Raw genomic sequence first — 144,179 nt, 5'->3', positions numbered from 1 at the left:
TGAGCTTTCTTGAGGGAAAGAGAGTTCATTTCTTTTTTTTTTTTGCAAGCTAATTCTGGTGTCATAAAATCCTAACTATTGCATAAGGTGTTGGTGAAGAGTTTGGGGTATTATCTCTTGAGGTTTCATTGCTTTGAAGCTCCATTAATCAACATCATCTTCACCATCTTCTTGCAACTAAGAAAACGACCCTCAACTAGCTTGAGGAGGTACATTTCTTATCTTCTCATCTTATTTGTAAACATATCTTTAAAGACTTGATATTAACATGGAATTCAATCAAAATGGTTTAACATAAACACTTGTTTATAAATGAAATAATGCTTCCGCTTGACTTTACACTCATAAAATTGATTTTGTGATTATATAAACATTATGAACTTGTTGTTGTGTTGAATTCCATCAACTGGACCATTCAAATACCCCTTTCTTCAAACAATCAGTAATTGGAGCAACAATTGTGGAGAAGTCTTTGATAAATCTTCTATAAAATGAAGCTAAACCATGAAAACTTCTAACTTCAGTGATGGAAGAAGGACTAGGCCATGATCTGATTGCTTCCACCTTAGATGGATCCATTGAAATGCCTTCTTCAGAAACCACATACCCAAGAAACACTACTTTGCTGACAAAGAAATCACACTTCTCCAGCTTTGCATATAACTGATTCTGCCTTAACAGCTCAAATATTTTCATCAGATGATCCAAGTGTTCTTCTTTAGTTTTCGAGTACACTAGGATGTCATCAAAGTAAACAACCACAAACTGACCAATAAGTGGCCTGAGCACTTCATTCATAAGTCTCATGAATGTGCTGGGTGCATTAGACAACCCAAAAGGCATAACCAACCACTCGAATAAACCACCTTTAATCTTGAAAGCTGTCTTCCATTCATCTCCTTCTTTCATTCGAATCTGATGATACCCACTTCTAAGATCAAGTTTGGAGAATACACAAGAACCATGCAGCTCATCTAACATATCATCTAATCTAGCTATGGGATACCTATACTTGATGGTGATGTTGTTAATAGCTCTGCTGTCTACACACATTCTTATAGAACCATCTTTCTTTGGAACCAGCAAAGCTGGTACTGAATAAGGACTCATGCTGGTTCTAACATACCCCTTGGCAATCGACTCATTAACTTGTTTTTCTAATTCTTTTGCTTCATGAGGAGAACATCGATAAGCTGCTTTGTTAGGAAGGACAGATCCAGGTACAAGATCAATTTGATGTTCAATACCCCTGATTGGTGGCAAACCAGTAGGTAACTCAGTAGGAAACACATCAGCAAATTCAAATAACAATGGCTTTACCCTAGCTGGTATTTCATCATGCTGGTTCAACTCATCACTTTCAATCATCAGCAATAAATAAGCACTAGCACCACCCTTTAACTCAGTATCAACTTCTGCTTGAGTCATAAACAAAGCTTTATCATTCTTAACAGTAGGATCAGCTCTAGGTATTTCACTAGGCTTTAAAGAAGTGAGGGTGATCTTCTTTCCATTCACATACATTGAATAAGTATTTTGGTGTCCATTATGATAGACATACTTATCAAATAACCAAGGTCTACCAAGTAGCAAATGACAAGCATCCATAGGAATAACATCACAATAATCTCATCCTGATAAACAGTACCAATTGAAAATGGAACAGTAACTTGGCGAGTAACCTTTACCTCGCTGCCTTGGTTAAGCCATTGAAGTTTGTATGGATGAGGATGCTTCTTTGTAACCAGCTCAAGTTTTTCCACCATGTGAGTAAATGCTTCGTTTGCACAGCTGCCTCCATCAACAATCAGGCTGCACACTTTGCCCTTGACTGTGCACCTTGAATGAAAGATGTTTTCAAGCTAACTCTTATCTTCAATAGTCTCAGCTAAGTGCATTACTCTTCGAACCACTAAAAACTCTCCAATATCAGCAGCAACAAACTCTTCACTATCAGACTCATCATATGCTGGTTCAGTTTCAAAACCCCCTTCCAAATCTTCAATCTCCTTTAATGTAAGAGCACGCTGGTTAGGACATTGAGCTTAAAAATGTCTAAATCCATGGCACTTGAAGCATTTTCTTCTATCATCTTTAGGACCAGCTATAACCTGCTCTTTGCCTTTAGATACTTTGGATGATGCCTCGTTATGCCTAGGCAGCATAGATGATTCACCCTTCATAGGCAGCACAGCTGACTTGGAATAAGACTTAAAATTAATTTTCTTCTTTGCTTGTTTTTCTACTTGAATAGCCAGCTTGCAAGCACTCTCAAAAGTCCATAGAGGCTGCATTTCAACTTGATCAGCAATAGAAGCATTTAAGCCTCCAACGAATATTGCTATAGTGTGTTCTTCAGCTTCTTTAACATTTGTACGAATCTTGAGCTGCTCAAACTCTCTGATGTAATCAACAACATTCATGCTGCCTTGTTTGAGTGTATTCATCTGGATATACAGCTCTTGCTTGTAAGCTTGAGGAACAAACCTCTTTTGCATACACTCTTTTAACTTGGACCAGGTTTTGATTGTTTTCTTCCCTTCATATTGCCTTTCTTTTTTTAGATTATCATACCACATTGAAGCATACTTCTTCAATCTGATCACAACAACTTTAAAGGCCTTTTTATCATCATAGCCTTTATCCTCCATAATTCTATCCATGGCCTGAACCCATTCAAAGTAATCTTCAGGATTAGAGGACCCTTCAAAATTAGGTGGATCTATCTTGATATCTTTCAAATCATCAGCTTTTTTCCTATGCCTTCTTCTTCTTTGTGAAGAAGCATGAGATCCATCAGTAGATTGGCTACCATCCTCAGATTCAGTACTAGAAGACACAATAGTTGTATCTCCATTTTCAGATCTAATTCTATTTTTTCTTGGAACACCATCTTCCAACAAGTTAACCATTCTTTCCATCTGATGTTGTAGAGCTTCAATAGCTCTATCTCTTCTAAGATTATGAGCTTCTTCAAGAGTCATATTCCTTGGAATATCAGCCATTTCAAATATCAGATCTGAAATAGACCTTCAGCAACAAATAGAAACCCAGATCTGAAATAAAGCTTAACAGCTCTAAAACAGAGTATGAACTGAAATAACAATAAAAATTGATAAGAAAGCTTCGATTGAACAACCTATGCTCTGATACCACTTTGATGCGTAATTATGACTTTAAAAACGCAATTTAGAACAAGCTTTCTTCACCTAACAGATCTGAACACAAAGACTAGGGATGGCAATGGATCGGATATGGACCGGGTGGTCTCATATCCACATCCGTATCTATTTAATTTTTTAAATCCATATCCATATCCAGATCCATTTAAATATAAATCATCCATCCATATCCATATCCGTTGGATTAAGCGGGTTAATGGATATCCGTTGGATGTTAAGTTTTTATAAAGATATTCTTATTTTGTAATGAAATTATCAAAGGATACTTAACAAATCTATGTAATATATGTAAGATAAGTGAATTTAATACCAGTTATATAGTTATATCTTCATAATTTATATTATTGATAACATTTTAATAGTTTATAGTCTACATGTACAAGGATATGTAAATATATATGCATATATTAAAACAAATATGTATATATTTATAAGTATATATGTATTTCGGGTGCTAAATGGATATATCCGTGGATGGTAAATTGACATCCATATCCGATCCAATAATTTTTTACATCATCCATATCCATATCCATATCCGTTTATCATTCATTTAGATCATCCATATCCATGTAAATGGATCGGATCGGATGGATATCCAATGGATCGGATATCCATTGCCATCCCTAACAAAGACCCAATTTGTAACAGTAACAGCCCAAAACAGAGTATAAAACTCTGAAATAAGAACACAAAGGATAGAGAATCTAAACCCTTAATTGATAAAGATACCACCACAATTAGAGATCAAGAAACACTCCAAGTCTTCAATTACAGCTGATAAAGATTCCACCACAACTATAATATCAGATATGAAGATTTGGATTTCACCACAATGTTTGATAAAGTAACACCACAAACACTGATAAAGAAACCACTCTTAGCCACCAGAATCAAAGATTCGTAAAGACACAGAGATTTTTGTAAATAGATAAGCTCTATCAAACTTTTCATTCAATCATCCACTGAGTTTTACAATTACAAGAGCTCTCTATTTATAGGAGAAGCTAAACAGCTATTTTCTAGATAAGACAAAAAACATAAAAAGGAAATGGAGACAAAAAAGGACAAACAATTACAAATTAGCCAATAAGAATAAAGGATACAATCTGCAAAAGCCTGCCATTTGTTAGTGCTCCTTCCATGATAAAAGCATCCAATGATAAATGGGAATCTTCCTTGGACAGCTAACATTCTTCTAGAACAGCCACACACGTGTTAAGCACATGACCAGACCGGTTTATTGAAAAGCATAAGTAAACTTTGAATTGAATCAGCAAGTTGGCCCTTTAGAAAGAAAATAGCGTCGCCTGCTGGTTGAACTAAGTTTCGTGTGCTGGTTGAACTTAAAATTCGTCAGCTGGTTGAACTAGCTGGTTCGTCTGAGTATAACTTTGCTGGTTCGATTTGCTGGTTACCCAGCTGAGTGAATTAAAGCTTTACTGACTAAACTAAAGCTCATTTGCTGGTCCGGCTAGCTGGTTCTTCTTAATTGCTGGCTTGCCTTCAACTATCAAAAACTTTATTCATCAAAACATAACTACTTCAGTTTAAGGACTGAAGTAGGGTCACCCTTGATCTTCTTGAACCAGCTCCAAAAACACTTAGATGATACGAAATAGATGGCAACATGACCATTGCTTGGCCTAATTCAGGTGTAACATCTTTTGAGCTCGTGCTAGCTGTGTTGCTGGTTACATTGCCCAGCTCACCCGCATCAGCACTTCATTCATAAGCCTCATGAATGTGCTGGGTGCATTAGATAACCCAAAAGGCATAACCAACCACTCGAACAATCCACCTTTGATCTTGAAAGCTATCTTCCATGTATCTCCTTCTTTCATTCGAATCTGATGATACCCACTTCTAAGATCAACTTTGGAGAATACACAAGAACCATGCAGCTCATCTAGCATATCATCTAATCTAGGTATGGGATACCTATACTTGATGGTGATGTTGTTAATAGCCCTGCTGTCTACACACATTCTCATAGAACCATCTTTCTTTGGAACCAGCAAAGCTGGAACTGAACAAGGACTCATGCTGGTTCTAACATACCCCTTCGCAACCAGCTTAATGGTGTATCCTATCGTATACACACATAAAAGGCGTAATGGTTGCATAAAAGTAACATCAGGAAGGCTGGAAACAACAGTTCTATAGAGTTATCCGTACAGCGTTCTCCGCTGTGCAGGCTGCTCTGTCATGCGTAAGCCCTGAAGGCCGCCTAGCGCGTAAGCCCTGGCCGGAGAACGCCACCTTCAGTGTAAATTTCGTATCACAAGTAACAGAACGTATCATCATCTAACACGTGTCCCCGAGCAATCTGGTGGATCTGACCCTATAAATAGACCCCTTGGGTCGTCATTTTACACAGTTCAGACATTCTGACAACTTTGAGAGCTGAGACTTCACTTCTCTTTCTCTCTCTACTTTCTCTCACTAGAAGTCATCCGACTAGCAGTTTTACGCTCTACGGACGACAGATTGATTAAGCCACCCCACAAGTTTCTACACTTGTGAACCGGGTCTGCAGGGGTTATTTCCCAAGGGTAAAAATCAATCGGCAACACTCCGCCCCCCAATAAAGCTAGATTACTTCTAGTATCTTGTTGACACACTAAGCCTTACCTCATAAGGAAATAGGTGTTAACAATGGTGCCATCCATTATTAAGACGAATCATCTCACCAACACTGACAAAGAAGGCGAGGGTATCGAATTGGTACCCATAGAAGTAGGAATGATACATCCATGGAAAGCTGGACAACGGAGGAAGGTAGAAGTGTTAGAAGATTGGAAAGAGCAATTAATATCATTTCCTTCTATGTTCAACAGAAATCCATCCGATGGTCCAGTAGTTATAGAAGCACAAGTTGCTAATTGTTTAATACGCAACATTTATACGGACACAGGAGCTGGAGCAGACATTATGTATGAACATTGCTTCATACAGCTTCCCAAAGATGTACAAGAAAAAAATGAAGGAAACATATGTGCTGTTAGCAAGTTTTACAAGTGAACCGTCCTGGTCTGAAGGAAGTATTCTGCTTGAAGTAACCTTGGGCAAGCCACCCCTAAGACGCACAGCCAACATTGAGTTCCTGGTGGTTAAAGCAAATTCACAGTACAACATAATTTTAGGAAGAACTGCTTTAATGACGTTTGGAGCTGTAACATCAACTGTACATGGCATGATGAAGTTTCCAACGCCAGGCGGAGTAGCAATGTTATATGCAGAACGGCAGAAGTCAATTGAGTGTTCTCAAGTAACAAAGGCAGTAATTAAACCAATCATACACGATGATGGGTCAATTTCATAGAATCTTAAATTTCCAGATCAGAAAATCATAATTAGGCACACGTTGTCCGCCGAATGTAAAGAAAAATTATATAATATTTTGACAACAAATTTAGACGTTTTTGCATGGCAACCGTCTGATATGACCAGTGTTCCAAGGGAAATTACAGAGCATAGGCTAAACGTGAATCCCAACATACATCCTGTTTGTCAGAAAAAGCGTGGCATGGCGCCAGAAAGAAGCAAATTCCTCCGCGATGAGGTACGAAGTTTGGTGGATGCTGGGATCTTACGAGAGGTCAAATATCAGACATGGGTAGCCAATCCAGTCATGGTTAGGAAGCCGAACAACTCATGGAAGATGTGTGTGGATTTCACGGATATCATTAAAGCATGTCCAAAGGATAATTATCCTTTACCTGAAATTGATTGGAAGGTTGAATCATTGGCAGGATATCGATTCAAATGTTTCCTAGATGCAGCTAAGGGATATCATCAAATCCCAATGGCTTTAAAAGATGAAGACAAAACGGCTTTTCACACGACGGAAGGCATATTCTGTTACATGAAAATGCCTTTTGGTTTGAAGAATGAAGGAGCAACATATCAACGACTTATTGATATGGCGTTAAAGGATCAAATTGGGCGAAACTTAGAAGCTTATGTTGATGACATTGTCATCAAAAGTCATACTGAAGAAAAGATGTTGCGAGATATACAGGAAACTTTTGCATCTCTGCGAAAAATTAACATGAAATAAAATCCCAAGAAGTGCACGTTTGGTGTAGAAGAGGGAAAATTCTTAGGTCATATTGTCACAGAACGTGGTATTAAAGCTAATCCTAAGAAAATTCAAGCAATTGAAGACATGAAGTCACCACTTAGCAAGAAAGATGTTCAACGGTTACATGGATGTCTAGCAGCATTAACAAGATTCATGTCCAGAGCAGTTGAAAAGTCGCTTCCATTCATGAAGGTGTTAAAGGGCTGTTTAAATAAAAAAGATTTTGTGTGGATGGCGGAAGCCGAAAATGCATTCCAAGAGGTCAAGCAGTTGTTAAAAACATTACCTACATTAACAGCACCAAAAGAGGGGGAAACCCTAATTTTGTACTTAGCTGTCTCAAAGGAAGCAATAAGTTCTGTCCTAATCGTAGAACGGAACGGCGTGCAAATGCCTATATATTTTGTTATCAAGGTGTTGCAGCTTAGTGAAATAAATTATCCACCACTTCACCGCATGGTTTATGCTCTTGTGCATACTGCACGACGTTTACGAAGATATTTTCAAGGTCATCCCATCTTAGTGTTAACAGATCAACCATTGAAGCAAATACTCCGGCGTCCAGAATCATCTGGCCATTTAGCAAAATGGGCCATCGAGTTGGGGGAGTATGAAATCAATTTTGCTCCCCGGAATGCAGTTAAAGGACAAATTTTGGCAGATTTCCTCTTGGAGAAATGAAAAAGTAGAGTATGACAACAAAATGGCACCATCACAGCATGAGTGGGAGTTACACACTGATGGAGCATCCAGTGAAGAGGGAACAGGTGCAGGACTAGTTTTAAAAAGTCCAGACGGTGAAGAGTATACTTATGCATTGAAATTTTGTTTATATGCTTCAAACAATGAAGCAGAGTATGAGGCATTACTCTCCGGCCTCCGCATAGCGGTAGAAATGGGCATAACAAATTTACGAGCATATGTTGATTCTCAAATTGTCGCCCAGCAGGTTAATGGAACGTTCGATGCAAGGGATACATCCATGAGGCAATATGTAAAGTTGGTATAGGCAATTTCAAAGAAATTTGATAACCTTGAAGTCGTGTAAATCCCTCGAAATAAGAACAAAAAAGCTGACGTCTTGAGCAAGTTAGCTACTTTAACCTTTGATCATTTGCACAAACGAGTATTGGTTGAAGAGCTTAAGGAGAAATCAATACATGGAAAACCAATTATTGCAATAGTTGAAGGAGCTAAGGAAACTTGGATGACTCCGTATTTGAGATATTTGCATGACGGATGGTTACCTGTTGATAAGGCGGAAGCAAAAAGAATAAGAGTGACCACACCAATGTATGAAATTGTTATTGGTGTCCTTTATTGAAAATCATACAATGGTCCATTGTTAAGGTGTTTAACCGATGATGAAGCATTAAAAGTGGTCAACGAAATGCATAAAGGAGTTTGTTCTCAACACTCCGGTTTCCGTACTGTGGCATCACGGATCATGCGACAAGGGTATTTTTGGCCTTCCCTTTATCGGGATGTCACAGAAATCATAAAAACATGTGAGAATTGGCAGAGGCATGGTACAATTCAGTGTCATCCAAAGTATGACTTGATACTGCCGCTTGGCCGTTCTGCAAGTGGGCTATTGATATTGTGGGGCCATTCAATAGAAGCACTGGTAATGCTAAGTTCTTGGTGGTAGCGATCGATTTTTTCACGAAATGGGTTGAAGCAAAAGCTTTAGAAAAAATCACAGGAGAAAATGCCAAGAAGTTTGTCTGGCATGATATTGTATGTCGTTATGGGGTGCCAAATGAAATAGTCAGCGATAACGGCAAGCAATTTGCAGAAAATCCATTTCGGAATTGGTGTGAAGAGCTGGGCATAAAGCAAAACTTTACATCTGTTGCTCATCCTCAAGCGAACGGACAAGTGGAGGTTACCAACAAGGAAATCGTTGCTGGCATTAAGGCACAGTTGGGTCTGAGTCAAACTGGATGGGTGGATGAGCTTCCAAATGTATTGTGGGCACACCGGACGATGCCAAAGTGGAGCACGGGGGAAACACCTTTTAGTCTAGTGTATGGAACAGAGGCAGTGATACCGGCTGAAATATGTGTGCCAACGCAACGCATTATGGCATTTGATGTTAAGGCTAATTCTGAGGCATTAAGGGAGAATCTCAACTTGTTGGAGGAAAGAAGGTTGATGGCCGCCATCCGGCAAGCAGATCACAAGCATAAAATGGCAAAATATTATAACAAGAAAGTGCAGCATGTGCAGTTTGAAGTAGGTGATTTGGTACTACGTGATAATGAGGCAAGCACGCAAATCAAATTTGGAAAGCTAGCCCCAAAATGGGAAGGACCTTATAAGGTCACGAAAATAAATCAGAATGGATCATACATGCTTGTTGCGCCTTCCGGCGAGCAATATGAAAGAGCTTGGAATGCATTGAATTTAAAGAAATTTTATGCGTAGCACTATATGCATGGACAGCTTGATCAACTGTTAAATGCATGAGATATAGTCATAAATGTAAAAATTTCTTTAAGAATATGAATAATAGCAATTATTCTTATGGCAATATTTTTCACAAATTTTATCCGGCTAAGGATTTTTTAGCCCAGGTGTCACATAGCTGTGTGTCATCCCTACCCGCAGAAAGAAAGAAAGAAAGCCTTTCGGTGGTAGAAGTACAATCATACTCAAAATGGTTGTAACGATAGTGAGACATGTAGAACTCACTAAAGCATCGAAGCGATGAAACGAATCTACAAAAAATGTCATGACACAACTTATATACACAAAATGCAGAGCAAAACGGAAAACGGACCATGGTGTCCAGCAAAATATTTAAAGGCGAAAATAATTCATAACTTTTCCTCATGGGTTTTATGACGGAAATCGTATAATGGAGAATATGATTTCAATATTTACAAGCATAATGATTGCAAAGTACAATCTCAATGTCTTGTGCATTGTTCACCACAACAATCTTACCAAGTTACAACATATTTCTAATATATACAACCAAGTACAATATTCAACGTTATGCAAAAGCAGATGTATAAAACATAGTATTTCATTCATCCTGTGGAGTATAATTCAATACATCATCTATTGTTACATCCGACCTTTTACAAAGATTTTCAAGATCAGAAAACTTCATATTTTCTATTAGTGCATCAGTTGCATCAGCTTCTTTTATGGCGTTTTCATTAATCTTCGATGTAATAACAACAGGCATTGGATTTGGCAATTCTGGCAGTTTTCTTTTCATAAAGTTGAAAAAATTTAGTCGTTCAGCAGACTTCGCAAGACGGATAAACTCACGTATCCTGTGAGACAGAGCTTGGCAATTAAAGATACGCTCTACAAGTGCGGGGATGCCAGCTATCATTCGTCTTTCGTTCTCCTCTTTGGCTTTAAGCTGCTCTTTCAACAAGTTATTCTGCTCAAGCATTTTTTCATTCTCCTTTACTAGTTCATCAATTTTGCTCAGATGCCGTTTTTCTCTGGAGGATAGTTCTTTGACTTGCTCCTTATACTCCGCCCTCTGATTGTTGCTATTATCATAAAGCCTCTTCATTGTCTCGTATTCCTTTTTTATCTCTGTAGCTATTTGTTCAGTCCTGGCTACTTTCTCCTTTTCAGCAGATAGCTCCTTATTTGTAGTGACTTCATTGTTTTGCAACTCAGATAGGCATCTGCATCAGATAGGCTGCTAAAGAATTGGGCTAGTGAAGGACACATCATGGCATTCAAAAAAGTCATGAAATCTTCATACGAGTGTGGTGGTCCTTTTAAAAGGGAGGAAAGCATATTTGTGTCAAGATTGGGAAGCGTAATTTGTTGTTGAGAAGAACTAGGGCCAACTCCTTGTTGAGCGGATGACAGAGGAATTTGACCAGTTCTTCTCCTCTTGGCGGAAGGCGGAAGAGTTGCTAATGTAGTGTCTTGATGTGAAGCACTAGCTGTTAGAGATAAAGGGAAATTGTTACTTATAAAAGAGTTCCAATATGCTTCACAACATTTCAAGGGTGGCATAATGTATAAGGAAGGGTTTGGATTATAAAATCCACCAGTACTGGACATACAAGAAAACAAGTACAGGTTTTGGTATGGTATTTTACATAATTCAGTGCTATCATTTTCATTACTCGAGGCACGACGTTCTCTAGAGGCAACTCGATTCATACCTATGTCTTCTTCTTCTTCTTCTTCTTCATCTTCCTCCTCCCTCACTTCATCTGTCTTGGGGGTATCATCAATAATTTTCTGAGTAGTAAAGGTAAGCTGCGAATAAATCGATGACCGCATGGCGGTAAGCGGAGTAATTTCAGCAAAAGTTTAAAAGTCACAGTGGTTAATTGGATAGATAAAGGAGGGCATCTTATTAAGCATATATAGCAAAAGTAAATGCTTACTCTTCCGCCCAACAAGAACACAGGCATAACCTTTTGTGATATCCCAATCTTGTGTCACGACCCGGAAAATTTTGACTAATTTTGAACCAAACTCTCAATACGATTTAATATCTTTAACACGATAAACAAAGTCTGTTAGGTTGAGTCTCAAAAATTGTGAACTGTTTAATATATTCAATTGACCTTCGACTGTTCTCTACGATTCACGAACCACTATTTGTAAATAGATATGTGTGTGTGTATATATATATATATATATATATATATATATATATATATAATAATTAGAAATATAATCCGAAATACTATATGTTGTTGTTATTCAAAATTAATTATGTAAAATAAAATAGAAATATGATATTATACTTTATTATTTAAAACATATCAATATATAAATAAAGTATAGTAAAAATAAATATTAAATGATTGTAATACTCGTTTGATGTTCCGATTTATATTAAGCAAACTGAATTTAAACATATATGATTTTAAAATAAACGGTGATCCGAAAATGAGTTATATGAATTATAGGCCAATTAAAAATATATTTAGAAGCTGAATAATAAATTTGAACACTTTTCATATTTTACCTGGAATCGAGTGCGGACAGTGATTTAAGTTTTATTTAATAATTAATGAACAATTTTACACCCTAACAAACCTAAATAAATAGTTATAATTAATTTAAAAATATGGGATTTTTCTGTATATTTTATCCGCCATTGACTAACAACGGAGAACGAGATCTAGTCCGTAAATGGTGACGGCTAAGTTAATGCACGTTTGATTCCATTAGTTATATTATAGTATTTAGAATTACTGTGTCTTTGAAATTATTGCATCTTTCGTTATCTATCATTCTAATATTATGACCCGTGATTTAATAGTATGAGATGATGTGTTTGTTGTTTTCCATTCACCACACTATTTAATTATTATATACATACATTCAGTTGTAGGAATAAAACATCACAAACATCATTCGTTAAAATTTATAATCTTTCTTCTTCTACCAACACTCATCACCATCGTTAGTTATCATTGTTGTTGTTTGAATCATCACCTTTCACCTTCACCATGGAATCACCACCATCCTCGTGAACAATTTCTCGTTCTACCACCTCTCTTCGTGAACCACACAAAACCTTTACTCGATCACGGGTTCACGTTCTATAATTGAAAACCCATTTAGAACTCCACCACGTCACCACCATTATCTTCAATCATTGCCGCGGCTAGTCACGTGTCTTTTGTTTCTGTTTTGTTTCACACACCTTCACCATAGCCACCTTCATCTCTCACGATCATCATCCTCCACTCTCTACACCACCCTACTACCTATGGTCACCTTTATCAAACCACTCGCCACCACCATCATAATCACCGGAGCACCCCCTTTATTTCTCTAAAAGTATCACCATTTTCCTTCTCTTTTTTTTCTGTTTCTGACCGAGAACTGCATCCTCACCATCTTCAACACCTCAAACCATTAATTTTTTTCCACTATACCATTGCTATTCCTCCTGTTATTTTTCTGCTTTGACACCTCAACAACAAAGAAAAACCACTCGTTGTTCTTCTGTTTTGTTTATGTTTTCCAGTCATGAAGAAGAATAGGAACATTACTTGTTCAATCAAACCCACCTTTGGGACTTTTCGATCAACAAACAGAAGCAAAGGAGAAAGAGTTGATTGTGTTTGGACCAGGGCAAAACGTAGACCTCCTGGAAACTTGTGTTTGTCTTTGACCATTAAAATCAAGAAGAAAGGAGAGTGGTTGGTCATTGTTCACAAAAGGGAGTCAAAAGAAGAACAATTAATTTAATTGTTTTATGCTTTTGTGTGGGTCTTGTGCAGTAAAAGAATAAAAAAAAAGGGGGGGGGGCAAAGTACTTGTCTTTTGTGTTCCTTTTGAGTCACATAAAAATAACGTTTTGTTATTTTTTTTAATTATGATAATAATTATGTGAAGCATTGATCATGATAATGGGGATGGTGAATACCTTATTGATGATAAATTAAGTAATGATAATCGATAATGATATCAATAAATGATGATGTTGGTGATTGACGAAATTATAAGGACGATTAGAATAAGATTAGGATGATGATGATTTAGATCACGAATAAGGATGATGATGGATTTCGGATATGTTAGTGATGATGATCATGAATTGGGTTTAATGAAGAAGAAGGTAGAAACATAAAAACGGGTTAAATAAATCTAAATCCTAGTTATAATCAGAAAAGGCGAGGTCAGAGGAGTAGTTAACGATATTATCGGGTTAGCAGGACGTCACGGGTTCAAACCCGGACTTGGGCATTTTTTTAAGGGCTACTTCTTTGAGGTAGTAATTTTACTCTAATTATTAATATTATTATTATTATTATTATTATTATTATTATTATTATTATTATTATTATTATTATTATTATTATTATTATTATTATTATTATTATTATTATTATTATTATTATTATTATTATTACTAACATAAGTATGATTAGATTATCATTATTATTATCATTATTATTAGAACACTTATTATTAGTATTATTATTTTTAGAATCATAATTATTATTGATCATATACATAGCATTGCATATGTATATTTTATTGGCTAAAGGCCAAAGGCTGAACTGCGCGAATTATAAGGCAAAGCTATGCAATATTCGCTGAAAATAAGCACAGCGGTCATGTTTTCGCATTGATACAAAGACTGCGGTTTAATCCGCTGAGTTTCCGCGGATAGTTAAGGTACTCGCAGACCACGGATATCTCGAAACCTATAAATAGAGAGCTTGGCCTCTCATTTAGTGGTTGTTGATTCTCTACCATTTTGCCTAAGCCTTTGTAATTTCCACTTGTGATCTTGCCCAAGGGATTTTTACATTGCGAAAAGGTGAATTAAGCTAATTAACAATCAAGACCGGGTCGGGGTGGTTGATCACTTGATAGTTAAAGTGAAAGACGATCATCGGGGCCCAAAATAATCATCAAACATCTCATCCTCCATTACAATCTTATTGCACTCAATCCGTGATTAAGTAACATCGCTAATTAAGGATTGATCAATTGGCGCCATCCGTGGGACACGTTTTACAAATTAAACTGAAAAAATTTTGTTTTACGCCGTTAAGCAATTAATTCGACGGTTTAATTTCAATCGTGTTTTTGTTATGATGATTTGCAGGTGCTTTTGGAATAAGCAATCAGTTTAATTTGCTAGTCAATCACGATGACAAATACAAAGCAAACTGGCATTTCTGCGAATGCTGATGCACTGCCTGGTGATTCGCAGAATGTTATAATATTTCCATTGCAAACAAATGCTAATATAACCGCGGGAAAATCGGTTCAAGAGCCGATCGTTAAAACATCTGCTGAAAACAATGTTAGTGACTCGCAGCCAGAAGTTGCTGTTGAGAAAATGACTACGCGAAGAAATTTGCTGCAAAATCGCAGTGAAATAACCGCTGATGGGAAACGACCAAAGGCTTTGGCTGGAAAATCTAGTTTGCGAACTGACAAAATTGTCAGCACTGCAATCGAGCAAGCTAAGAGAGATGCTAAGCGTAATTGCGAATCTCGCATACCGCGCACTTGCTTATGGTCATTAAATGATTCAGGATCACAAGTTGATCGTCTAGTTATCGAGCATAATGATAGCGATAGCGATAACGAAGAAGATCGCATTCATTTGAACTCTGCGTATAAATCAAAAATGGCAAAAGCGCCAAGAGAAGAGTACGAATTTTCTGATGATTCGAAAGGTGTAGAAGAGTTTGTTAAAAATCCACAAATTAAGCAAAAATGACCACCAACACCTTTCCCTCGCTATGGGGAAGAGGGCGACATATCTAACGCTGCTCGCAGAGAAAATGCCCAGAACTTTTTGGCGGATGCTTTCAGAAGCATTGCGCCTAAGTCAATGCAACATAAGTTTGATCAGCCAAAATTTTTGCAAGACATGCTTACCAAGTTTTGTGCGGAGAATGCAGATACTCGCACAAAAAAGGCAACAGAAATCACTACGGCTGCAGACAAGTTTGTCCAGCATATTTCTGACTATCCAATTGTTTCTCCGCCAATCGTGCCGACAACTCTAGGAGTCTATTCGGGTCTAACTGATCCTTTGGATTTTCTGCAACGCTTTGAAGGTGTATTAAGCACTTATAACTGGGATGAACCAGTTTCCTGTAGAGTATTCCCCATGGCCTTGCAAGGGTCAGCAAGGGAATGGTTTCATAGTTTGCAATCTCGCAGTATCGTTGGCTTTGTAGAATCATAATTATTATTATTATCATTATTAAGTATAATTACTAATATTATTATTATAAAATAATACAACTTTTTATTTATTATTATTAATATTACTTTATCAAATGACTTTTAGTTATATAACATATCTATATTAACGTTTAATAATAAATACTAACTATTTTGTTAAAGTACATAAAATAGAAATATTTAAATTACTGATGAAACATATAATTTATTAAAATAAGAATTATATCACTAATAATATGTAAATTTAGTTGTTCGATTACAAGTATGTGTGTTAATATATATACAAATGATATAGGTTCGTGAATCCGAGGCCAAACCTACACTTGTTTAATGTCGTCATATGTATTTTTACTACAAAATACAGTATGGTGAGTTTCATTACTCCATTTTTATATATATTTTTGGGCTGAGAATACATGCGCTGTTTTATAAATGTTTTACGAAATAGGCACAAGTACTAAAACTAATTCTATATGGGTTTAAACAAGAAATATACCCTTAGCTTGGTAACATTAAACTACTTGTCTATGTACGGCAGGCGCGAATCCTAAAGATAGATCTATTAGGTCTGACAAACCTCATCCTGACTATGGGATGCTTTAGTACTTCGAGGTTATTTTAAACACACCTGATCTGGTGTACTTCAGAGGGTAAAACATGAACGTTAAGGCTTGTTACCGGGTGCCTACAGCTTATAGAGTACTTTTATACACCTGTGAGTGTACATATATTTATAAACGGAAATCTTGTGGTCTATTAATATACTGAAATGATTGTTATGATAAACCTATGAACTCACCAACCTTTTGGTTGACACTTTAAAGCATGTTTATTCTCAGGTATGAAAGAAATCTTCCGCTGTGCATTTGCTCACATTAGAAATATTACTTGAAGTCATTCATGACATATTTCAAAAGACGTTGCATTCGAGTCGTCGAGTTCTTCAAGATTATTATTAAGTAAATTATAGTTGGGACATATTATGAAATGGTATGCATACCGTCAACTTTCGTTGTAAAGAAATATTGTCTTTTAAAATCGAATGCAATGTTTGTAAAATGTATCATATAGAGGTCAAGTACCTCGCGATGTAATCAACTGTTGTGAATCGTTTATAATCGATATGGACTTCGTCCGGATGGATTAGGACGGGTCACTATAGGTGGTATCAGAGCGGTGGTCTTAGCGAACCAAGTCTTGCATTAGTGTGTCTAACTGATAGTTGATTAGATGCATTAGTGAGTCTGGACTTCGACCGTGTATACATGTCACAAGTTTTACTTATCATTGCGTGTCGAAAATTACCTGCTTATCATTCTTAGGGAATTATTTGTTTATCATTCTTAAGTCTAGACACGTCTTACTACACTTACTGCATTGATAGTGTATAGACAAATTCATATCTTAGCTTATCTGTTACTATACTTTATCTGACTCGTTTCCTTAATTCTCTCCATGATCTACGGGATCTTCTGTACTATGTATAGTAGTCTATGCAATTAGAATATCATCTGGTATCCGAAAATCATTTCATATCGAAAAATTCTTTATTCAATCGTACGAAATGGAACTTGTCACTAGTTCAAGTTCTTCGGAACCCGACAGCTATTCCGACATGGATGTTCACTCCAGCTCCGAAAGCAGCATCACCAGAATGAATCAATCAATCAGCCATCCCCAATTCATCTGATGAGTTCGTAGTCTACTTAATCAATGGAGACGAGAAGAAGGTAATCCCTTCCACCAACCGAATTCACCTCTTGGCGAAAAACCTGAAGCACTTACCGGCGAACCAGTTCGAAACACCATCTTCACTTTCATTTCTAGAGTAGCTCGACACGATTATATTCTATCCACAATTCTAAACCTTATTCGTCCGCTCGTTCCGACCGCCAATCATCCCGGAATAATAGAAGAAGTCAATGAACTTCGCACTCGAGTAATTAATTTGGAAAATATGGTGCAAAACATACCAGCTTCAGCACCATCAACAACACACGCTTCAACATCACAATCTGTACCTCGAGCATAATCATCATTCTATATGACGTTCTACATTATTTATCTCCGTTCGACATGACGATTATGTAATCTCTAATTTTTTTTTTAGAGATTATGTATTCTAGTTCTAACGGTAAAACAAATGAGATTAATATTATATTAACTCATTAAATCTGTATTACATCTTAAGAAAATATATGTGTATATATGTTTTCATAAAGATTGTAATTAAAAGTTCTTTCGTACAAACTGTTAATGATGAAAATATTTTAACGGGTAGGTAATACCCGAGGAATATTTAGATTTCACATTAATAAGTTACACTGTACATTCTTTGAATCTGATTCAACAGTCATTTACTATCCTACTTGCAACAACCGATATACGTATCCGTTCACCGCAGAATAACCATTTTCATTCAATTTCATATTTGGATTTTGACCCATCAGAATCTGAAATGTCCCGTTCTTATTGATTAAAAACGTTCCATATTAATTGATTTCGTTGCGAGGTTTTGACCTCTATATGAGACGTTTTTCAAAGACTGCATTCATTTTTAAACAAACCATAACCTTTATTTCATCAATAAAGGTTTAAAAAGCTTTACGTAGATTATCAAATAATGATAATCTAAAATATCCTGTTTACACACGACCATTACATAATGGTTTACAATACAAATATGTTACAACAAAATAAGTTTCTTGAATGCAGTTTTTACACAATATCATACAAGCATGGACTCCAAATCTTGTCCTTATTTAAGTATGCGACAGCGGAAGCTCTTAATAATCACCTGAGAATAAACATGCTTAAAACGTCAACAAAAATGTTGGTGAGTTATAGGTTTAACCTATATATATCAAATCGTAACAATAGACCACAAGATTTCATATTTCAATACACATCCCATACATAGAGATAAAAATCATTCATATGGTGAACACCTGGTAACCGACAATAACAAGATGCATATATAAGAATATCCCCATCATTCCGGGACACCCTTCGGATATGATATAAATTTCGAAGTACTAAAGCATCCGGTACTTTGGATGGGGTTTGTTAGGCCCAATAGATCTATCTTTAGGATTCGCGTCAATTAGGGTGTCTGTTCCCTAATTCTTAGATTACCAGACTTAATAAAAAGGGGCATATTCGATTTCGATAATTCAACCATAGAATGTAGTTTCACGTACTTGTGTCTATTTTGTAAATCATTTATAAAACCTGCATGTATTCTCATCCCAAAAATATTAGATTTTAAAAGTGGGACTATAACTCACTTTCACAGATTTTTACTTCGTCGGGAAGTAAGACTTGGCCACTGGTTGATTCACGAACCTATAACAATATATACATATATATCAAAGTATGTTCAAAATATATTTACAACACTTTTAATATATTTTGATGTTTTAAGTTTATTAAGTCAGCTGTCCTCGTTAGTAACCTACAACTAGTTGTCCACAGTTAGATGTACAGAAATAAATCAATAAATATTATCTTGAATCAATCCACGACCCAGTGTATACGTATCTCAGTATTGATCACAACTCAAACTATATATATTTTGGAATCAACCTCAACCCTGTATAGCTATCTCCAACATTCACATATAGAGTGTCTATGGTTGTTCCGAAATATATATAGATGTGTCGACATGATAGGTCGAAACATTGTATACGTGTCTATGGTATCTCAAGATTACGTAATATATAATACAAGTTGATTAAGTTATGGTTGGAATAGATTTGTTACCAATTTTCACGTAGCTAAAATGAGAAAAATTATCCAATCTTGTTTTACCCATAACTTCTTCATTTTAAATCCGTTTTGAGTGAATCAAATTGCTATGGTTTCATATTGAACTCTATTTTATGAATCTAAACAAAAAAAGTATAGGTTTCTAGTCGGAAAAATAAGTTACAAGTCGTTTTTGTAAAGGTAGTCATTTCAGTCGAAAGAACGACGTCTAGATGACCATTTTAGAAAACATACTTCCACTTTGAGTTTAACCATAATTTTTGGATATAGTTTCATGTTCATAATAAAAATCATTTTCTCAGAATAACAACTTTTAAATCAAAGTTTATCATAGTTTTTAATTAACTAACCCAAAACAGCCCGCGGTGTTACTACGACGGCGTAAATCCGGTTTTACGGTGTTTTTCGTGTTTCCAGGTTTTAAATCATTAAGTTAGCATATCATATAGATATAGAACATGTGTTTAGTTGATTTTAAAAGTCAAGTTAGAAGGATTAACTTTTGTTTGCGAACAAGTTTAGAATTAACTAAACTATGTTCTAGTGATTACAAGTTTAAACCTTCGAATAAGATAGCTTTATATGTATGAATCGAATGATGTTATGAACATCATTACTACCTTAAGTTCCTTGGATGAACCTACTGGAAAAGAGAAAAATGGATCTAGCTTCAATGGATCCTTGGATGGCTCAAAGTTCTTGAAGCAAAATCATGACACGAAAACAAGTTCAAGTAAGATCATCACTTGAAATAAGATTGTTATAGTTATAGAAATTGAACCAAAGTTTGAATATGATTATTACCTTGTATTAGAATGATAACCTACTGTAAGAAACAAAGATTTCTTGAGGTTGGATGATCACCTTACAAGATTGGAAGTGAGCTAGCAAACTTGAAAGTATTCTTGATTTTATGAAACTAGAACTTTTGGAATTTATGAAGAACACTTAGAACTTGAAGATAGAACTTGAGAGAGTTCAATTAGATGAAGAAAATTGAAGAATGAAAGTGTTTGTAGGTGTTTTTGGTCGTTGGTGTATGGATTAGATATAAAGGATATGTAATTTTGTTTTCATGTAAATAAGTCATGAATGATTACTCATATTTTTGTAATCTTATGAGATATTTCATGCTAGTTGCCAAATGATGGTTCCCACATGTGTTAGGTGACTCACATGGGCTGCTAAGAGCTGATCATTGGAGTGTATATACCAATAGTACATACATCTAAAAGCTGTGTATTGTACGAGTACGAATACGGGTGCATACGAGTAGAATTGTTGATGAAACTGAACGAGAATGTAATTGTAAGCATTTTTGTTAAGTAGAAGTATTTTGATAAGTGTATTGAAGTCTTTCAAAAGTGTATAAATACATATTAAAACACTACATGTATATACATTTTAACTGAGTCGTTAAGTCATCGTTAGTCGTTACATGTAAGTGTTGTTTTGAAACCTTTAGGTTAACGATCTTGTTAAATGTTGTTAACCCAATGTTTATAATAACAAAAGAGATTTTAAATTATTATATTATCATGATATTATGATGTACGAATATCTCTTAATATGATATATATACATTAAATGTCGTTACAACGATAAACGTTACATATATGTCTCGTTTCAAAATCATTAAGTTAGTAGTCTTGTTTTTACATATGTAGTTCATTGTTAATATAATTAATGATATGTTTACTTATCATAATATCATGTTAACTATATATATAACCATATATATGTCATCATATAGTTTTTTACAAGTTTTAACGTTCGTGAATCACCGGTCAACTTGGGTGGTCAATTGTCTATATGAAACCTATTTCAATTAATCAAGTCTTAACAAGTTTGATTGCTTAACATGTTGGAAACATTTAATCATGTAAACATCAATCTAAATTAATATATATAAACATGGAAAAGTTCGGGTCACTACAGTACCTACCCGTTAAATAAATTTCGTCCCGAAATTTTAAGCTGTTGAAGGTGTTGACGAATCTTCTGGAAATAGATGCGGGTATTTCTTCTTCATCTGATCTTCACGCTCCCAGGTGAACTCGGGTCCTCTACGAGCATTCCATCGAACCTTAACAATTGGTATCTTGTTTTGCTTAAGTCTTTTAACCTCACGATCCATTATTTCAACGGGTTCTTCGATGAATTGAAGTTTTTCGTTGATTTGGATTTCATCTAACGGAATAGTGAGATCTTCTTTAGCAAAACATTTCTTTAAATTCGAGACGTGGAAAGTGTTATGTACAGCCGCGAGTTGTTGAGGTAACTCTAGTCGGTAAGCTACTGGTCCGACACGATCAATAATCTTGAATGGTCCAATATACCTTGGATTTAATTTCCCTCGTTTACCAAATCGAACAACGCCTTTCCAAGGTGCAACTTTAAGCATGACCATCTCTCCAATTTCAAATTCTATATCTTTTCTTTTAATGTCAGCGTAGCTCTTTTGTCGACTTTGGGCGGTTTTCAACCGTTGTTGAATTTGGATGATCTTCTCGGTAGTTTCTTGTATAATCTCCGGACCCGTAATCTGTCTATCCCCCACTTCACTCCAACAAATCGGAGACCTGCACTTTCTACCATAAAGTGCTTCAAACGGCGCCATCTCAATGCTTGAATGGTAGCTGTTGTTGTAGGAAAATTCTGCTAACGGTAGATGTCGATCCCAACTGTTTCCGAAATCAATAACACATGCTCGTAGCATGTCTTCAAGCGTTTGTATCGTCCTTTCACTCTGCCCATCAGTTTGTGGATGATAGGCAGTACTCATGTCTAGACGAGTTCCTAATGCTTGCTGTAATGTCTGCCAGAATCTTGAAATAAATCTGCCATCCCTATCAGAGATAATAGAGATTGGTATTCCATGTCTGGAGACGACTTCCTTCAAATACAGTCGTGCTAACTTCTCCATCTTGTCATCTTCTCTTATTGGTAGGAAGTGTGCTGATTTGGTGAGACGATCAACTATTACCCAAATAGTATCAAAACCACTTGCAGTCCTTGGCAATTTAGTGATGAAATCCATGGTAATGTTTTCCCATTTCCATTCCGGGATTTCGGGTTGTTGAAGTAGACCTGATGGTTTCTGATGCTCAGCTTTGACCTTAGAACACGTCAAACATTCTCCTACGTATTTAGCAACATCGGCTTTCATACCCGGCCACCAAAAATGTTTCTTGAGATCCTTGTACATCTTCCCCGTTCCAGGATGTATTGAGTATCTGGTTTTATGAGCTTCTCTAAGTACCATTTCTCTCATATCTCCAAATTTTGGTACCCAAATCCTTTCAGCCCTATACCGGGTTCCGTCTTCCCGAATATTAAGATGCTTCTCCGATCCTTTGGGTATTTCATCCTTTAAATTTCCCTCTTTTAAAACTCCTTGTTGCGCCTCCTTTATTTGAGTAGTAATGTTATTATGAATCATTATATTCATAGATTTTACTCGAATGGGTTCTCTATCCTTCCTGCTCAAGGCATCGGCTACCACATTTGCCTTCCCCGGGTGGTAACGAATCTCAAAGTCGTAATCATTCAACAATTCAATCCACCTACGCTGCCTCATATTCAGTTGTTTCTGATTAAATATGTGTTGAAGACTTTTGTGGTCGGTATATATAATACTTTTGACCCCATATAAGTAGTGCCTCCAAGTCTTTAATGCAAAAACAACCGCGCCTAATTCCAAATCATGCGTCGTATAATTTTGTTCGTGAATCTTCAATTGTCTAGACGCATAAGCAATCACCTTCGTTCGTTGCATTAATACACAACCGAGACCTTGCTTTGATGCGTCACAATAAATCACAAAATCATCATTCCCTTCAGGCAATGACAATATAGGTGCCGTAGTTAGCTTTTTCTTCAATAACTGAAACGCTTTCTCTTGTTCATCATTCCATTCAAATTTCTTCCCTTTATGCGTTAATGCAGTCAAGGGTTTTGCTATTCTGGAAAAGTCTTGGATGAACCTTCTGTAGTAACCAGCTAGTCCTAAAAACTGGCGTATATGTTTCGGAGTTTTCGGGGCTTCCCACTTTTCAACAGTTTCTATCTTTGCCGGATCCACCTTAATACCTTCTTTGTTCACTATGTGACCGAGGAATTGAACTTCTTCCAACCAAAATGCACACTTTGAAAACTTAGCGTACAATTCTTCCTTCCTCAATACTTCTAACACCTTTCTCAAATGTTCACCGTGTTCTTGGTCATTCTTTGAGTAAATAAGTATGTCATCAATGAAAACAATGACAAACTTGTCAAGGTATGGTCCACACACTCGGTTCATAAGGTCCATGAACACAGCTGGTGCATTAGTTAAACCAAACGGCATGACCATAAACTCGTAATGACCGTAACGTGTTCTGAAAGCAGTCTTTGGAATATCATCTTCTTTCACCCGCATTTGATGATACCCGGAACGTAAGTCAATCTTTGAATAAACAGACGAGCCTTGTAGTTGATCAAATAAGTCGTCGATTCTCGGTAGTGGGTAGCGGTTCTTGATGGTAAGTTTGTTCAACTCTCGGTAGTCGATACACAACCTGAATGTACCATCTTTCTTCTTGACAAACAAAACAGGAGCTCCCCACGGTGATGTGCTTGGTCGAATGAAACCACGCTCTAAAAGTTCTTGTAATTGGCTTTGCAGTTCTTTCATCTCGCTGGGTGCGAGTCTGTAAGGAGCACGAGCTATTGGTGCAGCTCCTGGTACAAGATCTATTTGAAATTCAACGGATCGATGTGGGGGTAATCCCGGTAATTCTTTCGGAAATACATCGGGAAATTCTTTTGCAATGGGAACATCATTAATGCTCTTTTCTTCAGTTTGTACTTTCTCGACGTGTGCTAGAACAGCATAGCAACCTTTTCTTATTAGTTTTTGTGCCTTCAAATTACTAATAAGATGTAGCTTCGTGTTGCCCTTTTCTCCGTACACCATTAAGGGTTTTCCTTTTTCTCGTATAATGCGAATTGCATTTTTGTAACAAACGATCTCCGCTTTCACTTCTTTCAACCAGTCCATACCGATTATCACATCAAAACTCCCTAACTCTACTGGTATCAAATCAATCTTAAATGTTTCGCTAACCAGTTTAATTTCTCGATTCCGACATATATTATCTGCTGAAATTAATTTACCATTTGCTAATTCGAGTAAAAATTTACTATCCAAAGGCGTCAATGGACAACTTAATTTAGCACAAAAATCTCTACTCATATAGCTTCTATCCGCACCCGAATCAAATAAAACGTAAGCAGATTTATTGTCAATAAGAAACGTACCCGTAACAAGCTCCGGGTCTTCCTGTGCCTCTACCGCATTAATATTGAAAACTCTTCCACGGCCTTGTCCATTCGTGTTCTCCTGGTTCGGGCAATTTCTAATAATGTGGCCTGGTTTTCCACATTTATAACAAACTACATTGGCATAACTTGCTCCGACACTACTTGCTCCGCCATTACTCGTTCCGACACCATTTGTTCCTTTCGTTCTATTAACCCCTGGTCCGTAGACCTCACACTTCGCCGCGCTATGACCATTTCTTTTACACTTGTTGCAAAATTTGGTGCAGAACCCCGAGTGATTCTTTTCACACCTTTGGCATAGCTGCTTCTGATTGTTGTTGTTGTTGCGGTTATTATTGTTGTTGGGATGATTGTTGTAGTTGCTGTTGTTGTTGTTGTTGTTGTTGTTGTTGTTGGGCCGTTTGTTGTAGTTGCGATTGATGTTGCGATTGTTGGGATAATTGTTGCGATTATTGTTGTAATTGCTGTTGTTGTTGTATTGGTGATTCTTATCACCGTTTTCCTCCCACTTTCTTTTGACTTGCTTCACATTGGCCTCTTCAGCAGTCTGTTCTTTAATTCTTTCTTCAATTTGGTTCACGAGTTTGTGAGCCATTCTACATGCCTGTTGTATGGAGGCGGGCTCGTGTGAACTTATATCTTCTTGGATTCTTTCCGGTAATCCTTTCACAAACGCGTCGATCTTCTCTTCCTCATCTTCGAATGCTCCCGGACACAATAGGCACAATTCTGTGAATCGTCTTTCGTACGTGGTAATATCAAATCCTTGGGTTCGTAACCCTCTAAGTTCTGTCTTGAGCTTATTGACCTCGGTTCTGGGACGGTACTTCTCGTTCATCAAGTGCTTGAATGCTGACCACGGTAGTGCGTACGCATCATCTTGTCCCACTTGCTCTAGATAGGTATTCCACCATGTTAACGCAGAACCTGTGAAGGTATGCGTAGCGTACTTCACTTTGTCCTCTTCAGTACACTTACTTATGGCAAACACCGATTCAACCTTCTCGGTCCACCGTTTCAATCCGATCGGTCCTTCGGTTCCATCAAATTCCAAAGGTTTGCAGGCAGTGAATTCTTTGTAGGTGCATCCTACACGATTTCCTGTACTGCTAGATCCAAGGTTATTGTTGGTATGTAGCGCAGCCTGTACTGCGGCTATGTTTGAAGCTAGAAAAGTACGGAATTCCTCTTCATTCATATTCACGGTGTGTCGAGTAGTCGGTGCCATTTCCTTCAAAATAGTTAAATGGAACAAGTTAATCATACAGAATATTAAGAGTAGTTAATAGTATTTCGTAGCATAATATGAACTCATTTATAAAAGCTTTTTCTTCATATTAGCGTTTTATAAGTTTAAATTCGGGTAGTACCTACCCGTTAAGTTCATACTTAGTAGCTAATATACAATTCAACTACTACAATTCTATATGAAAAACTGATTATAATAATATTTCGCGTTCAAACTTTTATACAATATTTTACAAACTTACAATACCGCTTATTTTACATAAAGCATGAAATATAGCACACAATAACTTTGATACAAGATAGTTGTGAAGACAATTCTAGCTAGTACACAAGTCGTTCAGCAAAGGCAATAAAGACACGTAATTCATACGTCCAGAAACAAGTCATGCATTCTGGTTTTACTAGGACTACTTCCCATCCTTGGTCTTGTGCAACATAACCGTTATGGCCGTTGATAAGACAGCGTGTTGTAACGTCATCAAAGGGACGAGGGTTACGTAATGTCCAACAGTCCCGTAATAATCTAAAAACCTCATTTCTTACCCCAATTACCGACTCCGTCACTTGTGGAAACGTTTTGTTTAATAGTTGTAGCCCGATGTTCTTGTTCTCACTTTGGTGAGAAGCGAACATTACTAATCCGTAAGCATAACATGCTTCTTTATGTTGCATGTTAGCCGCTTTTTCTAAATCACGAAGTCCAATATTCGGATATATTGAGTCAAAATAATTTCTTAACCCGTTGCGTAAAATAGCATTTGGGTTCCCCGCAATATATGCGTCAAAGTAAACACATCGTAACTTATGGGTTTCCCAATGTGATATCCCCCATCTTTCAAACGAAAGTCTCTTATAAACCAAGACATTCTTGGAACGTTCTTCGAATGTCTTACAAACTGATCTCGCCTTAAATAGTTGTGCCGAAGAATTCTGGCCGACTCTAGACAAGATTTCATCAATCATGTCTCCGGGTAGGTCTCTTAAAATATTGGGTTGTCTATCCATTTTGTGTTTTTAAACTGTAAAATAGACAAGAGTTAGATTCATAAAAAAAAATACTTATTAATACAAGAAATTTTTACATATATCATAAAGCATAAGAACACTATATTCCATATATTACACCACACGAATACAACTATCTTATTCCGACTCGCTCGTTTCTTCTTCTTCGGTTTTGGTTCGTTTTGCCAAGTTTCTAGGGATATATGATGTTCCCCTAATACGAGCCGTCGTTGTCCACATTGGTTTAGAAAAACCTGGTGGTTTAGAGGTTCCCGGGTCATTGTTACAACTTAAGGACTTCGGGGGTTGACGATACATATAAAGTTCATCGGGGTTGGAATTAGATTTCTCTATTTTTATGCCCTTTCCCTTATTATTTTCTTTTGCCTTTTTAAATTCAGTTGGGGTAATTTCTATAACATCATCGGAATTCTCGTCGGAATCCGATTCATCGGAGAATTGGTAATCCTCCCAATATTTTGCTTCCTTGGCGGAAACACCATTGACCATAATTAACTTTGGTCGGTTGGTTGAGGATTTTCTTTTACTTAACCATTTTATTATTTCCCCCACCGGTTCTATTTCTTCATCCGGTTCCGATTCTTCTTCCGGTTCCGATTCTTCTTCCGGTTCCGACTCTTCTTCCGGTTCCTCTTCGGGAACTTGTGAATCAGTCCACAAATCATTCCAATTTACATTTGACTCTTCATTATTATTAGGTGAGTCAATGGGACTTGTTCTAGAGGTAGACATCTATCACATAATATCAAACACGTTAAGAGATTAATATATCACATAATATTCATATGTTAAAAATATATAGTTTCCAACAAAAATGTTAAGCAATCATTTTTAAAGAAAACACGGTCGAAGTCCAGACTCACTAATGCATCCTAACAAACTCGATAAGACACACTAATGCAAATTTTCTGGTTCTCTAAGACCAACGCTCGGATACCAACTGAAATGTCCCGTTCTTATTGATTAAAAACGTTCCATATTAATTGATTTCGTTGCGAGGTTTTGACCTCTATATGAGACGTTTTTCAAAGACTGCATTCATTTTTAAACAAACCATAACCTTTATTTCATCAATAAAGGTTTAAAAAGCTTTACGTAGATTATCAAATAATGATAATCTAAAATATCCTGTTTACACACGACCATTACATAATGGTTTACAATACAAATATGTTACAACAAAATAAGTTTCTTGAATGCAGTTTTTACACAATATCATACAAGCATGGACTCCAAATCTTGTCCTTATTTAAGTATGCGACAGCGGAAGCTCTTAATAATCACCTGAGAATAAACATGCTTAAAACGTCAACAAAAATGTTGGTGAGTTATAGGTTTAACCTATATATATCAAATCGTAACAATAGACCACAAGATTTCATATTTCAATACACATCCCATACATAGAGATAAAAATCATTCATATGGTGAACACCTGGTAACCGACAATAACAAGATGCATATATAAGAATATCCCCATCATTCCGGGACACCCTTCGGATATGATATAAATTTCGAAGTACTAAAGCATCCGGTACTTTGGATGGGGTTTGTTAGGCCCAATAGATCTATCTTTAGGATTCGCGTCAATTAGGGTGTCTGTTCCCTAATTCTTAGATTACCAGACTTAATAAAAAGGGGCATATTCGATTTCGATAATTCAACCATAGAATGTAGTTTCACGTACTTGTGTCTATTTTGTAAATCATTTATAAAACCTGCATGTATTCTCATCCCAAAAATATTAGATTTTAAAAGTGGGACTATAACTCACTTTCACAGATTTTTACTTCGTCGGGAAGTAAGACTTGGCCACTGGTTGATTCACGAACCTATAAAAATATATACATATATATCAAAGTATGTTCAAAATATATTTACAACACTTTTAATATATTTTGATGTTTTAAGTTTATTAAGTCAGCTGTCCTCGTTAGTAACCTACAACTAGTTGTCCACAGTTAGATGTACAGAAATAAATCAATAAATATTATCTTGAATCAATCCACGACCCAGTGTATACGTATCTCAGTATTGATCACAACTCAAACTATATATATTTTGGAATCAACCTCAACCCTGTATAGCTATCTCCAACATTCACATATAGAGTGTCTATGGTTGTTCCGAAATATATATAGATGTGTCAACATGATAGGTCGAAACATTGTATACGTGTCTATGGTATCTCAAGATTACGTAATATATAATACAAGTTGATTAAGTTATGGTTGGAATAGATTTGTTACCAATTTTCACGTAGCTAAAATGAGAAAAATTATCCAATTTTGTTTTACCCATAACTTCTTCATTTTAAATCCGTTTTGAGTGAATCAAATTGCTATGGTTTCATATTGAACTCTATTTTATGAATCTAAACAAAAAAAGTATAGGTTTCTAGTCGGAAAAATAAGTTACAAGTCGTTTTTGTAAAGGTAGTCATTTCAGTCGAAAGAACGACGTCTAGATGACCATTTTAGAAAACATACTTCCACTTTGAGTTTAACCATAATTTTTGGATATAGTTTCATGTTCATAATAAAAATCATTTTCTCAGAATAACAACTTTTAAATCAAAGTTTATCATAGTTTTTAATTAACTAACCCAAAACAGCCCGCGGTGTTACTACGACGGCGTAAATCCGGTTTTACGGTGTTTTTCGTGTTTCCAGGTTTTAAATCATTAAGTTAGCATATCATATAGATATAGAACATGTGTTTAGTTGATTTTAAAAGTCAAGTTAGAAGGATTAACTTTTGTTTGCGAACAAGTTTAGAATTAACTAAACTATGTTCTAGTGATTACAAGTTTAAACCTTCGAATAAGATAGCTTTATATGTATGAATCGAATGATGTTATGAACATCATTACTACCTTAAGTTCCTTGGATGAACCTACTGGAAAAGAGAAAAATGGATCTAGCTTCAATGGATCCTTGGATGGCTCAAAGTTCTTGAAGCAAAATCATGACACGAAAACAAGTTCAAGTAAGATCATCACTTGAAATAAGATTGTTATAGTTATAGAAATTGAACCAAAGTTTGAATATGATTATTACCTTGTATTAGAATGATAACCTACTGTAAGAAACAAAGATTTCTTGAGGTTGGATGATCACCTTACAAGATTGGAAGTGAGCTAGCAAACTTGAAAGTATTCTTGATTTTATGAAACTAGAACTTTTGGAATTTATGAAGAACACTTAGAACTTGAAGATAGAACTTGAGAGAGTTCAATTAGATGAAGAAAATTGAAGAATGAAAGTGTTTGTAGGTGTTTTTGGTCGTTGGTGTATGGATTAGATATAAAGGATATGTAATTTTGTTTTCATGTAAATAAGTCATGAATGATTACTCATATTTTTGTAATCTTATGAGATATTTCATGCTAGTTGCCAAATGATGGTTCCCACATGTGTTAGGTGACTCACATGGGCTGCTAAGAGCTGATCATTGGAGTGTATATACCAATAGTACATACATCTAAAAGCTGTGTATTGTACGAGTACGAATACGGGTGCATACGAGTAGAATTGTTGATGAAACTGAACGAGAATGTAATTGTAAGCATTTTTGTTAAGTAGAAGTATTTTGATAAGTGTATTGAAGTCTTTCAAAAGTGTATAAATACATATTAAAACACTACATGTATATACATTTTAACTGAGTCGTTAAGTCATCGTTAGTCGTTACATGTAAGTGTTGTTTTGAAACCTTTAGGTTAACGATCTTGTTAAATGTTGTTAACCCAATGTTTATAATAACAAAAGAGATTTTAAATTATTATATTATCATGATATTATGATGTACGAATATCTCTTAATATGATATATATACATTAAATGTCGTTACAACGATAAACGTTACATATATGTCTCGTTTCAAAATCATTAAGTTAGTAGTCTTGTTTTTACATATGTAGTTCATTGTTAATATAATTAATGATATGTTTACTTATCATAATATCATGTTAACTATATATATAACCATATATATGTCATCATATAGTTTTTTACAAGTTTTAACGTTCGTGAATCACCGGTCAACTTGGGTGGTCAATTGTCTATATGAAACCTATTTCAATTAATCAAGTCTTAACAAGTTTGATTGCTTAACATGTTGGAAACATTTAATCATGTAAACATCAATCTAAATTAATATATATAAACATGGAAAAGTTCGGGTCACTACAGAATCCAACAAGTGGCATAATGAAGAAAACATTTGACGAAATAAAAATCTGATAGAAACAAACAAATTAACTACGAAAAATTTTGTTAAGAATCCACGCTAACTGTTCCAGCTAACTGTTCCTAGCTAACTGATTACATTTTAATTATCGCAGTTTGTTTATCACAATTTAATTATCGCACTTTATTTATCGCCATTTATTTTCTGTTATTTATTTTACGCACTTTAAATATCGGGACACGTATACAAGGTTTTGACATATCATATCGACGCATCTATATATATTATTTGGAATCACCATAGACACTCTATATGCAGTAATGATCGAGTTCTCTATACAGGGTTGAGGTTGATTATACAATAATATATATAATTTGAGTTGTGATCGAGTCTGAGACATATACACGGGTCACGATATGTATTAATTAATTCGAATATTATATATTAAACTATATATGAATGATTGGACTGTTAACTGTGGACTATCGACTGTGGACGAATAATATTGGACAATTAAAATGAATTAAAATATTGATTATAACCTATGAAACTAAACAATTCTTCAAGTTTGCCACTTGATCTCATCCTAAACCTCATTTGCATCTTGATAATTCCAATCTAAGTTCAAACCTTTCATGATTCTTGGAAAACACCTCAAATGAGAGGATGAACCAACCGCACTTCATCTACGGAAGAAAAGATTGATGCATGTAGTTATGCATCTGAAAACACTCAAAATCTGGGTAAACATTTAACACGTATATGTGCTAGCTCCTTTGGCATTGTTATTCCGAAAATAACAATGCAAATTCTTTTTAAATTAGCCAATTTTGTCACAGATCCAGCAAATCAACTTTGACTTTTCGTTTGAAACAACCTTATTATAACTTTGATATTTATGCGTGCTCTTTTATTGTTACCTGAGAACCTTTTATATTCCACCATATTACCATCAGCGTTTAATCATCTAAAAATACAATTCTCTTGAAAACACCTCGGATTGATAACCGATAATTCAGATATCGTAGCATTAAATGCAGAGGAAATAGAAAAATTGTAGATGATCTAAACGGCCAAAAGTTTGATGATAAAGAATGGAGTGTTAGGAACGCTCTATAGAAAATTTGATACTGAAATACGGATTGAGCAAACCATGAAGGAGACCAAGGAAAAATACAAGGACCAAACCCTATATTCAAAGAATTCAGATAAATCTGGATCCGATGAAATCTTTAGAGAATATCTTGCTCCGAAGTCATGTTAAAATCTTGCGAAAAATTCTTCTTCATCAACCTTCGAACTTAGAAATTCCAAAATATCATCATAAATATCTTCGATATTTCCGAGGATATTTTCATAAATATTCTTGTCCAAAATTATTTATCTCTTCGTGCTATCCACGTTACATCATAAAAGAAACTATTTTAATTTCTAAAGTTCTTTAAAATTCGAGTTTAAATTATGAATGAATTGTAGAGAAGTGTTGGGAATTGAAGCATGTGTTAGTATAATATAATGACGCCCGGCCAACGTGATTATATTATAGTAAGTCATGCTGAGTTTCTAATGGAACGTGAGAAAGGATCACAGATCATACCTTTATCATGACCCATGTTACATAACTCTTTCATTCTACTTAACCTCTGAACATATCAAAAAAATATATTCTTGATAGTTCCATCCTAAGAGATTCTGGTAATTTGACAAATCAAATCGTGCTAATACATTCCTTTCTGCTTAGAATACTATAATCATTCGAAACTCCATACCTACAAATTCTGGACCATTATTCGCTTGACTTGAAATCGGGAAGAGAAAAACAAGAGCATGGAGCTCTGAAACATAACAATAAATATAAAGCCGATCACAAACACAGAAATTACAAACCGTGTATATCAATACGTATAGCAAGATAAAGACACGGGAGAATTAGAAATACTATAACCCCAATGTAATAGTAGAAGTTAATAGATTCTTCCGGTAGGAGTTGTAAAAGAAGAGCGATCATTGCGATAGTCAGAATAAGAACAAGGATCAGAACTGGATTAAGCATTTTCATAATTCTTGAAAATACGAAAGAAAGTATTGAGGTGGTGAAAAGTAATGGAACGGAAGAAGTTCATTTATAGAGGAGATACCAGACAAAGCAATCGAGACAGATGATCACATTTAATTAAAGAGATCTTAATCTCCATAAATCCCGAAGAATCAAATCTTTTAGATTTCGAAGATTTTTTTTTAAATCCCTTGAATTCCGGAATTCAACCAAGACAACATCAAAAGTTAAGACGTACCTTATTTTCTAAATTCAACCATGACTACGTCAAAAGTTAAGACGAAACTTTTCACTCTTTTGTGATAGCTTCACTCGTACGCTTCACATGACCGAATCGTTTTATCTATATTAACCAATAACGATAAAACTCTAATTATCAACTCGTATTCGTCATGAAAACATTTTTATTGTTAGCCATGACGACCTCACTCAAATTTCGGGACGAAATTTCTTTAACGGGAAGGTACTGTCACGACCCGGAAAATTTCGACGAATTTTGAACCAAACTCTCAATACGATTTAATATCTTTAACACGATAAACAAAGTCTGTTAGGTTGAGTCTCAAAAATTGTGAACTGTTTAATATATTCAATTGACCTTCGACTGTTCTCGACGATTCACGAACCACTATTTGTAAATAGATATGTGTGTGTGTGTGTATATATATATATATATATATATATATAATAATTAGAAATATAATTTGAAATACTATATGTTGTTGTTATTCAAAATTAATTATGTAAAATAAAATAGAAATATGATATTATACTTTATTATTTAAAACATATCAATAATAAAGTATAGTAAAAATAAATATTAAATGATTGTAATACTCGTTTGATGTTCCGATTTATATTAAGCAAACTGAATTTAAACATATATGATTTTAAAATAAACAGTGATCCGAAAATGAGTTATATGAATTATAGGCCAATTAAAAATATATTTAGAAGCTGAATAATAAATTTGAACACTTTTCATATTTTACCTGGAATCGAGCGCGGACAGTGATTTAAGTTATATTTAATAATTAATGAACAATTTTACACCCTAACAAACCTAAATAAATAGTTATAATTAATTTAAAAATATGGGATTTTTCTGTATATTTTATCCGCCATTGACTAACAACGGAGAACGAGATCTAGTCCGTAAATGGTGACGGCTAAGTTAATGCACGTTTGATTCCATTAGTTATATTATAGTATTTAGAATTACTGTGTCTTTGAAATTATTGCATCTTTCGTTATCTATCATTCTAATATTATGACCCGTGATTTAATAGTATGAGATGATGTGTTTGTTGTTTTCCTTTCACCACACTATTTAATTATTATATACATACATTCAGTTGTAGGAATAAAACATCACAAACATCATTCGTTAAAATTTATAATCTTTCTTCTTCTACCAACACTCATCACCATCGTTAGTTATCATTGTTGTTGTTTGAATCATCACCTTTCACCTTCACCATGGAATCACCACCATCCTCGTGAACAATCTCTCGTTCTACCACCTCTCTTCATGAATCACACAAAACCTTTACTCGATCACGGGTTCACGTTCTATAATCGAAAACCCATTTAGAACTCCACCACGTCACCACCATTATCTTCAATCATTATCGCGGCTAGTCACGTGTCTTTTGTTTCTGTTTTGTTTCATACACCGTCACCATAGCCACCTTCATCTCTCACGATCATCATCCTCCACTCTCTACACCACCCTACTACCTATGGTCACCTTTATCAAACCACTCGCCACCACCATCATAATCACCGGAGCACCCCCTTTATTTCTCTAAAAGTATCACCATTTTCCTTCTCTTTTTTTTCTATTTTTGATCGAGAACTCCATCCTCACAATCTTCAACACCTCAAACCATTAATTTTTTTTCCACTATACCGCTACTATTCCTCCTGTTTTTTTTCTGCTTTGAGCACCTCAACAACAAAGAAAAACCACTCGTTGCTCTTCTGTTTTGTTTATGTTTTCCAGTCATGAAGAAGAATAGGAACATTACTTGTTCAATCAAACCCACCTTTGGGACTTTTCGATCAACAAACAGAAGCAAAGGAGAAAGAGTTGATTGTGTTTGGACCAGGGCAAAACGTAGACCTCCTGGAAACTTGTGTTTGTCTTTGACCATTAAAATCAAGAAGAAAAGAGAGTGGTTGGTCGTTGTTCACAAAAGGGAGTCAAAAGAAGAACAATTAATTTAATTGTTTTATGCTTTTGTGTGGGTCTTGTGCAGTAAAAGAATAAAAAAAGGGGGCAAAGTACTTATCTTTTGTGTTCCTTTTGAGTCACATAAAAATAACGTTTTGTTATTTTTTTTAATTATGATAATAATTATGTGAAGCATTGATCATGATAATAGGGATGGTGAATACCTTATTGATGACAAATTAAGTAATGATAATCAATAATGATATCAATAAATGATGATGTTGGTTATTGACGAAATTATAAGTGTAGTGACCCGAACTTTTCCGAACCTTTCTATGATTATATGTTTAATGAAAACTATATTTACATGATTAAATGTTTCCAGCATGTTAAGCAATAAAACTTGTTAAGACTTGGTTAATTGAAACGGAAATTTTGTAAACGTCTGATTACCCAGTTTGACCAATGATTCACTGTAACGACCCTACTTTTCCGTCATCTTTTACCGTTAATTATTTAACGACCGTTAACTGTTATTCGTGCCACGTCATTTCTATGACCTATATTATTATGTTTGTAATAATATATTAATTATTATGTGTTATATGAATGTTTGTATTCATATCTTAAATTGTACGTTTCTACGTGTCGCGGATTTCTATCCGGCGAATCTTTTCGGTTTTCAAACCAACGGGTCGAGATTTTGGGATTTTTAAGTCCTAATTATTTTAAATATGATATTTTGATGTCATATGAATATATATAGTGTTTATATGTTTTATTCATCGCGTGTGCGTTATCTCTCCGAATATTTAATCGCGTAGCGGCGTTTTCGCGTTTCGGGCTTTGTTCGAGCTTTCGGGCCACAATATTTTGAACATTGAACAAATTTAGGCTAAATGGGAGCCCACTCCACCCATTTTCGGCTGAACATAGGCCAATACCCCCACCCTTTCTCATTTTTCATTTCATTTTTAATTTTACACTTCCAATTTTCCCTAAAACCTAGTTTTGACTTCTCTCCTCTCCCCCTTCTCTTTTTGGCCGACCCCTAGCTCATCTCCATCACCAAAAACGTCCAACACCATCAACAAATCAATAGTATATCATTTTGCAAGGCTAGATACACAAACGGATCCTCCATTTCGCGATCTACAAGCTTCATCTTCTTGTTTCTTGATTAGGGTATAATCACAAACCCTAGATTTTTATTTTTTCTTTATTTTTCTGTATTTTGATGTTATATTGATAGTATGATGATTACATGTTATTGTATTGATGATTGTATGCATAGAATTGCTCAAATATATATGTTTTCGGTTTGATTGAATTGGGACAGCAGCCTTTTCGTTCATTTCTGGTTATGTAACTGTTATAAAAGTGAAAATAAAGTATTTAGATGAGTTCCTCTCATCAAGACATTAATTTTAGACTCCGGATTCATGTCATTTCGATTCCCGGAACTCTAGATATGATTGAAATGGTGTTTTGTTGAGATTAATTTATGAAAACGAATTGAATCAGGTATGATCCGAATTTGTGACCATTTTTGGAGTCTTTAGGGTGTACTAGTGTGTTAGGATTGATGATGGGATGAACTTTCATGTTCGGGTCATCTAAATCCGAGCCACGGATCACCGGTTATGACTAAAACACGTTTTTGGGCGGATTGAAGATCCAAACTGATTAGTGGCTGTAAGTCACGACTTGATAACTGTTCTTGGGATGTTCTTGAGCACATTAAGGTGTCGGGTAGGTTGGTTAGGCGAAGATGTATATAAGGCTCGCCGAAAACTGATTCCCGGGGCTCAAGTTATGACCCGATGAACTTTTGATTAAAACTTATGGTTATTGATATAAATAATGATTTTCATTATTATTAAATTACTTATGATATAAAGAGTAACTATTATAATTTAAGACTTATGATATATATTTATTATATCATTTAATTATTACTTATGATTTAATTAAACTTTTAATTAAACTTATGATTAATAATACTTCTATCATTAATGAAAAATACTTATGATAAGTATTAAACTTATATTATGAAATTATTATAATAAAACTTATAATAAGGATTAATTAATTATTTAATTATTATAAGGCTTAGTTATTATTTAATTATAATTTAATTATTAAATACTTATGATTTAATAATTATAATTAGAAACTTATGATATGATTAATAATTCATTATTAATTAATAATAATTATGATATGATTTAAAATTTATTATTAATTAATAATACTTATATTATGACTAATATTTAATTAATTAATTAAATACTTATGTTATATTAATTATATCATTTAAACTTATATTAACTTTAATAATTCATTTTAATTTAATTAAACTTATGTTATGACATAATTAGACATATTTAACTTTAATAAAAAATATAACTTACATTATTATTACAACTTACACTTTTAAAATTAACGTTGATTATGTTTGACCAAGGTTGACTTTTGAGTTGACTTTCGGTTGGCTTTGACTTTCAGTTGACTTTTGTTGACTTTCTAAATAAGGAAACTTTCCTAACTTAAAACTTTCTAAAAATAAAACTTTCTAAATTTGGAAACTTTCCAAAAATAGAAACTTTCCAAAAATAGAAACTTTCCTAAAATAGAAACTTTCCAAAAATAGAAACTTTCCAAAAATAGAAACTTTCCAAAAATAGAAATTTTCCAAAAATGGAAACCTGCTAAAAATAGAAACTTTCTAAAAATAGAAAGTGTGTGTCCGTACGCTGTTCCGATCAAACCGATGCATGTTGAGTATTGTTCTATGTCTACTTGCAACATGTACAATAGCTATCATACTAAGAATTGACCTAAGTTAGTTATTTATATTGACCTGCTTTATTTATAGGTCGACGTTGTGATCATTCCTGATCACTTTACTTCGATTGCTGTTCGCTTATTTGTATGGCTACTTCGTTTGCTATTAAGGTGAGTTATAGTCCCATTTTCTATTTTAAATCTTTTGGGATGAGAATACATACAATTTATTTTATATTTTGGACACAAGTGGAAGTTGGTTTAAATTATTCATTGTGAGTTGAACAAAAATATTCTCTAGTCTAGTAACTGTAATCACTGGTTTCTACTGGTGAACGCGAATCCTACGGATAGATCTATCGGGTTTGACAACCCCATTTCGAGCTAGTCGCGCTAGCAATTTATAATCGGAATGTTTAGTATTCGTAATTTGTTGTAGATACACTTGTTTGGTGTATATTATTTATTGTGTTTGGCAAGGGTAAATAAATGGTTAAGTAGTTACCAGGTGGCTCACGGTAAATGGAATAATGTTTTTATATGTTTTCTAGCATATAATTTTGTGGTCCAAAAAGGAGTTTTTATGTTTTCAAACATAAAGTTTTATTTGTTCAAATTAAATATTGTTTGCAATATTAAACCTATAATTCGCTCAACATTTTTGTTGACAGTTACTCGCATGTTTTATTCTCAGGTTCATGATTGATTGCTTCAGCTGTGCTTAGAGAGTCTGCATATTTTTGATGGCAGCTTTTGTTAAACAATAACTTGCATTCTATTTTGATACATTTAATAGTGGATGCTGTTGACTTTGTTTTGGTCAACTTTTAGTTAAATAATAATGTATGGTTTTTCTAAACTTACATATTTTGATAGGTTTCCTTTATAGGAAATCATTTTTAAATAAAGAATGCAAGGTTATTTATTAAATTCATATAGAGTTATGATCAAGCTGTGGGACCAAGATAACGATGGTCGTCAAGTGTACTTTGACGAGTCGTTAAAGTTGGTATCAGAGCTCTGGTTATAGGGAATTAGGCTGCATTGATGTCGTTACCCGAGTCAATAGGGTGCATTAGTGAGTCTAGTCTACAGCCTGGCCTATAATATATTATTATATGTGATTATTTGTATCATATTGGTATGTATATTGTTATCATACATACATTTCTGTTATGTTCTGAATCCGGGAGGAACTCCCATTCTGATTTAAACGTATTCTCCAACTCATGCAAGTTTATCTTTTTTAAGAACACATCGGTTAGTGAAACCAAGGAATGTCATTCTTGACTTCTGAAATTCTCGACATTCCTATGTCATCTATTATGGTTATGTGTTTGACGTTTGAGTTACATTACACGAGATGTCATTCTTGACTTCTAAGGGCTCGGCATTTCAATGTCAGCTATTATGTTTAGGTATATAACATTCTTGTTATATTACGTGCCTTTGTGCCTTTGTGCCTATGTGCTTTGGTTTTGAATCGAAAAATATCATTCTTGACTTTCAGAGATTCTTGGTACTTCGAAGACATTTTTATGTCATCGTTACTCCTATTCATTACTTTTGATGTTTTTGTCTCTTGTGCTATCCTTAGCACATTGTTTAATAAATCGTTTTAGAGAAATTGTGTGGAAAGTCGAGGTTGATCGCGTGCCCTGACCTCATGTAGTGCTATTGGAATGGAACTATGAATTAGTGAAATATAATGGCGTCAGGCCAATGTGATTATATTACGTTAATTCATAAAGAAGTCCCGATATTGTGACATGAGGAATAGAAAGCGAGCCAAAGGAAATTTTTACACTACTCATTCAGAAATTCCGATGTATTACATGGGTAGGGAAAATATTCATTATCTTATTTGTTGATATACGAGCAGCTCGTTTTAACCAGATTATCTATATCATACTTTATCCTCCATAACTCGCTTGTTAGCAACAGCTTCGCTCGGGAACAGTTTTGGCCCAAGGACTTATGTCATAGTGATAGTCAAAACAATATTTAACTCATTGGTTTTCATGACCTCGTAACATTTATTGGTCAAATATCGTACGACGATTCAAGTTCTTTATTCGATCTTCCACGATCTTACTTCAACTTGTAACCTCTGAAATATAGATACTCTGTTTAATCATTGGGAGTTTTACACATTTGTTTAATTGGGCGGTTCTCACGAGATTTATGGGAGAATATAAGTAATGAAATATTTTGTCATGTATACAATTTATAAAATCATATATGTACGTATGGATTCAAATGAATAAATTTACCCTTACCTATTTTGGCTAGTATACACTAAATCATACCTTCAAAATCATTTTAAAACCACTCATTTATTGAGTTGTTTAATTAAGTCAGATTATTTTATATAAAATGGTACACATTGTACATACTTCTAAATTACTAAGAATTTCGTTCCGTTTATGTTGTCACATCAAACGTTTAAAGCTTTTTCAAAACTCCTTTGATTAATTTTATCAACTTTTCGCATTACCCTACAGAGTGTCTGGATCACAGTTCTTCTCATCCTCGGTTTAAGGATGAAATTTACCATTAAGTTCATTGATAGAAACTCTTATGCCACTTTGGATGCCGGTTTTATAAAATTTGTTGGAAAGTCTTTGCGCTCATAAAATTTTCCCTCTTATGGTTGGACATGGCCAAAACATGGACCGATAAATCAATTTTTTTGGGATACGCTTGGTGGTCACCCTATTGTAGAAAAGGCACTAGGTGGGTTTCTACCCCAACTATTATTATAGTGGGTATCATGGATATATATTATGCTAGACCGTTTGAGGAGTTTCTACTCTCAATATTCGCTGTCAACCGCAACACCCTCGTAAACATCAATCCTATGATTCAATACTTTGAGATGCACAGAGTCATTTTTGGAGATTCATCTCACCTGGAGTCGACTATTCTTTATAATCCACGATTCACGTTTCTTTTCATCCGCTCATAAATTGAAGAATAAGGATGAATCCTAGATTACCTCGCTCCTTGTGCTAGGAAGTTCACCCTCATTGAATTATCACACCTTTCGTACGTCTTCCTTTCGGAAATGTAATGAAAATTTACCTTGAAGTCCATGATCCTCGTTATTTCCTTTGAGAGAATTGCCTTATGTATCTATGCCACCGATGTGACTACTCCATATATTTCTTCCTTCAATGTTGCAACTACATTTCATTCGTCCCAGTTCATCCCCTTGGGGAGCTCCTGTTTTGTTTATTAAGAAGAAAGGTGGTTCGTTCCGATGGTGTATTGATTATCGTGAATTGAACAAGCTTACGGTTAAGAATCGTTACCCTCTTCTGAGAATTGATGATCTGTTCGATCAACTTCAAGGTTTGTCCATTTATTCTAAGATTGATCTTCGTTCCGGTTATCACTAACTGCGGGCTAAAGAAACTGATATTTCGAAAGCCGCTTTCCGTACCCGTTATGGTCACTATGAATTTCTTGTTATGTCGTTCGGATTAACCAACGCACCTGCTGTGTTCATGGACCTCATGAACCGTGTGTGCAGACTCTATCTGGACAAATTCAATTTTTTTTCATCGACGACATCCTTATTTATTCTAAGAGTGATGAAGAGCACGAAGAACATTTGAAGTTGGTGCTTGATTTATTGAGAGAAGAAGATTTATACGCCAAGTTCTCTAAGTGTGCTTTCTAACTAAGAGAAGTTCAATTCCTTTGACATATTGTTAGTAACCAGGGAATTCAAGTTGATCCTGCCAAGATTGAGGAAATTGAGAAGTGAGAAATTCCCAAAAACTCCTACTCAGATTCGTCAGTTCCTAGGTTTGGCAGGCTATTTTAGAAGGTTCACTCAAGAGTTTTCACGAGTAGCGAAACCTCTGACTGCTTTAACGCATAAGGGGAAGAAGTACTAGTGGAAGAGTGAACAAGAGTCTGCTTTCCAGACTCTGAAGAAGAAGTTAACTTCTGCACCGATATTATCACTACTTGAGGGTAGTGATGATCTTGTTATCTATTGTGATGTTTCGTGTCAAGACTTTGGTTGTGTTTTGATGCAACGAAAGAAAGTCATTGTTTACGCGTCACGTCAGTTGAAGATTTATGAACCGAATTATACAACCCATGATGTAGAATTGGGAGCTGTTGTGTTCGCACTCAAGAATTGGAGACATTACTTATATGGGGTCAAAAGTACTGTGTACACTGATCACAAAAGTCTTCAACATATCCTTGATCAGAAACAGTTGAATATGAGGCAACGAAGATGGATTGAGACGTTGAATGATTATGATTGTGAACTTTTATATCATCAGGGAAAGGCCAATGTTGTGGCTGATGCGTTAAGTCGTAAAGAAAGGGGCTGAACCTCGCAGGTTTAGGGCCTTGAATATGACAATTCGAACAAACCTCGCAAGGCAGATTCTTGAGGCACAACAAGAAGCCTTGAAGGAGGAGAATTTTGTAACGGGAAGGTCCGAGACTTGAGTAAACAGTTAGAGGTACGAACCGATGGCACTAGGTATTTTACGGGGCGCCTTTGGGTTTCGAAGTTTGGTGATCTGCTACAACTTGTTTTAGATGAGGCTCATAAATCTAGGTACTCTATTCATCCTGGTTCAGGAAAGACGTTACCGAGTGGAACCTGAGATTCCCGAGTGGAAGTGGGAAGGTATTACAACGGATTTTATTACGAAGTTACCGAGAGTTGTGGGTGATTATGATACCATTTGGGTGATTGTTGACCGACTCACAAAATCAACTCATTTCTTACCGATTAAGGAAACGGATTCGATAGAGAAGCTTACTCGTTTGTATTTGAAGGGGATTATTTCAAGGCATGGTGTTCCTGTATCTATTATTTCAGACAGAGACAGTCGATTTATATCGAGGTTTTGGCAACCCTTACAGAAAGCTTTATGAACTAAATTGGATATGAGCACCGCTTATCACCCGCAGACGGATGGTCAGAGTGAAAGGACCATTCAAACATTGGAAGACATGTTACGAGCATGCGTGATTGATTTTGGTAATGAGTGGGATAGATACTTGCCGTTGGCTACATTTTCTTATAATAACAGTTATCATGCAAGTATTAAAGCCGCACCATTTGGAGCTATGTATGGTAAAAAGTGTAGGTCTCCTATCTGTTGGAATGAGGTTGGGGATACTCAACTCACATGCCCAGAAATTATTCATGAGACTACCGAGAAGATCGTACATATTAAAGAAAGATTGAGAACCACCAGAAGTCGGAAAAAGTGTTATGCCAATAAGAGAAGGAATGATATTGAATTTCAGGTCGGTGATTGTGTTATGTTGAAAGTATCACCTTGAAAAGGTGTGATACGTTTCGGTAAGAGGGGAAAGTTGAATCCTCGATTTGTTGGACCTTTTGAAATTATTGAGAGAGTTGGACCGGCGGCTTATCGTTTGAAGTTGCCACAAGAACTCAGTGCTGTTCACGATGTTTTTCATGTATCGAACTTAAAGAAGTGTTTGGCTTCAGCCGATAAGACTATTCCTCTGGAGGAGCTTCATGTTGTTAAGCAACTACATTTTATTGAGGAACATGTTGAAATTATGGGTCGAGATGTTAAGACTCTCAAGCAGAACATAATTCCTATTGTTCGAGTTAGATGGAACGCCAGACGCGGTCTCGGGTTCACTTAGGAGTGTGAAGATCAGATGAGGCAGAAGTACCCGGATTTTTTCTCAGATGCCGAGTCAACCCCTGTACCTGCTTAAATTTCGGGACGAAATTTCCGTAACGGGAAGGTACTGTAACGACCCTACTTTTTCGTCATCTTTTACCGTTAATTATTTAACGACCGTTAACTTTTATTCGTACCACGTCATTTCTATGACCTATATTATTATTTTTGTAATAATATATTAATTATTATGTGTTATATGAATGTTTGTATTCATATCTTAAATTGTACGTTTCTACGTTTCGCGGATTTCTATCCGGCGAATCTTTTCGGTTTTCAAACCAACGGGTCGAGATTTTGGGATTTTTAAGTCCTAATTATTTTAAATATGATATTTTGATGTCATATGAATATATATAGTGTTTATATGTTTTATTCGTCGCGTGTGCGTTATCTCTCCGAAGATTTAATCGCGTAGAGGCGTTTTCGCGTTTCGGGCTTCGTTCGAGCTTTCGGGCCACAATCTTTTGAACATTGAAAAAATTTGGGCTAAATGGGAGCCCACTCCACCCATTTTCGGCTGAACATAGGCCAATACCCCCACCCTTTCTCATTTTTCATTTCATTTTTAATTTTACACTTCCAATTTTCCCTAAAACCTAGTTTTGACTTCTCTCCTCTCCCCCTTCTCTTTTTGGCCGACCCCTAGCTCATCTCCATCACCAAAAACGTCCAACACCATCAACAAATCAATAGTATATCATTTTACAAGGCTAGATACACAAACGGATCCTCCATTTCGCGATCTACAAGCTTCATCTTCTTGTTTCTTGATTAGGGTATAATCACAAAGCCTAGATTTTTATTTTTTCTTTATTTTTCTGTATTTTGATGTTATATTGATAGTATGATGATTACATGTTATTGTATTGATGATTGTATGCATATAATTGCTCAAATATATATGTTTTCGGTTTGATTGAATTGGGACAGCAGCCTTTTTGTTCATTTCTGGTTATGTAACTGTTATAAAAGTGAAAATAAAGTATTTAGATGAGTTCCTCTCATCAAGACATTAATTTTAGACTCCGGATTCATGTCATTTCGATTCCCGGAACTCTAGATATGATTGAAATGGTGTTTTGTTGAGATTAATTTATGAAAATGAATTGAATCAGGTATGGTCCGACTTTGTGACCATTTTTGGAGTCTTTAGGGTGTACTAGTGTGTTAGGATTGATTATGGGATGAACTTTCATGTTCGGGTCATCTAAATCCGAGCCACGGATCACCGGTTATGACTAAAACACGTTTTTGAGCGGATTGAAGATCCAAACTGATTAGTGGCTGTAAGTCACGACTTGATAGCTGTTCTTGAGATGTTCTTGAGCACATTAAGATGTCGGGTAGGTTGGTGTTAACACCTATTTCCTTATGAGGTAAGGCTTAGTATGTCAACAAGAGACTAGAAGTGATCTAGCTTTTAGGAGGGCGGAGTGTTGCCGATTGATTTTTACCCTCGAGAAATAATCCCTGCAGACCCGGTTCACAAGTGTAGAAACTTGTGGGGTGGCTTAATCATCTGTCGTCCGTAGAGCGTAAGAGTGCTAGCCGGATGACTTCTAGTGAGAGAAGGTAGAGAGAGAAAGAGAAGTGAAGTCTCAGCTCTCAAAGTTGTCAGAATATCTGAACTTGTGTAAAATGACGACCCAAGGGGTCTATTTATAGTGTCAGATCTACCAGATTTGTTTGGGGACACGTGTCAAATGATGATACGTTCTGCTACATGTGCTCCGAAATTTATGCTAAATGTGGCGCTCTCCAGCCAGGGCTTATGCGCTAGGCGGCCTTCAGGGCTTACGCATGACGAAGCAGCCTGTACAGCGGAGAACGCTGGAAGGACAATCTCCAAAAAACTGTTGTTTTCAGCCTTCCTGATGCTATTTTTATGCGACCGTTATGCCTTTTATTCGTGTATACGATAGGATACACCATTAAGTCCCCCCCAGTTTAAGGACTTAAGCATTTGAAAAATGATTATGTTGTTAAACTTTTGATAACGCATGCCAAACCAGCCTGTTCATTGCCCACTAGCATCGGGGAAAACATTTTAGGCATTAAATGCAGACGAATTTTACTGACACTGTTATGATTGTCTTCTTACGGCTGAGATCATCCACGCGCCTCCAGTTGTAAAAAGTATTATTTCGTACGCTTCGTTTAAACTCGCACATACACGTGTCTCAATCATGACCATAAAAATTGCACCGATGAACCCTTATAAAAACCGTCATAACCCTGTTACCATCACTTTTTTACCTTTGCCAAGATCCAAAAAGCATATTTCTCCCAAATCTTCATCGCCTTCTTCAATCTTCAACTTTTTAAGGTTCACCGTCTTCCAAGGTCAGTACACTTCATCTTACTGCTATTTTCTTGTTGTTGATATCTGTTACTGTATTATCATGGCTTCTTCACGGAGTACTGGCCAAGAACACGCCAAGCCTTCTTCATCAAATACTGCTGACATTCCAGAAGTTAGCACGATGGCTTCATCATTGACTAGTGAATATTTAGATGGATTAAAGATTGCCTTTTGCCATCTCAATCAATACAACCCTGTTCTTCCCACTATCGAATAAACTGCTGACAATCCTTCTGAGGGAAAAATTACTTTATACGCTTTACAAATTATCCAAGGCAACCTCCGTGTTCCCCTTACTAACTTTCTTCTTCGCCTTCTTAGATATTACGGGGCCTGTCTTAGTCAGATACATCCTCATGGTCTTCAAAAAATCATCCTTTTTGAAATGTACTGCAATGCTATTAATATAAAGCCTCGCATTAATGTTTTTATCTCTTTGTTTAGAATCCACACAATTAGCTATTGCTGGCTTACTATTGATAGTAAGAAAAATAATCATTTTGTTGGTCTAAATAGAGTTTCAAACTTGAAGGACTGGAAAAGTCCATTTTTCTTTGTTGATGAAACTGTTATTCCGGAAGAATACTCCGTTGTCCGGGAGTGGGGTGCTATTGATGCTGGCATAGGAAAGGGTGTTAAAATTTCTCCCGCAGAACAGCGGATATGTAAGACCCAAATATTTATTGTACATAATGTATTTATGGTGTACGATGCGTGTATGAAGTTTACGTGTTGCTTGCTCGGACGCCGAAGGAAACTGGACGTTGTCTGAAGTGACAAGGTGTGTACGTATCCTTTCAACCCCAAATAAATTTGTGTTGATGTTCCAAAGCCTTACCATTGGAAAGGAAATCTTATCACGTTTCCAACGATATTTGATTCATCGAAAACGGAGCTACGGTCAAAAAGTTATGGCCAAAACAAGAAACTGAAAACTGACCTGAAGGTTGGAGCGGCGCTCCACCTTTCGGCGTGGCGCGCCGAACCCGTCTGATGCAATTTTCAGCCTTTTTAAAAGGTCTAAATGAAGGGTACTTTGGTCTTTTCACTTGGGGTCGGTTTGGGGTCATCAAAACTGATCCTTTGATCAGTTTGGATCACATTTTCACCCATCAAACACTCTCATCTTCAAACCCTAGAGTTAGAGTAGAGCTTTAGAGAGAGAGAGAGCTCCAATTGGAGAAGAAGAAGGGTGTTTCGGGTCAAACCTCGAGTATTAAAGTTGTTCTACTCGTCAACGGCATCATTTTGGCGGTATTGGTAAGTTCTAACTCCGAATTTCATCTTAGTGATTTGATATTCAAGTTAGGGTTTGAACTTAAATTGTTAATAAACCCATTCAAACTCTTGAATTGAGTTTGTGGATGCTAGTAATCGGGTTTATTGTTATTGTTGGTGGATTTTGTGTTGGTGAACTAATTGGCCATGGTTAGGACTTGTAATTGGGTTTAATCACTAGGTTTAGTGATTATGGAAGTATTGGAACCCATTTAGGGTTATTTGGTTGACTAATTTTGACTATGGGTCAAAATTAGGGTTTGGTGACGGTTATGACCCAATTGTCGATTTAATAAGGTTTATAAACTTAAAATGGATTAAGTTGAAGCATAGAACCGAGTTAAATATGTTTTGGTGTCAAAACTTGCTAATGGCGTGATATTGACTTCTTATGGGTCAAATTAGGGTTTAAGTGTCTTTTTGGGCAAGATAGGTGTTTAACACCTATGATCGGGTTTAATTGGCGTATTAAGACCATTTTCACTTGTGTTAGTGATTATTGGTTAATTTTGGGCGCGGTTTGTACTTTGAAGTGCATTTGGGTCGAATTTGCACTAAGTGTCAAATTGGGTTGGTTTGTAAATCCAATCTAAGTGTGTTGTTGAATTTGTGATAATGGAATAGGTACTTTCCATTGACGAGTTGCAGATTACTTGGAAGCCTTCTTCAAGACTTCAAGGTGAGTGTTAATATCCTATGTGCATATGTATGTGTAGGATGGGTGCGGGTCGGGGTGAAGTGTTTCTTGGTTATAGAGCTCACTTCACATATAGGTGGATTTGATGGACTTGTGTATAGGTCCAATTGGCACGGTTGTGCGTTTTAGTTGGCCACCTTTGGCGGGGTACACAATTTGTGTGTACATTATCACACGCGGTATGATGTGGATTATATAACCCCAATGGCGAAGGGTTAATATTGTGATGCGGACTTAGATATAACCCCAATGGCGAAGGGTAGTATTGTGAGTGGAATAATTATACGTATGTATATATGACGTATTTATTTGTGGGTGTTATGGTATGAACCATCGAGCCGGTAGTGCCATAACATGTGTGTGATCGAGTGTGAACCACGAGCCGATAGCACTATAAACTAAGATGTGAACCACGAGCCGGTAGCATCGAGTGTGAACCACGAGCCAGTAGCACTATAAACTAAGATGTGAACCACGAGCCGGTAGCATCGAGTGTGAACCACGAGCCGGTAGCACTATAAAATAATTGATGTGAACCACGAGCCGGTAGCATCGAGTGTGAACCACGAGCCTGTAGCACTATAAAGAGTATGACTCAATTGCGTATGGTGTGAACTACGATCCGGTAGCACCATAGCGTTATGGTTAACCTTGGGAGTTTTACGCGTTGTTATATTTATATTGTTACATATTAATGTATTGTTGTGTTGTTGCTAACCCTCCGGGTGTAGCTATTTGGCGTTGTTCACATCGTCGTTGGTGAACTTATATTGTTGTTGTATCTTTAGCTCGTTGCTTAGAGATCGTACGGTATGCTTAGTGTAATGCCTTATATGGATGCCTCGGTATGTGGTATTTGTTATTTTGTGGCGTGTCCATTTTATACATATATATGTATGTAGTATATTATCATTCACTAAGCGTTAGCTTACCCTCTCGTTGTTGACTCTTTTTATGGATTGCATGCGGATGGTGGCTCGGGTAAGCGCGAGGATTAGAGGACTTGCATAGTTTGCGTTGAAGGCTTGCTTTTGGATTTATTAGGATTGGGTAGCGTATCCCCAATCGCCATGCTCGGCTTTGTTTTGTATTAAAAGTCTTATGGTCGAAAATTGTATTTTGATACTTAAAGGGTAATTTGGGTCGATGTGGGCCCCGCTTCGTAAACATAATTTTATTAATAGAACGTGCTAGTTTTTATATATGGAACATGGGGTTAAAAGCGTTACGCCTAAATATGTCGGGAACTAGTCAAACATTTTCGCAATTAAGAACTTTTTGGACAGTCCACTTTGGCGCGCCGCGCGGCCTATATGGCGCGCCGCGCAACACGCTGTTCATGAATTTTTTTTTTATTTTGCTGTTTTCACGTGGTTTTGTCATTGGATGGTTTGGGTTGTTACAAGTGGTATCAGAGCATGGTCTAAGGGATTTAGGTGACTTGAGATAGGTGCCTAGACTTAGACTTTTGTGTGTGCTAAATTTGTTGCGGGACTTGTAGGATTACGGGTCAGAATGGGTTTAGTTAGTGCCTTGTTTATAGATTGACTAACTTGTATATTAGTAATGCGGATATTATTAATATATTATTGTGATGTGATAATAATTCTCGAGTGTGTTTATATCGCGTATGATTTTGTTTGTGCTTTGTTTATGTTGCGGTTGCTTATATCATCGAGCTAGGCGGTCGTTGTACTAACGAGCCGATACGGCGTGTATGCGTAATAAGGACTTGCAAACCTTATTACGGATGCAAATCGTGTCTAGTAAGTGATGTACGACGAGTGTTTATCAAGATGGGACGGTGTTGTGCGTGTTGTTTATACGTTCGTGATCTAATCGTTTGCATTCCTTATAATGAAAACGGAAGATGGATGCGGAACGAGTGAGCCTATTCACGAAGGGAAGGATGAGTTAACGTTACAGATTGAGGCTGTGTTTGAACGTTATGTCTCGATTTTCACCGGCAGAGTTAGAGAAGTAACCAAGGAGTTGGGCGAAGGACAAATGACGAAAGTGGTCCGAGACCAAGTGACTAAAGTTGTAAAGGAAGAGTTTGAAAAGAGGTTTCCCAAACCTCGAGGTAGCGATGATGAAGATGTACTTGCAAGGTTAGGATTACATGGTGCTCATGGTAAGAGGGCACGAAGTACGCCTGAAGGCGTCGAGAATGTGAAGAAGAAGAGTAAGAAGGGTTACAAGCTTACGTGCTTTAAGTGTGGGGAATGGGGTCATTTGGCACAAGATTGTACGGTGGTGCCTTTAGGTTCAATCAGATGTTTCATTTGCCGAATGGAGGGACACCGGAAGTCAGAGTGTTCCGAATCGCATGACGATCGGGTCAGGAGGTTAGAGCGCGAATATATGATGGGAAGTGGAGCACGGAAGCCCAACAACGCTACATCAGGTACTTTTAGTACGAAATCATATGTCATTCGTTTGTAATAACATGCGGTATGTGCGTAAGTCTTAGCTAAACTTTATTCTCCGTTGGAGATAATTTGTAGCAAACGGGCGGTTTACGTTTATGGTTCCGGTTTGCTCTCAGCAGAGCGTATAAGTGGTGTGTTGTGCCTTGACTCTATGGTGTGAATCCTTGGGTGCTTAGGCATTTTGGTTGGTATCGGGTTGTTTAGCTCTTTCGAGTGAGACCCTTAAGGTCTCAATTGTGTTGTGCATGTTATTGATATGGGTGACGTTCCTAATGGAAGTACCCTATGGTGACTTTGGATTGTCGGGCGAAGGGCGTAAGACTTGGCGTAACCAAGCATTCCTTAGTGTTTGGGAAATGTCTCTACCAAGCCATGGAAATGAGTTTTGGTGTTTGGATGTTAGAGCGTGTTCGCTCTCGTGTTGAAGTTGATGAACCATGAGGTTCGACGGGTGGGATGAAACCCGAGAAATCGAGTGTTTTGGATCTCGATGTATGTTGGTAAAGGATTCTACGTGACGCGACATTAGGTGCCTCTTTTATACCTACTAGCGTGGTGTTCGACTCCGATTGTGTTGCGGTTACATTGTACTCAGGGTACCGAAGTGAAACCCTTAGGTTCATGAGTGATCGGGTGAAATTCGACAAACTAAAGCAATTGGATGATTGCGAGTGTATAGTTCGTGTAATTTGTGGTACACTTTTTGTTCGAAATGTTCAAGGATAGGTTAGGATCCTTGGTATGCTCAAAGTTGGAGCAAGACATGGTGATGGGCCGTGCGAACCCAATTATTGGTAAAGTCTACCTTTGGTAGTATTGTACGGGTGTACGAGATGCGGTTATGGAACGTAATTCCAAGTAGAGGAGTTACACTCCCGCACGAGGAGGTTTTAGTGTGAGATTTCGGACAATGTTTTAGTAAACCGAAACTTGTGTCGGGACCTAGATTTGGTCGATTGTGGTAGAGTACAATTTCGGTTAAATTGTACTTATGATTTTGGATTTGAATTATCACCAAGGTGGTAATGTGGTAAATCTCGTTGAGAGATAATGGACGTGTTTGGTAAGCAAGGTGAAATCCCTCGGTTAAGGGATGTGTGTGTTGGATTCTCTTTTAGAGAATTATTGTTTTGTACCTATGTTTGATATAGGTGGTTCTTGCTCGATTGTGTGGATGGTTAGTGGTATCCGTTAGGGTTCACTATAGTGTAACAGAGTGCGATGTTGCACTACTCGTGGTTCGAGGCCAAAAGTACGTATCTGATTGGTGAAGCATGACCTTCGGGGTCCGCTGACTTCATCATAGTATTTTTGATTGGTGGAGCATGACCTTCGGGGTCCGCTGACTTCATCCGGTGTTGAGTGATCTATTGGTTGTTTTATACACCGATGGTGGGATCGTGAGGACCATGTTGTGTGATTAGTGATTGCGATAGCCGTGTTTCGCTCACGTGTTGTTACGGGTGTGACAATAGTCGATTTTGGACACCTTAGGATTAGTGTTGCCATAGTCGTTTTGGGCGCTTTTGGTTTTAGTCGTTGCTTATGATGTTAGGATAGTGGCGTAATGGTTGTATTGCGCACTACAAAGGATGTTTAGTGGTAAGAGTAATCTGTGAGGATTCATGTGGTTCGATCTTCAACGTTCGGACTGTTGACTTTAGGTTGAGACTTGGTCACTTTTAGCGTTGTCCGTGGTAAAGGTACGCTAAGGAATTTATATCTCGGTACGAGGTTGGTTGAGTTTTTCCCGATATGGGAAATTGAGCAGGTTTTAGTGCTCGGATTGTGGTTTTGATAAATCACGGTTGACGATTTTAGTTGTTAAAAGTGATCCATTGGGAAGAATTGTCTAGGAAAGTTCGTATTGGGACTTGAGTGAGGATCGTTGAGTAGATCCGGATTGGTTAAGTGGAGAAGATCAAGAGGACGTGATCGAGTTTAAGTGGGGGAGAGTTGTAAGACCCAAATATTTATTGTACATAATGTATTTATGGTGTACGATGCGTGTATGAAGTTTACGTGTTGCTTGCTCGGACACCGAAGGAAACTCGACGTTGTCTGAAGTGACAAGGTGTGTACGTATCCTTTCAACTCCAAATAAAGTTTGTGTTGATGTTCCAAAGCCTTACCATTGGAAAGGAAATCTTATCACGTTTCCAACGATATTTGATTCATCGAAAACGGAGCTACGGTCAAAAAGTTATGGCCATAACAAGAAACTGAAAACTGACCTGAAGGTTGGAGCGGCGCTCCACCTTTCGGCGCGGCGCGCCGAACCCGTCTGATGCAATTTTCAGCCTTTTTAAAAGGTCTAAATGAAGGGTACTTTGGTCTTTTCACTTGGGGTCGGTTTTGTAGTGACCCGAACTTTTCCATGTTTATATATATTAATTGAGATTGATATTTACATGATTAAATGTTTCCAACATGTTAAGCAATCAAACTTGTTAAGACTTGATTAATTGAAATATGTTTCATATAGACAATTGACCACCCAAGTTGACCGGTGATTCACGAACGTTAAAACTTGTAAAAACTATATGATGACATATATATGGATATATATATAGTTAACATGATACTATGATAAGTAAACATATCATTAAGTATATTAACAATGAACTACATATGTAAAAACAAGACTACTAACTTAATGATTTTTAAACGAGACATATATGTAACGATTATCGTTGTAAAGATATTTAATGTATATATATCATATTAAGAGATATTCATACATGATAATATCATGATAATATAATAATTTAAAATCTCATTTGATATTATAAGCATTGGGTTAACAACATTTAACAAGATCGTTAACCTAAAGGTTTCAAAACAACACTTACATGTAACGACTAACGATGACTTAACGACTCAGTTAAAATGTATATACATGTAGTGTTTTAATATGTATTTATACACTTTTGAAAGACTTCAATACACTTATCAAAATACTTCTACTTAACAAAAATGCTTGCAATTACATCCTCGTTCAGTTTCATCAACAATTCTACTCGTATGCACCCGTATTCGTACTCGTACAATACACAGCTTTTAGATGTATGTACTATTGGTATATACACTCCAATTATCAGCTCTTAGCAGCCCATGTGAGTCACCTAACACATGTGGGAACCATCATTTGGCAACTAGCATGAAATATCTCATAAAATTACAAAAATATGAGTAATCATTCATGACTTATTTACATGAAAACAAAATTACATATCCTTTATATCTAATCCATACACCAACGACCAAAAACACCTACAAACACTTTCATTCTTCAATTTTCTTCATCTAATTGATCTCTCTCAAGTTCTATCTTCAAGTTCTAAGTGTTCTTCATAAATTCCAAAAGTTCTAGTTTCATAAAATCAAGAATACTTTCAAGTTTGCTAGCTCACTTCCAATCTTGTAAGGTGATCATCCAACCTCAAGAAATCTTTGTTTCTTACAGTAGGTTATCATTCTAATACAAGGTAATAATCATATTCAAACTTTGGTTCAATTTCTATAACTATAACAATCTTATTTCAAGTGATGATCTTACTTGAACTTGTTTTCGTGTCATGATTCTGCTTCAAGAACTTCGAGCCATCCAAGGATCCATTGAAGCTAGATCCATTTTTCTCTTTTCCAGTAGGTTTATCCAAGGAACTTAAGGTAGTAATGATGTTCATAACATCATTCGATTCATACATATAAAGCTATCTTATTCGAAGGTTTAAACTTGTAATCACTAGAACATAGTTTAGTTAATTCTAAACTTGTTCGCAAACAAAAGTTAATCCTTATAACTTGACTTTTAAAATCAACTAAACACATGTTCTATATCTATATGATATGCTAACTTAATGATTTAAAACCTGGAAACACGAAAAACACCGTAAAACCGGATTTACTCCGTCGTAGTAACACCGCGGGCTGTTTTGGGTTAGTTAATTAAAAACTATGATAAACTTTGATTTAAAAGTTGTTATTCTGAGAAAATGATTTTTATTATGAACATGAAACTATATCCAAAAATTATGGTTAAACTCAAAGTGGAAGTATGTTTTCTAAAATGGTCATCTAGACGTCGTTCTTTCGACTGAAATGACTACCTTTACAAAAACGACTTGTAACTTATTTTTCCGACTATAAACCTATACTTTTTCTGTTTAGATTCATAAAATAGAGTTCAATATGAAACCATAGCAATTTGATTCACTCAAAACGGATTTAAAATGAAGAAGTTATGGGTAAAACAAGATTGGATAATTTTTCTCATTTTAGCTACGTGAAAATTGGTAACAAATCTATTCCAACCATAACTTAATCAACTTGTATTGTATATTATGTAATCTTGGGATACCATAGACACGTATACAATGTTTCGACCTATCATGTCGACACATCTATATATATTTCGGAACAACCATAGACACTCTATATGTGAATGTTGGAGTTAGCTATACAGGGTTGAGGTTGATTCCAAAATATATATAGTTTGAGTTGTGATCAATACTGAGATACGTATACACTGGGTCGTGGATTGATTCAAGATAATATTTTGTCGATTTATTTCTGTACATCTAACTGTGGACAACTAGTTGTAGGTTACTAACGAGGACAGCTGACTTAATAAACTTAAAACATCAAAATATATTAAAAGTGTTGTAAATATATTTTGAACATACTTTGATATATATGTATATATTGTTATAGGTTCGTGAATCAACCAGTGGCCAAGTCTTACTTCCCGACGAAGTAAAAATCTGTGAAAGTGAGTTATAGTCCCACTTTTAAAATCTAATATTTTTGGGATGAGAATACATGCAGGTTTTATAAATGATTTACAAAATAGACACAAGTACGTGAAACTACATTCTATGGTTGAATTATCGAAATCGAATATGCCCCTTTTTATTAAGTCTGGTAATCTAAGAATTAGGGAACAGACACCCTAATTGACGCGAATCCTAAAGATAGATCTATTGGGCTTAACAAACCCCATCCAAAGTACCGGATGCTTTAGTACTTCGAAATTTATATCATATCCGAAGGGTGTCCCGGAATGATGGGGATATTCTTATATATGCATCTTGTTAATGTCGGTTACCAGGTGTTCACCATATGAATGATTTTTATCTCTATGTATGGGATGTGTATTGAAATATGAAATCTTGTGGTCTATTGTTACGATTTGATATATATAGGTTAAACCTATAACTCACCAACATTTTTGTTGACGTTTAAAGCATGTTTATTCTTAGGTGAATATTAAGAGCTTCCGCTGTTGCATACTAAAATAAGGACAAGATTTGGAGTCCATGTTTGTATGATATTGTGTAAAAACTGCATTCAAGAAACTGATTTCGATGTAACATATTTGTATTGTAAACCATTATGTAATGGTCGTGTGTAAACAGGATATTTTAGATTATCATTATTTGATAATCTACGTAAAGCTTTTTAAACCTTTATTTATGAAATAAAGGTTATGGTTTGTTTTAAAAATGAATGCAGTCTTTGAAAAACGTCTCATATAGAGGTCAAAACCTCGCAACGGAATCAATTAATATGGAACGTTTTTAATCAATAAGAACGGGACATTTCAGTTGGTATCAGAGCGTTGGTCTTAGAGAACCAGAATTTTGTATTAGTGTATCTTATCGAGTTTGTTAGGATGCATTAGTGAGTCTGGACTTCGACCGTGTTTACTTGAAAAATGATTGCTTAACAAATTTTGTTGGAAACTATATATTTTTAACATGTGAATATTATGTGATATATTAATCTCTTAACGCGTTTGATATTATGTGATAGATGTCTACCTCTAGAACAAGTCCCATTGACTCACCTAATAATAATGAAGAGTCAAATGTAAATTGGAATGATTCGTGGACTGATTCACAAGTTCCCGAAGAGGAACCGGAAGAAGAGTCGGAACCGGAAGAAGAATCGGAACCGGAAGAAGAATCGGAACCGGATGAAGAAATAGAACCGGTGGGGGAAATAATAAAACGGTTAAGTAAAAGAAAATCCTCAACCAACCAACCAAGGTTAATTATGGTCAATGGTGTTTCCGCCAAGGAAGCAAAATATTGGGAGGATTACCAATTCTCCGATGAATCGGATTCCGACGAGAATTCTGATGATGTTATAGAAATTACCCCAACTGAATTTAGAAAGGCAAAAGAAAATAATAAGGGAAAGGGCATAAAAATAGAGAAATCTAATTCCAACCCCGATGAACTTTATATGTATCGTCAACCCCCGAAGTCCTTAAGTTGTAACAATGACCCGGGAACCTCTAAACCACCAGGTTTTTCTAACCCAATGTGGATCACGACGGCTCGTATTAGGGGAACATCATATATCCCTAGAAACTTGGCAAAACGAACCAAAACCGAAGAAGAAGAAACAAGTGAGTCAGAATAAGATAGTTGTATTCGTGTGGTGTAATATATGTAATATAGTGTGCTTATGCTTTATGATATATGTAAAAATTGCTTGTATTAATAAGTATTTTTTTTTATGAATCTAACTCTTGTCTATTTTACAGTATAAAAACACAAAATGGATAGACAACCCAATATTTTAAGAGACCTACCCAGAGACATGATTGATGAAATCTTATCTAGAGTCGGTCAGAATTCTTCGGCACAACTATTTAAGGCGAGATCAGTTTGTAAGACATTCGAAGAACGTTCCAAGAATGCCTTGGTTTATAAAAGGCTTTCGTTCGAAAGATGGGGGATATCACATTGGGAAATCCATAAGTTACGATGTGTTTACTTTGACGCATATATTGCGGGGAACCCAAATGCTATTTTACGCAATGGGTTAAGAAATTATTTTGACTCAATATATCCGAATATTGGACTTCGTGATTTAGAAAAAGCGGCTAACATGCAACATAAAGAAGCATGTTATGCTTACGGATTAGTAATGTTCGCTTCTCACCAAAGTGAGAACAAGAACATCGGGCTACAACTATTAAACAAAACGTTCCCACAAGTGACGGAGTCGGTAATTGGGGTAAGAAATGAGGTTTTTAGATTGTTACGGGACTGTTGGACATTACGTAACCCTCGTCCCTTTGACGACGTTACAACACGCTGTCTTATCAACGGCCATAACGGTTATGTTCCATAAGACCAAGGATGGGAAGTAGTCCTAGTAAAACTAGAATGCATGACTTGTTTCTGGAAGTATGAATTACGTGTCTTTATTGCCTTTGCTGAACGACTTGTGTACTAGCTAGAATTATCTTCACAACCATCTTGTATCAAATTTATTGTGTGCTATATTTCATGCTATATGTAAAATAAGCGGTATTGTAAGTTTGTAAAATATTGTGTAAAAGTTTGAACGCGAAATATTATTATAATCAGTTTTTCATATAGAATTGCAGTAGTTGAATTGTATATTAGCTACTAAGTATGAACTTAACGGGTAGGTACTACCCGAATTTAAACTTATAAAACGCTAATATGAAGAAAAAGCTTTTATAAATGAGTTCATATTATGCTACGAAATACTATTAACTACTCTTAATATTCTGTATGATTAACTTGTTCCATTTAACTATTTTGAAGGAAATGGCACCGACTACTCGACACACCGTGAATATGAATGAAGAGGAATTCCGTACTTTTCTAGCTTCAAACATAGCCGCAGTACAGGCTGCGCTACATACCAACAATAACCTTTGATCTAGCAGTACAGGAAATCATGTAGGATGCACCTACAAAGAATTCACTGCCTGCAAACCTTTGGAATTTGATGGAACCGAAGGACCGATCGGATTGAAATGGTGGACCGAGAAGGTCGAATCGGTGTTTGCCATAAGTAAGTGTACTGAAGAGGACAAAGTAAAGTACGCTACGCATACCTTCACAGGTTCTGCGTTAACATGGTGGAATACCTATCTAGAGCAAGTGGGATAAGACGATGCGTACGCACTACCGTGGTCAGCATTCAAGCACTTGATGAACGAGAAGTACCGTCCCAGAACCGAGGTCAATAAGCTCAAGACAGAACTTAGAGGGTTACGAACCCAAGGATTTGATATTACCACGTACGAAAGACGATTCACAGAATTGTGCCTATTGTGTCCGGGAGCATTCGAAGATGAGGAAGAGAAGATCGACGCGTTTGTGAAAGGATTACCAGAAAGAATCCAAGAAGATATAAGTTCACACGAGCCCGCCTCCATACAACAGGCATGTAGAATGGCTCACAAACTCGTGAACCAGATTGAAGAAAGAATTAAAGAACAGACTGCTGAAGAGGCCAATGTGAAGCAAGTCAAAAGAAAGTGGGAGGAAAACGGTGATAAGAATCACCAATACAACAACAACAGCAATTACAACAATAATCGCAACAATTATCCCAACAATCGCAACATCAATCGCAACTACAACAAACGGCCCAACAACAACAACAACAACAACAACAGCAACTACAACAATCATCCCAACAACAATAATAACCGCAACAACAACAACAATCAGAAGCAGCTATGCCAAAGGTGTGAAAATAATCACTCGGGGTTCTGCACCAAATTTTGCAACAAGTGTAAAAGAAATGGTCATAGCGCGACGAAGTGTGAAGTCTACGGACCAGGGGTTAATAGAACGAAAGGAACAAATGGTGTCGGAACGAGTAATGGTGGAGCAAGTAGTGTCGGAGCAAGTTATGCCAATGTAGTTTGTTATAAATGTGGAAAACCGGGCCACATTATTAGAAATTGCCCGAACCAGGAGAACACGAATGGACAAGGCCGTGGAAGAGTTTTCAATATTAATGCGGCAGAGGCACAGGAAGACCCGGAGCTTGTTACGGGTACGTTTCTTATTGACAATAAATCTGCTTACGTTTTATTTGATTCGGGTGCGGATAGAAGCTATATGAGTAGAGATTTTTGTGCTAAATTAAGTTGTCCATTGACGCCTTTGGATAGTAAATTTTTACTCGAATTAGCAAATGGTAAATTAATTTCAGCAGATAATATATGTCGGAATCGAGAAATTAAACTGGTTAGCGGTATATTTAAGATTGATTTGATACCAGTAGAGTTAGGGAGTTTTGATGTGATAATCGGTATGGACTGGTTGAAAGAAGTGAAAGCGGAGATCGTTTGTTACAAAAATGCAATTCGCATTATACGAGAAAAAGGAAAACCCTTAATGGTGTACGGAGAAAAGGGCAACACGAAGCTACATCTTATTAGTAATTTGAAGGCACAAAAACTAATAAGAAAAGGTTGCTATGCTGTTCTAGCACACGTCGAGAAAGTACAAACTGAAGAAAAGAGCATCAATGATGTTCCCGTCGCAAAAGAATTTCCTGATGTATTTCCGAAAGAATTACCGGGATTACCCCCACATCGATCCGTTGAATTTCAAATAGATCTTGTACCAGGAGCTGCACCAATAGCTCGTGCTCCTTACAGACTCGCACCCAGTGAGATGAAAGAACTACAAAGCCAATTACAAGAACTTTTAGAGCGTGGTTTCATTCGACCAAGCACATCACCGTGGGGAGCTCCTGTTTTGTTTGTCAAGAAGAAAGATGGTACATTCAGGTTGTGTATCGACTACCGAGAGTTGAATAAACTTACCATCAAGAACCGCTACCCACTACCGAGAATCAATGACTTATTTGATCAACTACAAGGCTCGTCTGTTTATTCAAAGATTGACTTACGTTCCGGGTATCATCAAATGCGGGTGAAAGAAGATGATATTCCAAAGACTGCTTTCAGAACACGTTACGGTCATTACGAGTTTATGGTCATGCCGTTTGGTTTAACTAATGCACCAGCTGTGTTCATGGACCTTATGAACCAAGTGTGTGGACCATACCTTGACAAGTTTGTCATTGTTTTCATTGATGACATACTTATTTACTCAAAGAATAACCAAGAACACGGTGAACATTTGAGAAAGGTGTTAGAAGTATTGAGGAAGGAAGAATTGTACGCTAAGTTTTCAAAGTGTGCATTTTGGTTGGAAGAAGTTCAATTCCTCGGTCACATAGTGAACAAAGAAGGTATTAAGGTGGATCCGGCAAAGATAGAAACTGTTGAAAAGTGGGAAACCCCGAAAACTCCGAAACACATACGCCAGTTTTTAGGACTAGCTGGTTACTACAGAAGGTTCATCCAAGACTTTTCCAGAATAGCAAAACCCTTGACTGCATTAACGCATAAAGGGAAGAAATTTGAATGGAATGATGAACAAGAGAAAGCGTTTCAGTTATTGAAGAAAAAGCTAACTACGGCACCTATATTGTCATTGCCTGAAGGGAATGATGATTTTGTGATTTATTGTGATGCATCAAAGCAAGGTCTCGGTTGTGTATTAATGCAACGAACGAAGGTGATTGCTTATGCGTCTAGACAATTGAAGATTCACGAACAAAATTATACGACGCATGATTTGGAATTAGGCGCGGTTGTTTTTGCATTAAAGACTTGGAGGCACTACTTATATGGGGTCAAAAGTATTATATATACCGACCACAAAATTCTTCAACACATATTTAATCAGAAACAACTGAATATGAGGCAGCGTAGGTGGATTGAATTATTGAATGATTACGACTTTGAGATTCGTTACCACCCGGGGAAGGCAAATGTGGTAGCCGATGCCTTGAGCAGGAAGGACAGAGAACCCATTCGAGTAAAATCTATGAATATAATGATTCATAATAACATTACTACTCAAATAAAGGAGGCGCAACAAGGAGTTTTAAAAGAGGGAAATTTAAAGGATGAAATACCCAAAGGATCGGAGAAGCATCTTAATATTCAGGAAGACGGAACACGGTATAGGGCTGAAAGGATTTGGGTACCAAAATTTGGAGATATGAGAGAAATGGTACTTAGAGAAGCTCATAAAACCAGATACTCAATACATCCTGGAACGGGGAAGATGTACAAGGATCTCAAGAAACATTTTTGGTGGCCGGGTATGAAAGCCGATGTTTCTAAATACGTAGGAGAATGTTTGACGTGTTCTAAGGTCAAAGCTGAGCATCAGAAACCATCAGGTCTACTTCAACAACCCGAAATCCCGGAATGGAAATGGGAAAACATTACCATGGATTTCATCACTAAATTGCCAAGGACTGCAAGTGGTTTTGATACTATTTGGGTAATAGTTGATCGTCTCACCAAATCAGCACACTTCCTGCCAATAAGAGAAGATGACAAGATGGAGAAGTTAGCATGACTGTATTTGAAGGAAGTCGTCTCCAGACATGGAATACCAATCTCTATTATCTCTGATAGGGATGGCAGATTTATTTCAAGATTCTGGCAGACATTACAGCAAGCATTAGGAACTCGTCTAGACATGAGTACTGCCTATCATCCACAAACTGATGGGCAGAGCGAAAGGACGATACAAACGCTTGAAGACATGCTACGAGCATGTGTTATTGATTTCGGAAACAGTTGGGATCGACATCTACCGTTAGCAGAATTTTCCTACAACAACAGCTACCATTCAAGCATTGAGATGGCGCCGTTTGAAGCACTTTATGGTAGAAAGTGCAGGTCTCCGATTTGTTGGAGTGAAGTGGGGGATAGACAGATTACGGGTCCGGAGATTATACAAGACACTACCGAGAAGATCATCCAAATTCAACAACGGTTGAAAACCGCCCAAAGTCGACAAAAGAGCTACGCTGACATTAAAAGAAAAGATATAGATTTTGAAATTGGAGAGATGGTCATGCTTAAAGTTGCACCTTGGAAAGGCGTTGTTCGATTTGGTAAACGAGGGAAATTAAATCCAAGGTATATTGGACCATTCAAGATTATTGATCGTGTCGGACCAGTAGCTTACCGACTAGAGTTACCTCAACAACTCGCGGCTGTACATAACACTTTCCACGTCTCGAATTTGAAGAAATGTTTTGCTAAAGAAGATCTCACTATTCCATTAGATGAAATCCAAATCAACGAAAAACTTCAATTCATCGAAGAACCCGTCGAAATAATGGATCGTGTGGTTAAAAGACTTAAGCAAAACAAGATACCAATTGTTAAGGTTCAATGGAATGCTCGTAGAGGACCCGAGTTCACCTGGGAGTGTGAAGATCAGATGAAGAAGAAATACCCGCATCTATTTCCAGAAGATTCGTCAACACCTTCAACAGCTTAAAATTTCGGGACGAAATTTGTTTAACGGGTAGGTACTGTAGTGACCCGAACTTTTCCATGTTTATATATATTAATTGAGATTGATATTTACATGATTAAATGTTTCCAACATGTTAAGCAATCAAACTTGTTAAGACTTGATTAATTGAAATATGTTTCATATAGACAATTGACCACCCAAGTTGACCGGTGATTCACGAACGTTAAAACTTGTAAAAACTATATGATGACATATATATGGATATATATATAGTTAACATGATACTATGATAAGTAAACATATCATTAAGTATATTAACAATGAACTACATATGTAAAAACAAGACTACTAACTTAATGATTTTTAAACGAGACATATATGTAACGATTATCGTTGTAAAGACATTTAATGTATATATATCATATTAAGAGATATTCATACATGATAATATCATGATAATATAATAATTTAAAATCTCATTTGATATTATAAACATTGGGTTAACAACATTTAACAAGATCGTTAACCTAAAGGTTTCAAAACAACACTTACATGTAACGACTAACGATGACTTAACGACTCAGTTAAAATGTATATACATGTAGTGTTTTAATATGTATTTATAAACTTTTGAAAGACTTCAATACACTTATCAAAATACTTTTACTTAACAAAAATGCTAACAATTACATCCTCGTTCAGTTTCATCAACAATTCTACTCGTATGCACCCGTATTCGTACTCGTACAACACACAGCTTTTAGATGTATGTACTATTGGTATATACACTCCAATGATCAGCTCTTAGCAGCCCATGTGAGTCACCTAACACATGTGGGAACCATCATTTGGCAACTAGCATGAAATATCTCATAAAATTACAAAAATATGAGTAATCATTCATGACTTATTTACATGAAAACAAAATTACATATCCTTTATATCTAATCCATACACCAACGACCAAAAACACCTACAAACACTTTCATTCTTCAATTTTCTTCATCTAATTGATCTCTCTCAAGTTCTATCTTCAAGTTCTAAGTGTTCTTCATAAATTCCAAAAGTTCTAGTTTCATAAAATCAAGAATACTTTCAAGTTTGCTAGCTCACTTCCAATCTTGTAAGGTGATCATCCAACCTCAAGAAATCTTTGTTTCTTACAGTAGGTTATCATTCTAATACAAGGTAATAATCATATTCAAACTTTGGTTCAATTTCTATAACTATAACAATCTTATTTCAAGTGATGATCTTACTTGAACTTGTTTTCGTGTCATGATTCTGCTTCAAGAACTTCGAGCCATCCAAGGATACATTGAAGCTAGATACATTTTTCTCTTTTCCAGTAGGTTTATCCAAGGAACTTAAGGTAGTAATGATGTTCATAACATCATTCGATTCATACATATAAAGCTATCTTATTCGAAGGTTTAAACTTGTAATCACTAGAACATAGTTTAGTTAATTCTAAACTTGTTCGCAAACAAAAGTTAATCCTTCTAACTTGACTTTTAAAATCAACTAAACACATGTTCTATATCTATATGATATGCTAACTTAATGATTTAAAACCTGGAAACACGAAAAATACCGTAAAACCGGATTTACGCCGTCGTAGTAACACCGCGGGCTGTTTTGGGTTAGTTAATTAAAAACTATGATAAAATTTGATTTAAAAGTTGTTATTCTGAGAAAATGATTTTTATTATGAACATGAAACTATATCCAAAAATTATGGTTAAACTCAAAGTGGAAGTATGTTTTCTAAAATGGTCATCTAGACGTCGTTCTTTCGACTGAAATGACTACCTTTACAAAAACGACTTGTAACTTATTTTTCCGACTATAAACCTATACTTTTTCTGTTTAGATTCATAAAATATAGTTCAATATGAAACCATAGCAATTTGATTCACTCAAAACGGATTTAAAATGAAGAAGTTATGGGTAAAACAAGATTGGATAATTTTTCTCATTTTAGCTACGTGAAAATTGGTAACAAATCTATTCCAACCATAACTTAATCAACTTGTATTGTATATTATGTAATCTTGAGATACCATAGACACGTATACAATATTTCGACCTATCATGTCGACACATCTATATATATTTCGGAACAACCATAGACACTCTATATGTGAATGTTGGAGTTAGCTATACAGGGTTGAGGTTGATTCCAAAATATATATAGTTTGAGTTGTGATCAATACTGAGATACGTATACACTGGGTCGTGGATTGATTCAAGATAATATTTATCGATTTATTTCTGTACATCTAACTGTGGACAACTAGTTGTAGGTTACTAACGAGGACAGCTGACTTAATAAACTTAAAACATCAAAATATATTAAAAGTGTTGTAAATATATTTTGAACATACTTTGATATATATGTATATATTGTTATAGGTTCGTGAATCAACCAGTGGCCAAGTCTTACTTCCCGACGAAGTAAAAATCTGTGAAAGTGAGTTATAGTCCCACTTTTAAAATCTAATATTTTTGGGATGAGAATACATGCAGGTTTTATAAATGATTTACAAAATAGACACAAGTACGTGAAACTACATTCTATGGTTGAATTATCGAAATCGAATATGCCCCTTTTTATTAAGTCTGGTAATCTAAGAATTAGGGAACAGACACCCTAATTGACGCGAATCCTAAAGATAGATCTATTGGGCCTAACAAACCCCATCCAAAGTACCGGATGCTTTAGTACTTCGAAATTTATATCATATCCGAAGGGTGTCCCGGAATGATGGGGATATTCTTATATATGCATCTTGTTAATGTCGGTTACCAGGTGTTCACCATATGAATGATTTTTATCTCTATGTATGGGATGTGTATTGAAATATGAAATCTTGTGGTCTATTGTTACGATTTGATATATATAGGTTAAACCTATAACTCACCAACATTTTTGTTGACGTTTAAAGCATGTTTATTCTCAGGTGAATATTAAGAGCTTCCGCTGTTGCATACTAAAATAAGGACAAGATTTGGAGTCCATGTTTGTATGATATTGTGTAAAAACTGCATTCAAGAAACTGATTTCGATGTAACATATTTGTATTGTAAACCATTATGTAATGGTCGTGTGTAAACAGGATATTTTAGATTATCATTATTTGATAATCTACGTAAAGCTTTTTAAACCTTTATTTATGAAATAAAGGTTATGGTTTGTTTTAAAAATGAATGCAGTCTTTGAAAAACGTCTCATATAGAGGTCAAAACCTCGCAACGAAATCAATTAATATGGAACGTTTTTAATCAATAAGAACGGGACATTTCAGGTTTGGGGTCATCAAAACTGATCCTTTGATCAGTTTGGATCACATTTTCACCCATCAAACACTCTCATCTTCAAACCCTAGAGTGAGAGTAGAGCTTTAGAGAGAGAGAGAGCTCCAATTGGAGAAGAAGAAGGGTGTTTCGGGTCAAACCTCGGGTATTAAAGTTGTTCTACTCGTCAACGGCATCATTTTGGCGGTATTGGTAAGTTCTAACTCCGAATTTCATCTTAGTGATTTCATATTCAAGTTAGGGTTTGAACTTAAATTGTTAATAAACCCATTCAAACTCTTGAATTGAGTTTGTGGATGCTAGTAATCGGGTTTATTGTTATTGTTGGTGGATTTTGTGTTAGTGAACTAATTGGCCATGGTTAGGACTTGTAATTGGGTTTAATCACTAGGTTTAGTGATTATGGAAGTATTGGAACCCATTTAGGGTTATTTGGTTGACTAATTTTGACTATGGGTCAAAATTAGGGTTTGGTGACGGTTATGAACCAATTGTCGATTTAATAAGGTTTATAAACTTAAAATGGATTAAGTTGAAGCATAGAACCGAGTTAAATATGTTTTGGTGTCAAAACTTGCTAATGGCGTGATATTGACTTCTTATGGGTCAAATTAGGGTTTAAGTGTCTTTTTGGGCAAGATAGGTGTTTAACACCTATGATCGGGTTTAATTGGCATATTAAGACCATTTTCACTTGTGTTAGTGATTATTGGTGAATTTTGGGCGCGGTTTGTACTTGGAAGTGCATTTGGGTGGAATTTGCACTAAGTGTCAAATTGGGTTGATTTGTAAATCCAATCTAAGTGTGTTGTTGAATTTGTGATAATGGAATAGGTACTTTCCATTGACGAGTTGCAGATTACTTGGAAGCCTTCTTCAAGACTTCAAGGTGAGTGTTAATATCCTATGTGCATATGTATGTGTAGGATGGGTGCGGGTCGGGGTGAAGTGTTTCTTGGTTATAGAGCTCACTTCACATATAGGTGGATTTGATGGACTTGTGTATAGGTCCAATTGGCACGGTTGTGCGTTTTAGTTGGCCACCTTTGGCGGGGTACACAATTTGTGTGTACATTATCACACACGGTATGATGTGGATTATATAACCCCAATGGCGAAGGGTTAATATTGTGATGCGGACTTAGATATAACCCCAATGGCAAAGGGTAGTATTGTGAGTGGAATAATTATACGTATGTGTATATGACGTATTTATTTGTGGGTGTTATGGTATGAACCATCGAGCCGGTAGTGCCATAACATGTGTGTGATCGAGTGTGAACCACGAGCCGGTAGCACTATAAACTAAGATGTGAACCACGAGCCGGTAGCATCGAGTGTGAACCACGAGCCGGTAGCACTATAAACTAAGATGTGAACCACGAGCCGGTAGCATCGAGTGTGAACCACGAGCCGGTAGCACTATAAAATAATTGATGTGAACCACGAGCCGGTAGCATCGAGTGTGAACCACGAGCCGGTAGCACTATAAAAGAGTATGACTCAATTGTGTATGGTGTGAACCACGAGCCGGTAGCACCATAGCGTTATGGTTAACCTTGGGAGTTTTACGCGTTGTTATATTTATATTGTTACATATTAATGTATTGTTGTGTTGTTGCTAACCCTCCGGGTGTAGCTATTTGGCGTTGTTCACATCGTCGTTGGTGAACTTCTATTGTTGTTGTATCTTTAGCTCGTTGCTTAGAGATCGTACGGTATGCTTAGTGTAGTGCCTTATATGGATGCCTCGGTATGCGGTATTTGTTATTTTGTGGCGTGTCCATTTAATACATATATATGTATGTAGTATATTATCATTCACTAAGCATTAGCTTACCCTCTCGTTGTTGACTCTTTTTATAGATTGCATACGGATGGTGGCTCGGGTAAGCGTGAGGATTAGAAGGCTTGCTTTTGGATTTATTAGGATTGGGTAGCGTATCCCCAATCGCCATGCTCGGCTTTGTTTTGTATTAAAAGTCTTATGGTCGAAAATTGTATTTTGATACTTAAAGGGTAATTTGGGTCGATGTGGGCCCCGCTTCGTAAACATAATTTTATTAATAGAACGTGCTAGTTTTTATATATGGAACATGGGGTTAAAAGCGTTACGCCTAAATATGTCGGGAACTAGTCAAACATTTTCGCAATTAAGAACTTTTTGGACAGTCCACTTTGGCGCGCCGCGCGGCCTATATGGCGCGCCGCGCAACATGCTGTTCAGGAATTTTTTTTTTTATTTTGCTGTTTTCACGTGGTTTTGTCGTTGGATGGTTTGGGTTGTTACAGGATAGTAAATAGCTTGAAAGGACTCCGTATTCCACCCAGATCATACGAAAGGTATGAGGGAATCCTTGTGCTGTGCAAAGTGAGCTAAGAATGGCCAAGCAATTCTGTACCAGTACTTCGTGAGAAAAAACAGGGTAGGATGTGATATGATCATCCTATTATATATATAGATTTTTGTCCACTGTTTGTCATGTGTACTTATATTGCTATTAATGTGTAATCTTTGCAGGCAACTCCGTGATGCAGGTCCGCTCTGCTCTTTTATCCCCTGATCTTGATGATGATGTGGAGGTCACTGCTCGTGACAAAACTGTTGAAGAGCTTGAGGTGGAGAGAGTTGCAGCTGAAGCTAAAGCTGATGCTGATGCTGAAAAGGGGAAAGAAATTGATGTGAGCAGCTCAGACAGCGAATTCGGATCTGATCATACAGACACTGAGCGGACAACGGATGACACCACCACCGCCGATCAGCAAACATCGGCATCAATTGACATCACGGGTGAAACCAACCCTACTCCTCCTCCAACCTAAAAGACAAGAAAGAAGAGCATAGGCTCTAAAAGGGTGAAGAGTACTGAGGAGGGAAAAAAGCAAAAACATAGGAGAAGTATGTCCATTCTGCTCTCTTTTGAAAATGCACATGTTTTTGCTTATAACTGTTATGTTTGTTCATAATACTAATTTGTTTTTGTTAGTAATTTTAGCAGAGTTGGATGATAGCCAAGGGAAGGCTATGGAGGGAGGTGACCGGAGGCCGGAGAGGAATCTTGAAAGTGAAAGAGAGAAGGGCCTGAAAATGCCTGACCCAAACTTTTCCCCCTTCGATGAATCTGAATTTCATGAAGATAGGCCTGAAGGCAACTCTGCTTATGACTATCCTCTTCCTAATATCACTAATCCTGCTGTCACCTCCTCCAATGTCCAAGAGCCAACTCTTCCTGCTCATGTGAGGGCTTTGCAAGCCATCATTGCAAACCCCGCCACTAAAGATAAAGAATTTGCAACTCTTATTCAGGTATGAATGATAAGACCCTCTGCATATATATATGCTTATAATTTATTGATGTGAGCTGTTTGAAATAACTCATAAAATTTTATTGATGTACAGGGTTGTGTTATCCCCGAGCTGAAACCCCAATTCTCTGCTCTCCGTTCTCATCAACTCAGGGAATCCACTATGGCAGCTCATGTACTGCTAACCAACCACCTGGACTCTGTGCTGCAACTGCAGGAACATCAAGAGTCTATTCTTACCTTTGCTCGTAAAGACATAGCTGAAAGTGCAAATGCTCGTAAAAGAGCTGCTGATGCTGAGCATGCCTTAAATGATGCGCAGAAAATAATAAAGGCTAAAGAAGTTGAGTTAAAAAGTGCTCAAGATGTTGCTGCTGTTCTGCAAGGGGAAAAGGATGCTGAGCAGGTGAAAGTGGGTGAGCTGGAGAAACAGCTGAGGGAAGAGAGAGAGAAGTCTGCTGAGCTACTCCGGAGGGCGGAGAAAGGCGAGGGCAATTTTGCTGAGCTTAAGAAAGGTGTGCCAGGTCTGATAGCTAAGGTGCTTGGATCCAGTCTTGTAGGGAATCCCTACAATGATTATGTTGATGCTGCCTGCACCCATGCTATTGCTGATGTGACTGGCAAGCTGTTCAAATGCCTTGCTCCCAACCAAACGCCTTCTACTGCCATTGCCAAACATATGCCTCCTGGTACTCAAGAAAAAGTTGATGAGGCCAAGAACAAATTGATAAATCTGAAGATAAATGTTTATGATGAAGTATGCAGCAAAGAAGACTCTTCTGCTCAAGATGTACTTGGCGTGCAGTTTAATTGATCTTTGTAAAAATTTCAAACAATGTTTTGTAATAAACTTCTTACTGACTTTAACATTATATATATATATATACTGACTTTATTGTGATGACTATGTGTGCTTATATGCTTGTTACAAATATTTTTATGCTTAACGCTTTAAAACCAATCAATTATGCACCTGAGCATAAAATTTCTATACACAATTGTACAGTGTATAATTTGAGCAAATCATTTTGAAAAGTGCATAAGGTAACTCATATGTAAATGCCTTGCAGTATCAAGAATACGATGTCTGATTACGCCTCCCATCATAAAATTAATGAGGAAGAATTATGAAGTGTTTTAGAAGAATGACTATAAATCAATAAACTCTCCGTCTTACGCCTTCCGTCATAAAGTATATGAGGAAGAATTGCTAATTATTTTGCCTTCATACATAAAATATATAACTTCGTTCTGTGAAGTAATTTTTTATAATGTTTGTCATGACAAGTATCTGAGTTTTGTATCATGCCTCGGTGCGTTCTAGTAAAACTTAAACGTTTTCTAGCCGATCCCTTGTGCCTTTACTGGCCGGCACAAAAGCTTCCTCCATCGGAGGTATTTAAAAATACGATCCTTCTATGGGCAGGTTATAAATGTAATGTTTTACATTTGTCACGGGCAGCACTTTGTTTAAGAAAAATATAAAATTATTGCTCAGTACTGTGCAGTACATAAACGATTGATGACGACTTTTAGGTGGATCAAGCCTAATTAGTACGTCATGAATGTTTAATGTATGCAATTGCTAATGTGTGCACTGCAAAATAACCACAATGGTTCACAGTAAGTTTGATAAACGCTGCTTCATCTTATAATTCGAAATGTGTTCTTCAAATGCCAAACAGGCATGAGTACAACGATTGTAAAAGACTGCTTTTATTGAAATGCTAAATGAAACTGCTCTTTATTGAAAACATAAACACTGTTCTTGATAACTTGTTCACAAATTGCTTCTTCATATGCCGAGCGCCCAGCGCTGTCCGGCCTTCACACTTGCTTACGGAATGAAAAACTCCTGAACTTCTTCCTCACTGAATAACCTATCACGCCTTCTCTGATTCATTCTGCCTTCTGGCCCATTTTCAAACGTTTGTATGGCTGCGACTCCATTTGGAGTGGGGAATCTGACCTCTGCATGGGCCGTCGATGTTATTGCCCCAAACTTAGCCAAAGCTGTTCTTCCAAAAAGGACATTACAACGAGAATTGCCATCTATGATTGTGAAATCAATTGTTTCCATTCTCAACAATGGGAATGTGCCCATAACAACTTCCAAACGAATCTGCCCCATGGCATTTATCGGTGCTCCTGTTAGTCCAGAAACTTTCAACCTCGTTTGCCTAGCTCTGCTCTGCACATGCCTTGGAAAAGTTCTCAAACAATGCCAATAGATGATGTCAGCTTCACTTCCTGTATCTGTGTAGATACAATTGACAAACTTATTTGCTATCTCTGCTGAAATGATCACTGGTTGGACGGACAACGCCCAATTCTAAATTGGCTGAAAGATAATTGGGGCATATCTCCAGCTGTCCAAATTGCTGTTTGATGATTCACCTTCTTCATAATGACCATCGTTAATCCAAACCATCCTGATTACAACTTCTGGAGTTATCTCACGCTCTGTGATCCGTTCTCCGTACTGCACTTGGTTCCGATTATCTCTTCCGCCATGCTGCTCTCTTCTGTTCTCTCCACAGCGTCCTCTGCTACCATCATTCCTTTGCCACGCAAATTTTCTGTGAGGATCATTCCTCCTGTACTGTTTGCCAGGCAACAAATGATTCAGTTCTCCTACCTTGATTTTCGCTATAATTTCTCTCATCAAAGATTTACAATTGTCCGTATCATGGCCCCAAGCCTTATGGAAATCGCACCACAACTCACTCTTTGGACCCTCCCTTTCTTCCATAGGTGCTGGAGCATTGAAAGTGGTCCGAATTGGTTCAGTGAAGAGGATCTTTTTCGAAGTTTTGGTAAGCACCATAATCAACGGGTGCCTTTCTATTGGCTTTCTGTTGTGGTGAAAATCATTAGGGTGATTGTTTCCTCTCCATCCTCCATTTGAATTGTCATTCCTTCTCTGATTTCTGTCAAAATACCGTCCTCCGTTGTGCGACTTGCTACTACTGCCAGTATCAAACTTGTTCAACCCACGCTCAACAGCTCGAACATGCCTCTGTGCAACCTCCAAAGCTTGATGTAATGTTTTTGGCAAGTCATACCGTAATGCATGAACAAGTGCACTAGACCGTCGCTGGTCCAAACAGAAAATGAAACCAGATACAAGCTGTGATTCTGGACAATCAGGAATCTTCTGTGCTTCAAGTGTATAACACTTCATAAAATTGCTCAAAGATTCGTTATGATGCATTGTGATCTCGTGTGCATCAAGATGTGTCAGAGTACAGCTCCGTAGATTTTGGTATTGCATCACAAATTTTGCTCTCAAATCAAGAAAACTGGTAATACTCCTTGGCGGCAAACTAGCAAACCATTCGCGTGCCATTTTCTGCAATACCATAGGAAACATATGGTACGCAGTTTCATCCTCCCAATGCTGCAACCTCATAACACCTTCAAACATAGTCAGAAAATCTTCCGGATCCGTTGTGCCATCATAAACTTCAATTGCTGGTATAGCAAGATTTCTGGGCAATGGATAATTAGCAATTCGATCAATGAAACACTGCGTTGATTCTGCCATCACTGGTGGCTTGGTGGCTTGTTCTCCAGTAATGAGGGAAAAAAGTATTTTGCTGGAGCTGTCTGCTTAAGAATGTCATTTAAAAGCAACACTGCCTGCTTTTCTGACATGAACTCATCTTTGTCAATTTCATCATTAGAGTCATTATTATCACAACTCAGGTCATTATCATCCCCAGAATCACCAATAAGACTGCCCAGCTTGTCAAGTAGCCTGGATAACTTGTACTTTGATATAGATTGCCTTTTCATTATCTGCTTGTCTTTGCCATCGGCCATTCGCCGAAAAGGTATAAATGACGGACATCGCCGTGGTTGCATCAATGGTCGTCGCTCTGGATTAGTAACAAAATTTGGAAGTCTTTCTGCACTTTTAGCTGTCACTTCTTCGATTACTGGCCTTTTCTCCAAATTAGTTGCCAAATGTTTAAGCCTCTCTGTAGTTTCAGCAACTGTTTCTTCAATCGTACCATCTAGTGGTGAAATAGGTACATCTTCAACAGTGACCATGTCGTCAGTTGATGGATGATTGACTGCTTCAAGTACAAATGGAACTTCAGATGCTTTCGTTCCTTTTCCGTTTCGTGTGTTCTTTGCATTAGTGGATGGCGCCATTATTAACACCTATTTCCTTATGAGGTAAGGCTTAGTATGTCAACAAGAGACTAGAAGTGATCTAGCTTTTAGGAGGGCGGAGTGTTGCCGATTGATTTTTACCCTCGAGAAATAATCCCTGCAGACCCGGTTCACAAGTGTAGAAACTTGTGGGGTGGCTTAATCAATCTGTCGTCCGTAGAGCGTAAGAGTGCTAGCCAGATGACTTCTAGTGAGAGAAGGTAGAGAGAGAAAGAGAAGTGAAGTCTCAGCTCTCAAAGTTGTCAGAATATCTGAACTTGTGTAAAATGACGACCCAAGGGGTCTATTTATAGTGTCAGATCTACCAGATTTGTTTGGGGACACGTGTCAAATGATGATACGTTCTGCTACATGTGCTCCTAAATTTATGCTAAATGTGGCGCTCTCCAGCCAGGGCTTATGCGCTAGGCGGCCTTCAGGGCTTACGCATGACGGAGCAGCCTATACAGTGGAGAACGCTGGACGGACAATCTCCACAAAACTGTTGTTTCCAGCCTTCCTGATGCTATTTTTATGCGACCGTTATGCCTTTTATACGTGTATACAATAGGATACACCATTAGTTGGTTAGGCGATGATGTATATAAGGCTCACCGAAAACTGATTCCCGTGGCTCAAGTTATGACCCGATGAACTTTTGATTAAAACTTATGGTTATTAAATAAAACTTATGATATAAATAATGATTTTCATTATTATTAAATTACCTATGATATAAAGAGTAACTATTATAATTTAAGACTTATGATATATATTTATTATATCATTTAATTATTACTTATGATTTAATTAAACTTTTAATTAAACTTATGATTAATAATACTTCTATCATTAATGGAAAATACTTATGATAAGTATTAAACTTATATTATAAAATTATTATAATAAAACTTATAATAAAGATTAATTAATTATTTAATTATTATAAGGCTTAGTTATTATTTAATTATAATTTAATTATTAAATACTTATGATTTAATAATTATAATTAGAAACTTATGATATGATTAATAATTCATTATTAATTAATAATACTTATGATATGATTTAAAATTTATTATTAATTAATAATACTTATATTATGACTAATATTTAATTAATTAATTAAATACTTATGTTATATTAATTATATTATTTAAACTTATATTAACTTTAATAATTCATTTTAATTTAATTAAACTTATGTTATGACATAATTAGACATATTTAACTTTAATAAAAATTATAACTTACATTATTATTACAACTTACACTTTTAAAATTAACGTTGACTATGTTTGACCAAGGTTGACTTTTGAGTTGACTTTCGGTTGACTTTGACTTTCAGTTGACTTTTGTTGACTTTCTAAATAAGGAAACTTTCCTAACTTAAAACTTTCTAAAAATAGAAACTTTCTAAATTTGGAAACTTTCCAAAAATAGAAACTTTTCAAAAATAGAAACTTTCCTAAAATAGAAACTTTCCAAAAATAGAAACTTTCCAAAAATAGAAACTTTCCAAAAATGGAAACCTACTAAAAATAGAAACTTTCTAAAAATAGAAAGTGTGTGTCCGTACGCTGTTCCGATCAAACCGATCCATGTTGAGTATTGTTCTATGTCTACTTGTAACATGTACAATAGCTATCATACTAAGAATTGACGTAAGTTAGTTATTTATATTGACCTGCTTTATTTATAGGACGACGTTGTGATTATTTCTGATCACTTTACTTCGATTGTTGTTCGCTTATTTGTATGGTTACTTCGTTTGCTATTAAGGTGAGTTATAGTCCCATTTTCTATTTTAAATCTTTTGGGATGAGAATACATACAATTTATTTTATATTTTGGACACAAGTGGAAGTTGGTTTAAATTATTCATTGTGAGTTGAACAAAAATATTCCCTATTCTGGTAACTGTAATCACTGGTTTCTACTGGTGAACGCGAATCCTACGGATAGATCTATAGGGTTTGACAACCCCATTTCGAGCTAGTCGCGCTAGCAATTTATAATCGGAATATTTCGTATTTGTAATTTGTTGTAGATACACTTGTTTGGTGTATATTATTTATTGTGTTTGGCAAGGGTAAATAAATGGTTAAATAGTTACCAGGTGGCTCACGGTAAATGGAATAATATTTTTATATGTTTTCTAGCATATAATTTTGTGGTCCAAAAAGGAGTTTTTATGTTTTCAAACATAAAGTTTTATTTGTTCAAATTAAATATTGTTTGCAATATTAAACCTATAATTCACTCAAAATTTTTGTTGACAGTTACTCGCATGTTTTATTCTCGGGTTCATGATTGATTGCTTCCGCTGTGCTTAGAGAGTCTGCATATTTTTGATGGCAGCTTTTGTTAAACAATAACTTGCATTCTATTTTGATACATTTAATAGTGGATGCTGTTGACTTTGTTTTGGTCAACTTTTAGTTAAGTAATAATGTATGGTTTTTCTAAACTTACATATTTTGATAGGTTTCCTTTATAGGAAATCATTTTTAAATAAAGAATGCAAGGTTATTTATTAAATTCATATAGAGTTATGATCAAGCTGTGGGACCAAGATAACGATGGTCGTCAAGTGTACTTTGACGAGTCGTTAAATTCACGAACGCTATAAGTTGTATATGACATGATGATACATAAATGAATAAATATGTATGTTTAACATGATATAATGATCATCAAGTACCTCATTAAAAATAGTAACAATAAGTTATATACTTATAAAGGAGACTATTGACGTATGAAACTCGAAACGATACATATAACGATTATCGTTATAACCACGTCTTACTAAATATATATGAAGCATAATAATACATTGTTATATTATATATAACATGATAATATGATAATTAAATATATCATTAAGTGTATTAACAATGAACTTCAAGCTAAAAACGTTTTTGTAAATGAACACCGTTTCTTCACTCCATTTTCTCATACCTACACCCTCATTTCTCTCTCAAAATACTCCTAACTTCATACTTGATCATCTCCAAGCATTTTTCCCATCATTTAGCTTCAATTACAAGCCTTAAACACCATAAGAAAACTCTTTCAAGAACATATCAAAATAACCACCCATTTGAAGAAGTTTACTTCCAACCTTTTGATCTAACTCCACCACACTTTGATTCCAAGATTATTTCTTATCTTTTGCAGTAACTTTTTCCAAGTAACTTGAGGTAGTAACCTTGTTCATAATCTTATTCAATTCTTATTCATATAGCTATTTTATTTTGTGGTATAAAATTTTAACAACAAGAACATAGTTTGAATGATTTCAAACTTGTTCGCAAACTAAATAGATCCTTCTAACTTGACTTTTAAAACACTTCAAGACCTGTAATATATCATAATGATATGCTAACCTAACAAGATATAACTTGGTTTTACAAAGAACATCTTAAAAACTGAATCTACGTCGTCGGAGTACAACCTGGGGCTGTTTTGGGTTGGATAATTAAAAACCATCTTGAACTTTGAATTGGAAGTTCATGTTCTGGAAAAATGATATTTTTTATGAATATGTTAACACATAAAAATTTCATGGTTTAACTCAAAGTGTAAGTATTTTTAGAAAAATGATCATTAAATATTGTTTTTATGATGGAAAATGATCACTTTCATAAGTTTCACCAAAGTTTGACCTATAACCTATGATTTCGAATACAAACTAAGGTATTTTAAGTTCATATTCTTAAAATTTAACTCGATCCAAGGAAGTGGCAAGTTGAACCAACAAAAACAGAGTTGTAATGAAGAAACTACGACTAAAACAAGATTAGGTATCTGAAGCTAGTTTAGCTACGAAAATATTTAGAGAAAAAGTAAATTAATCATATCTTTTCTAATTAATATGATATTTTATATATAATTACTTATGATTTGATTTTATATATTTCAGGACCACCCGTAAACAACACGAGAAGATTAATCATAAGACCTCATGATTGTACGTAATGGTGTATCCTATCGTATACACGCATAAAAAGCATAACGGTTGCATAAAAGTAGCATCAGGAAGGCTGGAAACAACAGTTTTGTGGAGATTGTCCAATGTACAGGCTGCTCCGTCATGCATAAGCCCTGAAGGCTGCCTAGCGCATAAGCCCTGGCCGGAGAGCGCCGCTTTTAGCATAAATTTCGGAGCACATGTAACAGAACGTATCATCATTCGACACGTGTCCCCAAACAAATCTGGTAGATCTGACACCATAAATAGACCCCTTGGGTCGTCATTTTACACAGGTTCAGACATTCTGACAACTTTGAGAGCTGAGACTTCACTTCTCTGTTTCTCTCTCTACTTTCTCTCACTAGAAGTCATCCGGCTAGTACCTATACGCTCTACGGATGACAGATTGATTAAGCCACCCCACAAGTTTCTACACTTGTGAACCGGGTCTGCAGGGATTATTTCCCGAGGGTAAAAATCAATCGGCAACACTCCGCCCTCCTAAAAGCTAGATCACTTCTAGTCTCTTGTTGATATACTAAGCCTTACCTCATAAGGAAATAGGTGTTAACAATGGCGCCATCCACTAATGCAAAGAACACACGAAACGGAAAAGGAACGAAAGCAGCTGAAGCTCCATTTGAACTTGAAGCAGTCAACAATCCATCAACTGATGACATGGTCACTGTTGAAGATGTACCAATTTCACCACTAGATGGTACGATTGAAGAAACAGTTGCTGAAACTACAGAGAGGCTTAAACATTTGGCAACTAATTCAGAGAAAAGGCCAGTAATCGAAGAAGTGACAGCTAAAAGTGCAGAAAGACTTCCAAATTTTGTTACTAATCCAGAGCGACGACCATTGATGCAGCCACGGCGATGTCCGTCATTTATACCTTTTCAGCGGATGGCGGATGGCAAAGACAAGCAGATAATGAAAAGGCAATCTATATCAAAGTACAAGTTATCCAGGCTACTTGACAAGCTGGGCAGTCTTATTGATGATTCTGGGGATGATAATGACCTGAGTTGTGATAATAATGACTCTAATGATGAAATTGAAAAAGATGAGTTCATGTCAGAAAAGCAGGCAGTGTTGCTTTTAAATGACATTCTTAAGCAGACAGCTCCAGCAAAATACAAGCAACGCTTAGCGCAGCCCGCCGTCCGTGCTGTGGCTGTGGACAACTTTTTTGCCTTCATTACTGGAGAATAAGCCACCAAGCCACCAGCGATGGCAGAATCAACGCAGTGTTTCATTGATCAAATTTTTAATTATCCATTACCCAGAAATCTTGCTATACCAGCAATTGGAGTTTATGATGGCACAACGGATCCGGAAGATTTTCTGACTATGTTTGAAGGTGTTATGAGGTTGCAGCATTGGGAGGATGAAACTGCGTGCCATATGTTTCCTATCGTATTGCAGAAAATGGCACGCGAATGGTTTGCTAGTTTGCCGCCAAGGAGTATTACCAGTTTTCTTGATTTGAGAGCAAAATTTGTGATGCAATACTAAAATCTACGGAGCTGTACTCTGACAGATCTTGATGCACACGAGATCACAATGCATCATAACGAATCATTGAGCAATTTTATGAAGCGTTATACACTTGAAGCACAGAAGATTCCTGATTGTCCAGAATCACAGCTTGTATCTGGTTTCATTTTCTATTTGGACCAGCGACGGTTTAGTGCACTTGTTCATGCATTACGGTATGACTTGCCAAAAACATTGCATCAAGCTTTGGAGGTTGCACAGAGGCATGTTCGAGCTGGTGAGCGTGGGTTGAACAAGTTTGAAACTGGTGGCAGTAGCAAGCCGCACAACGGAGGACGGTATTTTGACAGAAATCAGAGAAGGAATGATAATTCAAATGGAGGATGGAGAGGAAACAATCACCCTAATGATTTCCACCACAACAGAAAGCCAATAGAAAGGCACCCGTTGATAATGGCGCTTACTAAAACGCCGAAAGAGATCCTTTTCACTGAACCAATTCGGACCACTTTCAATGCTCCAGCACCTATGGAAGAAAGGGAGGGTCCAAAGAGTGAGTTGTGGTGGGATTTCCATGAGGCTTGGGGCCATGATACGGACAATTGAAAATCTTTGATGAGAGAAATTATAGCGAAAATCAAGGCAGGCGAATTGAATCATTTGTTGCCTGGCAAATAGTACAGGAGGAATGATCCTCGCAGGAAATTTGCGTGGCAAAGGAATGATGGTAGCAGAGGACACCGTGGAGAGAACAGAAGAGAGCAGCAGTGCGAAAGAGATAATCGGAACCAACCGCAGTACGGAGAACGGATCACAGAGCGTGAGACAACTCCAGAAGTTGTAATCAGGATGGTTTGGATTAACGATGGTCATTATGAAGAAGGTGAATCATCAAACAGCAATTTGGACAGCTGGAGATATGCCCCAATTATCTTTCAGCCAATTCAGAATTGGGCGTTGTCCATCCAACCAGTGATCATTTCAGCAGAGATAGCAAATAAGTTTGTCAATTGTATCTACACAGATACAGGAAGTGAAGCTGTCATCATCGACTGGCATTGTTTGAGAACTTTTCCAAGGCATGTGCAGAGCAGAGCTAGGCAAACGAGGTTGAAAGTTTCTGGACTAACAGGAGCACCGATAAATTCCATGGGGCAGATTCGTTTGGAAGTTGTTATGGGGACATTCCCATTGTTGAGAACGGAAATAATTGATTTCACAATCATAGATGGCAATTCTCGTTTTAATGTCCTTTTTAGAAGAACAGCTTTGGCTAAGTTTGGAGCAATAACATCGACGGCCCATGCAGAGGTCAGATTCCCCACTCCAAATGGAGTCGCAGCCATACATTCATAGTATGTACAGCCAACAAGGGAAAGATCAACATTTTCAAATGGGCTAGAAGGCAGAATGAATCAGAGAAGGCGTGATAGGTTATTCAGCGAGGAAGAAGTTCAGGAGTTTTTCATCCCGTAAGCAAGAGTGAAGGCCGGACAGCGCTGGGCGCTCGGCATATGAAGAAGCAATTTGTCAACAAGTTATCAAGAACAGTGTTTATCTTTTCAATAAAGAACAGTTTCATTTAGCATTTCAATAAAAGCAGTCTTTTACAATCGTTGTACTCATGCCTGTTTGGCATTTGAAGAACACATTTCGAATTATAAGATGAAGCAGCGTTTATCAAACTTACTGTGAACCATTGTGGTTATTTTGCAGTGCATACATTAGCAATTGCATACATTAAACATTCATGACGTACTAATTAGGCATGATCCACCTAAAAGTCATCATCAATCGTTTATGTATTGCACAGTACTGAACAATAATTTTATATTTTTCTTAAGCAAAGTGCTGCCCGTGACAAATGTAAAACATTACATTTATAACCTGCCCACAGAAGGATCGTATTTTTAAATACCTCCGATGGCGGAAGCTTTTGTGCCGACCAGTAAAGGCACAAGGGATCGGCTAGAAAACGTTTAAGTTTTACTAGAACGCACCGAGGCATGATACAAAACTCAGATACTTGTCATGACAAACATTATAAAAAATTACTTCACAGAACGAAGTTATGTATTTTATGTATGAAGGCAAAATAATTAGCAATTCTTCCTCATATACTTTATGACGGAAGGCGTAAGACGGAGAGTTTATTGATTTATAGTCATTCTTCTAAAACACTTCATAATTCTTCCTCATTAATTTTATGATGGAAGGCGTAATCAGACATCGTATTCTTGATACTGCAAGGCATTTACATATGAGTTACCTTATGCACTTTTCAAAATGATTTGCTCAAATTATACACTGTACAATTGTGTATAGAAATTTTATGCTCAGGTGCATAATTGATTGGTTTTAAAGCGTTAAGCATAAAAATATTTGCAACAAGCATATAAGCACACATAGTCATCACAATAAAGTCAGTATATATATATATATAATGTTAAAGTCAGTAAGAAGTTTATTACAAAACATTGTTTGAAATTTTTACAAAGATCAATTAAACTGCACGCTAAGTACATCTTGAGCAGAAAAGTCTTCTTTGCTGCATACTTCATCATAAACATTTATCTTCAGAATTATCAATTTGTTCTTGGTCTCATCAACTTTTTCTTGAGTACCAGGAGGCATAAGTTTGGCAATGGCAGCAGAAGGCGTTTGGTTGGGAGCAAGGCATTTGAACAGCTTGCCGGTCACATCAGCAATAGCATGGGCGCAGGCAGCATCAACATAATCATTGTAGGGATTCCCTACAAGACTGGATCCAAGCACCTTAGCTATCAGACCTGGTACACCTTTCTTAAGCTCAGCAAAATTGCCCTCACCTTTCTCCGCCCTCCGGAGTAGCTCAGCAGACTTCTCTCTCTCTCTCTTCACTCAGCTCTTTCTCCAGCTCACCCAATTTCACCTGCTTAGCATCCTTTTCCCCTTTGCAGAACAGCAGCAACATCTTGAGCACTTTTTAACTCAACTTCTTTCGCTCAGCATCAGCAGCTCTTTTACGAGCATTTGCACTTTCAGCTATGTATATACGAGCAAAGGCAAGAATAGACTCTTGATGTTCCTGCAGTTGCAGCACAGAGTCCATGTGGTTGGTTAGTAGTACATGAGCTGCCATAGTTAATTCCCTGAGTTGATGAGAACGGAGAGCAGAGAATTGGGGTTTCAGCTCGGGGATAACACAACCCTGTACATAAATAAAATTTTATGAGTAATTTCAAACAGCTCACATCAATAAATTACAAGCATATACATGCAGAGGGTCTTATCGTTCATACCTGAAGAAGAGTTGCAAATTCTTTATCTTTAGTGGCAGGGTTTGCAATGATGGCCTGCAAAGCCCTCACATGAGCATGAAGAGTTGGCTCTTGAACATTGGAAGAGGTGACAGCAGGGTTAGTGATATTAGGAAGAGGAGAATCATAAGCAGAGTTGCCTTCCGGCCTATCTTCATGAAATTCAGATTCATCGAAGGGAGCAAAGTCTGGGTCAGGCATTTTCAGGCCCTTCTCTCCTTCACTTTCAAGATTCCTCTCCGGCCTCCGGTCACCGCCCTCCGTAGCCTTCCCTTGGCTATCATCCGACTCTGCTAAAATTACTAACAAAAACAAATTAGTATTATGAACAAACATAACAGTTATAAGCAAAAACATGTGCATTTTCAAAAGAGAGCAGAATGTACATACTTCTCCTGCGTTTTTGCTTTTTACCCTCCTCAGTACTCTTCACCCTTTTAGAGCCTATGCTCTTCTTTCTTATCTTTTGGGTTGGAGGAGGAGAAGGGTTGGTTTCACCCGTGATGTCAATTGATGCCGATGTTTGCTGATCGGCGGTGGTGGTGTCATCCGTTGTCCGCTCAGTGTCTGTATGATCAGACCCGGATTCGCTGTCAGAGCTGCTCACAGCAATTTCTTTCCCCTTTTTAGCATCAGCAGCAGCTTTAGCTTCAGCTGCAACTCTCTCCGCCTCAAGCTCTTCAACAGTTTTGTCACGAGCAGTGACCTCCACATCATCATCAAGATCAGGGGATAAAAGAGCAGAGCGGACCTGCATTACGGAGTTGCCTGCAAAGATTACACATTAATAGCAATATAAGTACACATGACAAACAGTGGACAAAAATCTATATATATAATAGGATGATCATATCACATCCTACCCTGTTTTTTCTCACGAAGTACTGGCACAGAATTGCTTGGCCATTCTTGGCTCACTTTGCACAGCACAAGGATTCCCTCATACCTTTCGTATGATCTGGGTGGAATACGGAGTCCTTTCAAGCTATTTACTATCCGCTATTCTGCGGGAGAAATTTTAACACCCTTTCCTATGCCAGCATCAATAGTACCCCACTCCCGGACAACGGAGTATTCTTCCGGAATAACAGTTTCATCAACAAAGAAAAATGGACTTTTCCAGTCCTTCAAGTTTGAAACTCTATTTAGACCAACAAAATGATTATTTTTCTTACTATCAATAGTAAGCCAGCAATCGCTAATTGTGCGGATTCTAAACAAAGAGATAAAAACATTAATGCGAGGCTTTATATTAATAGCATTGCAGTACATTTCAAAAAGGATGATTTTTTGAAGACCATGGGGATGTATCTGACTAAGACAGGCCCCGTAATATCTAAGAAGGTGAAGAAGAAAGTTAGTAAGGGGAACACGGAGGTTGCCGTGGGTAATTTGTAAAGCGTATAAAGTAATTTTTCCCTCAGGAGGATTGTCAGCAGTTTGTCCGATAGTGGGAAGAACAGGGTTGTATTGATTGAGATGGCAAAAGGCAATCTTTAATCCGTCTAAGTATTCACTAGTCAATGATGAAGAAATCGTGCTAACTTTTGGAATGTTAGCAGTATTTGATGAAGAAGGCTTGGCGTGTTCTTGGCCAGTACTCCATGAAAAAGCCATGATAATACAGTAACAGATATCAACAACAAGAAAATAGCAGTAAGATGAAGTGTACTGACCTTGGAAGACGGTGAACCTTAAAAAGTTGAAGATTGAAGAAGGCGATGAAGAATTGGGAGAAATATGCTTTTTGGATCTTGGCAAAGGTAAAAAAGTGATGGTAACAGGGTTATGACGGTTTTTATAAGGGTTCATCGGTGCAATTTTTATAGTCATGATTAAGACACGTGTATGGGTGAGTTTAAACGAAGGGTGCAAGATAATACTTTTTACAACTGGAGGCGCGTGGATGATCTCAGCTGTAAGAAGACAATCATAACAGTGTCAGTAAAATTCGTCTGCATTTAATGCCTAAAATGTTTTCCCCGATGCAAGTGGGCAATGAACAGGCTGGTTTGGCATGCGTTATCAAAAGTTTAACAACTTAATCATTTTTCAAATGCTTAAGTCCTTAAACTGGGGGGACTTAATGGTGTATCCTATAGTATACACGCATAAAAGGCATAACGGTTGCATAAAAGTAGCATCAGGAAGGCTGGAAACAACAGTTTTGTGGAGATTGTCCGCTGTACAGGCTGCTCCATCATGCGTAAGCCCTGAAGGCCGCCTAGCGCATAAGCCCTAGCCGGAGAGCGCCGCATTTAGCATAAATTTCGGAGCACATGTAACAGAACGTATCATCATTCGACACGTGTCCCCAAACAAATCTGGTAGATCTGACACTATAAATAGACCCCTTGGGTCGTCATTTTACACAGGTTCAGACATTCTGACAACTTTGAGAGCTGAGACTTCACTTCTCTCTTTCTCTCTCTACTTTCTCTCACTAGAAGTCATCCGGCTAGTACCTATACGCTCTACGGACAACAGATTGATTACGCCACCCTACAAGTTTCTACACTTGTGAACCGGGTCTGCAGGGATTATTTCCCGAGGGTAAAAATCAATCGGCAACACTCCGCCCTCCTAAAAGCTAGATCACTTCTAGTCTCTTGTTGACATACTAAGCCTTACCTCATAAGGAAATAGGTGTTAACAGTACGCAACACGTCATTTGACAACACGGTACTTTATGTACGCAACACGTCATTTGACAACATGGTACCATGGGTCGAGATTAATTCTGATCAATACGAATACGATGGGGTCTTTATTTATTTTATTTAAGCAACTAATTTTGGACCACTAACATCGGACTGCTAACTACGGACTAAGAAAAATATTAAAAGTATATATATATATATATATATATATATGTAACGATTACTTAAAAAGAAAATATGTTGATATATTATATATATGGTTAGGTTCGTGATATCTATCGGAGACCAAGTCGAATTAAATACCTTCAAGGCAAAAGTGAGTTTCATTTGCTCCCTTTTTAATTGCTTTTGCAATATATATTTTTGGGCTGAGAATACATGCGCTGCTTTTATAAATGTTTATAAAATAGACACAAGTACTTAAAAATATATTCTACGTTGAGTTGTACCACTGGCATATTTCCCTGTAGCTTGGTAACTACTATTTACATGGGTATTGTAAACGCGAATCCTGTTGATAGATCTATCGGGCCTGACAACCCCAACCGGACTGGACGACCAGTATTCAACGGTTGCACAGTACTTCGTTTTGGTGACTACACTTGGTACGGTGTAGTGAGATTTCATAATAAAGGGAATATGCGACGTTGATTAAATGTTAAGTATGGTTACCAAGTGCTCAACCACTTAGAATGCTTTACATACACTTGCGAGTGTATTATGTTTATGATTATGAAATCTTGTGGTCTATTAACATATTGAAATGATTGTTATGATAAACCTATGAACTCACCAACCTTTTGGTTGACACTTTAAAGCATGTTTATTCTCAGGTACGAATTAAGTCTTCCGCTGTGCATTTGCTCAATATAAGGACATTACTTGGAGCCGATCATCGCAATGGGACCAAATATTGATGACTTCGTCCAGGTGGATTAGGACGGGTCATTTCAGTTGGTATCAGAGCGGTGGTCATAACGAACCAGGTCTTGCATTAGTGTGTCTAACTAGTAGTTGTTAGGATGCATTAATGAGTCTGGACTTCGATCGTGTCTACATGTTAAAAGTTTTGCTTATCATTTCTTGTCGGAAATCATCTACTTATCATCCTTAGAAAATTACCTGCTTATCATTCATAAGTCTAGACACGTTTTACTGCATTTACTACATTGATAGTGTATAGACGAATTCTTATCTTAGCATATCTGTTATTTCGAACTTTGACTGTTATCTTTTCAAAGATTCTCCGTAATTTACGGGATTTTGGTATTATATATACATATGTAAATTATGTATTGAAGAGTACCTAATCTAACTCCTATAATCTATTCCATACCAAAAATTCATTTTCCCCATTATACAAGATGGATTCCGCATCTAGTTCGAATTCTTCAGATTCCGACAGTTATGCCGATATGGATTTCCATTCGGGCTCCGAAAGCAGTGTCACCGGAATGGATCAACCAATTTCCCATCATCTATTCTGGATGAATTGGGGATGGGTTCGTAATATACTAAATCACTGGAGACAAGAAGAAGGTGATCCATTCCATCCACCAAATTGCCCTCTTGGCGATGAACCTGAAGCACTTACCGGCGAACCTATTCGAAACACCATTTTCTCTCTCATTTCTAGAGTATCTCATCACGATTATATACTATCACATATTACAAATCTTGTTCATTCGCTCGCTCCAACCGCCAATCATCCCGGTGTACTAGCAGAAGTTAACGAACTTCGCGCTCGCGTGACGGCTTTGGAGAACATGGTGCGAAGGTTGCAAACACCAACAGCAGCACCAGCAGTATAATCAGCACCACCATCAATAACATTAACAATACCATCATCACCACTAACAAACAACATCCGCATCACACGTCTCGACATCATAATCTGTCCCACAAACATTAACATCATACGCACCATAGATACCAAGGAGTACCAACAATAATGAACGATGAAGTATTGATCCATAACTTCATTGATATTCTGCGAAGAATATGTGGTTTCAAAAAGTTTTAGAGATTTCTTATTCTAGCTCAAACCGAAAAGCAAATGAGATTAATATCATATTAACTCATTAAATTCATGATTTCATCTGAAGAAAAAATATATGTATATATGTTTTCATGAAGATTGTAATTAAAAGTTCTTTTGTACAAAATATTAATGGTGAAAATTTTTTTTTAACGAGTAGGTAATACCCGAGGAATAATTAGATTTCATCTTAATAAGTTACATTGTACATTCGTCGAAGCTGATTCAACAGTCATTTACTATCCTACTTACAACCACCGATATACGTATCCGTTCATCGCAGAATAACCATTTTCATTCAATTTCATATTTGGATTTTGACTTCTCAGAATCCAACAAGTGGCATATGAAGAAAACATATGACAAAATAAAATCTATTAGAAACAAACAAATTAACTATGAAAAATTTTGTTAAGAATCCACGCTAACTGTTCCAGCTAACTGTTCCTAGCTAACTGATTACATTTTATTTATCGCAGTTTATTTATCGCAATTTAATTATCGCACTTTTATTTATCGTCATTTAATTTCTGTAATTATTTTACGCACTTTAAATATCGGGACACGTATACAATGTTTTGACATATCATATCGACGCATCTATATATATTATTTGGAATCACCATAGACACTCTATATGCAGTAATGATCGAGTTCTCTATACAGGGTTGAGGTTGATTCTACAATAATATATATAGTTTGAGTTGTGATCGAGTCTGAGAGGTATACGGGTCACGACACGTATTAATTAATTCGTATATTATATATTAAACTATATATGAATTATTGAACTGTTACTGTGGACTAATGACATTGGATAATTAAAATGAATTAAAATATTGATTATAACATATGAAACTAAACATTTCTTCAAGATTGCCACTTGATTTCATCTTAAACCTCATTGTATCTCGACGATTACAATCAGCGTTCAAATCTATCATGAATCTTAAAAACACCTCAATCGAGAGGATAAACCAACCGCACTTCATCTATGGAAGAAAAGATTGATGCATATAGTTATGCACCTGAAAAACCCTCAGAAACTGAGTAAACGTTTGACACGTATCTGTTCTAGTTCCTTTGACATTGTTATTACCGAAGATCGTTTTGCAATCCCTTTCCAAAGTAGCTAATTTTGTCACAGCTCCAGCAAGTCAACTCCGACTTTTCATCCGAAACAACTTTATTATAACCGCGATATATATGCGTACTCTTTATTGTTACTGGGGAACCTTTTATATTCCACAATATTACCATCAGCGATTAATCATTCGAAAAACACAATTCTCCTGAAACTACCTCGGTTTGATAACCGATGACCCAGATCAGTTAACTTTGAAAATGCTGACGAAGCAGCATGTTATAGATGATCTTAATGGCCAAAAGTTTGATGATAAAGAAAGGAGTGTTAGGAACTCTCGATAGAAAATTTAGTACCGAAAAGCGAATTATGTGAAACTATGAAGAAAGCCGTGGACAAATCACAAAGAATAAGTTTGCCTTCAAAGAATCTAAATGATTCTGTACCTGCTGAAATCATTAGCAAACATCTTATTTCTCATTCTAAACCTTCACAGACAAATCTTCTTCATCATCCATTCATATTAGAAATTCTAAGATATTCTCGTATGTTCTATTATAAATATCCTCCATATTTCTGGAGATATTTTCACAACTATTCTTATCTGAGATCATTTATCTCTCCGTAATATCTGCAACATAAAAGAAACTGTGTTAGTTTCTAAATTCTGAAACCTTCGAGTTTAAAATATGAATGTTTTGAAGTAGTGTTGGGAACTGAAGTATGGATTAGTATAATATAATGACACTTGATCAACGTCATTATATTACAGTAAGTCATGCTGAGTTTCTAATGAAGCATGATGATTCACAGTACCATCATCATGTGCCATTTACACGACTCTTACATTCTATCTAATCTCTAAACATATCAAGAGAATATTTTTCTGGATGACTCGGTCTTCTCCAGGGTATTCTGGTAATTTAACAAATCAAAATCGTTCTATTACCATTTTCTTCTTAGAGCATTAGCTATGTTCATTCTGAATTTCATATCTACGAATTCCGGACCATTACTCGCTTGACTCGAAGTCGGGAAGAGAAAACGAAAGCATGAAGCTCCGAAAAATAATGAAGAATATAAACTTCGATAATAACCCCGAAATTACAAACCGTGTATATCGATGCAGATAGCAATATAGAGACACGGGAGAATTAGAAACACTATAAACACAAGAGTATAATAGAAGTAAATAGATTCTTCTGGTGGTAGATGAAAAAGAAGAATGACAGATATAAAAGTTAGGAGTATATCAAGAATCAGGACTGGATGGAGCATATTGATGAATGCTTTAAAGTAAGAATCAAGGGAGAAAGAATAGAAGGTGTGAGTCGTGGAAAATAAGGAAACGAAGGGGTGAATTTATAGTGAAATATCCGACAGAGCAATCGAAACAGATTATTGCATATAATCAAAGAAGATCCTGATTTCCTTAATCACCAAAGAACCAAATCTTATTACGTAAGATTCTCTTTAAATCCCTTAAATCCCAGAAATCAATCATAACTACGTCATCGGTTAAGACGAATATATTTTACCCATCTCACTCCTTTACGATAGTCTCATTTATATTCTTCACATAATCGAATCGTTTTATCTACATTACTCAATGATGATAAAACTCCATTATCACCTTATATTTGTCATGAAAACCTTCTTATTGTTATCCATAACAACCTCTATCAAATTTAGGGGACGAAATTTCTTTAACGGGTAGGTACTGTAATGACCCGGAATTTTCCGACCAAATTATACTTATGAGATTAATATTTACATAAATTAAACCATACCAACATGATAATCAATCCAAATTGTTGAGACTTGTATTTTTGAAAAGAGTTTTACACAACGTTTGACCGTCCAATATGACCGATGATATCACGAACTATATAACATACGATAATTATACGTTTGTGTATATATATATATATATGTATTTGTATATATTTAACATGATCTAAGGATGGTTTAACATCTCATTGTGTACTAATGACAATGAGTTATAAGTATATTTTGAAACTACTAACTTAAGTTTTCAAAACGATAACTATACGTAACATTCTTTGATATATATACTTATAATCTATAATGCTTATACATGTATCGTATATATAATGTATTTAATCACTTTTTAAGGACTTAAATACATAAAACAATAAAAGTATATTCACAAAAGATAGCTATATTTGAATTCTCGTTCCGTTTCCTCAAGATTTCTATACGTATATCTAGGGTATATGTACCCGTATCATACCCAGCTTCTATACGTATTTACTATTGGTATATACACATCAAATCAACATCCTAATCAACATTAATACTGCCCTAGATATGAGGTAACTAGAATTTATCAAGTAGTATGAATTATTAGTAAGAAAACAAAATTAGAAATCCTTTTCTTTCTTTATAAACTAAAAACATTTTTATAAATGAACACCATTTCTTCACTCCATTTTCTCATACCTACACCCTCATTTCTCTCTAAAAATACTCCTAACTTCATACTTGATCATCTCCAAGCATTTTTCCCATCATTTAGCTTCAATTATAAGCCTTAAACACCATAAGAAAACTCTTTCAAGAACATATCAAAATAACCACACATTTGAAGAAGTTTACTTCCAACCTTTTGATCTAACTCCACCACTCTTTGATTCCAAGATTATTTCTTATCTTTTGCAGTAACTTTGTCCAAGTAACTTGAGGTAGTAACCTTGTTCATAATCTTATTCAATTCATATTCATATAGCTATTTTATTTTGTGGTATAAAATTTTAACAACAAGAACATAGTTTGAATGATTTCAAACTTGTTCGCAAACTAAATAGATCCTTCTAACTTGACTTTTAAAACACTTCAAGACCTGTAATATATCATAATGATATGCTAACCTAACAATATATAACTTGGTTTTACAAAGAACGTCTTAAAACTGAATCTACGTTGTCGGAGTGCAACCGGGGGCTGTTTTGGGTTGGATAATTAAAAACCATCTTGAACTTTGAATTGGAAGTTCATGTTATGAAAAAATGATATTTCTTATAAATATGTTAACACATAAAAATTTCATGGTTTAACTCAAAGTGTAAGTATTTTTAGAAAAATGATCATTAAATGTTGTTTTTATGATGGAAAATGATCACTTTCATAAGTTTCACCAAAGTTTGACCTATAACCTATGATTTCGAATACAAACTAAGGTATTTTCAGTTCATATTTTTAAAATTTGACTCGGTCCAAGGAAGTGGCAAGTTGAACCAACAAAAACAGAGTTGTAATGAAGAAACTACGACTAAAACAAGATTGGGTATCCGAAGCTAGTTTAGCTACAAAAATATTTGGAGAAAAAGTAAATTAATCATATGTTTTCTAATTAATATGATATTTTATATATAATTACTTATGATTTGATTTTATATATTTCAGGACCACCCGTAAACAACACGAGAAGATTAATCATAAGACCTCATGATTGTACGCAACACGTCATTTGACAACACGGTACTTTATGTACGCAACACGTCATTTGACAACATGGTACCATGGGTCGAGATTAATTCTGATCAATACGAATATGATGGGGTCTTTATTTATTTTATTTAAGCAACTAATTGTGGACCACTAACATCGGACTGCTAACTACGGATTAAGAAAAATATTAAAAGTATACATATATATATATATATATATATATATATATATATATATATATATATATATATATATATATATGTAACGATTACTTAAAAAGAAAATATGTTGATATATTATATATATGGTTAGGTTCGTGATATCTATCGGAGACCAAGTCGAATTAAATACCTTCAAGGCAAAAGTGAGTTTCATTTGCTCTCTTTTTAATTGCTTTTGCAATATATATTTTTGGGCTGAGAATACATGCGCCGCTTTTATAAATGTTTACAAAATAGACACAAGTACTTAAAAATATATTCTACGTTGAGTTGTACCACTGGCATATTTCCCTGTAGCTTGGTAACTACTATTTACATGGGTATTGTAAACGCGAATCCTGTTGATAGATCTATCGGGCCTGACAACCCCAACCAGACTGGACGACCAGTATTCAACGGTTGCACAGTACTTCGTTTTGGTGACTACACTTGGTACGGTGTAGTGAGATTTCATAATAAAGGGAATATGCGACGTTGATTAAATGTTAAGTATGGTTACCAAGTGCTCAACCACTTAGAATGCTTTACATACACTTGCGAGTGTATTATGTTTATGATTATGAAATCTTGTGGTCTATTAACATATTGAAATGATTGTTATGATAAACCTATGAACTCACCAACCTTTTGGTTGACACTTTAAAGCATGTTGATTCTCAGGTACGAATTATGTCTTCCGCTGTGCATTTGCTCAATATAAGGACATTACATGGAGCCGATCATCGCAATGGGACCAAATGTTGATGACTTCGTCCAGGTGGATTAGGACGGGTCATTTTACATACACTTTTGAAAGACTTCAAGACACTTATCAAAATACTTCTACTTAACAAAATTGCTTACAATTACATCCTCGTTCAGTTTCATCAACAATTCTACTCGTATGCACCGTATTCGTACTCGTACAATACACAGCTTTTAGATGTATGTACTATTGGTATATACACTCCAATGATCAGCTCTTAGCAGCCCATGTGAGTCACCTAACACATGTGGGAACCATCATTTGGCAACTAGCATGAAATATCTCATAAAATTACAAAAAATATGAGTAATCATTCATGACTTATTTACATGAAAACAAAATTACATATCCTTTATATCTAATCCATACACCAACGACCAAAAACACCTACAAATACTTTCATTCTTCAATTTTCTTCATCTAATTGATCTCTCTCAAGTTCTAACTTCAAGTTCTAAGTGTTCTTCATAAATTCTACAAGTTCTAGTTATATAAAATCAAGAATACTTTCAAGTTTGCTAGCTCACTTCCAATCTTGTAAGGTGATCATCCAACCTCAAGAAATCTTTATTTCTTACAGTAGGTTATCATTCTAATACAAGGTAATAATCATATTCAAACTTTGGTTCAATTTCTATAACTATAACAATCTTATTTCAAGTGATGATCTTACTTGAACTTGTTTTCGTATCATGATTCTGCTTCAAGAATTTCGAGCCATCCAAGGATCCGTTGAAGCTAGTTCCATTTTTCTCTTTTCTAGTAGGTTTATCCAAGGAACTTAAGGTAGTAATGATGTTCATAACATCATTCGATTCATACATAAAAAGCTATCATATTCGAAGTGGTAAACTAGTAATCACTAGAACATAGTTTAGTTAATTCTAAACTTGTTCGCAAATAAAATTAATCCTTCTAACTACACTTTTAAAATCAACTATACACATGATCTATATCTATATGATATGCTAACTTAATGATTTAAAACCCGGAAACACGATAAACACCATAAAACCGGATTTACGCCGTCGTAGTTACAACCGGGGGCTGTTTTGGTTTGGATAATTAAAAACTATGAAAAACTTTGATTTAAAAGCTATTCTTCTGACAAAATGATTTTTCTTATGAACATGAAACCATATCCAACAATCATGGTTAAACTTAAAGTGAAAGTATGTTTTTCAAAACAGTCATCAAGATGTCGTTCTTTCGACGAAAATGACTACCTCTTTCAAAAATGACTTGTAACTTGTATTTCTGACTATAAACCTATACCTTTTCTGTTTAGTTTCATAAAGTCAAGTTCAATACGAAACCGTGGCCGCTTAAATCACTCAAAACGGATTAGAAACGAAGAAATGGCGAGTAAAACAAAATTGGTAAAAACTACTCATTTTAGCTACGTGAAAATTGGTAACAAATCTATTCCAACCATAACTTAATCAACTTGTATTGTATATTATGTAATCTTGAGATACCATAGACACGTATACAATGTTTCGACCTATCATGTCAACACATCTATATATATTTCGGAACAACCATAGACACTCTATATGTGAATGTTGGAGTTAGCAATACAGGGTTGAGGTTGATTCCAAAATATATATAGTTGTGATCAATACTGAGATATGTGTACACTGGGTCGTGGATTGATTCAAGATAATATATATCGATTTATTTCTGTACATCTAACTGTAGACAACTAGTTGTAGGTTACTAACGAGGACAGCTGAGTTAATAAACTTAAAACATCAAAATGTATTAAAAGTGTTGTAAATATATTTTGAACATACTTTGATATATATGTACATATTTGTTATAGGTTCGTGAATCGACCAGTGACCAAGTCTTACTTCCCGACGAAGTAAAAAATCTGTAAAAGTGAGTTATAGTCCCACTTTTAAAATCTAATATTTTTGGGATGAGAATACATACAGGTTTTATAAATGATTAACAAAATAGACACAAGTACGTGAAACTACATTCTATGGTTGAATTATTGAAATCGAATATGCCCCTTTTTATTAAGTCTGGTAATCTAAGAATTAGGGAACAGACACCCTAATTGACGCGAATCCTAAAGATAGATCTATTGGGCCTAACAAACCCCATCCAAAGTACCGGATGCTTTAGTACTTCAAAATTTATATCATATCCGAAGGGTGTCCCGGAATGATGGGGATATTCTTAAATATGAATCTTGTTAATGTCGGTTACCAGGTGTTCACCATATGAATGATTTTTATCTCTATGTATGGGGTGTGTATTGAAATATGAAATCTTGTGGTCTATTATTATGATTTGATAATATATAGGTTAAACCTATAACTCACCAACATTTTTGTTGATGTTTTAAGCATGTTTATTCTCAGGTGATTATTAAGAGCTTCCACTGTCGCATACTTAAATAAGGACGAGATTTGGAGTCCTTGCTTGTATGATATTGTGTAAAAACTGCATTCAAGAAAGTTATTTCGTTGTAACATATTTGTATTGTAAACCATTATGTAATGGTCACGTGTAAACAGGATATTTTAGATTATCATTATTTGATAATCTACGTAAAGCTTTTTAAACCTTTATTGATGAAATAAAGGTTATGGTTTGTTTTAAAATGAATGCAGTCTTTGAAAAACGTCTCATATAGAGGTCAAAATCTCGCAACGAAATCAATTAATATGGAACGTTTTTAATCAATAAGAACGGGACATTTCAGTAAGGACGATTAGAATAAGATTAGGATGATGATGATTTAGATCACGAATAAGGATGATGATGGATTTTGGATATGTTATTGATGATGATCATGAAATGGGTTTAATGAAGAAGAAGGTAGAAACAGAAAAACGGGTTAAATAAATCTAAATCCTAGTTATAATCAGAAAAGGCGAGGTCAGAGGAGTAGTTAACGATGTTATCGGGTTAGCGGGACGTCACGGGTTCAAACCCGGACTTGGGCATTTTTTTAAGGGCTACTTCTTTGAGGTAGTAATTTTACTCTAATTATTAATATTATTATTATTATTATTATTATTATTATTATTATTATTATTAAATTATTAATATTATTACTAACACAAGTATGATTAGATTATCATTATTATTATCATTATTATTAGAACACTTATTATTAGTATTATTATTTTTAGAATCATAATTATTATTATTATCATTATTAAGTATAATTACTAATATTATTATTATAAAATAATACAACTTTTTATTTATTATTATTAATATTACTTTATCAAATGACTTTTAGTTATATAACATATCTATATTAACGTTTAATAATAAATACTAACTATTTTGTTAAAGTACATATAATAGAAATATTTAAATTACTGATGAAACATATAATTTATTAAAATAAGAATTATATCACTAATAATATGTAAATTTAGTTGTTGGATTACAAGTATGTGTGTTAATATATATACAAATGATATAGGTTCGTGAATCCGAGGCCAAACCTACACTTGTTTAATGTCGTCATATGTATTTTTACTATAAAATACAGTATGGTGAGTTTCATTACTCCCTTTTTATATATATTTTTGGGCTGAGAATACATGCGCTGTTTTATAAATGTTTTACGAAATAGGCACAAGTACTAAAACTAATTCTATATGGGTTTAAACCAGAAATATACCCTTAGCTTGGTAACATTAAACTACTTGTCTATGTACGGTATGCGCGAATCCTAAAGATAGATCTATTGGGCCTGACAAACCCCATCCTGACTATGGGATGCTTTAGTACTTCGAGGTTATTTTAAACACACCTGATCTGGTGTACTTCAGAGGGTAAAACATGGACATTAAGGCTTGTTACCGGGTGCCTACAGCTTATAGAGTACTTTTATACACTTGCGAGTGTACATATATTTATAAACGAAAATCTTGTGGTCTATTAATATACTGAAATGATTGTTATGATAAACCTATGAACTCACCAACCTTTTGGTTGACACTTTAAAGCATGTTTATTCTCAGGTATGAAAAAAATCTTTCGCTGTGCATTTGCTCACATTAGAAATATTACTTGGAGTCATTCATGACATATTTCAAAAGACATTGCATTCGAGTCATCGAGTTCTTCAAGATTATTATTAAGTCAATTATAGTTGGGACATATTATGAAATGGTATGCATGCCGTCAACTTTCGTTGTAAAGAAATATTGTCTTTTAAAATCGAATGCAATGTTTGTAAAATGTATCATATAGAGGTCAAGTACCTCGTGATGTAATCAATTGTTGTGAATTGTTTATAATCGATATGGACTTCGTCCGGATGGATTAGGACGGGTCACTACATCTTGGCTTACGGATGTCAGCGAAAGCATGTGTTCCCATATTTAATGTCATTGATTTGTTCAGCTTTAATTTTCTTAAACAAAATGTTTTCCTTGGTAACGAGTTTTGGAAAGGTAACTGATACGGTATGCAAGTGTTTGTGCCACACTTGAGTAGCTGCGTATTGGTCATCAATTGCATCTTCATTAATAAAGATAAATGAAGCATACCAGTTATCACCGGGATGATCAAGTGCAGGTTTCAGAAATCCATGAACTTTATTGAATGTGAACCAACCTTTTTCATGGCGTGCTATACGTACCAAATGGCAAAATATTCGAACAGATGGCTCAATATTCCTTGCGTGACAATACATTTCAAAAATTAGAATCTTTCGAATTGATGCTGGTTCGAATTGACCAACAGCAACACCATAAAACTTGCAAACTTCTAAGAAGAATGGTGTAAATGGCAGACGTAAGCAAAAATTGAAAATTGAATGGCCATAAATAGCAATCTTTCCAGGGGGCGGTGAGCAGGCTGAAACGCCCCGTCCAAATCCATCCGGACGAAGTCCATATTGATTATAAACGATTCATAATAGTTGATTACATCGCGAGATACTTGACCTCTAAATGATACATTTTACAAACATTGCATTCGTTTTTAAAAGAAAAATTTTCATTACATCGAAAGTTGACAGGTATGCATACCATTTCATAATATCCAACTATAAATGACCTAATCCGTCATTTACTTAATAATCTCTAATGAATTTCAATGAATCGAATGCAACGTATTTTGAAATATGTCATGAATAACTCCAAGTAATATCCTTAAAATGAGCTAATGCATAGCGGAAGATTTCTTTCAAACCTGAGAATAAACATGCTTTCAAGTGTCAACCAAAAGGTTGGCGAGTTTATTAGTTTATAGTAATCATTTCATTTTCATCATTTTAATAGACCACAAGATTTTAAATATTATAAAACGTGCAGAAGTCCCATTCCAACTGCACAAAAATATCTTTCATATGAAGAACACCTGGTGAGGATTCAAAATATAATAGTAACCATCTGTGCCGGTCTTTCACCCCACGGCTGAATACATGTGCCTTCAAAATATAGAACCTCTGTGCCGGTCTTTACACCCCACGGCTAAACACATGTTTATAAAATATAGGCCAACCGGTGCCAAAATGTCATAAATAATAAACCATCCACCCGGCTCGGGAACTCATACGCTCTAACGGAAACCGGGGGCTAATGCGTGTCATAATAATCAACCCCAATCCCAGATAATTCTTTCATAGAATACATTTAAGGTACTTGTGTCTATTACGTCAAACATTTATAAAAGCGCATGTATTCTCAGTCCCAAAAATGTAAAGAGTAAAAAGGGAATCAAATGAAACTCACGCATATAATTATTGTGAAACAGTTAGTAAAACATTTGCATGTATTCTCAGCCCCAAAAATGTAAAGAGTAAAAGGGGAGCAAATGAAACTCACCATACTTATTTTGTAGTAAAAATACATAGAACGACATTGAACAAGTATAGGGTTGGCCTTGGATTCACGAACCTATATCATTTGTATATATATATATATATATATTAAAACATATAATCATAACTGAACAAATTTATTTATTATATCTTAATTTATATATTATATATATTTAAGTTGTATATATATTCAAAATGCTTAATATTTATATAGTTATATTAATATCCATATTTACATACATAGTTGTTTAGTGTTGTATTAGAAAATCCATAGTTTGTTATATGTAAGTATGTATATAAATAATATTAATAGGTTTGATATATATAGTTATGTGAAATATTAATATAATTATAGTATATATACTAAGTATATTTTATGTACAAAATATTTATCGGTTTTAAAAGATAGTTTTGTTAATAATAATGATTTACTAATAATAATAATAATAAATTTATTAAAAAATGATAATATTAATAATAATAACGATATTGTTAATAACGATACTTTTGTTTAATAGTAATACTAATAATACTGGTGGTTACAAAAACGATATTAATACTAATATTAATGAAAATAATAATTTTATTATTTTCGTAATGATAATAATAATAAAGTTTTAATTTTTAATTGTAATATCATTTCTAATACTTATAATAATAATAATACTACTAATAATAATAATAATAATAATAATAATAATAATAATAATAATAATAATAATTATAGTTGCTATTAACAATAATAATTATAATCATAATTAATAACAATAATAATAATAAATAATAATTTTGGTAGTAAAATATACCTTCCAAAGCTTTTAAAAAAATAGTTGCTATTAACCAGGCTCAAACCCGTGATCTCTCGTTCACTTAAAACCGCCTTAAACCATTCCACTGTTTCTACTTTTCTGTTATATTTCACTGTTTCTACATTTCTGTTATATTTCACAACTAATCTCTATATAACACGTAATCTATGCTTTCTTCTTCTTCACTTAATCGATCAGAGACCCATTAACCAAATCACTTCACCCTTTTATTTCATTATCATCTTCCATCATCTATCTAGTTATCTCCTTCTTTATTATTATCACAGCTCACCCGTACCAAACAACATGTTTAAATTAAATTGCACAAGGTAATTGGGGTGGTGGGGTTCGAACAAAAAGGAACATACAGAAGAAAGGAAAAAAACGTGGAGCACTCACCATCATAATCCTCATCCATCATCGTTGCTATCATCATACTTGCATCATTTATTTTTCGTATGGTTTTCTTTTTAAACAGCATCCTATGCAGCGGTAGCAGGAACAACTACCCCGGTTGAATTTTGGCCCACTTTAAAACTCACTGCCCAATGATATTTAATTAAGCCCAACTAATAGTTATGATTCATTAGTAGCCCAATGCAAGAGGAGAAGAAGATACGCAGCTCTCATCACTTTTTCATCACTCAATGATAACCAAAAATAAAAATAAAACGGACGTCCTTTACACTCACTTGGTCGGCCACAACATGTGTAAACAGAAAAAAAAAAATGCCAGCGAATAATACAATAATTTTCTTTGTGGGGTTATGTGATGACCCGGGAATTTCCGACCAAATCTAAACTTAATCTTATATGATTTCAACACGATAAGCAAAGTCTATTAAACTGAGTCTCAAAAAGTTTTGAACTGTTATCAAGAATTCGATTTAACTTTGACTATTCCCGACGATTCACGAACTATTGTCTGTAAAAAAAATGTAAAAATAAATAAAAGAATATATGTATATGTATTTGTAAAATAAGATACAAGATAATTAAGCATAATGAGTTTGATTATATATATAAATGATTGTTATTAATAATTATTGTATTGTATTATATATAAAATAAATATTCAAATTTCATTTTGTATAAAGTATGTAATACATAGTAAAGGTTAATATATTGTATGAAATGATAAATTAATATATAAATGTTATATTAATGTTATGATTAATACATTTAATATTATTATTAATATTGTTTTTAAAATAAATACTTGTATCATTAACATTTTAAATTCTAATGTAAAATATAAAGTGATATATAAAATCTGATATGTATAAGTTGCTATTACTGATATTATCATTATAACAAATAGGATTATTATTGCCATATTTTATTTAACATTATTAACATCAGTATTAGATATATTATTATTATCAATAGATAATATATAAATATAGAAATTGTTATATATATAAAATTATTCGTATTATTGTTACTAATAATATTATTGTCATACATAGTATTGTAATTAACATCACTATAATTAATAAAAATATTATTATTACAAATATATTTGTATTACTATTAATTATAATATTAAGAGTGTTATTATTATACTTAAAATTTATTAATAAAATTAATTAAAATCTATAAGTAAATAAATACATAAACATAAGAGTTATACATTAATAGAGATAGATAAATACAAATGGATATATATACATTAATAAGGATAGATAGATATCTATACAGATATATATATATATACGCAATTATATATTAAAATATGTATTAAGAAATTAGTATTTTTTTAGATTATTATTATTTATAATATAATTATAATTATTAAATTAGTAATATAATGCATATATTCAATCAGTTATATCACGCAAAATATGTTACACATCCCTTTCCACTTTACATTTTTTCTTCTTCTTTCTGTACACATGTGATTACTTCGTGCAATCAAATCCTTTTCCTGTCAGCAAATTAATCATTCGATTATCATCTTCAATATCAGTTATATTCTGCTAATTGTTGCTATATTGGAGAGAAGAGAGAGATTAGGTTAAACAATTCTTATTCTTCCAAACAAACCGTAAATCCATTTAACCCCTAAATTAATTCAGAAACAATTGAAGAAAAGTAGAAATGCAGAAGTGTTCTAATCCACCTCGTGATTGTTTCTTCAATTTATCAAGTTTTAAATCGTTAAATCAAGCCCGAATTTGATGAGTCAAGGTTTAAATAAAAAAAGTCAAACATTATGTTCTTCGAGAAATTCGAATCAGTGTTGTGGTTTTTGAACAAATTAGTGAGTCACGAAGATTCAGAGAATGATATAGGACTTACTTCATGTTATAAAGTTGATCTAAAAACGTCCACAGATTAAATCAAGGTTTGAGTTTGAAGATTTTTTTTTTCTTTTCGCGAGGTTTATTACCTGCTTCTGTTCCATTTATTTTTTTTTACTTTGTTTTACTTCTGATTTGTAAATCGAAAACCCCCACAACCGTTTTGTTGTAAATCCATTTACCAACTCTTTGCTTTGTTGATATGATCCATCTGGTCGATTAAGTTCCTGGAAGAAGAAGAAGGAGAAGAACAGTTCATATAGATGGGATATATTTGTTTGGTCTGGGTTTAAAACAGATGTGTAGGCGACAGAGCCTTGGTTCAGGATGTTAGCGGGTTTACAAGAGGTCTTAGGTTAAATCCTAGGCGTGGCCAGTTTTTTTTTAGAAGCACTTCAAACTCTTTCTCTTTTAAAGGTAGTTTCATATTTATTATTATTATTATTATTATTATTATTATTATTATTATTATTATTATTATTATTATTATTATTATTATTATTATTATTATTATTATTATTATTGTTACTAATGATGTTACTAGTATTATTATTGTTAAAAGTATTACTAGTACTATTAGAATTATCATTATAATTATTAGAATTATCATTACAATTAGTATTATAAGTAATACCATTATTACCATGACTAAAATTATTGTTATTGTTTACATATTATAATTATCATTGTTATTATTAATATTATTACTAATAAAAGTATTAGTTACCATTTATTATTAGTATTACGATTATAGTCACCAATATGAATAATAATATTATTATTAGCATTATTAATTTATCATTTTTGTAATTATCAGTATTATTGTTATTATTAACCTAAGCATCATTTTAAACAATATAATTACTATTGTTAGTATTATCATTATCAATAAAATTATTATTATTATTATGATGAGTATATCATTGTTATCAAAACTATATTTTTTTTAAAACAGATAAATATTTTGTACATAAAATATACCCTTTACATATACTAAAAGTACATTAATATTTCATATACAATATATCAATCATATTAATAGTATTTATATAAATACTTACTTATAACCAACTAAAGATTTTAAATATAATACTGATTATATAATATATATATATATATATATATATATATATATATATATATATATATATATATATATATATATATATATTGATATATTGATACAACTAATTATATGAATATTTATCATTTTAAATATATATACAAAATAAATAAATATAAAATATAAAGTAAGATATAATATAAGTAAAAGTTTTAATGGATTTTAGAATAGATTCTATATAACTAAAAATATATAGATAACAAATACTAATAACTGAAATTATGTGATTCCATTATATATTTTAATAATTATATAAATGATATAGGTTCGTGAATCCGAGGTCAACCCTACACTTGTTCAATGATGTCATATGTATTTTTTTACTACAACATACATTAGGTGAGTTCCTTTGATCCCCTTTTACTCTTTACATTTTTGGGACTGAGAATACATGCGCAACTTTTATAACTGTTTTACGAAATAGACACAAGTAATCAAAATGACATTATATGGTTGAATGATCGAAACTGAATATGCCCCTTTTTATATAGGCTGGTAATCTAAGAATTAGGGAATAGACACCCTAATTGACGCGAACTCTAAAGATAGATCTATTGGGCCTAACAAACCCCATCCAAAGTACCGGATGCTTTAGTACTTCGAAATTTATATCATGTCCGAAGGAGGATCCCGGAATGATGGGGATATTCTTATATACATATTGTGAATGTGGGTTACCAGGTGTTCAATCCATATGAATGATATTTTGTCTCTATGCAGGGGACGCATGTTTATGAAAAATGGAATTATTAAATCTTGTGGTCTATTAAAATTATGAAATGATTATTTATGTTAAACTAATGAACTCACCAACCTTTTGGTTGACATTTTAAAGTATGTTTATTCTCAGGTACGAAAGAAATCTTCCGCTGTGCATTTGCTCATATTATAGATATTACTTGGTGTCATTCATGGCATATTTCAAAAGACGTTGCATTCGAGTCTTCAAGTTCATCAAGATTATTATTAAGTCAATTATAGTTGGATATATTATGAAATGGTATACAAGTCTGTCAACTTTCGATGAAATGAAAGATTGTCTTTTCAAAAACGAATGCAATGTTTGTAAAATGTATCATATAGAGGTCAAGTACCTCGCGATGTAATCAACTGTTGTGAATCGTTTATAATCAATATGGACTTCGTCCGGATGGATTAGGACGGGTCCTTTCAGGTTATAGGTTGGAAAGCATGGGAATAATTTAATCAAGTGGGTTGTTGATTTGTTGCTTCAGTGAATAGAAAGGGAACAGATAGAACGTAATGGTTTAAAAGAATTTTTACCAGCTAGTCTCCTTGAACTCCACCATAACTTTATCCTCACACTAATGATATAATACTATTACTTATTCGTTAACCATCATCCTTCATTCTATTTTCTTTTCTATTTTAACATAGACACCATCATTAATTGTTCTCTCCTTGTAACAGCAATAAAGATGAACACGAGTAATCAGCAGCAACTAGGCTGTAGCAGTACCAACGAGAAGAAAGAAAAGAAGATAAATAAAGGTGTATGGCTCTTGTCTGGCTCGAACAGAAAACAGGTTACTAGCTACGAATTTTTGTAGTAGTAGATGGTGTTTGCAGGTGTGGTTGTGTTTTGTCAACGAAGAGAACAGAAGAATGCAGATGGTGATGAGAATGTGGGTTTTATGAAGAGAGAAGGAGGAGAGAGATAGGCGGTTTATGTGTGTTTAATTGGTTTCGGGTTGTCTTTGTTTTGAAACAGGAAATACAAGTGGTGTGTCGAGGTTTGTCGAGCATGAAAACAAGGAACATGAAATAGTTGTTGTGTGTTGTGGGTTAATTGTTCACGACGAGAGAGAGAGATTGAGGTTGTGAGATCAAAGTGGTTTTGTTGTGGTTTGTGGTTCTCATTGTCCGTTTTACAGAATAGCAGAGTGATGAATTATTTTATAGCAGTGAAGGGTTCAACAGATATATTCGAGGCGAAGGAGAAGACAAGAAAGATGAAAAAGATGAATTCGATGGCTAACAGAATCGTACGATTTCTTCTATTGATCAGGTTGTTTGTATTGAGAAAGGATTTGGACGTGTAACAAATAGCAGACATAAAGTACCAACAATCTGTATCAGATGAATAAAAAGTATAAACTAGATAGCTATGTCCAACTGATTTTGGATACTATCAGAGAATTCATTCGATGATTGTACTGGATTAGAGACATAAACAAATTTTAATACAGTAAGATGGTGATGCAAAACAGAATACATAATTATCTTGTATATATACGTGTATATTTGTATTATATTTAAATATCTGTATAAGTGTTGATATAAAATCGTATTTTATAGATTTATATATGTATTCCTGTAAAATCTAATTTTTTATATATATATATCTGTTTATTTAATTTAATCTGTATTTTGCATATTAAATAATCACACTGTTATTCATAATATTACTTTAATATTTTAACATTCTTATTAATAATAATAATAATAAAACTAATATTAACAATAACATAAATAATATTATTATCATAATAAAAATAGTGATAATAATAACTTTAAATAGAATGAAAATCTTAGTAATCAAATTAATACTAATACTTTTAATAATCATAATAATAACTAGGATTACTAAGAATAATGATACTTAATAATAATACTAATTATAATAATATTAGTAATTAATATTACAATATATATATATATATATATATATATATATATATATATATATATATATATATATATATTTATTTATTTGCATATTTATTTACACACAATTGTTCGTGAATAGTTGGGCACAGTCAAAGGGTAAACGATTACATGAATATAGATTTCAAAACTTTCGAGACTCAACATCACAGATTTTGCTTATCGTGTCAGAAACATATAAAGATTTACGTTTAAATTTGATCGGAAATTTCCGGGTCACTACACAGGCCCTGGCATTGATTACAAGAATCACTGGTTCAACGCCAGCTAATCTAGGTGATCATATACATAACATTGTATATGTATATTTTATTGGCTAAAGGCCAAAGGCAAAACTACGCGAATTATAAGACAAAGCTATGCAATATTCGCTGAAAATAAGTACAGCGGTTATGTTTTCGCATTAATGTAAGATCGCGGTTTAATCCGCTGAGTTTTCGCGGATAGTTAAGTAACTCGCAGACCGAGGATATTTCGAATCCTATAAATAGGGAGCTTGGTCTCTCATTTATGGGTTGTTGATTCTCTACCATTTTGCCCAAGCCTTTGTAATTTCCACTTGTGATCTTGCCCAAGGGATTTTTACACCGCGCAAAGGTGAAATATGCTAATTAACAATCAAGACCGGGTAGGGATGGTTGATCAATTGATAGTTAAAGTGAAAGACGATCATTGGGGCCCAAAATAATCATCAAACATTCTATCCTCCATTATAATCTCATTGCACTCGATCCTTGATCCAATTCCGCAAGGAAGACGGATCTAGGATTGATCAATTGGCGCCATCCATGGAACACTTTTTACGAATTAAACTAAAATTTTTTTGTTTTATGCCGTTAAACAATTAATTCGACGGTTTAATTTCAATCGTGTTTTTGTTGTGATGATTTACAAGTGCTTTTGTAATACGCAATCAGTCGATCTGCTCGACAATCATGATGACAAATGCAAAGCAAACTGGCATTTCTGCGAATGCTGATGCATTGCCTGGTGATTCGCAGAATGTTGTGATATTTCCATTACAAACAAATGCTAGTATAACCGCGGGAAAATCGGTTCAAGAACCGATCGCTAAAACATCTACTGAAAACAATGCTAGTGACTCGCAGCCAGAAGTTTCTGCTGAAAAAATGATTGCGCGAAGAACTTTGCTGCAAAATCGCAATGAAACAATCGCTGATGGGAAGCGACCAAAAGCTTTATCTGGAAAATCTAGTCTGCCAACTGACAAAATTGTTGGTACTGCAATCGAGCAAGCTAAGAGAGATGCTAAGCGTAATTGCGAATCTCGCATACCGCGCACTTACTTATGGCGATTGAATGATTCAGGATCACAAGTTGATCGTCTAGTTCTTGAGCATAATGATAGTGATAGTGATAATGCAGAAGATCGCATTCATTTGAACTCTGCGTACAAATCAAAAATGGCAAAAACACCAAGAGAAGAGAGCGAATTTTCTGATGATTCGGACAGCGTAGAAGAGTTTGTTAAAAATTCACAAATTAAGCGAAAGCGACCACCAACACCTTTCCCTCGCTATGGGGAAGAAGGTGACACATCTGACGCTGCTCGCAGAGAAAATGCCCAGAATTTTTTGGCGGATGCTTTCAGAAGCATTGCGCCAAAGTCAATGCAACATAAATTTGACCAACTAAATTTTTTACAAGACATGCTTACCAAATTTTGTGCGGAGAATGCAGATACTCGCACAAAAAAGGCAACAGAAATCACCACTGCTGCGGATAAGTTTGTCCAGCACATTTCTGATTATCCAATTGTTTGTCCGCCGATCGTGCCGGCAACACTGGGAGTCTATTCGGGTCTAACCGATCCTTTGGATTTTCTACAACGCTTCGAAGGTGTAGTAAGTGAAATGTCCCGTTCATATTGATTATAAAAGGTCCATATTAATTGATTTCGTTGCGAGGTTTTGACCTCTATATGAGACATTTTTCAAAGACTGCATTCATTTTTAAAACAACCATAACCTTTATTTTATCAATAAAGGTTTTAAAAACATTACGTAGATTATCAAATAATGATAATCTAAAATATACTGTTTACACACGACCATTACATAATGGTTTACAATAGAAATATATTACATCGACATATGTTTCTTGAATGCAGTTTTTACACAATATCATACAAGCATGGACTCCAAATCTTGTCCTTATTTTAGTATGCAACAGCGGAAGCTCTTAATATTCACCTGAGAATAAACATGCTTTAAACGTCAACAAAAATGTTGGTGAGTTATAGGTTTAACCTATATATATCAAATCGTAACAATAGACCACAAGATTTCATATTTCAATACACATCCCATACATAGAGATAAAAATCATTCATATGGTGAACACCTGGTAAACGACATTAACAAGATGCATATATAAGAATATCCCCATCATTCCGGGACACCCTTCGGATATGATATAAATTTCGAAGTACTAAAGCATTCGGTACTTTGAATGGGGTTTGTTAGGCCCAATAGATCTATATTTAGGATTCGCGTCAATTAGGGTATCTATTCCCTAATTCTTAGATTACCATATTTAATAAAAAGGGGCATATTCGATTTCGATAATTCAACCATAGAATGTAGTTTCACGTACTTGTGTCTATTTTGTAAATCATTTATAAAACCTGCATGTATTCTCATCCCAAAAATATTAGATGTTAAAAGTGGGACTATAACTCACTTTTACAGATTTTTTACTTCGTCGGGAAGTAAGACTTGGCCACTGGTCGATTCACGAACCTATAACAAATATGTACATATATATCAAAGTATGTTCAAAATATATTTACAACACTTTTAATACATTTTGATGTTTTAAGTTTATTAACTCAGCTGTCCTCGTTAGTAACCTACAACTAGTTGTCTACAGTTAGATGTACAGAAATAAATCGATATATATTATCTTGAATCAATCCACGACCCAGTGTATACACGTCTCAGGCTAGATCACAACTCAAAGTATATATATTTTTGGAATCAACCTCAATCCTGTATAGCTAACTCCAACATTACTGCATATAGAGTGTCTATGGTTGTTCCAAATAATATATATACATGGGTCGATATGATATGTCAAAACATTTGCATACGTGTCTATGGTATCCCAAGATTACATAATATATTAGAATATATGTATAATACAATATAAGTTAGCTAGGATATGATTTGTATAGATTTGTTAAACATTTCCCGTAGCTAAAAAGATCAAAAATATCTAATCTTGTTTTACCCATAACTTCTTCATTTTAAATTCGTTTTGAGTGAATCAAATTGCTATGGTTTCATATTGAACTCTAATTTAAGAATATAAATAGAAAAAGTATAGGTTTATTGTCAGAAATTTAAGTTACATGTCAATTACTAAAGAGGTAGTCATTTCCGTCGAAAGAACAACATCTTGATGACCATTTTGAAAAACATACTTTCACTTTGAGTTTAACCAAGTTTTTGAATATAGTTTCATGTTCATATGAAAAATCATTTTCCCAGAAGAACAACTTTTAAATCAAAGTTTATCATAGTTTTTAATTATCCAAACCAAAACAGCCCCCGGTTTCACTACGATGGCGTATATCCGATTTAATGGTGTTCATCGTGTTTCCAGGTTTTAAATCATTAAGTTAGCATATCATATAGATATAGAACATGTGTTTAGTTGATTTTAAAAGTCAAGTTAGAAGGATTAACTTTTGTTTGCGAACAAGTTTAGAATTAACTAAACTATGTTCTAGTGATTACAAGTTTAAACCTTCGAATAAGATAACTTTATATGTATGAATCGAATGATGTTATGAACATCATTACTACCTCAAGTTTTCTGGATAAAACTACTGGAAATGAGAAAAATGGATCTAGCTTCAAAGGATCCTTGGATGGCTTGAAAGTTCTTGAAGCAGAATCATGACACGAAAACAGTTCAAGTAAGATTTTCACCCGAAATAAGATTGTTATAGTTGTAGAAATTGAATCAAAGTTTGAATATGAATATTACCTTGAATTAGAAAGATAACCTACTGTAAATAACAAAGGTTCCTTGATCTTAGATGATTACTTGGAATGGATTAGAAAGCTTGGAAGTAGACTTGCAAACTTGGAAGTATTCTTGATTTTTATGAAACTATACTTATGGAATTTATGAAGAACACTAAGAACTTGAAGATGGAACTTGAGATAGATCAATTAGATGAAGAAAATTGAAGAATGAAAGTGTTTGTAGGTGTTTTTAGTCGTTGATATATGGATTAGATATAAAGGATATGTAATTTTGTTTTCATGTAAATAAGTCATGAATGATTACTAATATTTTTGTAATTTTATGAGATATTTCATGCTAGTTGCCAAATGATGGTTCCCACATGTGTTAGGTGACTCACATGGGCTGCTAAGAGCTGATCATTGGCGTGTATATACCAATAGTACATACATCTAAAAGTTGTGTATTGTACAAGTACGAATACGGGTGCATACGAGTAGAATTGTTGATGAAACTGAACGAGGATGTAATTGTAAGCATTTTTGTTAAGTAGAAGTACTTTGATATGTGTCTTGAAGTCTTTCAAAAGTGTAAGAATACATATCAAAACACAACATGTATATACATTCTAATGGAGTCGTTAAGTCTTCGTTAGTCGTTACATGTAAGTGTTGTTTTGAAACCTTTAAGTTAACGATCTCAATTAATGTTGTTAACCCAATGTTTATTATATCAAATTAGATGTTAAATTATTATGTTATCATGATATTATGATGTATGAATATCGCTTAATATGATATATACATTAAAATATCGTTACAACGATAATCGTTACATATAAGTCTCGTTTCGTAATTCTTGAGTTAGTAGTCTTGTTTTTACATATGTAGTTCATTGTTAATACACTTAATGATATATTTACTTATCATTTAACATAATTAACCAAGTGTATCAATATCTTAATATGATTCATATGTACCTAGTAAGACGTTGTTATAACGATAATCGTTATATATATCGTTTTCGAGTTTCTTAATTTAATAGTCTCATTTTTATGTATATAACTCATTGTTAAAATACCTAATGAGATAATTACTTATAATAAAATCATTTTAACTATATATATAACCATATATATGTCATCGTATTGTTTTTACAAGTTTTAACGTTCGTGAATCACCGGTCAACTTGGGTGGTCAATTGTCTATATGAAACCTATTTCAGTTAATCAAGTCTCAACAAGTTTGATTGCTTAACACGTTGGAAACATTTAGTCATGTAAATATCAATCTCAATTAATATATATAAACATGGAAAAGTTCGGGTCACTACTGTACCTACCCGTTAAATAAATTTCGTCCCGAAATTTTAAGCTGTTGAAGGTGTTGACGAATCTTCTGGAAATAGATGCGGGTATTTCTTCTTCATCTGATCTTCACGCTCCCAGGTGAACTCGGGTCCTCTACGAGCATTCCATCGAACCTTAACAATCGGTATATTATTTTGCTTAAGTCTCTTAACCTCACGATCCATTATTTCGACGGGTTCTTCAATGAATTGAAGTTTTTCATTGATTTGGATTTCATCCAACGGAATAGTGAGATATTCTTTAGCAAAACATTTCTTCAAATTCGAGATGTGGAAAGTGTTATGTACAGCCGCAAGTTGTTGAGGTAGCTCCAGTTGGTAAGCTACTGGTCCGACACGATCTATAATCTTGAATGGTCCAATGTACCTTGGATTTAGTTTCCCCCATTTACCAAATCGAACAACGCCTTTCCAAGGTGAAACCTTAAGCATGACCATTTCTCTAATTTCAAACTCTATATCTTTTCTTTTACTATCCGCGTAGCTCTTTTGTCGACTCTGGGCGGTTTTCAATCGTTGTTGAATTTGGATGATTTTCTCGGTAGTTTCTTATATTATCTGCAGACTCGTAATCTGTCTATCCCCCACTTCATTCCAACAAATTGGAGACCTGCACTTTCTACCATAAAGTGCCTCAAACGGCGCCATCTCAATACTAGAATGATAACTGTTATTGTAGGAAAATTCTGCTAACGGTAGGTGTCGATCCCAACTGTTTCCGAAATCAATAACACATGCTCGTAGCATGTCTTCAAGCATTTGTATCGTCCTTTCGCTCTGCCCATCAGTTTATGGATGATAGGCAGTACTCATGTCTAGACGAGTCCCCAATGCTTGTTGCAACGTCTGCCAGAACCTTGAAACAAATCTACCATCCCTATCAGAGATAATAGAGACGGGTATTCCATGTCTGGAGACAACCTCCTTCAAATACAATCGCGCCAACTTCTCTATTTTGTCATCTTCTCTCATTGGCAGGAAGTGTATTGACTTGGTGAGACGATCAACTATTACCCAAATAGTATCATAACCACTTGCAGTCCTTGGCAATTTAGTAATGAAATCCATGGTAATGTTTTTCCATTTCCATTCCGGGATTTCAGGTTGTTGTAATAGACCTGATAGTTTCTGATGTTCAGCTTTGACCTTAGAACACGTCAAACATTCTCCTACATATTTAGCAATATCGGCTTTCATACCCGGCCACCAAAAGTGTTTCTTGAGATCTTTATACATCTTCCCCGCTCCGGGATGTATTGAATATTTGGTTTTATGTGCTTCCTTAAGTACCATTTCTCTCACATCTCCAGACCTTGGTACCCAAATTCTATCAGCCCTATATCGGGTTCCGTCTTCTCGAATATTAAGATGTTTCTCTGATCCTTTGGGTATCTCATTCTTCAACTTTCCTTCTTTTACAACCCCTGTTGCGCCTCCTTTATTTGAGTAGTAAGGTTAGTACGAATAATTATATTGATAGCTTTTACCCGTATAGGTTCTCTGTCCTTTCTACTCAAAGCGTCAGCTACCACATTCGGCTTCCCCGGGTGGTATCGAATCTCAAAATCATAATCATTCATGAAATGTCCCGTTCATATTGATTATAAACGTTCCATATTAATTAATTTCGTCGCGAGGTTTTGACCTCTATATGAGACGTTTTTCAAAGACTGCATTCATTTTTAAAATAACCATAACCTTTATTTTATCTATAAAGGTTTAAAAAGCATTACGTAGATTATCAAATAATGATAATCTAAAATATACCGTTTACACACGATCATTACATAATGGTTTACAATAAGAATATATTACATCAAAATTAAGTTTCTTGAATGCAGTTTTTACATAATATCATACAAGCATGGACTCCAAATCTTGTCCTTATTTTAGTATGCAACAGCGGAAGCTCTTAATAATCACCTGAGAATAAACATGCTTAAAACGTCAACAAAAATGTTGGTGAGTTATAGGTTTAACCTATATATTATCAAATCATAATAATAGACCACAAGATTTCATATTTCAATATACATCCCATACATAGAGATAAAATTCATTCATATGGTGAACACCTGGTAACCGACGTTAACAAGATGCATATATAAGAATATCCCCATCATTCCGGGACACCCTTCGGATATGATATAAATTTCGAAGTACTAAAGCATCCGGTACTTTGGATGGGGTTTGTTAGGCCCAATAGATCTATCTTTAGGATTCGCGTCAATTAGGGAGTCTGTTCCCTAATTCTTAGATTACCAGACTTAATAAAAGGGGCATATTTGATTTCGATAATTCAACCATAGAATGTAGTTTCACGTACTTGTGTCTATTTTGTAAATCATTTATAAAACCTGCATGTATTCTCATCCCAAAAATATTAGATTTTAAAAGTGGGACTATAACTCACTTTCACAGATTTTTTACTTCGTCGGGAAGTAAGACTTGGCCACTGGTCGATTCACGAACCTATAACAAATATGTACATATATATCAAAGTATGTTCAAAATATATTTACAACACTTTTAATACATTTTGATGTTTTAAGTTTATTAAGTTAGCTGTCCTCGTTAGTAACCTACAACTAGTTGTCCAAAGTTAGATGTACAGAAATAAATCGATATATATTATCTTGAATCAATCCACGACCCAGTGTATACATATCTCAGTATTGATCACAACTCAAACTATATATATTTTGGAATCAACCTCAACCCTGTATAGCTAACTCCAACATTCACATATAGAGTGTCTATGGTTGTTCCGAAATATATATAGATGTGTCGACATGATAGGTCGAAACATTGTATACGTGTCTATGGTATCTCAAGATTACATAATATACAATACAAGTTGATTAAGTTATGGTTGGAATAGATTTGTTACCAATTTTCACGTAGCTAAAATGAGTAGTTTTTACCAATTTTGTTTTGCTCGCCATTTCTTCGTTTCTAATCCGTTTTGAGTGATTTAAGCGGCCACAGTTTCGTATTGAACTTGAATTTATGAAACTAAACAGAAAAGGTATAGGTTTATAGTCGGAAATACAAGTTACAAGTCGTTTTTGAAAGAGGTAATCATTTCCGTCGAAAGAACGACATCTTGATGACTGTTTTGAAAAACATACTTTCACTTTGAGTTTAACCATAATTTTTGGATATGGTTTCATGTTCATAAGAAAAATCATTTTCCCAGAAGTATAGATTTTAAATCAAAGTTTTTTATAGTTTTTAATTATCCAAACCAAAACAGCCCCCGGTTGTAACTACGACGGCGTAAATCCGGTTTTATGGTGTTTATCGTGTTTCCGGGTTTTAAATCATTAAGTTAGCATATCATATAGATATAGATCATGTGTATAGTTGATTTTAAAAGTGTAGTTAGAAGGATTAACTTTATTTGCGAACAAGTTTAGAATTAACTAAACTATGTTCTAGTGATTACTAGTTTACCACTTCGAATATGATAGCTTTTTATGTAAGAATCGAATGATGTTATGAACATCATTAATACCTTAAGTTCCTTGGATAAACCTAATGGAAAAGAGAAAAATGGATCTAGCTTCAACGGATCCTTGGATGGCTCGAAGTTCTTGAAGCAGAATCATGACACGAAAACAAGTTCAAGTAAGATCATCACTTGAAATAAGATTGTTATAGTTATAGAAATTGAACCAAAGTTTGAATATGATTATTACCTTGTATTAGAATGATAACGTACTGTAAGAAACAAAGATTTCTTGAGGTTGGATGATCACCTTACAAGATTGGAAGTGAGCTAGCAAACTTGAAAGTATTCTTGATTTTATGAAACTAGAACTTGTAGAATTTATGAAGAACACTTAGAACTTTAAGATAGAACTTGAGAGAGATCAATTAGATGAAGAAAATTGAAGAATGAAAGTGTTTGTAGGTGTTTTTGGTCGTTGGTGTATGGATTAGATATAAAGGATATGTAATTTTGTTTTCATGTAAATAAGTCATGAATGATTACTCATATTTTTGTAATTTTATGAGATATTTCATGCTAGTTGCCAAATGATGGTTCCCACATGTGTTAGGTGACTCACATGGGCTGCTAAGAGCTGATCATTGGAGTGTATATACCAATCGTACATACATCTAAAAGCTGTGTATTGTACGAGTACGAATACGGGTGCATACGAGTAGAATTGTTGATGAAACTGAACGAGGATGTAATTGTAAGCATTTTTGTTAAGTAGAAGTATTTTGATAAGTATCTTGAAGTCTTTCAAAAGTGTATGAATACATATTAAAACACTACATGTATATACATTTTAACTGAGTCGTTAAGTCATCGTTAGTCGTTACATGTAAGTGTTGTTTTGAAACCTTTAGGTTAACGATCTTGTTAAATGTTGTTAACCCAATGTTTATAATATCAAATGAGATTTTAAATTATTATATTATCATGATATTATGATATATTAATATATCTTAATATGATATATACATTTAAATGTCGTTACAACGATAATCGTTACATATATGTCTCGTTTCGAAATCCTTAAGTTAGTAGTCTTGTTTTTACTTATGTAGTTCATTGTTAATACACTTAATGATATATTTAATTATCATATTATCATGTTATATATAATATAACAATGTATTAATATGCTTCATATATATTTAGTAAGACGTGGTTATAACGATAATCGTTATATGTATAGTTTCGAGTTTCATACGTCAATAGTCTCCTTTTTAAGTATATAACTTATTGTTACTATTTTTAATGAGATACTTGATGATCATTATATCATGTTAAACATATATATTTCTTCATTTATGTATCATCATGTCATATACAACTTATAGCGTTCGTGAATCATTGGTCAAACTGGGTAATCAGACGTTTACAAAATTTCCGTTTCAATTAACCAAGTCTTAACAAGTTTGATTGCTTAACATGTTGGAAACATTTAATCATGTAAATATAGTTTTCATTAAACATATATCATAGAAAGGTTCGGAAAAGTTCGGGTCACTACAGTACCTACCCGTTAAATAAATTTCGTCCCGAAATTTTAAGCGATTAGAGGTGTTGGCTCATCTTCTGGAAATAAGTGCGGGTACTTCTTCTTCATCTGATCTTCTCATTCCCAGGTGAACTCGGGTCCTCTATGAGCATTCTATCGAACCTTAACAATCGGTATCTTGTTTTGTTTAAGTCTCTTAACCTCACGATCCATTATTTCAACGGGTTCTTCAATGAATTGAAGTTTTTCATTGATTTGGATTTCGTCCAACGGAATAGTGATATCTTCTTTAGCAAAACATTTCTTCAAATTCGAGACGTGGAAAGTGTTATGTACAGCCGCGAGTTGTTGAGGTAACTCAAGTTGGTAAGCTACTGGTCCGACACGATCAATAATCTTGAATGGTCCAATATATCTTGAATTTAATTTCCCTCATTTACCAAATCGAATAACACCTTTCCAAGGTGCAACCTTAAGCATGACCATCTCTCCAATTTCAAATTCTATATCTTTTCTTTTAATGTCGGCGTAGCTCTTTTGTCGACTTTGGGCGGTTTTCAACCGTTGTTGAATTTGGATGATCTTCTCAGTAGTTTCTTGTATTATCTCCGGACCCGTAATCTGTCTATCCCCCACTTCACTCCAACAAATTGGAGACCTGCACTTTCTACCATAAAGTGCTTCAAATGGCGCCATCTCAATGCTTGAATGGTAGCTGTTGTTGTAGGAAAATTCTGCTAACGGTAGATGTCGATCCCAACTGTTTTCGAAATCAATAACACATGCTCGTAGCATGTCTTCAAGCGTTTGTATCGTCCTTTCGCTCTGCCCATCAGTTTGTGGATGATAGGCAGTACTCATGTCTAGACGAGTTTCTAATGCTTGCTGTAATGTCTGTCAGAATCTTGAAATAAATCTGCCATCCCTATCAGAGATAATAGAGATTGATATTCCATGTCCGGAGATGACTTCCTTCAAATACAGTCGTGCTAACTTCTCCATCTTGTCATCTTGTCATCTTCTCTTATTGGCAGGAAGTGTGCTGATTTGGTGAGACGATCAACTATTACCCAAATAGTATCAAAACCACTTGCAGTCCTTGGCAATTTAGTGTCGAAATCCATGGTAATGTTTTCCCATTTCCATTCCGGGATTTCGGGTTGTTGAAGTAGACCTGATGGTTTCTGATGCTCAGCTTTGATCTTAGAACACGTCAAACATTCTCCTACGTATTTAGCAACATTGGCTTTCATACCCGGCCACCAAAAATGTTTCTTGATGAAAGGACCCGTCCTAATCCATCCGAACGAAGTCCATATCGATTATAAACGATTCACAACAGTTGATTACATCGCGAGGTACTTGACCTCTGTATGATACATTTTACAAACATTGCATTCGTTTTGAAAAGACAATCTTTCATTACATCTAAAGTTGACAGACATGCATACCATTTCATAATATATCCTATAATTGACTTTATAATGATCTTGATAAACTCAACGACTCGAATGCAATGTCTTTTGAAATATGTCATGAATGACTCCGAGTAATATCTTTAAAATGATCAAATGTACAGCGGAAGATTTCTTTCGTACCTGAGAATAAACGTGCTTTCAAGTGTCAACCAAAAGGTTGGTGAGTTCATTAGTTTAGCATAAATAATCATTTCATAATTTTAATAGACCACAAGATTTTCATATTTCCATTTCTCATAAACATACGTCCCATGCATAGAGACAAAAATATCATTCATATGGATTGAACACCTGGTAACCGACATTCACAATATGCATATAAGAATATCCCCATCATTCCGGGATCCTCCTTCGGACATGATATAAATTTTGAAGTACTAAAGCATCCGGTACTTTGGATGGGGCTTGTTGGGCCCGATAGATCTATCTTTAGAGTTCGCATCAATTAGGGTGTCTGTTCCCTAATTCTTAGATTACCAGACTATAAAGGGGCATATTCAGTTTAATAATCCAACCATAGAATGTAGTTTCATTTACTTGTGTCTATTTCGTAAAACAGTTATAAAAGCAGCGCATGTATTCTCAGCCCAAAAATATAAAGAGTAAAAGGGCAAATGAACTCACCATATTGTATTTTGTAGTAAAAATACATATAACGACATTACACAACTGAACAATGCAGGGTTGGCCTCGGATTCACGAACCTATATCATTTGTATATATATTAATACACATATTTGTAATCGAACTATTATATATTTTATTATTAGTGATATATTTGTTATTTAAATGATTTATGCATTCCATTAATAATTTACATATATTTATTTTATATTTTTAATTTACGTGTTATATATGTTTATTTTGTATATAAATAAATCTAAAATGATTATTATAGTTATATTAGTATATATATATATATATTTAATGTTATATTAAAAATGCCTAATTTGTTATTTGTAGCCATATATATAATAATAATAATATATTTTTCATATAGTTATATGGAATATCGATATATTTATAGTATATATAATAAGCGTGTTTTTAGGTACAAAATATTTGTTTGTTAAAAATGGTAATTTTGATGTTAATGTTTTACTAGTGATAATAGTAATAACTAACATAATAATGATAATGTTATAACTTGTATTAATGTTAATAATAATAATAATTTACTTATTAATAATATTTATAATAATACTAATACTATTAATACTTGGTGATATTACATAATAATAACTAAAATGATAGTAATAATAATAATCATAATATTATTATTAACATAGCAATAACAACAATTAATAGTGCCCATAATATCAAATATAATACTAATAATGGTTATGATACTTACAATTAAAATGATAATAATAATAATTATGATACTAGTAATAATGATATTAATATTAATTTTTAGTGGTGATAATAACATTCATAACACTAATGATAGTAATCATAATAATAACTAATGATAATAACAATAATAATAATAATTGTAATAAAGAGCACTACTTCAAAAAGCTTTCCTAAAAAAATTTGCCATGAACCGGACTCGAACTCAAGACCTCCCGCTAACCCGAATCAACACACAACCACTCATCTATTTCAGTTTTTCTGAAATAATATGGAACCTATTTATTTTTAACCCAAAAATTTCTGTTTTCATTTTCTTCCACAAATTAATCAATCTCCATTCTCATCTTCACTTATTATTTCATGTATCACCATTATATATATATTTTTTTAACGTCATTTTAATCATCATCATCACATCCAATAGCAACTAGAAATCACATCCTCATCATTAAGTTGAGTTCAATTCGATATCCAGTCAAGCCTCGGCCCAAATATAAGCTAGCACCATTTTTTTTTTAATAAAGTAATAAGATGCATACAAAATGTCGGCCACCATTTATAATCCTCAAGTGGACTTTTAAAGTTGGCCCTACAAATAATTAAGGTAATACTCCGTATAATGCAGTCGACATTCAAGGAGAGAAAAAAAAATTGTGCAAATGGGTTGACTTTTTGGAACTTTCGGCAAAAGGGAGAGTAGCAACATTTTTAATATTAATAACATTACTATCACCTTTCCATATTACCTCATCTTCCATTAGCAAAAATAAAAAATAAATAGTTCATCATCATCGTTTCATTTTAATCATTCCATATCATCATGTTTTCACCTTTAAACCGAAGTAGTAGCTCGAACATAATCAAACTATACAATGGGGAATATAGTTATAGGAAGTGGTGTCTCGATCCAAAAGGAGAAGAAGAAAAGAGAAAAACAAAATATATAGGGAAAAAGGTGGCGGTTTACTGAGCAAGAATAATAGTGAGGGAGAGATATATTGGTGATAATGGTGGTGACCAAATGGGTGACGGTTTAACGGTTTGAGTTTGTAACGTTTGATCGAAAATAGAAAATTTAAATAGGTGATTCTTGGTGGCGTGTTGAGAAGTCTTGAGGATTTGTTGGTGGTGGTTAACGAAGGTGAAGGTGATCACTGGGTTCAGTGATGTCGTACGATGAAGGATATAATAATAGTTTTAAATGGATGGCGAGGTAGTTAGAGAGAGAGAAACGGTAACCAGGTGAGTGTTTAAGGTTGTGTCTTGGGTTGACAATGATAGAAGGTGATGGTGAACATCAAGAAGGTGTATATGTGATGGCGTTCTCGGTTGCTCAATATGATCGAAAAGAGAAGGTGATAATAGAATATGATGAATGATGGTGATAATGATCGATGGGGTGTTTGTAATTGTGTATATGATGAGAACGGAAAACAAATTGATAGAACTAATTTACAACTACAACTAGTGAAATTTTTATGTTGAATCTAATGAATGATGTGAATATATTATGAATTGGTGGGTGAGTTGGTTTATGATTGGTGATCGGTAGCAGGAATAATATTAAAAGCAGAAAGTGACCTGAAACTGAATTTGTTCGTATTATACCCGTGATTGACAAACAATTCAATCATAAGAAAGAATAGATAAAGTGAAAGGGATTGGAAGCAGAATTCATATAATTATATGTCTTTAATTTATATTAAAAACTAATAAATATAATAACAATAATAATAGTAATAAAAATAATAATATTAATATTATTAATAAAAATACTAATAATAATAAATACGGAAATAATAATATAAAAAAATAATATGATAATATTAATAATAACAATATTGATAATTTTAAATAAAAAATAATAAGTTAATTAATAATAATGATAACTAATATTATAATTTTAAATCATTCTTATAATAATATTTATATTTAAATCTTTAATTTCAACAATTAAAACACATAAGCTTTTATTAATATATTTCAGATTATAATATATATACATATATATATATATATATATATATATATATATATATATATATATATATATATATATATATATATATATATATATATATATATATATATATATATATATATATATATATATATATATATATATATATATATATATATATATATATATATATATATATATATATATATATATATATATATATATATATTTACATATCTATTTTCGAGTAGTTGTTCGTGAATCGTCGGGGACAGTCGAATGTTAAATGAATTCATAAAAGCAGTTCCAAAATTTTTAGACTCGGTTTAACAGACTTTGCTTATCGTGTCGGAAACATTTAAAGATTAAGTTTAAATTTGGTCGAAAATTTCTAGATCGTCACACTTGAGATCCTTGTACATCTTCCCCGTTCCAGGATGTATTGAGTATCTGGTTTTATGAGCTTCTCTAAGTACCATTTCTCTCATATTTCCAAATTTTGGTACCCAAATCCTTTCAGCCCTATACCGGGTTCCGTCTTCCCGAATATTAAGATGCTTCTTCGATCCTTTGGGTATTTCATCCTTTAAATTTCCCTCTTTTAAAACTCCTTGTTGTGCCTCCTTTATTTGAGTAGTAAGGTTATTGTGAATCATAATATTCATAGATTTTACTCGAATGGGTTCTCTGTCATTCCTGCTCAAGGCGTCGGCTACCACATTTGCCTTCCCCGGGTGGTAACGAATCTCAAAGTCGTAATCATTCAACAATTCAATCCACCTACGCTGCCTCATATTCAGTTGTTTTTGATTAAATATGTATTGGAGACTTTTGTGGTCGGTATATATAATACTTTTGACCCCATATAAGTAGTACCTCCAAGTCTTTAATGCAAAAACAACCGCTCCTAATTCCAAATCATGCGTCGTATAATTCTGTTCGTGAATCTTCAATTGTCTAGACGCATAAGCAATTACTTTCATTCGTTGCATTAATACACAACCGAGACCTTGCTTTGAGGCGTCACAATATATCACAAAATCATCATTCCCTTCAGGTAATGACAATATAGGTGCCGTAGTTAACTTTTTCTTTAACAATTGAAACGCTTTCTCTTGTTCATCTTTCCATTCAAATTTCTTCCCTTTATGCGTTAATGCAGTCAAGGGTTTTGCTATTCTGGAAAAGTCTTGGATGAACCTTCTGTAGTAACCCGCTAGTCCTAAAAACTGGCGTATGTGTTTCGGAGTTTTCGGGGTTTCTCACTTTTCAACGGTTTCGATCTTTGCTGGATCCACCTGAATACCTTCTTTGTTCACTGTGTGACCGAGGAATTGAACTTCTTCCAACCAAAATGCACACTTTGAAAACTTAGCGTACAGTTTTTCTTTTCTCAGCAACTCTAGCACTTTTCTCAAATGTTTTTCGTGCTCTTGATCATTCTTGGAGTAAATAAGTATGTCATCGATGAAAACAATGACAAACTTGTCAAGATATGGCCCACACACTCGGTTCATGAGGTCCATGAACACAGCTGGTGCGTTAGTCAATCCGAACGGCATAACCATAAACTCGTAATGACCGTAACGCGTCCTAAAAGCAGTCTTTGGAATATCATCCTCCTTCACCCGCATTTGATGATATCCAAAACGTAAATCGATCTTCGAATAAACATATGAGCCTTGTAGTTGATCAAATAAGTCGTCGATTCTCGGTAATGGGTAGCGGTTCTTGATGGTAAGTTTGTTCAACTCTCGGCAGTCGATACACAACCTGAATGTACCATCTTTCTTCTTGACAAACAAAACAGGAGCTCCCCACGGTGATGTGCTTGGTCAAATGAAACCACGCTCTAAAAGTTCTTGTAATTGGCTCTGAAGTTCCTTCATTTCGATAGGTGCGAGTCTGTATGGAGCACGAGCTATTGGTGCAGCTCCCGGTACAAGGTCTATTTGAAATTCAACGGATCGGTGTAGAGGTAGTCCCGGTAATTCTTTCGGAAATACATCGAGAAATTCTTTTGCGACGGGAATATCATTGATGTTCTTTTCTTCGGAATTCACTTTCTCGACGTGTGCTAGTATAGCATAGCAACCTTTTCTTATTAGTTTTTGTGCCTTCAGGTTACTAATAAGATTTAACTTCGCGTTGCTCTTTTCTCCGTACACCATTAAGGGTTTTCCTTTTTCTCGTATAATGCGAATTGCATTTTTGTAACAAACGATCTCTGCTTTCTCTTCTCTCAACCAGTCCAGACCGATTATCACATCAAAACTCCCTAACTCTACTGGTATCAAGTCAATCTTAAATATTTCGCTAACCAGTTTAATTTCTCGATTCCGACATATATTATCTGCTGCAATTAATTTACCATTTGCTAATTCGAGTAAAAATTTACTATCCAAACGCGCCAATGGGCAACTTAATTTAGCACAAAATTCTCTACTCATATAGCTTCTATCCGCACCCGAATCAAATAAAACATAAGCAGATTTATCGTCAATAAGAAACGTACTCGTAACAAGCTCCGGGTCTTCCTGTGCCTCTGCCGCATTAATATTGAAAACTCTTCCGCGGCCTTGTCCATTCGTGTTCTCCTGGTTCGGGCAATTTCTAATAATGTGGCCCGGTTTTCCACATTTATAACAAACTACATTGGCATAACTTGCTCTGACACTACTTGCTCCACCATTACTCGTTCCGACACCATTTGTTCCTTTCGTTCTGTTAACCCCTGGTCCGTAGACCTCACACTTCGCCACGCTATAACCATTTCTTTTACATTTGTTGCAAAATTTGGTGCAGAACCCCGAGTGATACTTTTCACACCGTTGGCATAGCTGCTTCTGATTATTGTTGTTCTTGCGGTTGTTATTGTTGTTGGGATGATTGTTATAGTTGCTGCTGTTGTTGTTGTTGTTGTTGTTGTTGTTGTTGTGGTTGTTGTTGTTGTTGTTGTTGTTGTTGTTGGGCCATTTGTTATAGTTGCAATTGATGTTGCGATTGTTGGGATAGTTGTTGCGATTATTGTTGTAATTGCTGTTGTTGTTGTATTGGTGATTCTTATCACCTTTTTCCTCCCACTTTCTTTTAACTTGCTTCACATTGGCCTCTTCAGCCGCCTGTTCTTTAATTCTTTCCTCAATCTGGTTCACTAGTTTGTGAGCCATTCTACATGCCTGTTGTATGGAGGCGGGCTCGTGTGAACTTATATCTTCTTGGATTCTTTCCGGTAATCCTTTCACAAACGCGTTGATCTTCTCTTCCTTATCTTCGAACGCTCCCGGACACAATAGGCACAATTCTGTGAATCGTCTTTCATACGTGGTAATATCAAATCCTTGGGTTCGTAACCCTCTAAGTTCTGTCTTGAGCTTATTGACCTCAGTTCTGGGACGGTACTTCTCGTTCATCAAGTGCTTGAATGCTGACCACGGTAGTGCGTAAGCATCATCTTGTCCCACTTGCTCTAGATAGGTATTTCACCATGTTAACGCAGTACCTGTGAAGGTATGCGTAGCGTACTTCACTTTGTCCTCTTCAGTACACTTACTTATGGCAAACACCGATTCGACCTTCTCGATCCACCGTTTCAATCCGATCGGTCCTTCGGTTCCATCAAATTCCAAAGGTTTGCAGGCAGTGAATTCTTTGTAGGTGCATCCTACACGATTTCCTGTACTGCTAGATCCAAGGTTATTGTTGGTATGTAGCGCAGCCTGTACTGCGGCTATGTTTGCAGCAAGAAAGGTACAAAATTCCTCTTCGCTCATATTCATGGTTTGTCGAGTAGTCGGTGCCATTTCCTTCAAATAGTCAAATGAAACAAGTTAATCATACAGAATATTAAGAGTAGTCAATAGTACTACCCGTTAAGTTCATACTTAGTAGCTAATATACAATTCAACTACTACAATTCTATATGAAAAACTGATTATAATAATATTTCGCGTTCAAACTTTTTCACAATATTTTACAAACTTACAATACTGCTTATTTTACATATAACATGAAATATAGCACACAATAAATTTGATACAAGATAATTCTAGCTAGTACACAAGTCGTTCAGCAAAGGCAATAAAGAAACGTAATTCATACGTCCAGAAACAAGTCATGCATTCTGGTTTTACTAGGACTACTTCCCATCCTTGGTCTTGTGGAACATAACCGTTATGGCCGTTGATAAGACAGCGTGTTGTAACGTCGTCAAAGGGACGAGGGTTACGTAATGTCTAACAGTCCCGTAACAATCTAAAAACCTTGTTTCTCACCCCAACTACTGAGTCCGTCACTTGTAGGAACGTTTTATTTAATAGTTGTAGCCCGATGTTCTTGTTCTCACTTTGGTGAGAAGCGAACATTACTAACCCGTAAGCATAACATGCTTCTTTATGTTGCATGTTAGCCGCTTTTTCTAAATCACGAAGTCCTATATTCGGATATATTGAGTCAAAATAATTTCTTAACCCGTTGCGTAAAATAGCATTTGGGTTCCCCGCAATATATGCGTCAAGTAAACACATCATAACTTATGGATTTCCCAATGTGATATCCCCCATCTTTCGAACGAAATCCTTTTATAAACCAAGGCATTCTTGGAACGTTCTTCGAATGTCTTACAAACTGATCTCGCCTTAAATAGTTGTGCCGAGGAATTCTGACCGACTCTAGACAAGATTTCATCAATCATGTCTCTGGGTAGGTCTCTTAAAATATTGGGTTGTCTATCCATTTTGTGTTTTTATACTGTAAAATAGACAAGAGCTAGATTCATAAAAAAAATACTTATTAATACAAGCAATTTTTACATATATCATAAAGCATAAGCACACTATATTACATATATTACACCACACGAATACAACTATCTTATTCCGACTCGTTCGTTTCTTCTTCTTCTATTTTGGTTCGTTTTGCCAAGTTTCTAGGGATATATGATGTTCCCCTAATACGAGCCGTCGTTTTCCACATTGGTTTAGAAAAACCAGGTGGTTTAGAGGTTCCCGGGTTATTGTCACAACTTAAGAAATACAGGTGTTGACGATACATATAAAGTTCATCGGGTTTGGAATCAAATTTCTCTATTTTTATGCCCTTTCCCTTATTGTTCTCTTTTGCCTTATTAAATTGTGTTGGGTTAATTTCTATAACATCATCAGAATCCTTGTCGGGATCCTATTCATCGGAGAATTTGTAATCCTCCCAATACGTTGCTTCCTTGGCGGAAACACCATTGACCATAATTAACTTTGGTCGGTTGGTTGAGGATTTTCTTCTACTTAACCGTTTTATTATTTCCCCCACTGGTTCTATTTCTTCTTCCAGTTCCGATTCTTCTTCCGGTTCCGATTCTTCTTCCGGTTCCGACTCTTCTTCCGGTTCCTCTTCGGGAACTTGTGAATCAGTCCACGAATCATTCCAATTTATATTTGACTCTTCATTATTATTAGGTGAGTCAATGGGACTTGTTCTAGAGGTAGACATCTATCACATAATATCAAACACGTTAAGAGATTAATATATCACATAATATTCACATGTTAAAAATATATAGTTTCCAACAAAATTTGTTAAGCAATCATTTTTCAAGTAAACACGGTCGAAGTCCAGACTCACTAATGCATCCTAACAAACTTGATAAGACACACTAAAGCAAAATTGTAACGACCCGGCTTTTTCGACTTGCTTTTGTGCCTTGTGTTTTTGCGAGACTGCGTATTTCTGCGTACTGTGTTACTTTATACTCTGGAAACTTGATTTACGTAGTTTACTTCCATTTATATGTTAAAACGTTCCTTAGAGTACGTAGGATACATAACTTGATCATTGGAAGCCTTTATAACCGTCAGTGTTATTTGACGTTTCGAATAAACCGCGAACTTGCGCGTACGTTTAACTTTTGTCATAATCGGAATATTATGACTGCGAAATATTAATTATTATTTTATAATAATAATTACCTGGGTTTTTGGATGCTTAATTACGCGTAGTAATTTAATTATGCACAATAGTTAGTCTTGTTGGACTTTCTACCTTGTTGGGCTCAAGCCCACCCTACTCTAGCTAGTGACCCAATTAATTAGTCCTTGTCCATGTCATCAATCCTTTTCAAATTCCTTGCTTATAAATACTAGCCCCTGTCCATGTCATCAATCCTTGTCAAATTCCTTGCTTATAAATACTAGCCCTTGTCCATGTCATCAATCCTTGTCAAATTCCTTGCTTATAAATACTAGCCCTTGTCCATGTCATCAATCTTTGTCAAATTCCTTGCTTATAAATACTAGCCATTTACCTCTCATTCAAATCACTTGCTCATTTGGTTTTCACACACACTTGTTCTTTCTTTCTTCCCTTTCTAGTATTGCTTGTAAGTCTTCTTTTTCTTTTTCTTTTCCTTTCATTTTCATGGCCATCATCATCATATTATGGAGATCAAAGTTCCTTTTAGCTTTGATCTTGCTTATATCTTGTTGATTCAAGCATGAATCTTTCAAGAACATGGAAGATTCAAGCTTTCTAGCTTTGAATCTTCACCAACTTTGTAGATTCATCTTTCTTTTACTTTAATCTTGTTATTTTGTTATAAAGATTCAAACTTTTGTTTGTTATCTTCATATATCTTAAAGATCCAAGCTTTATGCTTCAAGATCTTCAAGAACACTAAAGGTTCAAGCTTTCTATCTTTGTGACCTTATAAATTGTGTGAAAGGGATTCAAGCTCTCTAGCTTAGGGTTCCATCACCTCTTTTGACTTGGATCATGTTCATACTTGTTTGATTAATGTAAAGTTTGTAACTTTGTTTGTAAATAGGACTTGTAATTGTGTTAAGACTAAGGATATGATGTAACCTTGGTTCATCATCCATCTAAGACTCTTAAATGAGTTGTGTTACCACTTGGTCTTAACATATTGTGTATTGATGGTAGAATCTTGGTCAAAAGTGTTGCTAAACCATCAACGAGTTATACACTTGAAGCTACAAGCATCAAGGATGAGAACCGTGATGAGCATCAAGCACCAAGAACCTCACCGGAGCACTTGTCCACTGATTTTCGTATCTTATCAGACCACCTAGGCTACTGGAAAGTTGATTTTCAGTTAGTTCGGTTCGATTAGATGATTTTTTGTTTAGGCCTCGTCTTAATCCGAGTTACGGTTTAGGATTTATGGCCCTCCGAGAGTCACTACACCCTATTAACGTTGTGCTGAAATTTCTGACCTACTCGCACTTAAACCGTCGCCACGGTCAAACGAAGACGAGTTAGGTTCTGAAAATTGGTCAGCAGTTAGGGGACTCACATACGGAGCCATAGCCACTGACTATGCATCTTTTCGATTTATGTAGACGTCGCAGCAGCTGACCGAAGTCAACCTATTGTTTCGATCTCTATTCTTGTCGAACTTACTTAGCTTTTATGATGATGAATGATGATGATGATGAAACTTAAACTTATTTTATGTACTATTAGAATTTATAAAAACAACCTACTGACCTAGTAACCCTTTATTTAGGTTGACGACCTTTCGGACCGACTTACTACTTGCGTACTTTCATTACCGACTTTACCGCTTTTATCACTGTGAGTTATAGCATTCCCTTTTTACTTTAACTTATTTTGGGAACTGAGAATACATGCGGATTTTATGTTTTACATACTAGGCACTAGTACTTAAACTTATATATGTGTGGGTTATACAACGGCATAAACATTCCCTTTAGCTCGGTAACGTTTAATCATTGGTTTTTGAACCGTGAACGCGAATCTTAGATATGGATCCATAGGGTTTGACATCCCCACTCGAGCTAGTCGCGCTAGCATTTAACGAGTGTTTAATACTTCGTAGACATACGCACTTGCCAAGTGTACTTTCGGGGGGTATAAACGTTAAGTTAGTTACCGAGTGCCCACGGTTATACATATACTTTATCATACTGATTTGAATTACTGATTTGAAACGCTTGTTTGAAGCACTGAAATCTTGTGGCCTACATTACATTACTGAATACAAACAAACTATAGCTCACCAACATTCGTGTTGACTTTTTAAGCATGTATTTCTCAGGTGTTTAGACGTTGTTGCTTCTGCTGTTAGCCTTGCTGTTCTAGTCTCGGTGTATAGACTTGCTGTTAAAGACTTGCTGTGTTAGACTTCCGCTGCATTACTTAGAGATGTCTCAAGCATGAAACTTTTACTTTGCATTCCTAACTTATGTTATTTTCAAAACAATAGCTTTGTAATGACCTTAGTATCATGTACTCATGTTAATGTTTCCTATTCATCTTTTGTAAAACGTTATCTGTTCATGAATGCAAAACTGGTTTTCAAACAGCATATAGTGTTTGACCTTGTAATGATCCTGTTGTTGATGTACCGTACACGATGATTTTGTACGGGGCGTCACAAAAGTTCTGGTTCTCTAAGACCAACTCTCGGATACCAACTGAAATGTCCCGTTCATATTGATTATAAACATTCCATATTAATTGATTTCGTCGCGAGGTTTTGACCTCTATATGAGACGTTTTTCAAAGACTGCATTCATTTTTAAAACAACCATAACCTTTATTTTATCTATAAAGGTTTAAAAAGCATTACGTAGATTATCAAATAATGATAATCTAAAATATACCGTTTACACACGACCATTACATAATGGTTTACAATAAGAATATATTACATCAAAATTAAGTTTCTTGAATGCAGTTTTTACATAATATCATACAAGCATGGACTCCAAATCTTGTCCTTATTTTGGTATGCAACTGCGGAAGCTCTTAATAATCACCTGAGAATAAACATGCTTAAAACGTCAACAAAAATGTTGGTGAGTTATAGGTTTAACCTATATATTATCAAATCATAATAATAGACCACAAGATTTCATATTTCAATATACATCCCATACATAGAGATAAAATTCATTCATATGGTGAACACCTGGTAACCGACATTAACAAGATGCATATATAAGAATATCCCCATCATTCCGGGACACCCTTCGGATATGATATAAATTTCGAAGTACTAAAGCATCCGGTACTTTGGATGGGGTTTGTTAGGCCCAATAGATCTATCTTTAGGATTCGCGTCAATTAGGGTGTCTGTTCCCTAATTCTTAGATTACCAGACTTAATAAAAAGGGGCATATTCGATTTCGATAATTCAACCATAGAATGTAGTTTCACGTACTTGTGTCTATTTTGTAAATCATTTATAAAACCTGCATGTATTCTCATCCCAAAAATATTAGATTTTAAAAGTGGGACTATAACAAGATTGGATAATTTTTCTCATTTTAACTACGTGAAAATTGGTAACAAATCTATTCCAACCATAACTTAATCAACTTGTATTGTATATTATGTAATCTTGAGATACCATAGACACGTATATAATGTTTCGACCTATCATGTCGACACATCTACATATATTTCGGAACAACCATAGACACTATATATGTGAATGTTGGAGTTAGCTATACAGGGTTGAGGTTGATTCCAAAATATATATAGTTTGAGTTGTGATCAATACTGAGATACGTATACACTGGGTCGTGGATTGATTCAAGATAATATTTATCGATTTATTTTTGTACATCTAACTGTGGACAACTAGTTGTAGGTTACTAACGAGGACAGCTGACTTAATAAACTTAAAACATCAAAATATATTAAAAGTGTTGTAAATATATTTTGAACATACTTTGATATATATGTATATATTGTTATAGGTTCGTGAATCAACCAGTGGCCAAGTCTTACTTCCCGACGAAGTAAAAATCTGTGAAAGTGAGTTATAGTCCCACTTTTAAAATCTAATATTTTTGGGATGAGAATACATGCAAGTTTTATAAATGATTTACAAAATAGACACAAGTACGTGAAACTACATTCTATGGTTGAATTATCGAAATCGAATATGCCCCTTTTTATTAAGTCTGGTAATCTAAGAATTAGGGAACAGACACCCTAATTGACGCGAATCCTAAAGATAGATCTATTGTGCCTAACAAACCCCATCCAAAGTACCGGATGCTTTAGTACTTCGAAATTTATATCATATCCGAAGGGTGTCCCGGAATGATGGGGATATTCTTATATATGCATCTTGTTAATGTCGGTTACCAGGTGTTCACCATATGAATGACTTTTATCTCTATGTATGGGATGTGTATTAAAATATGAAATCTTGTGGTCTATTATTATGATTTGATATATATAGGTTACACCTATAACTCACCAACATTTTTGTTGACGTTTTAAGCATGTTTATTCTCAGGTGATTATTAAGAGCTTCCGCTGTCGCATACTTAAATAAGGACGAGATTTGGAGTCCATGCTTGTATGATATTGTGTAAAAACTGCATTCAAGAAACTTATTTTGTTGTAACATATTTGTATTGTAAACCATTATGTAATGGTCGTGTGTAAACAGGATAATTTAGATTATCATTATTTGATAATCTACGTAAAGCTTTTTAAACCTTTATTGATGAAATAAAGGTTATGGTTTGTTTTAAAATGAATGCAGTCTTTGAAAAACGTCTCATATAGAGGTCAAAACCTCGCAACGAAATCAATTAATATGGAACTTTTTTAATCAATAAGAACGGGACATTTCAGATGATCACCTTACAAGATTGGAAGTGAGCTAGCAAACTTGAAAGTATTCTTGATTTTATGAAACTAGAACTTGTAGAATTTATGAAGAACACTTAGAACTTGAAGATAGAACATGAGAGAGATCAATTAGATGAAGAAAATTGAAGAATGAAAGTGTTAGTAGGTATTTTTGGTCGTTGGTGTATGGATTAGATATAAAGGATATGTAATTTTGTTTTCATGTAAATAAGTCATGAATGATTACTCATATTTTTGTAATTTTATGAGATATTTCATGCTAGTTACCAAATGATGGTTCCCACATGTGTTAGGTGACTCACATGGGCTGCTAAGAGCTGATCATTGGAGTGTATATACCAATAGTACATACATCTAAAAGATGTGTATTGTACGAGTACGAATACGGGTGCATACGAGTAGAATTGTTGATGAAACTGAACGAGGATGTAATTGTAAGCATTTTTGTTAGGTAGAAGTATTTTGATAAGTGTCTTGAAGTCTTTCAAAAGTGTATGAATACATATTAACACTACATGTATATACATTTTAACTGAGTCGTTAAGTCATCGTTAGTCATTACATGTAAGTGTTGGTTTGAAACCTTTAGGTTAACGATCTTGTTAAATGTTGTTAACCCAATGTTTATAATATCAAATGAGATTTTAAATTATTATATTATCATGATATTATGATATATTAATATATCTTAATATGATATATACATTTAAATGTCGTTACAACGATAATCGTTACATATATGTCTCGTTTCGAAATCCTTAAGTTAGTAGTCTTGTTTTTACTTATGTAGTTCATTGTTAATACACTTAATGATATATTTAATTATCATATTATCATGATATATATAATATAACAATGTATTAATATGCTTCATATATATTTAGTAAGACGTGGTTATAACGATAATCGTTATATGTATAGTTTCGAGTTTCATACGTCAATAGTCTCCTTTTTAAGTATATAACTTATTGTTGCTATTTTTAATGAGATACTTGATGATCATTATATCATGTTAAACATATATATTTCTTCATTTATGTATCGTCATGTCATATACAACTTATAGCGTTCGTGAATCATTAGTCAAACTGGGTAATCAGACGTTTACAAAATTTCCGTTTCAATTAACCAAGTCTTAACAAGTTTGATTGCTTAACATGTTGGAAATATTTAATCATGTAAATATAGTTTTCATTAAACATATAATCATAGAAAGGTTCGGAAAAGTTCGGGTCACTACAATTCAACAGTTCAATCCACCTGCGTTGTCTCATATTCAGTTGCTTCTGATTAAATATATGTTGGACACTTTTGTGGTCGGTATATATAATACTTTTGACCCCATATAAATAATGCCTCCAAGTCTTTAATGCAAAAACAACAGCACCCAATTCCAAATCGTGAGTTGTATAATTTTGCTCGTGAATCTTCAATTGTCTAGACGCATAAGTAATCACCTTCGTTCGTTGCATTAATATACAACCGAGACCTTGCTTTGATGCGTCACAATAAATCACAAAATCATCATTCCCTTTAGGCGATGACAATATATGAAATGTCCCGTTCTTATTGATTAAAAACGTTCCATATTAATTGATTTCGTTGCTAGGTTTTGACCTCTATATGAGACGTTTTTCAAAGACTGCATTCATTTTAAAACAAACCATAACCTTTATTTCATCAATAAAGGTTTAAAAAGCTTTACGTAGATTATCAAATAATGATAATCTAAAATATCATGTTTACACGCGACCATTACATAATGGTTTACAATACAAATATGTTACAATGAAATAAGTTTCTTGAATGCAGTTTTTACACAATATCATACAAGCATGGACTCCAAATCTCGTCCTTATTTAAGTATGCGACAGCGGAAGCTCTTAATAATCACCTGAGAATAAACATGCTTAAAACATCAACAAAAATGGTGGTGAGTTATAGGTTTAACCTATATATTATCAAATCATAATAATAGACCACAAGATTTCATATTTCAATACACATCCCATACATAGAGATAAAAATCATTTATATGGTGAACACCTGGTAACCGACATTATCAAGATGCATATTTAAGAATATCCCCATCATTCCGGGACACCCTTCGGATATGATATAAATTTCGAAGTACTAAAGCATCCGGTACTTTGGATGGGGTTTTTTAGGCCCAATAGATCTATCTTTAGGATTCGCGTCAATTAGGGTGTCTGTTCCCTAATTCTTAGATTACCAGACTTAATAAAAAGGGGCATATCGATTTCGATAATTCAACCATAGAATGTAGTTTCACGTACTTGTGTCTATTTTGTAAATCATTTATAAAACCTACATGTATTCTCATCCCAAAAATATTAGATTTTGAAAGTGGGACTATAACTCACGCATATAAATATTGTAAAACAGTTAATAAAGCATTTGCATGTATTCTCAGCCCAAAAATGTAAAGAGTAAAAGGGGCAAATGAACTCACTTTCACAGATTTTTACTTCGTCGGGAAGTAAGACTTGGCCACTGGTCGATTCACGAACCTATAACAATATATACATATATATCAAAGTATGTTCAAAATATATTTACAACACTTTTAATATATTTTGATGTTTTAAGTTTATTAAGTCAGCTGTCCTCGTTAGTAACCTACAACTAGTTGTCCACAGTTAGATGTACAGAAATAAATCGATAAATATTATCTTGAATCAATCCATGACCCAGTGTATACGGATCTCAGTATTGATCACAACTCAAACTATATATATTTTGGAATCAACCTCAACCCTGTATAGCTAACTCCAACATTCACATATAGAGTGTCTATGGTTGTTCCGAAATATATATAGATGTGTCGACATGATAGGCCGAAACATTGTATACGTGTCTATGGTATCTCAAGATTACATAATATACAATACAAGTTGATTAAGTTATGGTTGGAATAGATTTGTTACCAATTTTCAAGTAGCTAAAATGAGAAAAATTATCCAATCTTGTTTTACCCATAACTTCTTCATTTTAAATCCGTTTTGAGTGAATCAAATTGCTATGGTTTCATATTGAACTCTATTTTATGAATCTAAACAGAAAAAGTATAGGTTTATAGTCGGAAAAATAAGTTACAAGTCGTTTTTGTAAAGGTAGTCATTTCAGTCGAAAGAACGACGTCTAGATGACCATTTTAGAAAACATACTTCCACTTTGAGTTTAACCATAATTTTTGGATATAGTTTCATGTTCATAATAAAAATCATTTTCCCCGAATAACAACTTTTAAATCAAAGTTTATCATAGTTTTTAATTAACTAACCCAAAACAGCCCGCGGTGTTACTACGACGGCGTAAATCCAGTTTTACGGTGTTTTTCGTGTTTCCAGGTTTTAAATCATTAAGTTAGCATATCATATAGATATATAACATGTGTTTAGTTGATTTTAAAAGTCAATTTAGAAGGATTAACTTTTATTTGCGAACAAGTTTAGAATTAACTAAACTATGTTCTAGTGATTACAAGTTTAAACCTTCGAATAAGATAGCTTTATATGTATGAATCGAATGATATTATGAACATCATTACTACCTCAAGTTCCTTGGATAAACCTACTGGAAATGAGAAAAATAGATCTAGCTTCAAAGGATCCTTGGATGGCTTGAAAGTTCTTGAAGTAGAATCATGACACGAAAACAATTTCAAGTAAGATTTCCACTCGAAATAAGATTGTTGTAGTTATAAAAATTGAGTTAAAGTTTGAATATGATTATTACCTTGTATTAGAAAGATAACCTACTGTAAGTAACAAAGGTTTCTTGATCTTGGATGATTACTTGGAATGGATTTAGAAAACTTGGAAGTAAACTTGCAATCTTGGAAGTATTCTTGATTTTATGAAACTAGAACTTTTGGAATTTATGAAGAACACTTAGAACTTGAAGATAGAACTTGAGGGAGATCAATTAGATAAAGAAAATTGAAGAATGAAAGTGTTTGTAGGTGTTTTTGATCGTTGGTGTATGGATTAGATATAAAAGATATGTAATTTTGTATTCATGTAAATAAGTCATGAATGATTACTCATATTTTTGTAATTTTATGAGATATTTCATGCTAGTTGCCAAATGATGGTTCCCACATGTGTTAGGTGACTCACATGGGCTACTAAGAGCTGATCATTGGAGTGTATATACCAATAGTACATACATCTAAAAGCTGTGTATTGTACGAGTACGAATACGGGTGCATACGAGTAGAATTGTTGATGAAACTGAGCGAGGATGTAATTGTAAGCATTTTTGTTAAGTAGAAGTATTTTGATAAGTGTCTTGAAGTCTTTCAAAAGTATATGAATACATATTAAAACACTACATGTATATACATTTTAACTGAGTCGTTAAGTCATCGTTAGTCGTTACATGTAAATGTTGTTTTGAAACCTTTAGGTTAACGATCTTGTTGAATGTTATTAACCCATTGTTTATTATAACAAATGAGATGTTAAATTTTTATATTATCATGATATTATGATATATAATATATCTTAGTATGATATATATACAGTTAAATGTCGTTACAACGATAATCGTTACATATATGTCTCGTTTCGAAATCATTAAGTTAGTAGTCTTATTTTTACATATGTATTTCATTGTTAATACACTTAATAATATATTTACTTATCATTTAACATAATTAACCAAGTGTATCAATATCTTAATATGATTCATATGTACCTAGTAAGACGTTGTTATAACGATAATCGTTATATATATCGTTTTCGAGTTTCTTAAATTAATAGTCTCATTTTTATGTATATAACTCATTGTTAAAATACCTAATGAGATACATACTTATAATAAAATCATGTTAACTATATATATAACCATATATATGTCATCGTATAGTTTTTACAAGTTTTAACGTTCGTGAATCACCGGTCAACTTGGGTGGTCACTTTTCTATATGAAACCTATTTCAATTAATCAAGTCTTAACAAATTTGATTGCTTAACATGTTGGAAACACTTAATCATGTAAATAACAATTTCATTTAATATATATATAAACATGGAAAAGTTCGGGTCACTACAATATAGGTGCCGTAGTTAGCTTTTTCTTCAATAACTGAAATGCCTTCTCTTGTTCATCCTTCCATTCAAATTTCTTCCCTTTATGCGTTAATGCAGTCAAGGGTTTTGCTATTTTGGAGAAATCTTGGATGAATCTTCTGTAGTAACCAGCCAATCCTAAAAATTGACGTATATGCTTCGGAGTTTTTGGGGTTTCCCACTTTTCAACGGTTTCGATCTTTGCAGGGTCCACCTGGATACCTTCTTTGTTCACTATGTGACCGAGGAATTGAACTTATTCCAACCAAAATGCACACTTTGAAAACTTAGCGTATAGTTTTTCTTTCCTCAATACTTCTAGCACTTTTCTCAAATGTTCTTCGTGCGCTTGATCATTCTTTGAGTAAATAAGTATGTCATCGATGAAAACAATGACAAACTTGTCAAGATATGGCCCACACACTCGGTTCATAAGGTCCATGAACACAGCTGGTGCATTAGTCAATCCAAACGGCATAACCATAAACTCGTAATGACCATAACGCGTCCTAAAAGCAGTTTTTGGAATATCATCCTCCTTTACTCGCATTTGATGATATTCAGAACGTAAATCGATTTTTGAATAAACCGAAGAGCCTTGTAGTTGATCAAATAAGTCGTCAATTCTCGGCAGTGGATAACGGTTTTTGATGGTAAGTTTATTCAACTCTCTGTAGTCAATGCACAACCAAAATGTACTGTGACAACCTGGAAATTTCCAACCAAATTTAAACTTTAATCTTTATATGTTTCCGACACGATAAGCAATATTTGTTAAGTTAAATTTCAAGAATTTTAAACTATGTTCATACATTCATTCAACCTCGACCAAGTTCCAATGATTCACGAACCATTAAACGAATATGATTATATATGTATATGTGTATATATATTATAACTTGAAACGTAAACAAAATATTAGATTAAATACTTTATATGATTGTATCTGTTTCAAAATGTTTATCAATGGAATTAGAAGATAAGATCAAATGATTGAATTATCAGATATATTGAATTATGATTACAAGTCTCTGTTGAAAGACCCACGTTGATTTGAGAAATCTTTCCATTTTAACAATATTCGGAAAATGGTAAAGTGATTTATAAATAAAAACAAATTGTCAATCATTGAGAACTAGACAAAGGATAGTGGAAGATTGAATCTCATAAACACTCGATTGATCTATTTAGTTTCAAACGTACAAAAACGTTTTCAGTTTAAAAAGAACTTGATTATTAAAACGTATATAACTTTTATAAATAACTAGAACCACTTTTGACAACTCATTACTTAACTAGTATGATAAAGATAACGATATTTATATTTTATTTTATTAAATATATATAACGATTTAAATTAATATTATATATATTTATACGCGTATTATACGTACATAGTTTTATACTTTTACTATACTTAAACTTTACCTTTACTTTATTTTTACTTTACTTTAACTTTAATAAATCACTTTAATAATTCATACTTTAATAATTCACTTTAATAATTCATACTTTAATAATTCAAAAATCTATTATAAATAGAATTCAATAGGTTTAATTATTTCTTAGAAACTTGAAAATATTTTTCTCTAAACTTTCTCAATCGATTTACATATATATATTTACTCCGTATTATTTCAAGATATTATTAGTATACATAAAATATTATGACGGAGTGCTGTTCGAGTGATTTCGAAATTGTTTTTCGAGTGAGATAGGATTAAGGAAATTATGGGATATAGCTATGGAGGTGATTGAGTATGGTTCATGGGTATGCTCGTGAGGTCAATATAGTGTTTATCATTTCTGTTGCGTCTACGCACCTTTCCTGCAATATTGAATCTCAATATTGATACGTGAGTACTCATAATTTAACTTTTACATACTAATAGTGTATCCCTGACTAGTGCTCGAGTATTTAGGATTATGCATGCTTGTACTTTTGATATTGACCTTAGACAGGTTAGGTTGAATCTTGAATTAGTTACACTTGCGGGTGAGATAAGGTATAAGATATGCATGTCCTTGGAAAGATAGCGAAAAATTAAGAACTTTTCCTTTAGATATCGAATGGTTTCGATGAACGAATTAGAAGTTATAATCAATTGAATTTTCGATATTTTTATTAAAAATGATTATTATTATCGTCGTTTTTATCGTCATTCTAGTTTTATCTTATTATTATCATTATTATTATCTTTATCAATAAAAGGGATTTATCATTAAAAATTGTTATTTTTTTTATTATTACTATCGTTATTATCGTTAAAGTTATAATTAGTATTATTATTATCCAATTATTATTATTATTATTATTATTATTATTATTATTATTATTATTATTATTATTATTATTATTATTATTATTATTATTATTATTATTATTATTATTATTATTATTATTATTATTGGTATTATTATTATTATTATTATTATCATTATTAATATATATATATCATTATTTAAAAATGGTTATTGTTATTGTTATTATTATTATTATTATTATTATTATTATTATTACTATATTATCATTAAGTTAATTATTAGTATTATCATTAATAATGTTATAGTAACTATCATTATTAATATTAGTGTAATTAAAACAAATATTTGTAACACCTAATTATTTTGATTACTATTATTATCATTATTATGAACACGATATAAAAGACAATTAAAAGCTATTAAACGAAACGATTAGGAAATAATGGGTAAGAGTATCATGATGAAATTAAAATATTATAAGATATTGATTTAGATAAAATTGTCGTTCTTATTATTTTTATCATTACTATTATTATTAAAAGTACCGCTATTATTAAAACTATCATTTTAACAAAAATTATCATTTTAATAGAAATGTCATTGTTACTATAAAATATCATTATTATTATTATTTTAAATAGAATTATTATTTTAAAGATAATATTAAAAATTATGTAAATATTAAAGTTATCATAATTAGAATTATCGTTTTATCATAATGTCATCTTAGTAATTATAAATATTGATATTTTTATAATAATAATAATTATTACTAAATAATACAACTTTTACTTACTATCATTATAGATATTATTTTATCAAATAAATATGTGACACAAACATATTTTACTACGTGTAATAACTTACTTTAATAATATCTATCATATTATCTTTATGATATTAAATGAACCCTATAAATTTTATTACTTAATATATATAAAAGTATATTTTATTATATAAATTTAATATAAAATTTTATTTATTAATAAATAAATTATATTATTTACTCTAATAAATCTTTTAAAAATATTTAAAAATATAAAACGACGATATTTAAACTATATATTAATCATGTATAGATTTTTGGAAATTATTTTGAGTCAAATTTACTTTTGTTGACTTTTGCATATTAGTCTCGAGCATTAGGATTGTGGTACACTATGACTTGACCTAATTTGTTAGATAAAAATACATATAACGTCATTGAACAAGTGCAAGGTTGGCCTCGAATTCACGAACCTAAATTAATTATATATATTTATGTGTTGGTCAATATTTATTAAATATTGACCAACACATAAATATATATAATTAATTTAGGTTCGTGAATTCGAGGCCAACCTTGCACTTGTTCAATGACGTTATATGTATTTTTACTACGAAATACAGTATGGTGAGTTTCATTTGCTCCATTTTTAAATGCTTTTGCAATATATATTTTTGGGACTGAGAATACATGCGCTGCTTTTATAACTGTTTTACAAAATAGACACAAGTACTTAAAACTACATTCTATGGCTGGATTATTAAACCGAATATGCCCCTTTTTACTCTGGTAATCTAAGAATTAGGGAACAGACACCCTAATTGACGCGAATCCTAAAGATAGATCTATCGGGCCTAACAAACCCCATCCAAAGTACCGGATGCTTTAGTACTTCGAAATTTATATCATGTCCGAAGGAGGATCCCAGAATGATAGGGGATATTCTTATATGTATCTTGTTAATGTCGGTTACCAGGTGTTCACCATATGAATGATTATTTTTGTCTCTATGCATGGGACGTATATTTATGAGAACTGGAAATGAAATTCTTGTGGTCTATTAAAATAATGGAAATAAATGATTATGATAAACTAATGAACTCACCAACCTTTTGGTTGACACTTTAAAGCATGTTTATTCTCAGGTGTTAAAGAAAATCTTTCGCTGTGCATTTGCTCATTTTAAAGATATTACTTGGAGTCTTTCATAGCATATTTCGAAGAATGTTGCATTTGAGTAATTGAGTTCATCAAAGATTATTATTAAATCAATTTATAGTTGGATAGTGGATATTATGAAATGGTATGCATGCCTGTCAATTTTTGATGTAAAGAAAGATTGTCTTTTAAAACGAATGCATTGTTTGTAAAATATATCATATAGAGGTCAAAAACCTCGTAATGTAATCAACTATTGTGAATAGTTTATAATGTATATGAACGGGTCCTTTCAGTTGGTATCAGAGCGGTGATCTTAGCGAACCAGGTCTGCATTAGTGTGTCTAACTGATAAGTCGATAGGATGCATTAGTGGGTCTGGACTTCGACCGTGTCTGCATTTCAAAAGTTTTGCTTATCATTTTGTGTCGAAAATTAGCTACTTATCATCCTCAGGAAATTACCTGCTTATCATTTTTAGTCTAAGACACGTCTTGCTGCATTGATTGCATGAATAGTGTATAGACAAAAATTCATATCTTAGCATATCTGCTAAATCATATCTTATCATATCTGTTACTTTAAACTTTGCCTGACATATCCCGCAAAGTCCTCCGTAATCTACGAAATCTTTTGATCTATGTGTATATATATATATATATATATATATATATATATATATATATATATATATATATATATATATATATATATATATATATATTCTATGTAATTAGAATACCATCCGTTAGCCAAAATCATTTCATATTGAAAAAAAAAATCCTTTATCCAATCGTACAAAATGGAATTCGTCATCAGTTCAAGTCACTCAGATTCCGAAATGGAATCCCATTCAAGCTCCGAAAGCAGTGTGACCGGAATAAATCAACCAATCAGTCATCCCCTATTCTGGATGAATTGGGGATGGGTTCGTAGCCTCCTCAATCATTGGAGACAAGAAGAAGGTGATCCCTTCCATCCACCACATTGCCCTCTTGACGAAGAACCTGAAGCACTTACCGGCGAACCTGTCCGAAACACCATTTTCTCGCTCATTTCCAGAGTATCTCATCACGATTATATATTACATCAAATTTTAGATTTTATTTATCTGGTCGTCCGAACCGACAGTCACCCCGGTGTAATAGAAGAAGTCAACGAGCTTCGCGCTAGGGTATTGGCTTTGGAGAATATGGTGCAGAGATTACAAACACCAGCAGCAGCATCAGCAGCATAACCAGTACCACAATCATCAACGCCAACAGTACCATTACCTCCTCCAACCACAACCGCGTCGTAAACCTCAACTTCACAATCTGTCCCACGAGCATCAACGTCATACGCACCATTGATACCAAGGAGTACCAACAACAATAACTGACGAAGTATTAATTCATAACTTCATTGGAGAAACATTCCGCGGCGATTATGTAATCTCTAAAGTCTTAGAGATTATCTAATCTAGCCCTAACCATAAATCAGTTAAGCGAACCAAAATGATAGAAGGAAGAGTAGAAACCCTGACAAAAATGGTGTATGATTAACAAGCTAAACTTGCTTTACCAACAGCATCAATAGTACCGTCAGTGTTATCAGCATCGTCAGTACAGTCAACATCCAAATCAACAACACCGATAACATCATAAACTCCGTCAGTTCAAGAATCACTGTGGACATCATTACGAATCAATAACGTGTATATTGTATCAACGAGTTATGAAGAATTAACTCATTCCCTCTGAAGAAATTATATTATATATATATATATATATATATATATATATATATATATATATATATATATATATATATATATATATATATATATATTTGAAATAAATCTTTCCGTGCTAAGCTATTGTGTGTGAATCTTAACTACTCGGTTAATTCATATCACAAATATGCAATAATGTACATCCTTCGGCCGCAACTTAACCAACGTTAACTACAATCTCTGTCGCAATTCAACAAATTCCAATTCATAATAAATCAAGTATATATTTGATTTTACACTTTCATCATCGATGTACCCGAAACTTTTCACATAACATCATTCATACTTTGCGAAATTCACAAGAATTCCACGAACCGAACATCATACATCAACAAATAACGAAGTATTGATTCATAATTTCAATGTCATTAAAGAAATACTGCGTAAAAGTTATGTACTTTTTAAAGCCTTTAGGGATTATTCAATTCTAGTTTCAACCGTAAATCAAATGAGTTTAATTTAACATTAACTCATTAAATCTATGTTACATCTGCAGAAAATATACATATATATTTTCATAAAGACTGTAATAAAATTCTTTTGTACAAAATATTAATTGTGAAATTTTTTTTTAACGGGTAGGTAATACCCGAGAGATATATAAATTCACAATTAATATGTTACATTCTTCGAATCTGATTCAGCAAATCATCCATTATACTCCCTACTTTCACAACAATATACATTCTTTTATAGCAATCAAAACAACCATACTCATTCAAAATTTAATTACATATTCTGATTTTGAAATCTCAAAATTCAACTCGAGATATGACCAAAATCATCACTCTTAGATCCTTACATCATTCACAAGCTATATTTTGACTTTAAAACTGTGTTAGAACATCAAATGTATGTTAACGATTACAATCTGTGTTCAAACCCTTCGAAAATTTCTGAAGACACTTCGAAAGATGAGCAATCGAGATGATGATCCAACCACATGTTACCCACAATTATGTACCCGAAAAACTCTTGAAACCAAAGTAAAAGTTTAAACAACGTATCCGCGTCAGAATCTTTGGCATTTATTAGCAAAAATAACTTTGCGACTCCTATTCAAAGTAGCCAGTTTTGTCACAGCTCCAGCAAGTCAACTTCGACTTTTCAGTCAGACTAACCTTATTATAACCTTGAGATATACACCATCGTTACCAGGGAACCTTTTACATTCCACCACATTATTAGCAGATGTACCAATAACTTCATTACCCTTTGACTTTAGCCTCTCCAAAAAGTCATTATAATTATTCATTGAAACCCCATCATTTACTCATTCGCATCTTGTAATGAGAATTGCCATACGAATTATTGGGAATTAGCAATCAGTATTTTGAAATCTCGCAGCATGTCTACGCCAACAGTTATATGTGTATATATAACGTCTATCTTCTGGACTTAATTTGAATGTGAAGTTTTTGAAAAACACTCCGAACTACTAATTGGTTCTCCGAAAATGGAAAAAATGCTGATGAAGCAGCAAAAACTATAAACGACTTTAAACGATGAAAGCTGGATGATAATGATGAAGTGTGCTGGCAAAGCGCAGAAAAAGAGAAGTTTTGGAACTGGAAAATGGATTGAGCAAAGTAGGAAGGAGGCTGTGGACAAATTACAAAGACTGAACCTGACTTCAAAGGATCCAAATGATTCAGTACCTGC

The sequence above is a fragment of the Rutidosis leptorrhynchoides genome, chromosome 1, assembly GCF_046630445.1.
Source record: "Rutidosis leptorrhynchoides isolate AG116_Rl617_1_P2 chromosome 1, CSIRO_AGI_Rlap_v1, whole genome shotgun sequence".
NCBI classification, from domain to species: domain Eukaryota; kingdom Viridiplantae; phylum Streptophyta; class Magnoliopsida; order Asterales; family Asteraceae; genus Rutidosis; species Rutidosis leptorrhynchoides.
Note: the sequence above shows the minus strand (reverse complement) of the source record.